Here is a 144,179-nt window from a genome sequence, read left to right as displayed (position 1 = left end):
TCACTGGAGCTGTCAGGTCCAGCAACTAGACCATGTAGGAAAGCTGCTTCAAGTGAAAATGAAGGGAAAAACAAGGTAGGGGACTGGAGAAGTCCGTGTTATGTTTAAAAGGAAAGTAAATGAATTCTTACTTACCCTCTTCTCTACAGAACCTAAGGATGTGCTGATGAGAGGCCTGCAAGGCCATTTCCAAGTACACCATTGGTAAACATGGGCTTAAACTCTAAACTGCAAAGTTGTTCAGAAACAAGTCTTTCAGCTCCATCTGTTCAGGGAAAATTATTTCTTGGGAAAGAATAAAATGAAAGAATGAAAGAAACTGCAGGAGAGAGAAACCCTGAGGAAAAAGTGATTGGAGTAAAATCAAAATGAGAGAAGAAATAGATAAAGGGAGACATACAGTCATGAGCAAGTATTTTATTTAAAAAAACCCAAACATCCAGTGTGAATTAATCCTTGTTGCCGCTACAAGTTAGCCTGCTTCTGGTGTGAACCCTTCGGTAGTAAAGATGACATGAAACACTGCTCCAAAGTGGCACCAAAGTTTATCATCTGGCCTTGGCTGTAAGACATGAGTCCAGGTTGCAGCGTAACACTATCGCATATTCACAGGTGAGTGCAGCAGTGCCTGGATGTGTATTGCAAGAAGAGAGAAAGCGGCAAAGTGAAGGGGAAAGGGTGGGACTGCTCTCTTGACTCTGCTTTGGGGCTACGCCAGCAGTTTTCTCATTACAAGCATAGATCTGGCAGCACAGCACACCTGCTCAGCAAGGCCTCTAGTACTTACAGACTATTTAAAGGAATTAGACTTCATGGAAAACACTACATGTATGTCCAGTGGCACACATCTGTTTGCACCACACACCCAGTTATCTGCAACACCTGTCACCCAGCTCATTTGGTCCTGGACTTTGTACACAGAATTTTGGTTCACTGGCCCCAAGTAAGGGAAATTTCAGTTATCTCTTGGAGTCTCATAGCCTCTCAGCACAAAGAATGTAGCTTTGGGAATGACACAAGAAGGACACATCAATGGCAAAGGCTCTAACCAGGTCACATTGGACAACATTCTGCAGACAGCCTTTGGATTTGCTGTGCAAACAATTCAGCTGGTTGATTTCCACTCACTTTTAGGCCACATTTGGCAAGTACAGTGTATGTCTGGGGACAAGACTGGTCAAGAAAAGCAGACTGGAGCAGGATGTGGGAACAAACATACTCCATGTGTGGGCAGCTTGCCCACACTCCGCCTTCTGCTTCTCACATGCATCCCTTCAAGGAATGGGTATTTCCTGTTTACTCTTTATTTTTCCCCTGGGCATGCAAGGGGAAAGAAAGAAAGGAAGCAGCCATCTTCCAGTGCCAACTGAGTCTGATCCTATTACAGTGCCCAGGAGGCAGAAAGATTTTCCACAAAAGTGCACTTTGCTGACAATCTAGAAAGAGTTCAATCTGGAAAAAATGGAGCAAATGCAGACCACTGCTTTGGCCAGTCAGCAAAAAGGATACTAGGAAAAAGGGCAGAGATTTCTTGTTTAAGAGGCTTAAGAGGAAAAGTTTGGTGAGTGAAGAGAAATCCAGAAACACAAATCTAAGTTACAGGGTGCCTAAGAGGTACTGATTTCCCTGGTTTGGGAACAGGCTCTCATTTGCAGATCCAAATTGTGCCAAGGCTATTGCAGAGATTAATGCTGGGATGACTAAAGGCCCTCTATCACGTGGTAGACATTATTCCTCCTGTAACCCCTGAATTTTAAATGGTTCCTTGTGACGTTACAGAGGGATCCTATGACATTTTTCACACCGATGACAACCTGAACTCACAGACAGACTTGAGGACAGCAAGAATACAGAACATCATTGGGACCTCTGTGGGTGCTGTGGTTGTTAGAGTACTTGTCAAAACAGATCCTGCCAAGAAATTGCCTCACACTTTGCAGTTTATAAGAGTCCTTGGAGACTCTGCAGCAATGTCAGGGAAGTGTAGCTTAATTTGCATTGGGTGGGCTCCCAACACCAAAGGATGGCATAATGACAGAAAACCGCATTGAAATTCAAATGCTACATAAAGTTCATTTCCACTAATAAACATAAATTCAAAAAAATCAACACCATTTAGAAAAATGCAAGCCACTACAGTCTAAGAAAAAGCAGATGTAGTGAAAAGGAGCAACATGCAAGGTAATTACAACAGAAAGGCCCCACGACGGAGACAAGAAATACAAGGTCAGACTTGAGCATACACTGTATTTTCGAAATGTTGCTGTACAGCCAGAACATCACTGGTCTGAAGTTTCATCTCATGATGATTCTTCCCCCAAACCACAGTCTCTGCTTGGATTTCATCTTCCATTGGAGTGAATGTGGCATTACAGCACATGGTAGAAATTAGCAAGGAACCACTAAAGAGAAAAAGGCACTCCAGCTACAACTATGCTGGTAACAATTTCAAATGTAAACATCTCACTTTTCTACCAAAGTATTTAGGGTGGTGTTACCTTGGTTTTTTGTTGGTTTGGGGGTTTGTTTTGTTTTTGTTTTTAATCAAAGTCAAAACTGTTGCAGAACCTTTGAAATGGTTTCTTCAGTCAGAAAAGAATTTTTCACCAAAAGGTATGTTAGAAAATCTTGGCCTTAGCAGTTGCCATATTTAAATTAAATACGGCTCTGAGGGTTGAAATTCTCAACATATGTTTGAGATTTTACATTAAAGCTTAGATGTTTGTTGAACTTTTTTCATTCTATTGGTTCACTGATCACTTTGCTTTATCTTTTTTAAAAGCAACTGTAATTTTACTAGAATACTAACAGTGAGAAAACTGCCAACAGCACTGAGCAGAACTTTAGAAAGGAAAACACAGAAAAAATACCAGAGAAAAGAGATGCATCAGACTGTGCAGTATTATCTTAAGTAAAACAGTGAAACTTACTGTTCTCTTACTTAAAACTAGAAGCACTAGAAAAAGTACCTATCCTACCATAACAATGTCACATGGTCATCAGAAATAGCTCTTCTCTAATTAGGATTTTCTCTGACCAAAGAGATCAGATGCATTAAGCAAAAGCAGTGCAGCCTAATATTTGAAAGCACCCTTCAGTCTCAGTCAGTCTACAAAAACCACATGAACATGTGGCTCATGGACAGCACTGCAGGGGCTCACACAGTGCATGACACTGACTTATCTGTAAAAGGAAGACGAAGTACAGCCAGGCAATGCATTCTGCCTTTCTCTTGGAAAAATATCACAAATTAAATTATTTTCCTTTGCTGCGCAAATCGTTTCCTTTCAGTTGAGTAAAAAATATTTACTAATGTATGGGATTCACAGCTGAGTTTCCATGTGCCCCTCCCTGTTCTGCTAACTGCAATTTGGGCTTGGCTTTCTGACACTCTCAGCAAGATGTTAAGCTTGTTTCAATTGCAAAAAATGCAAATTTTCCATTTGCCTCCTCCAGTTTGAATTTTAGAGACATATAAATAACTTTAAGAGTTTAGGCACAGTGCCCATTTTTCACTGCTTACTTTATGTTAGGAACATGAGTGGTACAGCCAAAATAACGAAAACCCATGATATTTTCTTGTAAATTATAGTACATAGAAAAATAAAATGATACAGTAAAATGTAATAAAATAAGAAGTGGTAAGACACAAACAACCTATTGCAAATATTTTGGCCACTGTACTCTATACTGTATTTAAATCTAAACATGATTTTAGAGTAAAAATTTTCTTATAATATTGCTAATGTCTTAGGTAGTACAGTCCTGCTTTCCAGACATCCTGAGGTGAAAGATATGGAGACCTAAGCAGGAGGATACACTCTTGCCCTGAGAATTATGGTTTAGAGACTTTGGGCACAGGGCTTGGATTGTTCCACGATTTGTACCCTGTTTTTTCATCATTCTCCCTGGCCTGAAAAAAGCTAGCAAAGCTTAGGACAAATTTTGTCTTTAATGTGCAATTGCCCATGTGACTTTAGAGGAGATATGATTAGTCTAGAATTTTATATACAGAAATGAAACTACAGCTTTGAAAATGGGAACAATGACTTAGAAGCACAGCTGAGCCTCATGCTGAGACACTTAACCAATGCATGGAAAGTCATAGTAAAAGCAATGAAAGATCTCTGCTATAGATATATCTCTGGGAGTGGTACGTACATTAAAGTAACTGTTGTGGAAACTTTTACTTTGGAATGTGGAAAAATCTGGCCCACACCACTTAGAAGGAATTGCTATTCCTCCTTAAGAGGAAAGACAGGTGAGCATCACCTCACTTGCATCCTGGCGTGTCGTTTCCTAGAGGTATATGTAAGTCTATTGACATTAGGCAATGAACTCCAATTTAAGTATTCTCAGGAGAAAATGTGCAGTCACAACTTGTGTTACGAAGAAGCAACAGGACAAAGAACTTCACTGCCCTGAAGGAAGGCATAGCAAGAACAGTGAGCTCCACTTCACCTGCACCGAGCAGCCTGTGCATGCTGGGTCCAGAAGCCAAACAACACTGAGACCTTGGGAACATATTATGGTCACTGATGTCTGCTAATAGTCACTGCTATTGCTACCCATGTTCACTAGATTACCTTGCACATGTTTCACCATCGTTTAGCTAGGCATTTAGCCCCAGGAGACTGGGCATCCTTTTACAGATCTAAAGCCTAATCCTGCCTGCTCTGTAGGAACATAATCAGACCAATTTACTTGTGTAAAAGTGTCTTTTTCTTTTCACACGCAGAAGTCCCGGAACAGAATGCCTCACACAGCACAAACAGCATTTAGGTTCTCCTACAGAATTTTAAAAACTACATCAAACAATCCTTTTCCCCTTCTGAGAAATGGAAAAAAAAGTAAAATGACTAAACCCAAAAAAGTGCCCCATTAAAGCATGAAGAATAGGAAGCTTTTGTGCATTTACTACCTCGCATCTTCTTGCCTCCAAAATATTAATTTACTTTTTTCTTTAGCTCCATTCACCAACTTCAGATGCTGTGTTAATTGCACTGAAGTTGCTAATAAATACCTACTGCTTTCCCTGAGAAGAGGTGGATGGTATCAAGCTCAGCCTGATACATCATTCACTACTGTAAGAGTAAAGATGGATATATGTACAGGTGTGTGTTCCATTCACGTATTACTATTCTAATTTATAGGAAGAAATTTACATAATAAAATCCTCTCCAGTTAATTGCACTTGGAATTTTATCACAAAGCTGCAATGTCCAGAATTCTGTCAGCAATGTAGTAATAATCACATATTTGCAAGGCTGCCGCAAAACAACACAACTCATAGTTGTCCCAAATGTTCAATATTGCAAAGAAAAGCACAAACTGTAGTTCAAATATGTCTTCACAATGAATGCATTGGGTCATTTACCTTAACAATGTGAACGTGCTCTCATTACTATGTTCAACTTGATTAGTGTGTAGTCTAACATTTAAAAGTGCACTTCAGATGGAAGAGGGTATGAATGCATGATTTGTTCCTAATAAATTGAGCAACCCCCTAATGAACTGCGAGGGATCTATAAGAAACTGATAGACACTGGACACAGGGACTCATAACTAGAAAGAGATGGCAATAGCAAAGGGAAGACAGAGTGCTCTCTCCTATGAAAAAAAGAAATAGACCCTGTCATCCCACCTTACATTTGCAAAGACTAAACAGGAATAAACAGTATCTCTTTCAGCATTAACAGTGACAATAAGAGTAGTGAGAGTAGGTTTAGTACTGATGCTCTGCAGCAGCATCTGCCAGTTACTACAAGGAGAGCCAGCATCTCCTTCAAAAATCAAGAAGATACCACTGAGTAGAGAGGCATGATTGTCCCCATGCTGGGGATAGTCCACTGGACGGGATGCAGGATTAAGCTTAAGGAAATAAGAGTATAGCTTTGGGTAAATCATGACATGTCTCAGTCTTTCTGCCTGTAACTTGAAACTATTCAAGAACCTAACTGAAAGCCCTCAGCATCTTATGGTGCTGTTAAATCTTCACCACTGACACTTACAAAGAAAGGGAAAATAGAGAAGAAAACATTTGATGTGAGAGAGAAGCCAACATTGCAGATGACACCCAAAAGAGAAGGAAATATATTTCTTTGGACAAGAAACAACAACTTTCCTTCTGGAGGAAAAATGAACAGAAAGCACAAATTGGATGTTTACATGGTATATATCATGGACATATAAAGCTGGAGAACGGGCTTTATGTGGTGATGAACCAGCACTAGTAAATTCATCCTTTTCATAATCCAAGCAGTCAAGTTTCTTAGTGTCCAATGGCCTTTTTTTTTCATTCAGAAAAAGCCAGGAATAGCTACTCTGTAATAGTTTCCTATGTGAACAATCTCTTTTTGTTTAGTCCACTTTGAAGTGAACTAAGTTAGACTGCAGAAAGGCAGTCATTGGGAAAAAAAAAGAAAAGAAAAAAAGAAAAAAAGAAAAGTCCATTGTGAAAGGCAGTGTAGAAGAGCTATTTCAATTTAAACCCTACCCTCTTCCACAAAAGCATCCTCTGCCAGGTGAAACCCTCAGTGCTGGTGGAGCCAGCTGAGGATGTTCATGCACAGCACAGTGTAGAGTCCAGCTATTTCTGAAGTCAGATTAGATACAACAAGCAGTTAAGGTGCAATGGCTCAGCCCTCCCAAACTCCTTACATGATAATGTTCTGCTTCTTCAGTATTGTCATATTGCTTTCAGTACCCAGCCTAATCTGATCCATTCTCTTACTATATATTACATTTGAAGAAATAGGGTCTGCCCTCACAGTGACGTGATCTTTCATCAGCCTAATAACAAAATCTTCTGTTTACATAGTGCCCATGTGTTTCAGGCTGAATATACCTGCAAACTGCCTAAGTAATGGAAAACATACCCATTTAACAGAAATTAATTTTTTTAATAGTTGAAAGTAAGTAAAAAGTCCCCAAAAAAATCCTATCATAGCATCCTTTCTGGCACTCCTTATAAATGGGTGTGGCTTTCTCCATTGACAAGAGGGACACAAAAGTGCTCTCAGGCACATGGTGAGATTCTTGGGGTGTCCTCAGCAGAGTCAGTAATTGGACTTGATGATATAGGCAGATCCCTTCCAACTCAGCTTATTTATTCTATGATTCTATGAATATGGTGCAGGTCCAAAGAGATGGTGGAAAGGACAGTGCAGCAAATTTGGCCTATGATTTTGGAGAAATTGTTCAATGCTTCAGTCTTCTTTCCTGTAAAACAAGACTGATGACATATTTTGGTAATGATAAAATAAAACAAGACGTCCTAAGGACTCCATGTTATAGCTACTTCTCAAATTAGCATAATAGATTGGATAGGTCATCAATTCCTTGGGTGGAAAAAAACCCACAATCAAACCAAACAAGTGGGGACACAGATATTCTTCCTGACACGCAATTGGTAGAGTTTTAGGTTGAGTCAACATTCCGTTTTGTTAAGCACAACTAGAGCTTCATATCTCCTTATGGCCCTGCCTTTTTGGATAGTGGCTGGATAGAGGCAAATTCAGCTGATCAAGTAACCATGACTGCCGCATATAACTATGCCTCTGTGCCCACTACAGCGCTGTGGGTCTTGGGATCTTTTAGCTACAATGCTCTGGGGTCGGTGGCTGCAGCTACATTGTGTCTGTTCTTACCAAACCCAGTTTTCGTGACTGGCAGAAACTCATGCGTGTGTGTGAATTACTGGCTTTTCAACTGACAGTGAGGGAGCAAAAATCATCTACAAAAAAAAGCTTATCTACTTGCATTATAGTTTCACACATTTTACTATGTGTTTACTGTCAGAACATGTTGTAGTTAATATCTGAATCTCTGCCAGACTGCTGACAGACAGAATATGATCTATCTTAAGATTTTATTTTTTTTTGGTGAAGTGACAACTGCTAGTCTGTAAATACTGTGTGCAGTAATAGAAACATTAATTTGACATAGCTATATGTTTCAAAAACATTTGTAGATTCCTTACATTTTTCATTCTCTTTGCAATTCCAATCAGCAAATGCATGATCATTGATGCCTGGAGTTGCTACAGCATATATCAAGATACAAAAATTATAGGAAATATTTAGTTCACTGCCATTGTTAAAATGGTGCTTTGTTGTTTAGTAGCTTTAGATTAACCTATAGTTTTTCTTAAAATCAAACAGAAACCTGAAATCTCTACACACATAATGACAAAGGACACTAAAGAAAATCAGAGCAAGGGAGCATAGCCAAAATCTGATAAACTTTTCTGCCTAATTTCAGGCTTATCTCTCAATAAGGCAAACAAAAGCAAATGAAGGAGGTCTAGATTCAAACCACAGTAGAATTTTCCTTCCCTAAGTTTCACAGTACAATTTCTTCACTCCCTAGGTTTTACACAGCATGTTTATACTTTTAAAACTTCAAAATGATCCATATACTGCAGGGGACTTAAATGGCATGCACAAGGCATCCTAGGGCATTTTCTACCCTATTTCTTTTCTGTATCTCCTGGAGCCCAATTCTTCAAATGACAACATCAAAATCATTACATTCTACTGTCTTTCATGGCTGTTGCTGTTTTCTCATATTCCCCTGTCTGTTTTAGGGCATACTGTGAGACAGCATTGGATTACGTAATGAACATCCTTAAACCAAAAAAACACCAATCAAAAAGGCCTCTTTATCTTCATTGTCTCTGCTGGGGCACCAATCATACATCCATTCCATTTAAAAACAATGAAAATTATTAAATTTTATTGGTTTTAGTAGAGTTATGTATGGAAGAGTCATTTTGTGCCTTGATTTCTTTGAACATGTATGTGCTAAAGGAGAATACATGTACTTTTGCAGGATGGCAAAACACAGCCACCAGAAAATCTTAGTCTCTAGTCAGACCTATTCAACTCTTTTTTTTTTCCTCTTCACTGAGCTTTGCATAAAACTAACCCAAACCCACATGGATTTCTATAATACCCAAAAAGAATGACAATGAGTGATGTGATGTAGGTGGAAACTGCCTGAAGAAACCTAAATTGTAACAGGAAAAAAAAATTGACATTTTAGATTTTAAATGTTACACAGTTTTTATAAAGCTTCAGTCAATTTATTTTATTTATTCTAATGAAGAGCATTACAACTGCTTTACTGCACTGAAGCAAGCATCGATCACACCATTAATCACACCTTGTGAATAGTCACAAATCAAGTTCTAACAGCAAGCACTGAATCAGGAGCAATGAAGCATAAACTCCTTCACAATTTATGATCTCTCCAATTGCATCTTTTCAACCATTAAATTGCAAGATACCATAAATTTTTATCTTCTTCACTTCAGTCACATTATTGATTCTGCCTTGTGAAATATAGAATAGCTGTAAATCTAGGCTATTGAATTAAATTTAAAGTCTTGACTTCAGAAAAGAAACCCAACACACTGCCATGGCTGTTAATTTACACTGAGGAACAAATGATAGAAACATTAAAATTTAAATGGACAACAGGGATTTCAAAGAGCCATAGTTCTGTCAATCCTAGTCCTTGTCAACCTTGAGGGTTTTTCTTTTAGCCAAATTTTAGATCACGAAGTATAATAAAATGAAAGCTCCAGGTGGATGCAGAACAGATAATTCTTGCAAACAAGTAAATGATGAAAAGGTTAAATCAAAGCTACTGAATAAACGTTTAGGTTTAAATAAATCCACTGAATTCAGCACAATTTACCTAATTACAAGGCTGAGGTGCTATAATACAAATAAAATTGGCATACTAGTGATAGCACATTTTTACTTTACTTCACTAGTGAAAAGACAGATCCCTTAATATGCCTGCAAGAATCTCTCTTGAACATCACAGGTAGGTTCTTCAGGGAACTGTGTGTCCATCAGAAATGAAAAGGAACATTCACCAAAGTGGAAGTCTTTACGAATGGGTGGGAACAATACATGCAGATAGAAACGGAAGCTCCCAAGGAACTGCAAGGATGTTAAAGTAGACCTGGAAAATATGTTTTGGAAGAAAGCACAGGATGTGACCTGGATTTCCAGGGTACTGCCAGAGAAGGGAAAGTTTCATGATGCTGTTTTGGGTTGTCCCATGAAAGCACTGTCTGGTCAAGGCCAAACGTCAGGTGCTGGCTGCTGCTGCTCCACATGCCCCAGCTTTCTGGGTGCCTGGACAGAGCTCATAGTCCCCTCCCAGACTGAGGTACTTCTCCCTGCTGCTCCAGGGAAAGCAGATTGGTCCCCTACAGGCTCATTGCCTTCAAGGTGGAAACCTTACAACAGCACGAACAAAACACTCTTCCACCATTTCCATTCCCAGCAAAGGAGCCCCTGTCTGACAGGGAATGTGCTCCTGGCTTCACAGCTCCCTGCCCCGCTTGGCATCCTCCAATTGCCTCCTGCATGGACTACAAAGTTGCCCTCACCACAAGCTCAGAAAGACATCATTGATCACAAAATTTATAGGATTCGGAGGCTGAAATCAGCTTTCTGGCACACTGCTTACCAAACTCCCCTTTCCATAGGAAAAGGTTATTTAGCTATTTGCCACCGGGAGGAACAGAAGCAGAGCAGACAACGCTGAGAGGCAGCGACTCACCTGTGTCTGGGCTTCCCACCCTGCCCATCCGAGGTCCCTGTACCTCAGCTTCCATGTGGCAAAAGTGGAACAAAGGAATTTTCCCCTTCCAGGGAGCCAGCAGGAGGCAGGCCCCATGGCCACCCATTGCAGCTGTGCTGGATAAAGGAGAGGGGATTGGGAGATGAAGGAAACAGAACTGAGGACACATCCAAGGTGAGAGCTGGCAAGGCAGGCAGGCCTCTGCAGGTGTGCAGGGCATGGAATGGGGAATTTCATCTCCAGGAGCAATTCCACATTGGGACCACTTCCAGGAGCAAGCTCTTTGAGCTCCTGGCAATGGCTGTCTATTCCCCTCATACCTGTGTAAGGAGGAGGCTGGGATGGAAAACAAGGGTGAAGCAGGTGGGGCAAGTCTCTGGCAAACAATTCAACCTCAGGGGAAAGGGGAAACCAGGGCTCCTAGCCTAGGCTCTGCTCACATATTCAGAAGTTGCCTAGAGGTACTCAGTTGTCTCTCAAGCCCAATCCTAGCTATATTTCATCATGTAAATCACATCAACTAAAAGGGTGGTCTGAAGAGTGTGTAGAAGCAGGAGTTAGAACTGAGGGGTGGGATCATCCTTATCTGACCAGCATGTACCTACTCAGCAGTAACCTTTCTTTCATTTCCTCCATCAGCTTTAACAGCCCATGAGTACAGTTATCTCCTATTTTTTTCCTTATAGAAAAATTTTGCCAGATATAAATTTTGCAACTGGTTTTATGCTTTCACTTCAGCCCACCAACTCAAGAGTCAAGAAGAACATAACCCTTAAGGAAATGAAAAATAATGATTGCAAAACTCCAATTCAAAACTTAACTCTATTACTTCTTGCACAACTTACCAGTAGCACTACATTACTTTTTCAGTACAATATCATACCATAATAGACAATACTATTTCAGGCAGAAAGGTTATTTGGCACCACACTTCACAGAGGTATAACTCTCCCCAGCCCCCCGAATTTATAACAAAAATATGTCATAAATTCTGGCAAACTATAGATAGCAATGCTGGTGACTTAATGTTATACTTATATCCCCCATATGCTAAATGCACTGTGTTCCCAGGCTGCCATTTTTCACTAAGGAAATGAGTACTCACTGCTGGGATTGATGTGGCCCATACTGAGAAATGAACAGCTGTTGGCTGTGTCACCATTTCCCCACTGCCAGCAGCAAACATCTCCACAGTACTTTTCATCAGAACAGCCATTGCTTTCTAGCCCAAAGAGAAATGCATTTCAATAATGACTGAGCCAATGCCCAACAGAATCCTTCCGCGTAAAGCCACGCACAAATACAAAATATTTTGTAAGTTCAATTTAGATTATTCACAATCAGATTCACAACTCAGTTATGCCAAAAAAGCAACACTGTTCGTTCTGTGGATTCTGTACTGTGCTTGTACCATCTATGGGCTTTGGATTCCTACTGCTTTGTTGATTACTGTCACTTGGACTTCAATATTATGACTTGCAAACCTCCCTGAATCATGCAGTACCTGTCCAAAACATGCTGCTGTTTCTCCTCTTACTGTATGAAACTAGTTCATATCTGGAAAGGAGTATCCACTTCCCTTTTAACATCAGGAACTTTTTCAGACCAAACAGTAAACTTGTATTAGCTCAAGGAAGTAAACATGAAGGAAGTCGTATTGTTCTTTTTTCTTTGATCGATCAGTTACTAAATTCCATGAGATAATCAATTAGCTAGAAAACAGAACAAAGCTGAACACAAAAGACATGTTACTTTCAATAAATATTTTTGGCCCTTAGCAATAGAAATGACCAAATCTGAAAGGGCCATAGGGTCAGACTCATATCCAGAAGTTTAAGTACTATTGTCAGACTTACCTCAAAAGTCTTTTACTTGCTTTGGTCTGAATTTTTTTTTTTTAATTGAAGGGAAGATGGGCACGTCGGAAACCCCTAGACATACTGGTTTTGCTGTGGGCAGAAATTTCCATGATCATAGTTTCTTTCATTTCATGTCCTATTTCAAGTGAAAAATGAAAATCATTAATTAACCAAAATGCCAAATTCCAAATATGAATAAGCACAAACCTGCAGGACAAATAGTGTTTGCTTGTAAAATCTTCTAGTTTTTGATTGTGAATGAAAACTGAATCCAGATCAGTGATGCTTCCCATGCTACTTTGGATCAAACTAAGTAAAAAATAATTGAAGGAAATAGGGAGACTGATAATGTCTCTAACTAAACTCTCAAAAACATCTTGCACCTAATATTTGGGTTCCCTGGAGGAAATAAACAAAAAAGGAAAAAGAGGGGCAGGGATAGTAAGAACTGTCTAGAAACAAAACTCCTGTAGGTCGATCAAAACTTCTGCTCAGGAGTCTTGAGTACCCTAGAAATAGTATGGCTTGTGGAGACCAAAAACTTTTAACAATGGAGAACTGTGAGGTGGCCATAATGTGTGTAAAGTATGGGGAAATACAGTGCAAGAGGTGTTGTCAAAGATGGTGTTCCTGAAGGAAGAGTAAACTGCAGGGCCTAGGACATTCTGCTAGTAGGAGAAGGCATGGCAAATGGGAACCCATTAACCATTTCCAGGTTCTTAATTTGTAATAATTTAATAAGATGTAATTTACTATATGGATAACTCAACTGAACTTAAACATAATACACCACCGCTCTTTCTTCATGTGGAAAAACACAAATAAGGAACTTTTCTTCATACAATACCTGTTACATTATATGCTTCCTGTTAACATGTTTAATATCCAGACACTTCCATCTGCAAATTAAATATACTTCACAGAACTGAGAAGATTGGCATTGGCAGGCAATTTTGTAATGAACAGGAAGCCTTGAACAGGAAACCAACAATAACAGAGAAACTTTAATTAAGACCTCATGAACATGTTAGTAACGATAATATAACAAACATCCAGCACTGTAGTCCCATTCTTAAACTTTCACAAGTAATAAATTTTACTGCCTGAGGTCAGGCAAGATATTTTACCGAGTGATCAATAGAAAAAGGTCATGTTTCCAAACAGAGCTGAGATGTGTGTACCCAAGGATTATGAGACATAGTCTCTGATTTAGTCACTTTTCGTAGCACGACTACACACAAGTTCACTGTAGACAAAAAAAAAGTACAAAAGCAGAAACTTTGCAAAAAATTCTGATCTAAAAATGATGGCAGTTTTGGTCTAATTATTGATATGTTCCAGAACCTTTCTAGATTGTAATTCCTACCATTTTCCATTAGCTTTTCTGATCAGGTTGGATCTGATCAACTGAAACCTTCCCCACTTTTGAACAGTGCCAGCAAATTGCTTTAAACCCCTGCAGATTTTTCTTAGTTCAGTGAAAACTTAATAATCAGTAATTGTCTTTGAGAATTCACTTCTGCCCTTCCCTTTAAAATAGGAGGAGAGGGTAGAGGAAGATGGTGTAGTCTCAACATCAGGAACAAATTGCTGCTGTCCTTGGAGCCTTTAAGGAGCCAAGAACCATCTGACAACTTAAAACATGAAATTACGTGTAGCTGCCCTTTCCTGATTACGTTAGGAGGAAATGCTTGTGTAGTAGAATGAGCCCTCTAGCATTACAGAGCTCTATGGAGACATCTCTGTCATTTGGAAGGAAAAGTGAATGCTACCGCACCCTTTTAATGTTCTTTCTCCAGGAAACAACAGTATTTGTTTGAAGGTGTGAGGAGGAAGACCGTCAAGCAATGAAAAGGACAGATCCATTGTGTAGCAAGAAAAGTACTCACTGTGTGGTAGCAGCAGGTGCCCAGGAAACTACAGGGTTTCCAGCAAAGGCTGTGATTAGGCCTTCTATGGCTATGACCAGAATCAGCAGTCTGTGAAGAGCAGCAAACTGCTCTCTTCCAGAAAAGACAAGATACCTCAAAGTTTTCCTTGGTCTTTAAAAGAATTCAGCCTTGCACAAAACTGTTCTCAGCAAGATGTCTACAGTATGGACATACACAGTCCCACCAGACAGTAGTAAACAACAAAACACTTTTGTATATAGTTATTTTCTAAATAACTGTAAGATGAATAAAAAAGGTGTTTTTAATGTGACCTGCAAATCAACATTTGGTAAACACCAAATTAATTAGCAAAATTCATTGGAGAATCTGAAAAACTAGGCACAGCAATATTTTAGTCAAATTTGAGGGGGAACTGTAGCAATCTGCAATAAAATCCTGACAAATTAAAACACAATTTTGAAGAACTGATGTCAGAGATAGCAATAATTCATGGAGGGAAAACAACACTGAATATAAAGTAGAAAAATGCATGAGAATAAAGACATAAATATAAATCCCTGGCCCAGAAGTTATACTAGGTCACACAATAACCATCTGCTGTATTTCTTGCTCATAAAGGAGTCCGTTTTCACAGCTCTGTAGATTTTCCAGGACAAACTCTTCAGGTTATAACTAACATAGAAAAAAACAGAGAAAACCTTTTTTCTCTTCCAAAGGAAGTATCTTGACTCAAATTAATTTGTGGCTTAAGCACTGGCTACAGATGGCAAGTGAGCATATAAAGGGATATGGGCAACAGAAATGAGATGGGACTGGTGCTTGCCTTAAAAAAAAGCCTATATAAGGTAAGTTTGGGGTTGATGAATGGTTTCTGCATCTATGACATTTATAGCGACTGATGAATGTAGCAATTCTTGGCAGGGTGATAATGGTGAAGTGATGCTGGGAGCCAGAGACAGTGTTGGAAAGCAAGAAATGATGGGATTTGCTCAGCTCTGTAATTTCAGCTGAATGTACCAAAAGGGAGCACATGAGTCACTCTCTTCACTTTGCAATATTTGTCTGGTTGATTGATATGAGAACACCAAAGTATCTCACTGAAGATAGTTCTCAAACTCAGATATTAAAAAGATACACTATGAATGTTCATCTTCTTTGTTAGATATTGTTCACCGTCTTTGTTCTGGATTGCTTTGAATATTTGTTTTGTCATTCAGTAACTGTTTCCTTTTCTGCTCAAAACAAACAGCCTTTCTCCATCATGGCTAAGAGAAAATGACATTTAAATTTAAAGTTAGTCATTAATTAGGTAATCTTAGACTGAATGTGTACATTATAGGAACATTTTACTTCTCAGCAGGGGTATTTCAGAGAGCACTAAGCAAATTCAGTGAATTTTGTAATGGCTGTTTGGGCAATATTTGTTATCTCAAAATATTTATTGATTATTGGGTTCAATTACTGCAATTCTGAACGATGTTAACATTGCAGAGTCAACCCTACTAGCTAAATACAATTTTGGTCAGTGTAAAGGAGAAAGTATGGCAAAAGCAGGTGAAAAACTCTAGAAGGCTGACTGTACAGTAAAAATTGGTAAATGTGATGAATATTGAACTGGACACTCAGCAAAAGATGGAAAGGACAGACCTACTGCAATCTTACTCTGTAGCATTTGGCATGTAAGGCAGGATTATGAATGCCTGTACTTCACTGTGCAAGTAAATCAATGAATAACATCATCTATTTCAGATGCAATAGCTATTATTTACTATTCAGATTTTCTCCATAGGTAACAACTGTTCTCTGATTATCAGTTGAGACAATATTTTATTACATTTCCCATTTCTCTACATTTGCTTGCTTGCCCAGACTTTAACAGCTGACATAAAGCATCATTAGTCTAGGACAGAATTGCCAATGGAAAAAAAAAGAACTTTGCTATAGGGCATGTGGGAAGGGCAAGAAAACACTTCTGCTACTGAAACACGCCCTCAAGCCAGGACCATGTTCGCAAACTATCTGCCTCACACCCCTTGCAAGCTACCAGGCTCCAGGCTCTGCTTAGATTTAGTCAACAATGAACTTTCCCGCGTGCCAGAATTAGACTAGCAGTAGCTGCAGAACAACATTGCTGTTATCCTCCACTCTTACTGATAATTTTTAACTGATTCAGAAATTCTACTGCAGAACTTTCAAATCAAAACTATACAAATAAGCTTGAAATCAGACCTTAACATACCTAGTCAAGTTTCAGAAGTTATGTTACTCTGGAACAACCTGCATACATGTTACAATCCCCTAAGTCTGTAGAAGGGAAATAAGTGTACGTACTCAATTAAGAATGGGTATGATGCAGATGTTTACCACACCATGATTTTTATGATTTCATACATGAAACGTGCCTGACTGCTGAAGATTGCTTTTCTATTTAACAGCATGACAGGCAGATACCACGTTTTCCATGGCACTGTACATTTAGTTTCTTGGGAGCAAACTTGCATCACTGTATAATTAGGTAGTTATATTTAAGTGCACCTGCTATGTCAATGACTCTTCTCCGTGCCTTGACATATCAAATCTGAAATTAGCCTGTGCCTTCCAGAAATATCTGTAGTAAAGGGTGAGGAGATGCCTTTCTGTAGGGTCAAATCCTGCAGGCATTGCACCTGAAACAATGAACTTGTACATAGATGCACTGACCCATCTACACAGGCTTTATAGCCTTCAGCGAGGCATACATTGCGTTCTTTTCTATGCCAGTTCAACTTTAGTGACCACAGAAGGACAAAATGGTGTTGAGTTCATACTGGAAAAGCAAACAACTGCAAACCCTTCACACGCAAGCATGCTCTCTTTACTTTTTCATTCTCTCATCTATAAAAAGCACCTTTGAAAACCAGGTTGGAACAATAAGGAGCAGAATGGAAATTCTGTTCTTACTGTTACCCATACTGTGCCATTTTAAGGAATGGGAGTAATGGTTTTAAAGTTGCACTATCAAAATATAGGGAACATACCCATCAGAAAGCATGACCAGATTTGCACTTCAAAAGTGTCAGTCCAGATTTGCTTCAATGCAGAAAAGCGAAACATTAAAAATACTACCAACATCATCTCTGTTGTAATGAAAGTAGTAATGACAAATAGTGGGAATTTATATCAATGCTATAACTCTGCTGGCAGAACTTCACCTAGCATATTTACTTACGCGATCCTTTAGTTTAACATATTTAACTACATATGGCATTCCTGAATTACAGTATAAAGCTAAAAGTGCAGAGTGCTCCTAATTCCCATTGACTTCCCAGTGCAATGGAAAGGACACCTAGCACTTTGCAGGGTGAAAATGCAACATTTTCCTATGCCTGTTTCTGTTCCTAGCTCTCCTGTAGCAGAATCTCCTAATGTGTATTCCAGATGGCTTTTGTTTCAAGTGCCATTCCTCCCAAGCCCAACTGCTAATAAACTCCCTATAGATTACAATCTGGAGGCTGAAAATTTCTGCTTCAGTCTACAGCAAGGAAATCGGCAGGCACTTTAATTTGTGTATTGGTAGTTGTAGTGTTATAACAGAGACCCTCTTAAGGGTGCACTATACTGAATAGAATCTGTAAATATTAGAAAAGCCACTGATTCACTCAGTGTATTTATGACCAAAGAGATCGCTTAAATTTCCCAGAAGCAACTACTTCACTAGCAATGAAACAAACACATCAAAGAGATACAACACAATTTTCATGTCCTATCTGCTGCAAGAACTAGTCTCAAAATCAAGTACAAATGAAACCACCTGACTGTGTTGGCTCACTTTCAACACGCCAGTCTCCCTGACTTTGCCAAAGAAATGTTCCGAGTCTCACACTGTGAACGACAGAATATATGACTCCAGTGGCCCATAAAAAGAAGCAGAGAAAATGGAAAGCTGGCAGACAATGTCATCTACCGGCAACAACTGTATGACTTTATAAATCTTTTCTGTTGTTTCTGCTCAAAAGGTGCAGAAATATTTGTAACCGCACACATGCATTGTAGTTAAAATATACTCTCATATATTTTATTTCCCTAAGGAAAAAAATGGAAGGCTAATTTCCCACCTGACATACAGGTATGACTCAACAGAAGTCAATGGAACTGCATCACTTGATGTAAGAATAAATTTGACCCAGAGTTCTTGTTTCATTTTAACTTATCAAGAGAAACTCGGAGCTAAAATTAGCTTACAGTAGAAGTCACATGGCAACATGAATAAATCTCTTCCCACTAGTTCTGTGAAGATGCCTCTGGCTGTGAACCACAGCCATCTGTGGGCAATAATCCTGTCTATCTAATAAATATCAGGCAAAGTCATAAATTACAAGAGACTGCACCATACATTAGAATAAAGGAACAATGACAGATGGCAGAAAGCCCATGAGGTCACTGCAGGAGTGAGTAGAAGTGTGCAAAACGTAGTAAAGAAACTGCTGGGAAATGTAGGTACATACAGTTTTCAAAATATTTTGCAAACAGTAAACAAATGATAAGTAAACTGCAGAATATACAGATAAAGAATCATCCTGTCTGTGCTGCCATTTCACAGAAATAGAAAGGCACCTATATCTTCACTCCCAGACCATGACAACCATTAAGTCTTTACCACTTAACAGGAAGCAGAGAGGTATACAGTCTGAAAGAGGTTTTGGAGAGAAATTGTGTTCAGGAATTATGCAATGCTCCATGTACTTTTTCTACCTGGAAAATGAAAGTGGCACAAAATGAAGGAGGACAATGATATGGACAGAAAATGCCTGTTGGGAACAGCTCTAAAATTTACTTGACTTTTGGAGGAGATACTCTTCTGTGGTTCTTCTCAGGAGCCAAAGCAATCAACCTGGAATACGTGAAATCAGACTCTGAAACTATTAGGAAGCCAGACAACAGCTATTAAGCTGACAAAGAACTACAGATATTGAGATCTGGTCCCCCTACCTTAAATCTGTCTATAGCTTTAAAATACAAAATACCTTTGCATCTAAAATTAAACATTTCTTTTGCAGCAAGCTAGCCTGATGCTTTGATTAATCTGGTAATTTTATCTATTAGCTCCAGTCTGAGTCAAGTGTATTCACACAGACAGTGTCACTTCTGGATACTGTAGATAAAGATACTGCTCAAAAATGGCTAATTTCAATTCCTGGAAGTCTTACTGAAATACCTTCATTACTTGGTGCTGACAGAACTTCACTAAAAGAACCAAGACCTTGTCGCCACGGTCACCTGCATGTTCTTAAGTAGTTGCAATGTTTGTTTGAACAAGGCTCATACAGAATCCAAGTAAAACCAATTTTTTTCCTACAAAACAGTACAGTGGTTTATCAACTGAACAATTATGTCCTGCATATCTTGCAAAATATGCACTAAATGAAAACATCTTGATGATTTCTCAGGTGTAGTGCATATCACAGGATCAAGGAAATGGCCCATTTTCCATTTTAAGTGGATTTTCATCTGCTTCTACCACTTCTACTTACATAGTTCTCTTTGCCTCTAAAAGTTTTTTGTTGCTAGTTCTATGTTAGAGAATTTTTCCCCACTTAAGAACATGTAGACAAGTAGGGCTTAACACCCTTTTTCTTTTGAAACTGGAAAAAAAACCCCTTTAAATTGTATTTGCTCAACATCAAGCTCCAATCACTTGGATTAAAGGCTTCGTATTGTTTCATATACTGATTCTCAAAGACCACTGGCAAATACACCAATGGAAATTTAATCTTCACGGCACCTTCAGGTTTTTCTACGACTATTAAAGTCACTACTGGCAGACTTTGTCGACACTGACTTCCCACACTTCTCCTTACAGAACAGAGTCCCATTTACACTACTCATAACATTGATCCAAAGACACTGGAGACTTGATAGGCACTGCCTGAAGTGCAAATGCCAACGTACTTCAGTGTTAATGTGTTTATCCCATGGATTCATCAAGCTCTGAGTTGATATTTATAAATCTGATAGTATTGCTTATGTGTAACAGTGTTAAACCCAAGGTAATTTCTGCCAGACTGGGGTTTCATCTACACTGCAGACTTGAATTACTTCTGAAAACTCAGTGTCTGCTTTCCAATGGCACTTACAACAGTGTTGTGAAATATCTGATAATTGAAATCTTTCAAAATACTTCTGGAAGACTGATATATTAATAGTTACCAAGATTGAAGAATGCACTTCTATTATTCTCCAAAAAAAGAGGTAATACATGAGAGTTTTATCAGCCTCTAAACAGTAAACAAAATGCACTGGAACATTCAAGCCAATTTCACTGGTTGGGAGAGTAATCAACACCCAGAAAATTAGGACAAAATTTTCTGACTGAACCACAAATTAACTGTACTGCATTACAGAACTGAGCAATTACACTTCAGATCACACTTTACAAAATCTGAGACATTCATTAAAGGACAGGTGATGGTTTAAGGCAGTTCCAAATCTCCTCCTAGGGCACAGGGATCACGTGGTATGTTTAAGTCATCTGAAGACTGTAAAGCGAAATGTCGTATCCATCTGCCCCTTATTCACACCAGCCAGCAGGCAGAAGCCAGTCCAAAGTACACACAGATATATATGAAAAGACATGGTCATGGCTGCTGCTGTGTCCTCCTACTTCTGAGGGAAAAAAGGAGGCAAAAATTTTCCAAGCAAAGCTTTGGAAACTCCCAGAGTTGAGACTTTTACATCAAACAATGCATTAAGAATATCTGGGAGGGAAAATCCTGCACTGGCAGATAGGAGGACTGGATGATCTACAATGGTCTGTTCCATTTTTAAATTCTATCATCAGATTTGTCCTCAAGTACAAACCCTCTAGGAGTTTCTTGGGGGCGGTGCATCCTTCCACAACCCCTACTGCGGGCTCTGGCTTAAAAGCCACAATAGAGTCCTTAGAATCTAACAACAAGAGCTATTCTAGGCGCTGGTTAGGAAAATGGGATTTAAAGGAAGTTTCTACTATTGTGCAAAATTAGGGCAAAAAATCTCCTTTCAGATAAGCAACAAAGTATATCAATTCCAACAGTTTGCTCTCCTGCTGTTGTATCCATCATAAAGAAAGACGGTCTTTCTATGGTGAATAAAGGTGATCGTCTAATCAATTAAGATTTCATAGAAAATACGGAACAATTCATCTGTCTGCCCCACCCTCTTCCCAGGTTGAAACAGGACCTTTCCACTTTACTCTGCATGTCACTTTTGTTAAAATGACAGGCACCTCACAGAAAACACCAAACATACATGTAGAGAGAGAAGAATTCCCATTTTGAGATCCACCATAAAAGTGAAGATTTTTGAGCTATGAATTTGATTGCTCTATGTGTCGGACAATTGCTTATATAGAATGATATGTATCGGTTTTGTATATGTATTTATTTGGGTATTAAAGTCTGATCATGATTACATTTATTTTGATTACACCAATATTATTAAAGGTATTTGTGAAACTGTTGTAAAGTGTGCACTGCACAGAAGTACTAGTAATACAATTCACTGACCTCACTATCGTCCACGACAGTTCACTGATTCAGTTGACCATGGTCAATATCTCCATCAAGCACCATCTATTGCAGGATATCACGCATTGTGGCAGACTTGGGTTTTTTTACACCTGTTGAAAACAGATCTTTCAGCTGAAGTTCGAAAACTGATTCCCTTTAGCCATAGACATGTAATATGTTAGTCATTAATTTATACTATTTTACTTGAAGATATCTTAGAGACTTCCAGCTCCTCCACTGAAGGATGAAGAAACCCCAAATGTTCACATGTATTCACATTCTTAAAGTTAATGTCACTTCATAAGGACATTAAATTCAAGTTGGTATAGCTTTTATGCTGCAGCTTTAGCCCCTAATGACAAGAACAATGCCAGACCATAGCTACATTTTCTCTTTATCTGGCTATAAATTGCAAGTAAGTTCATGATTTGTGATCACTCCATGTGCAGAAAATATAAGTAGAAAAAGAAGCATTAAAAAATTAAATTTAAAAGGTTAGCATTGAACTTGTAATACCTGAAATATATTCTAACAGAATTTCTCTGTTGCTGGTATTTGTTTAAGAGGGTTTGCCTTAATAAACAAAAAAGAAACAATAAAAAGAACAGTAAATTCAAAAAAGCATAAACTGGTGCCCACATGAAATGCAGAGAAAATGCATAGACAAAAAGAAGGAAAAGATATCCCCTAAAAATAAACTATAAAATAAGACATTAAACTACAGGTAACTTTACACCTTGCTTACCTAATCTACAAAAAAACCCCAACGAACCAAACAAAAACCCCAAACAAAAATAAAAACAAACAAAACAGCAAAACCAAACCAAACCAAAACAAAAACAAAAGAAAAACCCAAAGGCATTTGCATAATGCACCAATTTTATTTAACTTACCTAGAGTTCACACTGTGATTCATGGAATCTGTTGTTCTCAGCTGATGCTTTTGAAGTATTGAACTTGCAACACACACTGTTTTACCAAAATATGTACTTTAAAAAGCCCAAGCAAGGAAAATAAGTGGTTCTGGATTGTATTTGAAAATATAATTTATTTTACTTGATCATTCCAGCATTTCCAACCACAAAGATAGTGTCATAGTCAAAAGTGTTTCTAGTTGTGAGAACTAACAGTCACAAGATTTTAAAATTAAAGATAACTGATAACCTGACACAGACAGATATATTTTACAAACATCCCTATAGCACTAAAAATTGTAAAAAGAACCAAGATTTGTATTAAGAATTCCCCATCCCCAATAACAATCCTGGAACATTTATTTAAGGGAAGGAGAAAGAATACGCACAAAGAAGGATTGTCTTCTTGCGAATTTTAAACTAAGCTACTTCAGAAAGAGGTGACATATAGAAATGGAAATTCTCAAACAATTGCTTTATTTCTCTAGACAAGGTTGGGCTAGAGTTGACACAATGTTTTCAGATGTTTCTAACTTATATCATGTAGTGTACACAGTCCCCTGAAAGCAGTTACTGCCCAACCCTGCTCTTTGCAGAAGTGCTCTTTTTATAAATATCACTTGGGATTTATCCAAGAGTTGAGCTAAAAAGGATCTAGATGTGTTTTAAACACAGAGAAAGAAAGGCAGAACTGATATACCCTGATGCTTATATCTTCCTGACATAAGGCAGACATCCCTACTGCAATTTCAATAAAATGCTATGATCTTAAGATATAGTACAGCCATGCATGTTAATAGGACTCAATATAGTAAACCTTTCCACCAGAGAGTCTCTGCACTCATATTGCAAGATGTGGCTTAGCAGAATTGATGAACACCCTATGCAGATCAGCTTCGCTCAGACCTCAATTGATTCTTAGAGTTCTCTCATCTTAGGCCAAATGAAAATCCACAGAAACAATCACTGCATGCACCTCTTCTTTTTTTTCTTTTTTTTTCCAGGAAGTGCCTGCAAAATATAAAATAGCTTAGAGTTTCCATAACTGGAAGCATAAATAAGCAAGCCAGGATTGCAGACAGAAGGGGGGTTTGTATGCCTGGTGGGGAACAGGCTCAATAAGCCCGTTAGATGTTAGTCACGAAGCAGTAGCAAAAAAAGTAAAGAAAGGTAGGGGAAACAGTTAATAGGTCAAAGAGTATAAACACCTACTTAGGGCCCTACCATGCTGCAAATTGGTATCTTGTTCTCTTTTCCCACCTGGTCTCTTACCAGATCATCAGACAGCAGGATGTGTCCAGCATGCCCCTGGATTTCAACCCACTTTTGAGAATTGTGTGGCAAATTCAGCTGGTCTAGCTACTCACAACAGCGCTGGCTGCTGTATCATTCCTATTTGTAGCATTGGCCATCCCTCCAGTACCTTTGACGCTCTTCTTCTTTGATTACTGCGAGAAAAATCTCATTTATTGAATTTAGAAAGACGGCAAAAGTTTGCAAAACAAAAGGAATAAAACGAAAAGGAAAAATTACAACACGTGTTGGGTGTCCTAGGCACGCAGGATTCCCAGGAACACACCCTTCAATTCAAAAGTCCCGCTTTTTAAACATTCTTAAGGTTCAACCCCATTTACGTCATAGAAGAGGCGTTCCCCTCTTTCTGGTTGGCTGTGTCGTGCTGGGAGGTGGAGTGTCCAGCAGCATGGCAGCTTCCAGGACCAGCCATGTGGTATAAGGGGTTTCCTTACCAATATTCATTTACAGTTCCCCTATTCCCGTTCGCATGTTTCCCTGACACCGGTTCCAGGCTGAATCCGGCGTCTTACAGCTCCGCGATAGGCCCTATAGGTTAGTAAAGAAAAACTCTTATGTTAGTGATTTGCTAAATTCATTTGCTTGTAATAAAACCGATTCTTTATTTCCCACATTACTTTTCATCCCATTGAGAAGCTCCAAGTCCAATTTGGATTCTCTGAAACTGATATAATTTAATTTGAAACATTAGCAACTCTGTTAATTATCTCAGTCACTGTAGTCACCGTGTGAGAAAAAACAGTGATGCCTGAGGAAGGCACAAAGGCATAACTAACCAGCACTGTAGAGGAGCTTAGAACAGAAAGACCACTTACCAAGTCAGAGATGCTTTACTATGTACTGATTTATATTTTATATGTCTTGGTGATCACTACATATATCTCACATGAAAGTCCATTTAGGGACCTTAGCATGTTGGAATCAGTAGAGTGTTTTTATTTTATTGATGAATGGGCATTTGATGCCACTATCACTGTTTCTCTGCAAAGGAAATTAATGCATCAAACCTTATTTTGTAGGTGTTGCTATGAAATTCACTACATCTGTGAGGAAAATAAGAGAAAGAAAAGCGTCAGTCCAATATAAAACTTGATTATACAGAAATTAAATCCATCAATCGATGTGTAGAGCAAAATGTCTTGCAACTTACAACATAAAAAACTCCCACCTAATAGGAATCACAGTCCTGTCTGTGATCACTGATTTTTTATTTTGTCAACAGCATTGTCCTTTAATCACCAAGCTACTGCCAGCATCCTCCTATTCCATCCGATCATGTAAATGAATCCCTTGCATATATCCTTATACCCTCTTGTGGCTGACATTAGGCAGTATTAGTTACAAATACACTGCCAATTTGAAAAGAATGAAGAAATATAGAATAATAATTTTAACTTCCCATATAGTTATTTCAAATGCTTTCTATGATTGTCTTTCCTTTTCTACACATCACAGCCATTCTCTTCAGATTTTTATTACAAATAATACTCTGTGTACATACACATTTGTCCTACTATAAGATAATTCTGAAATTACAAAGCTACAGAAAAAGAATAATGAAGGCTTTAATGTCATGCAACTACAGAACTGAAACTTGTCATTAGTTAAAAACTAATTGCAAATTTAAAGTAATTCCAATTGTTAAAGTAAAAATGTAATTAAGGTAATAAAATCAGAAAGCCTGGTGTTGGCATCTAAGTGTTATTATGCAATATTCCATTTCAGTATTGCGCAAATCAGATATTAATACAGACAATGATTTACATATATAAAGTATATATATATATACACACACTTTCATATGCATACATCTAACTTATGTATTCGTGTGTGTATGTACAAACATGTATATACACAAGGTATAATCTATTTAAGAGAAAGAAGCAGAAAAGCCTACAGTTCCTTTTCTGATTGTTACAGTTAGTAAAGGCATTAGCCAGATGTTGAAACTTACAGGCATCAAACAACAGTGATCATTATAGTCTTCAATCACCCCATTTAGAATTTACAATAAGCTAAGCAGAAAACCATTATTTCCACCTTCAGTATAAAGTTTTTCTCTGTCTGAAAACAGAATTCTGCAATGGACTGATGCACCATCTGTTCTAACTTCAGAACCCTTTTCCGTGAAACTTCCAGCAAGGGGAACAAGCTATTGATGAGTCCCAGGAATATAAGGACATCATTAGTGAGTATCATAATAAGATCAAAATCCCTTGAGGGCTCTCATCAAAACCCAGATTAAAGAGAAACAAAAAAGGAGAGAAAAGACTGACATTATAGTAACAAACCATAATATAAGGCATAAAATTAACAAACATTATGAATTAATCATACTTAGACAATTACAATCCATATGGCTAGTTAAACTCAATCTGCTACCTGTAGTGACATAGTCTGGATACTGTATACTCAATGCCAGTGCATTTCTCCCAGGATGTAATTACTTAATTTTGTGAATGAGAAAATGATGTGTAAAAGCCAATGTTTCCATGGATTCAATGTCCCAAGTCAGATAAAATGCATGAATGCTTACCAAATCTCACGACACTTTTTAACCCTATTTCATCGCACTCTTACTACCTTCAGATATGTAGAAACAGTGATTCACCTTCACACTCATTACTAGGGTTAATACAAGAAACAAACTGGGTTCAAAGATTAGTTTTCTACAAACAGGACTCTTAGGATATGTCAATGAATGGCACAAGACTGATTAAATCAGAAATTCTGGAGAGTTTTTTATCACTTAAAGCACACACGTTCAGGTTCTGAGAACAACCACTTTCTCCCTTCCATTGCACCTACATTCAGACAGATTTCAATCTCTCAGAGGACTTGGCACTAAGATTCTGATTCAGTCCCCTCTTTTGTCATATACAGCATGTCACACGTGGTGACATGATATAATTCAATGATGTGGGATGCTGCAATCTCAAAAAATAAACAAACAAACAAACAAACAAAAAACACAAAAGAAAAAAACCAGACCAAGCCAACTCTAATATTTTAGTCCTGTGTAGACTCTGCAAGTAATTTCAAGCTAATGTCTGGTCCTTCCTCATACGAAGTTCTGGGGTCCAACCTGTTCTCCTAGAACATCTGGAAGATTCTCCTAAAATGGTTTATATCAATTGTAAGCAAATCAGTTGGGCAATACAACAATATAATTCATCACTTTTCTTGTTCTCTGAACAGATCTGATTTTAAAAAACATGAACAATGAAATTAATAACATATACACATTACAGAAAGGGACTTGTTACATGAAAGAAGAACAATAGGTACTTCAGAACTATCTCAAGATTTATTTCAACTAGTTATTCAGACCAGCCTGCTAGAATGAGGAAAGATTGAGGATATTCTTGTATCACAGAAGCATGCACCTACCAGAGGACTGGTTTTGGAGGGAGGAGAGGATATCAACTTTCACTTACCTCTTAGGAACTTTCCACAATGGTGTTAGTACAGATCGATGGCAGATGGAATTCTGGTCATTTGTTGCAACTTTAATGCTGAATAACCACTGGCACTCAGGGAAAACACTAAATGGTTATGAAAAATATTAAAAATAGGTAGGAGTAGTAAACTACACCATGAACAACAACAAAAATGAAACATTTTATGAAATTGTGAGGATTTAGTGGACCTATGACACTGACATGCTCATAGGAAATTATCATCTGCTCTTTCCTGTTTAAGTATCAGAAAGTAATATCAAAACCCAACACAGCTCTATAAGCTCCAGGTTTACTTCAGTCCTTTTATTTCAGGAGCACAATCACAACAAAGATATTTAATTACCTTGAGACTCTAGTCATAGAAATCCAAGTTGCTTTGCATCTTTAAGTGAAAGTGCAAAAGAAACATGTAATGACTGTTTGAAATAAACAGACACTTGTTATCCTCAGCTTTTGATTACTTTATATCCCAAGTCTAATGCAATCAGATACAAAGTAAGTTACATACAAAGCATTTCTGGTTTGGGATTGTCCTTTGTTTTCCTCCAGTGGACAGGTACAAAGAAATGAAACATTTTCACTTTCCCAATCTCTAACTGGCAGGCATTATTTTAAAAATATGTACTTCCTTTGGGTCCATAATCTCATTTATCTTCAGTATTTCTGACTTAGGACATCTACTACATGATGTGATTCTAGAGAGGACATTTGGCTTCCTTCACAGACATTATGGAGTGCTCTGAATCTATTTAAAAGTTACACTATGCTTTCATGAGCAAACTAATCCCAGAGACAGCACAGGAGGCTTCAGAACACAAAAGAAGCTTTCTCACTGTCTGAGAGCAGAATCTTGGCCCTGATGACTCTGACCAGTAAATGCTTCCCTTATTCAATAAAAAATACTTCATTAAAGAAACCAAAGGGAACTCTAGCCAAACTAGTGGAATTATTAATGCACACTTTGAATGGTTACAATCATTCAGCTTTCACCCACATGCTCTATAATACCTTGTTAGAAGCGCTATACTCACCATGAAATCCTGCGCTTGTCATGACTTACTGCTTAATTAAAATAATGTAATCAAAAACCTCACAGAACAAATGTTGACTGAGAAAATTATGCTAATCTTATATGTATCTACTATTCACACATTACTTTGAGCAGAATAAGTTGTCTAATGCGTTAATAAAATGAAACATACCCAACTATCTTGTCAAATGCTATTTTTATCTCAGCATTTACATACATTTGTCATGAAGGGGGTACATTCTGAGTAAAAGGAATAAACACTGTTATGATTAAACATGTCTGACATGATGTTCTCATCTGAGCATCAGGAAATGCCACATGCATAGGAAACTTGCACTCATGCAGTCACAAAGCCAATGGCCTCATCAAAATCAAACTTACAGAGTGCAGGACAGCTTTATTTTGTAAGGAGATGCATCTTACCGCATTACTTAACGTAATCACTTAACATAATGCAAATACACTGTATTTGTTTTGAATTTGGCCCTGAGCACTCAGACTAAAAACATGGCACTACAGCTTGGTAGGATTGAACACTGCATTTCACTGAGACTAGAAGAATCTTTGTGCAGAAGGAAGAAACTGAGAAAAATCTTCTCACTGTCCGCAGCTACATCAGGAAGTTATCAGTGTCAGGAAGCAAGGGGGACCCAGTCCCCTCACACAACCAGACATGCTTGACTCTGTGCCAGGAAGGACTTCAAAAGTATTGCACTTACAAAAATTGAGAGCTAAGGAAAAAGGGAAGAACAGAAAGACTAGTAAGGAGACGGACTGGGGAAGTGGTGCCATTTGTCCCTTTGGAAAAGGCCAGGTAAACCTATATAATTATGCACCCCAGCTTTCTCAGAAAGGACAGGTCTTTTAGCAGCCTTCTTTCCTCTACTCTCTGAAGGTACTGGAAAGAGATAATCAAGACCTGAGCTTATACAGGAGTGTACACTAATGACTTGCCTGCTTTCTCTCTTACTGCTGCTGGCATTCAAGTACAATGCCAAGAGTATTTCTCACATTCTTGCTACTGAATATGCTGGGAATCCTCTATAGCCCATTTCTAATAGATACTGCCCTGCCCCCCAAATTCTTCAGTATGCTCGCCTAGCAGCAGCATTACCAGGAAGTTTAATTTTTTTTCCTCCAGCACCCATTTAGATACAATACCATGTGAAGAGATAGATTAACTTTCTCACAAGTCTCCTTGAATTTGCAGCTCTTCTGATGTCAACGCTACTTCACACAGAAGTCTGAAATCACCATTGTATAAGCTCCGCAGGGGGGAAAGAAAACATGAACATGGGAGACAGAGCTGTACTGCCACCATCCTCTCACTATATTGTTGATTATGAGAATTTGTGCCTAATCCATAGATCAGTCAAAAGTATCAGTGGTTTAATGACAACAAATTAATTAGTAAGACATCTATGAGCAATAGGGATGTTTTATAGTAACCTTTGAACTTGGACATTTTCAGACTTAAAAATGCACAGGAAACAAACTGTTAATACTAGCAATAAATAAGACAAGATTAAGAAAACCCCACTACTGGTTCACAGATCAATAAACATTTTCTTGTCTGAGATTAAAAGACCACAAATGTTTTGGAATTTGAGAAGCACAAAGAACTAATTTTATACTAAGGCAATTTTTTAAAAAAGAAGGCCCATGTGCTTTCCTAGAATGATGATTTGGCAAAATGAGAAAGGCATTAAAACCTGAATTAGCATATACACACAGGAAAATGTGGGGTAAATCCTGCAATAGTCAGAAAATATCTCCTAATAAACCAATAAAGTTTTAGTATCTTATTCCATCCTTTACCTATATATTTCAGATATTCAAGGAGGAAGAAATTTTCCAGATTATTTTTAAGTTAAAAAAATTTTGTCTCTGCCACACAGTGTCAATATAGCTCAAATTCTTAATACTCTTAGCTCCCTCATAGTCTTCTGTAATCTGTTTTGCAACGGAATATGCCATTATACCTTATAGTTTTAATTTTTTCAGATCTTTCTACCAATCTGTCCTCATAGCAGTTTCTTGACCTTCAGCTCTAGTCTTTGTCCATTTCTTATTAGTGGTAGCTACTTTAAGACCTAGTGCTATAATCCAGGGATAAAAAAAAGCGGGGACGGGGTGGGGGGTGGCAGCAGGAAAGAAGAGGATTTTTTATATCCACCACAAAATAGCTTTGATATTTTCTGGAAGACCTTTTTTTTTTTTTCCCTGGATTTGTTATTATGAAAATCTACCATTTCCAATTCAATAATCTCACTTAAAAAAATCAGAAAGAGGTTACTGTGCCACAGGATAACACAAAAATAAGCCTGAAAAATCACTTTATTTCTAATTTAACTTTATTCTTTGGCCAAACCCCATCCTGCAGTGACTTAACTTAAAGTACCACAACAGAAAGCAAATCTAAAGAGATGCAACTGAGTTCATAAAAACATTCCTTCACTCCAGTTTGGCACAAAGCTGTACAGATACTTCAAACTAGCAACAGTAAAAGAGAAAAAGGAACAGCTGCAGTGATGAGGGCCCAGAACACCAAGATAGACTTTTCTGTGGAGTGTTCTAAACATAGTTAATTTGATTCACAAAGATTTCAGGAAGTATTACAGGTACCTTTGCTGCTATATATGTTAGAAGGATGACCCTGTCAGCAGAAAAACTCCAATGGCACATCACATCCTTTCTGATTGATGATAGACAAAGGGATACATATTCATTCAGTGTGAGGTGTTAAGTGAGAACTGTACCTTTCTAAAAAGGGCTCCATTGTGTCTTTTTAGGGACTTGTTTACTCTGGAAACGCAGTATTCTACAGATATTTGAAAGTAGGCTGCCTTTATGAGAAGGATAACCCTCAGAGATCCACACAAGCATAGAAACATAGAAGCATTTGGGTTGGAAAAGAGCCTTAATGACTATTACATATAATATATTGAAATATGCTAGACAAGTGGAACTGATCACAGGAGAGCGCCATGATACACACAACAGGAGAAACCAAAGGCCACAAGAGTGATGCCTTGTATAAACAAAAATAATTCAGATACCAAAAATACTGGTAAAATTAATCACTAAACCTGCCCTAGGGAGAGAGTTTGCCTTGTTTTAAAATTAAAATCAGACCGAATTACGTAAAGTGCATCATTAGTAGAAAGAGAAGTGTGGTGTTATATACAATCTTCCCTTGTCTACAGATTTTTCTTTACATAATTAATTTGGAAATAGTCTGATTAATTGTATACTTTTAATTTATATATCCACTATCGCTGATGAGATTATGTATGTTGTATTACTGTAAGAAGGGAGTTGTATTACTTCTGCATTTAAGACAATGCAATGATTGATTTCCTTATTTTACCAGGCTTGATGTAAGTCATGACAACATTAGAACCACTTCGACAGGAGATGATTTACCTTGTTTTACTAACTGTTTTCATTTCAAAAATTCTTGAACAAAATTAAACAACCCTCTTGATGGACTATTATGTGTTTTTCTTAGCAGAGGAAATGAACTGTTTTAAGTTGCAAAATATGAAGTCTCACATCCATTAAATAAAAATGCAGAACATGTAGTCAGTTATAAAAATTAGAGTGAATACTTACATGATAAAGTTTATAGCACTAGGAGTATACAAAAATCATCCCTGAAAGCATACCAACTATATCAAAAGGAAATATATCCATAATATTATAGAAGAACTGGTCATAGCCACTGACATTAAGTTTCTTAGGTGTTTGCAACTGCCTTGATCTCAAGTCTGTGCCTACTGTCAATCTAATTGTAATGTGACTGATCGCAAAGACAGGGACTTCAACCACCAGTAGGAACATTCTGCATCTACCAGCTTTGACTGGCTGTTGAACTTTTGTCTGTTATGGTCAAGACAAAATTTTCAGTAATAGTTATCTCAGCCATAGCTATACCTTGCCCCTCAGATGAACTGGGTGTGAGTTTTAAGTAGCCATTTGTTATTAATCTGCTTATGTTTCTGATGCTAATGACACCTGGCCAGCTTGCACCAGGTGTACTTTAGGTTTCTTTCTTACTGTAGAAAGTTCTTCTTTCTCCAGTTGATTTATAGAAGTCAAGGAATGCTAGCTAATGCCCAGCTCTTGAAAAATGCATACCTGTGAGTTATTCTGCCCAAAGATTTTCTTCCTTCCCTCCTGCTGACCACAGACTTCAACAAGATACTCAAGTATTTGCAGAGCCAGTCTACTGACTCTAGAAGGTAAAAAACTATAACTGACTTACTAAATTTGAGGTGGGTCTGTTACACAAAATAATGCATTTGAAGAAAGAAAATATCTGTCTGTTATGGTCATCTTACCTTTTATTTTGACCAAATTCTAGAGTACATTGTAACTTGGAAGTGTAGAAAGTTTCATGACTGTGGAATGGCACTCTTTCATCTCAAAAGACAGGTTTATGGAGGAAAGTGCACTGCTACAGTCTGATTTTATCAAAGGATACCAATTGTGTTTCCTGAACACTGCTGTCATTGGCTTCATATTTCTTGTTACATTGAATAAATAGAATCAAGAGAAAAGAGAAAATTCATACATAGCACATGGATTCTTTGTGCTTCTACCTCACTCTTCTGGTTGCTTAGCTTGAGAAACACAGCAAAAAATTACAAAGGCCATTGAGATATGTCAGCCCTCATGATTCTAAACAAATATTTCTTTCTGTCATAGCCTACTTTTTCCTATGGTTGCTACTTTAGATAGCAAACTTGGAGTAGCGATTGACATTGCACCAGTAGTAAGCAGTAAAATAACTCGTAGGCAGTTCATTTTCTTTGGAACTACTCTAGTAGGATTGACTTCACACAGTTACAGTCAATATTTCAGAGATTTCTGCAGAAAAGTACTTTGATCGACGGAAAAATATTACCCCAGGCAAAATAGCATAATATATATTCTTCAGGAAGTCTAGAACTTACTGTGCTTTATATGTCCCCAAGTTCTACCCATGAGGAGGAAAAAAATCAAATGAGAAGTTACTACTGAAAGACAACGCAACACTAGGAAAGGGTGAGTGGCTGACACCTTTGACCTTTTACCTCCTCTGTTCAAGCAGGAAACGTGAAGAGTTCCTGAGAAAAGCCTAAGACACTCTGTTAGTTTGAACCCAAAGAAAGCACAGCAGCCACACCCAGAGCGTGTTTCATGTCACAATATATAGTTTCCTCAAAAATATGATAAATTACTCTGTTTGAATTTGCAAGGGTTTTGTTGGTTGGTTCGTTTGTTTGATTTTACCAGAAGTTGTTTCCCAGTCAGGTGTGTGACACTGAACACAGGCAAACAGAACAGCATAATTTTGATTGTGATGCTCCATGAACAAATTCCATTGTGTGTACATCATCTTTCATTGCGTGTTTCCATAATTCCACCCCTAGTGCTGCTTCCCCAACTCTCCAACCACAAAGCCATCTTACCCAGGAACAGCATATGGCAGCACTCTCTCCAAATATAGTAAAGCAGGAATTTCTTCTTTTTTTCTTACCATATGTAAATGCTCTTGAAGAACTCTCACCTATTTCTCTGTTTTCGTTTTGTCCCAGCAGATTTTTCTGGCCTCAATCAAAGCAGATTTCTTTACTTCCTACCCAGTGATATTTTTCACCTGCTTGAAGCAATCCGTTCTCCTATTTATCAATCTCACTTCTTTTCTCTCCCGTGCTAGCAGGCACCAGTGCTTCTCCTTGCTTGCGCTAAATCTCCCAGGCTCATTAGTCCTCTTCTCCGCCCTTGATCTTCATCTTCTTCACCTTTGTGATTGTCTTCCACGTGCTTTCTGATATCTGTGACTTTCTGAAAACCTTTTCCCTTAGCACTGCAGTACTTCTGCTTTCTTCTGTGACCATCTCGGCATGATCCTCTAACCCTGCAGTATTTCTTGTTATTGCTGTAAACTGCTCACCTTGTACTTTGCTTGCAGGTCTACCTCCATTGGCTTCTGAGGAATCAGACTATTTCTTTTGTCCTTTCCTGATCAAGATGCTCTGTCTTTCCACCTTCCACTCCGTAAGTAATCCTCCTTTTTTTGTTCTTGTACACCTATCCCTCACATTGATCTCACAGCTTTATTAAGAGATAATTGATCATATCTCCATCTTTCCATTTGGTGAAATCTAAGTGATCAAACTTCCCTGTCTTTTCTCGTCAGCTGTTTTTATCATGTGCAAGGAAGTTACTGTTCTTATAACTATTTCCAAAATTACAAAACTATATTTGGAGAGTGATAGCATTGCATTAAGCTGAAGAAAAAAACGTGTTTCACAATTGCAATACTAATTTCATGTTATATTTGTTAATGTTTTTAGGGCTGCAGCTATTTAGAAATGCAGAATCTGATTTTATTAAATCATTTCTACTGCCATGGAGAATAAACCTTGCTGTAAGCTTTGATATTGGACAATTTTGCTATACATATGGTTGTGGTTCAACATAAGCACTATTGCGGTAATACTGCCCAGTCTGTATTTCAAGTAATCTCAACTCTTAACTCAGGACTAAAGTGGTGAATCATTCTCCATGTCTGCTCAGTGTCTGCTTTGAACTCTTTCTTTAGAAAATAAAGGCTAGCAATGGGGCTTCTGAAACACAAACACCTATGCACATCAACCTAGTGCGGCCTTAGTTACAATTTTTTTTATTTTTTTTAACTCTATAATAACTGTGATAGTTTATGGAACATAAACTCCACTAACGAGATAGAGTGAAGATACACTTAGTCTATTTTTCTGGCTAAAATATATTTAGCTGAGCTATGTGAAAACGCAAACAATAACCAGGACAACCATTCTCAGACAACATCTTCTACGATCCATGAATGCCAACAAGAAACTCTTCACTGACTTGGATCAGATCCCAGTTAACTGGGAACAGTATGTGCATGCTCCAGCTCTCAGGTGATGAAATGGTCTGTTAGCAGAGCACATGGTTTTGATTAGTGGCCTAATGAACGAATGCCTTAAATCAACAGGAAATGCAGCATCTGGTCAACATTTCATGGCTTCCCTAAGCCCCAAGCACACCTTACTACCCCTTCCAGCTCTCTTATGCTATATCCCAGTACACAAGAATGTTAAGGAAAGAGTTACTTAGAAGAAAAAAGTAGATATTAATATATCAATTACTATACGTAAGACACACGAAAAGAAGTGTTGCTGGTTCCAGTATTCTATGGATCATGTTTCTGCCAACTGAGGCAAAAATCTTAGGCCTTCTCTTGTATTAACCGTCCATTATTTTCTACAGTATGTTCTTTAAATAACTGACCAAAGATAATGATGTGAAACATACTTATTCATTCATAAACATATTTGTATCTAGTAGCTGTTAAGTACTTTGCACTGATATTTACATGCTATACCATATTGAGATGATTGTACTTGGTTTTTACAGAGCCCCCCTCAGGATCCCTACCCAAAATTCTCATTAATAGGGATTCCATATTTCCACACAGCTTGTCAGTTTGATTATTTAAATACTTATTCAGTGTACTAAAGACCCTAATCACCCCTTCAAAGCATGCAGCTCTATGTAAGGCCTCCAATGTCTGAAATACATAAGGATCATCATCATCATAATAGCATGGCAGCTGTGCTTCCTATAAGCCAGAAAAGTTGGTCCTGTATACAACAGACACACCTCAGCTACTGTGTGCCATCTGCCTAGTTAGCACTTAGACAGCCACAGCAGATAGAAACAGCTGCTCCTGACAATATGAAAAACATCAGTACTTCCTTAAAGGCTTTGGCAATGTGGATAAACAATTTCAGTGAAAAGAATATTTTAAATTGCTGCAAATTTTCGATGCAACTGCTATTATGCATCACACCACAACAAAGTGATTACGCTCAGTATAATGGATTTTGTTCAGCAACTGTAAGAGTGTTGAGCGATTTTTTGTTGTTGGAGTCGCTTTTGGTTTTGCTTTTTATTCTTCAGTTTTACAGAATACCAGCTAACAAGGCTAAGAGACCATTTTGTCCTGGACAAGAAGGTTTCATGGCACACTACGGTAACTTACTGTGAATTTTTTTTATTTCATTCTTTCAAGTAAAACAATTTTTACTTTCATGAGTTCATTGTGGACTTCATCTTGAATTATACATTTAGGCCATTTAGTCATTTAAAGACTGGATTTCTGAGAAACCTCAATACGGTGTGTATGGTCTGCAGCAAAATCATGACTTATAATAAAGCAAAATTATGAAATCCCTACCATTGTGGTGATGGGAGGGTGTTTGAAAATGCAGAGAAACAGGACAATCCTTGCTCTTGGCAGCTATGTGTTGCCAAAAGGTTGACTTTACTGTGAATAAACATGTTAAAATGCAACAGATGCATAGAAGGATGACAGGCTATAGAGAGCAGATGAATAGATATGCACTACACGCACACACACTTCATACCTACGCAGTTTTTCTCTTCTCCCTTGTTATTCCTCATGAATAAACAGAAAAGCTCTAGGTGTCTGACTCTGGAATGAAGCTGCTCATTCAAACCGGGGGCTTTGTGCCCCTTTTGGAGGTCAGCTGGTTGCAGGCAGGAGGAATGGAAGATACAACAGCTATCTCTCACCTGCTTAACCATGCATAAGGAAGCAGGCATTGCATGGTGTCTCTCACCACCTCCTTCCTGTCTGAGTGCTCACGGTCTGGAGATGGAGCAGCAAATTACTATAAATAGGCCCTGGCAGTGCAGAAGTCAGGCATGGAAAGAGTTAGCAGTACAGACTCCACCTCAGAAACTGATAGAGGAATAAAACCTATTTATAGAAAAAACCCCAAAAGCTACCTGGAAACACAACACAATTGCTGTTTTATATTTTGTATATATTAAACTTTCAAGCTATCTGCAATAAGTGTGAGGTTTTATATTAATTTTGAACAGATCAGTAATTGGCGGCAAATTAATGAGAAACCTGCTGTCACATTAGAGTGTACATTTTTAACAGAAGTCTTTAAATATTTGGACAAAATATCTATATATTTTTAAATGGTAATTCTTTAACTAGTAAATGTAATTATCCAACTCTAAAGTAAAAAATATAAAAGGACAAAAATGCATTTAATCAAAATATTCTGTCATTGCCATACATAAGTCACCAGAATATCTTTTCAACAAATGAAATTATTCTTTATTTTATGCTTTTAAAAATGCATTAGTGTAATTGCTGTGCAACAAATTACCTTCTGTGCTATAAGCATGGTTACAACATCCCTCGCATGTACATCAATTGTGCACATTGTCATGATGTTCTGATGATCACCAGGGGTGAGTTCCCCTAACAGCATGTTTATAAGGGCATTCAGCTGAGCAATCTGCAAAATAATTATATTTCAATGGAGATATTACACTGTGGGGAAAAAAACCTATTATATGTCAAGTGCTAAATGGAGCAGTTATAGAACCAAGACACATTTATTGGTGCTTTTAATCAAAGCAAATAACTTTTGCAAACTAATAATGGTGTTGTTTTCTTACAATTTTAATTTTAGTCCTTAATAACAAAAATACACTCTTCAGCTGGTTCTGAACTTAATTTCAGAACAGATAAATACTAGTCTGATACTGCACTTGGAATGCTAGTCTGAAACTGCACACGTGATAAAGCTACTAGATATTTAAAGTATCACAAATATACTTTTAAATTCTGCTTCCAAAACAGTCACAATATACTTCATGTTTACTACAGGAAATGCGGGGGCTGAGGAGGGGAGGGAAACAACAACTCTTTGGGGACTGATGCCTTGATCACAAGACTTTTTTGTGTCAGAGGAACATGAAAAGCAGGATCCTTGAACAGCCTCCTTCATCAGACTGCTATGTAATTCCCTATCCTGATGGGAATGGTGACACTGAAAAGGTGGCCCAGAGTGCCTGCCTTCATGGCCCTAGAAGCCACAGGCAGTCACTAAGAATTAGATTTATTCCCAGGTATCTGGAGATTTTTTTTTAAATAAGTGACGCTTCTGAACAAAAACAATAAAGTAATTTTGGATTTTTTTGTGGGGGTGGGAGGGAGGGATGGGGATGGGGGGACACCAGAACAGTCTTTCTTAATTATACTAGCTATTAAATAATAATAAGCACAAATCTGCTTTTTAAATGGTTGCAAGACAAATCTTTCTTACAGAGACTGCCAAAAATACTAAGCTGAATCCCATCTTTGCCAACAGGGGAATGTTTGCACTGACGAAAGAAATAGGATTTTAAACACAAACATCTTCAGTAGACTGATACAGTGGCAAGTAGTATAATGTCTTCTAGAGATCACTAGATTTTATATTTAAATTTTATAAACCACTCCGGTTTCACAGATTTTACTTACTCCATAAGACTTATGTCTTTGCTTAAAATTACTATTTTGATGCATTTTGGCCATAACAGGTTCACGTGCCTGCTTGTGGTTGCAGACTTTCAGTTGATTTCCAACCATTCTTCTAGATTCTTGAAGATTTCAACATCCTCAGCACAGTCTCAATATCCATCAAATCAGTTGTGTTGACTGATTTTGTAGTTTATTCTCACATGCTGTTGCAATTTCAATTATTTTCTTCTGAAAAAAAGTTGCAGAGTTCCTTCTAAGTACACCAATATTTTACCTAATGTAAATACTATTTACCTAATATATAATACTATACTATCTTATGGAAGCAATTTATATGAAAATCATTACAAAGTGGTAATAACATCACAGACTTTGTCGTTTTGCTTCTGAAGATCTGTCTTGCTAAAGCTTGCCTGCTTCCTGGCAAAACACAAAACATACAGACCTGGAACCTGGGCAGGCCAGATGACTGCACTTCAGCACCCTGGAGGACAGAACCACCTCTACCCTAACCCCAGGCTCTGAGCTACACAATTGTGAAAGACCTCAGTCTGTAAAATACACTGCCTGCTCAGAACACAGGTTTGTTACGAATAAAAACCTTGGTATTCTTCTCTTTTCACCCAGTCTCCTTTGACTAAAAAGTCCTACTTCACGCCTTGTGTGAATTTGCAGAGACGGATGAAAATAACTCATTTTTTTTGTATGCTTGTCTTGAATTGTGCCTCTCTCCCCAAGCTCTAACAATAGACGTATAAAAGTTTATGAACCCAAGAGAAAGAATTTAATGGAGATTAATGGCTCCACTTAGATGGAACCCAAGGTGTTGCCTCAAAGGAGAAAAGAGCTATAGAACAAAAAAATGGGCTAAAAATCCCCAAACTTCACTTTCTCTCAGTATACTGTTTATGCAGTAAATGGCTTGTACACTCTGCAATGTACTGCACTGAGTGGATTTGTAGCCTGCCTTCTATCAGTATGAGAAGAGTGATTTTGGTGGCCTACATCCAAAGACACAGCAGTGGATCACTGTTCATATTACTCAGTGATTGCATATAATTTGGCATCACTGAAACAATCGCAGCTCTGAAAAGGTTGAGCTCTGGGCTATTACGAAGACTAAATTAACTCTCATCACTTCAGTGAATGATCCATTCACACCAAGGTCAAAATCACTAGCTGAGCAGCATGGGAAAGACGACACTATAGCTGACTGACCTGCAGTTGCATATGGATAAGACTATATTATTCTCTCAGACAACCTGAATTTTACCAAAAACATTAAATTAGCCACTTACTGTAGAAAAAAATGAAAATCTTTGTGGAAAAAAAGTAAAATCCAACCTAGCTACCTTCCCCCTGGTCCCTTTGCTCCTTGGGTTCAGACAAAAGCACAAGTGCTATAAGTGAGTGACTGAAGTTGCTGAGGCAGGAATGAAAAGTTCAGGAGGAAAATAAGGTGAGACTTTTTTTGGTTTCCTGTTGAAATTTCTTAAACTAGCCTATAGATCAGGCACCTGAGTGCACTGGCAAGACAAGAGAATAGAGAAGAAAGGAGGTTAGCAGGAGCTAAAGAGAAACTAGGGTCTCTCAAGAGAATACAAATTTCTCTTTCTGAAGGAAGAAGAGTTTTCTTTTTATTAATTTTCTTTCCTTTTCTATTTCCAATTTGAGTTAATCAAATATGAAATCTCCTTATGGTAGTATAGTCTGATACTTTTTTTTCAGAATGGCAATTAATAGTTATACTAGAAAACTTCTTGCAGAACAAAACTTTTTGTTTTTTAAATAGTCATCCAAAAAGACAAAATCTTTTCAATTTTGAGCCAATATTAATCTCCAACTTTTCAGTCAGTATTAATCTCCGCATCCATCTGCACAATCCTAAGTTCTGATCCTCCATAGCCTACGTTCTGTAGGTAGCCTGCATTTCAGATTGCACATTACTGCGTGACCCTGTGACACAGAAACACACTCTCTGAACTACAGAAACACAGCATGGTATGTCTTGGGATATACAATCCAGCAGAGACTCAAGTTCCATTGGGGAGGAGTGGGAAATAAAAAATGACTAACCACAGTTTCCTGCACAGGTCCAAGGGAATCAACAGCATGAACTGATCACTGTGACTTCTGCCTCGTGCCACTGAGTCAATGACTCAGTCAAAAGCAGCCGCTATTTTTGATTGACATAATATGGCTTGATTTACTTTTCCTGATGGGAAGTTTACCCAAAGCATCATTTTTACACAGAAAATGTTAATGCCTTTTGGTTTTGGGGGTTTTTTTGGGGGGTGATGTGGGACTGGGTCTGTGGTTGGTTTGTTTGTTGGTTGTTTTTTGGCTTGGGTGGGTGGGGGTTTTTTGGGGGGGGAGAGGGGACAGACAAGGGGGTTATGGAAAGAAAAATTCTTTTTGATTGTCCAAACTCTTCCTGCTCCTCTCAGGAGCCTAGGCTGCATGTCAGGCAATTCTGCCCAAACCTCAGTACACACTTGTCCTGGCTCTTAAATCTAGGTGGGTTTGGTTACAGTAGCTCCTCAAACTAAGTTATTTCATTTCCAGTGTGTGAGGACACTTTTAATTAGAAAGGTAAGTCTTTACATTCTGAGATTACAAACACAGCTTCAACAAACAATCTTCCTATCACTTTACATACAATTACACTTCAGTGAACCTTGAGGGGAGAGAGAAAAGAATACAGACAAGACTCATGGTTTGTACAATTAGCAAACCATTCCAGGATAAGAGAATGGACAACAAAGATACACATTTTCCCTTGAGACAATGTTGTCTAATTGGCTGTGACCTCAGGATCGATGGAGCTTCTCCTATTAGATGTGGCAGATAATGTGGTCCAGACAGGGAGCCTAAGGTTTCTAGAATAACTTGTGTCATATCTTTCTAATCCAGCAGAACATCAGGCAAGGAAATACACTGCTCAGTAATCTGATGTGTTCTTCAAAAAACACAGGGCATTGAAAAGTATATATAAAACTGCTGTTGGTACTGCAAGATTCTTACTTTCATCAAATTTTAGGTAACACTTTGAAATAACTTCAGTACTTTGCAATCTGTTGATAGATGTTGAAGAAATCTACAGTTAGAATAATTTTCATTTGGCTAAGAACAGTGATTAAAGAACATATTAATCTAGGATGAAAAGTTTCCCTGCTTTGAACGGTTTTCCTCAGAAAAGATTTTCAGTAAAACAACTGCAGAGAGGAAGTGGCATAATGGAGAGGTGACACTCACATCTTCCACAGGGATCAGAGAATCATTCTGGTAATAGCACTTTTTAGAAATATTTTTAGAACTACTGCAGTAGGTGTGTTAGAAATATTAGTTGTTATTGAAGGAACTAAATCAGTCCAAAAGCAATAACAAATGAAACCAAAAAAGAAAAAAATTAATGGAGCCAAACAGAGTCAAGTCATTCTTCTACTTTCTATATTGCAATCTTTCTATATAATCTTACTGTCTTAATAGGTGTTTAAGACCACTAGCAAAAAGATGCTGTAAAAATGAAAGTATTTCCATTGTTTTAACATCATCTGTGTTTCTAAAGCATCATAAGCCTTAAGCGCTAATCTGAAAAACAGCTCTGTGTACCAGAACAATTCCCGTTTTGCTGAAATACAAGTTAAACCGTTTGAGCACATAGGCACAGCTGGTCAGTCTTCAAAATAAGGAACAGTTGCTTCTGTCTGTTATGCACATCTGAAGCATGCACATAACAAAATCACTCTGTTGGTAAATTATTCACCAGTAAGAACATCTTTTCTCCAGACTGATTGATATTATTTTAATCACAATATTTGCCAACTCATTTATGGAAAATACTTTTTGTCTGTCAATTCCTAAATAAGAAGTTCCTTGAACATTACATCTTGATAAGATATTAAGATTATCTACAGGATTTGAAATTAACTCATTGCACTGGTGACAGCAGACTTGTAAATAGAAATGGAGTGTTTGTTTCCAAGAAAGGCTAGTCCAACATTAAGAGCTCTGACCAGGACTTAGAAGGTTTGCTCTCACAAAAGTTCTGAAGGTGACCTTTGATAAATCACAGAATATTTAAGTTCTCAGCTGTAAAATAGGGATAAATAGCACTTTCCTATCCACAGGAGCTCATAGGAGGGTAAGTAGATATACTTCTTATATTGAGAAATATTAGGAGATACTAAGATATACAGTAGGAAAGCTTTTCCTGTGAAAACCAAAACCTATAAAAAGTTTGTGTAAAATTCAACAGAAAGTTTCTGGTCACATACTTGGGACTCAAAGAGTTACATTCAAACAAATTCAGTTTCCTCCCCTAAGCAGATCCATTCAGTTTCCTCCCCTAAGCAGATCTCAGCCATTGTCTCAACAGCCTTTAGAAAGTGCCCCAACTACTGAGACATTCTTCAATTCTACTTTGATGTTACCCCACACTGTATAAGATATTTAAATTCTCCGTGACCTCATCCTTCTGCCCCAAATCAAAGTGAAATTTTCATCTATATAGACTACTTCTCAACATTTGGAGAATTGACCAATGATATCTTTAAGTTAATATAAGTCTCCAGTACATGCAGAAATTTTTAAGATAGGAAGGAATGAGAATTATTACCTCCTATGCTTGTTTCTTCTACGTTTAGCAGTTCTTTCACCTCCTGATCATTCATATTCCCAAAACACTGGGAGTTTATTTAACAGTTCAGTTTTTAAAATAGGGCATGAATAGAGAGACATCCAGCAGATTCTGGATTATTGACATGGATCCACATCATCTCTAATTCCTATAAACCGTCCTTAGGACGTTAGTTTACGGTCACCATTGTCTGCATCTATCTTTTTCTACTGCCATTTCTCCTACTGCTTTAGCTACACATTTGTTTATCTTGCAGCTCGTCTGCACAGTTGAAGAATAAAAAAGTTCTCCATATGTTATTCACCTGACAAATTTTGCCTTAGAAAAAGGGCACAAACAAGTCAGGAATAAAGTTATCCAAAATTCTACAAATCCAGAACATAAAGACTATCGTGGTCATAATTGCTGGGTTCTGAATTACAGGAAGGTTTATTTTCTTAAACTTCATCTCTTTTCAGATGCTTAACCATTGATTCAGAAGCACATGCCCCATGTCCATAGTGCTTTGACAGGTCTTCGTTTCTAATGCAGCAGACAGTTGTGAAAAAAAAGACAAAAGCAATAAAGAAGTAAGCATGGCAGCAACTGCATCTTGGAATTTGACTTCTGAATCTTATATGAAAGCCAGCTGTGTAATTTGCTGGTTATGGAAGGAAAAAATAAACTCAGAAGGATATTTTCAGAAGTACTTTGGGATTTGGGAGTTCAATGCTGTAATACTTGTTTCCCCAATTTTTTAAATCCTTTGAGTTCAAAAGCCCTCTAATGAAGGGAATTTAACAAGCTACAGGCTCCTACATAATGCAGAGTACTCAGAACAGGAGAGATTATTTCAAGTAGCAAAACACCGTTCATTAGGGAAATGATCACATTTGCAAATCTTCTCAGCTCCATCTCCATGTGTTCATCATTTATTTGTTTCCATGGAGTTTTCATCCAATCTTTAATACTTGTCTATAAAATTTAAAAAAATAAACAAACAGCTCCTACTACATTCTAAGCAATGCCCGAGGCAAGAGAAAATGGAAAGAAGGTTTCCAACTCATCAGCAGGTGAATATTTATGAATATGTATGGTATACAAATGCAAGAATATCAGTTTCAACATTTAAAACCTACTGATGCTGGAAATTAATCTAAGGATTTTTATTCTTTATGCTAGAATTCTGTTTGTTATAGGGACAGAATCCTTAACTTCATGGGTTTGGGTTTTTTGTTTGTTTTCAAAGTTTAAAACACATTTCTAAAGTATTAACATTCCAGAACCGGAAATCACTTCACTTCTTATACAATGACTTTTCTGCAGCATTAATTGATGAGAGGTGTGCAAGTAACAAAACTGAAAAAACTGAATTTCAAATCTGAGATAAGTAGGTGTATCTCTCCTACAGTCATAAAACGTATTCTTGCTTTATTCATGGCTGAATTTGTCTCAAGAATCTCAAAGAAAATTCAATTAAGGTAAATGTTTGATACACAGGGAAACTGAAAAGTATACATTATTTACCCACTTTAGTATAAGCAATCATTCCAAATAAAACTGAATCTTTTAATGGAATTGCTTGTCTCGTAATATTAACAAAAAAAATGCAAAAGTTCTCTCTTGAACATTTTCTGGAAAAAATCACCTGGAATTTGTGTCCAGTAAACAATGTTGCAGTACTGTCACACTGAGTAACTCACCGTGTGGGTGCTCTCCACCAGTATAAAGTGACTTTATTCCCGAGAAATGACTCCACTATGGACGCCTGCAGAGATGTATAACCACAATTGTAGGTATTTCCTACATGTAAATCAGTGGATTAGAATGTAAAAAAAGTCCACCTAACATGCAGAAACATATGGTTTTGCTTTGGGACTAAGGATTCATTGAATTCAAAATTTCAATTAAATCAAAAATATCAAAAATTCTCATTAACCAAAACCAGTTAGCTGCAACACTCTCATGGACAGTTAATGCAATTCTGTTGCAATGGCAAAATCATTATGGTACAAGATACTAAAACCAACAGAATGCATTTATAAAGAGGCTTTATGAAAGATTTGGATCTTGTTGATAAAATGAGTTCAAGCTTAAATCAACTTATATTTAAAAAACTGAACAATGGCTTACTTATGTAAAAATAAATAAATAAATACCAGGAAGATCTCTTGCTTCCTAATCTTGTCAGGCACTCTTTCATCAGAGTAGAAGGAGCTTTTGCTATTCTTCTACAACAATAACTTCATCTCTGAGGTAACTGTGCACTCATGGACATTAAAATAAATTTTGTCCTCTTCTAGAGACTGAATGGCTTGTGTACAGCTGCAATTACCTCTGAGGAAAAGCTGATGAAAAGAGAAATCTGTGATGACCACTGAAAGGGACTCCTGTCATTCTGAACAAATACAAGTAAAGCTGGAAGCCAGATTAGTGACTTAATCATAAACTATAAGTCAATAGACAGGATTCTGTTATAATCCATCCAAGGCCAGGTTTTCATAGTACTTATGTTATAAAATAGGACTGCTGCAAAGGTTATTCTTCTAGGGGATTATTAAATGGCCATTTTGAAACCTCCTTTCTTTAGGCTGAAGAAATATAGAGGAAAACGAAAGACAGTTGTATAATTTCCTGAAAGACACTATGACAAACTTAACCCCACCAGGAACCATCTTATCCATCTGAATCCATAATAACGTGCATTTAGGTTTGGAACTCCTCCAACTTCAAATTGATTTGCCGAATTTCATAAAAAGTAGTGAAAAAACCACTTTGTTTCCTCCTTGATGACCTCTGAAACACATTTCAGCCTCAGGCACTTTTTAAAGCCATGCACAACAATTCAGAATAGAAAAAAATGACAGACCCCATACTCCGGCAGTGCTTGTAAATACCATTGCAATAATGTTATCATTCACTGTCAAATACTGAAAAGGTACAAATTGAGGCAGACAGTATGACACTGTGGGTGCACATGGTACTGTGTGAGGCTTTTTCTTCTCACTACTCTTCATTGCTTATTTGTGCAGACACCACTAATGCACTTCCATGCAAGGAAGGTTATGATAAAGAACTACTAGTGCTTTTTTTTTTTGCTAGGTGAGTTAAACTAAGTCTTAAGTTTTTAATATTGTACAGTTCACAGACAGAATAATTTCAGATTGTTTCTTAAAGAACTTGAGAATAGACTTCATAGGTTCAGAAAACTTAAGCAAAAAACCAAACAGCATTATTTCAAAGTTCCTTCCTCAAATATTTGTTCTATTTACATGTGCTAAGCATGAGGCACACCCACAGATTGTTCTATTTATTTCATATCCCCATACCTCTGTGGTGTTTCCTGATCCTGACCATTCAAGAAGTGAATACTCTCCAGTCACTTAAGGCCTTGTTTTCCTACTGCACATTACGCAATCTACACTTTTTCCTCTGTTCTATATTTTCTATTACCTTAATACATTTATATTTTCAGATAATCAAAGGATTTTACACTTTCAAACGTTCCCTGGACATCTATTCAAATCAAACATTCCCCTCTGCTTTCCTGTTGTTCCTATAGTCTGAATCTGGGCGGTTAAGGACATATTGACTTCCCTCACTTTACTTTTACAAGTGTTAATGTCCTTTAGATAAGGCAGAGCCTTTTTGTATTAAAATCGTAACCACAAATGGGTTAGCAAGTATCCCAACACTTTGCTTAATTATTAATAAATTCTATAGAAACAGGAAATATGCATATTAAATCCAGCTGGATTGTTGGAATGGGACAAGAAGGGATTCAACTTGCATTTCATCACATCTCCAAATCTGGGTTTCATACACACAAACTACTCTGCACGAGCCAATAAGGAAGAATATTGCATACAATTGTGTCTTGATCTGGATGCAGTGGCACCCAGAGAACTCTGAAATGATCACAGCTTCACTTGATGTATAGTGTGAGGTATAGTATGTGATGTGTAGTGTGACACGGACCCAGTGGACCCAGTGGAACTTGACAGTGCTCCTTATCACCGACCCTTAGATTGAAATAGGAAACAAATTCTTATGGATCGATAATTTTACCAGGAAGAGCAAGCAAGTGTTATATGCAAAATGGTGTAAGACAATGATTAAATACACATTACATGCCTGCAAAAGCAATAACACTTTCTGTACTGACCTTCATCTCTTCCTGCTGTGTCTTCCCCTGGAATGCCTGTGGAGGTCAGTAATGCATAAAGCTGATAGGGGATTATGAATGCCAAGTCCCTGCAATGTACCGATGATGGAATTCTTTTCTCTGCAAATAAACGAAGGTCTGCTCACTGTCAACACTTCACAGAAAACTGCTGGAGTCATCAACCATGTCACTATAAACAAATGTATAAGTATATACGTATTTAGACATATACACATGCTCTCTTTTTCACACACACACTTGTAAAATCATGAAGCCTGCAAATTAATATGAAAGCAACACAAAGCAGATACTCTCTGATCTGGACAGCTTGCTATCCAGTCTAATAACAGAAGTGGCAGACAAGTGGGAATATTTCAAATACAGTAAGGGGTAAGAGGAAGACAGGTTCACAGAATTACAAACATTAAGTGACTTGGTTTAAACAAATCTGTTTGGGAGTCTCAAGTGTGATTTTTGTTTGTTCATTTGTTTAATTAGAGGTTAATTGCTGCATATAGCCCTTTGGAAATGAACTTCTAGGACCTACTCAAATTACACAAGATAATAAGGGGAAACTTGAGAAAGTTACTCCTCTTTTGAATAGTTTTTTTTCATTCCTATTCAGGTAACCAATTGTTATTCTCAGTGTGTCACACACTTATCGATCTACTTTGCTGCTTAATAGTGCAACGAATAAGACCATTGCTGTGCAAACCAGTCAAACAAGCTTCTTCCACGTAAATAACAGAGCAAAACCATTTGTTTTGCACTGGATGTAAGGTAGCTACAAAAAATGAGAACTGTAGTCATAATACAAATGAATATATTTTTATGCTATTTTATTATAAATAAAATACTAAACACCACCTTTGTCCACCAAATGTATGTATATTATTTTTTATCGTGGATTTGGCATTCAAAAGCACCCAGATTAGGCTATAATAGTTATCTATACACAAATTTGAACAAGCAACTGTCATTCTCAGTTATTTTTGTTCATGATCAGATTCTCATTAGGCACACAAATGCATAAACCTTTTGCATGTGCAAAGGGATAAAAGTTTACAGCAGATAGAGCCTATTATATGAATGTTAATAAATATAGTCAAAATCTGTGCATGGATGTTTAAGCTCATCTTCATTAGCAGAACATTACTCTGTCTTACCTCAAGCTAGTTAGCTAAGTTGATGTAAAAATCTAGTTAAATGCAATTAATTTTACAGTTAGAGGATATCTAGTTGAGTCAGCAGTGGATAGAATGTAAACCATCCTGTCCTAATGTGCATATCCAAATAGGTTAGGTGCACTGCACCCAGAGTCCTCATTCCTCTCCACAGACTATAAACACAGTCTAGTGTGTTTATAGAATGACTAGTTCAGGTGTCGATAACTGTCCTTAATTTGCTGTCACTTGATACTTGGATGCTTCTATTTTAACAAGAGAAAACGTGTTCATTTGAGAGTTCCTGAAGAAATTTCACGGAGAAGCAGAGATGCCAAATTATGGAAAAGTTCCCAATTCAAACTCCTTACAATGGTTCTGCTGTTTAGGATAGGACAAGGCTTACCTGGATAAGCAGGGAATTACACTGTTACAGAATGATTTCACAAGACATGACACCTCAGGTCCCTTCAACACAGGGCTCTGCTACCCAAAGGACTAACCCAAATCACACTTCAACTGATAAGGCCCATTTTATCAACTCTGCTAGTGTGTTCAAAAGAGGACAAAGGCTCTCCCACAGAGGAAGAACTAACAAACCTCAAGAAGATATTTTTTCTCTCCAAGAGGCTTTCCTGGCTCTTGCACTAAGCAATATACTAAAACAGCCGTTCTACTCTATTAAAGCTTATGAAACTCAGGGACTCTATCTGTGGAAAAAAAATGAGGCAGCCCAGCTACACAGGCTTGACATACTCCAGCTCTAGGGAACTCTGGACCTAATCCAGTCTCCTACAGTTCTTTTCTATCTGGACCTATCACAGTATAACACAGTGATCTATGTTCTGTTCTGCAGCGACAGGCTATGATCAATTCCCTCTGAACTCAGAGGGAACATTTGGCAGCTAAGGAGTCAGACTCATGGATTACCAACTATTTGTATCTTTAAGGCATTTATTTTTCTTATTCAGCACTGCTGTTTTCCATATGAAAGTGTAAAGACATTCAGAATAATTTGACACTTTCTCATAGCATTGCTTTTCAAGGTCAAGTGGTAGTAAAGTCTTCTTCTAGCAAGTAGGACTTGGGTTTATTTTTTGGAAATCACAGGAATGATGCTGCAAACTGAGATTCTTTTCACAAAGAGATTCCTTCCATATATGTTTCCACTATAGCTCTTGAAAGTCTAAGCAAGGTGAAAATTACTAAAACATAAGTACTTCATTTTGAAAACAGATACCTTTACTAAACTCTACAGTCTTTCATTTAACTATTACAAACTTAAATAAATATTCAATATATGTTAACACACAACTGCCTATGTAGGCAAGGCAAGAATAGAAAGAAAGTAAAGCTATTCTTCAAATTCTTTATGGAATTTTTATCATTGTGTTTCAGAACTCTAGTTTTTCAAAAAGTCAAGGAAAACAAAAACAACTTGAAAATAACAGCATCATTGGAGAATGGTCATCACCAAGCAGCATACTGATGTGTTTGTTGAGAATATTTTTTTCCTTATTTTGTCTGCTTTGCAATCATCTTTGCTTACATGTTAATAAATAATTTAGAGTTGTGCTTTTAAATACACTATTATTCAAATGAGGAAAAACGGGTGGGTTTTTTGTTTGGTTTTCTTTTTTTAAAGCAAGTAGTAACTACAAGAAAATAAAAAGAAATTAAATGGAATAAGTTTCCAAAGATCTTTTTCCGTCTTCTACTCTTCTACTATCTAAGGGGTCTCTAATTCAGCAAAACCAAACATTAACACCTGAAGTTCTGTATTTTTTTGGTGACATTCTCTCTTCTTTTTCCTTAAGCAGGGAGAACGAACACCTCTTTTCCCATTACGTGAGAGGCCCTACTCTTGAAAGACCACTATATGACACAGATTTTAGCAAAATGGCTTTTCTGTCATTAGTGGTTGTCCTGATGGCAAAACTAGTTAGGGAGGTAGGTTATCATGTTCAAAAGCAGGATCATTGTGTTTTTTACCTCAGTCTTCACTGGCAGTCAGGCTTCCCACATTTCTCAAATCCCTAAACCTCTAGGTGGGGGAGAAAAGTCCCTCCCAATGTAAACAAAAAGCAGGTTCTGAATAGCTGAACAGCCACAAGTCTATGGAGCCTGATGACATGCATCCCAGGCTTATGTAATTGCCAAGTCACTCTCTGTCGTATTTGAAAAATCATGGCAGTCAGGCAAAGACCACAGTGACTGGAAAAAGCAAAACATCACTCCTGTTTTCAGAAAGGGAAGAAAAAGACCCAGGGAACCGCAGCCTAGGGAGCCTCACTTCTGTGCCTGGGAAGATCCAATCTTCATGGAAGCAACGTTAAGGCACATACAAGACAAGCTGGTGATCCAAGACAGCCAGCACAGCTTCACTAAGGACAAACTGTGCCTGAGCAATCTGGTGGACTTCTATGATAGAGTGACTGTGATGGTCGGCAAGAAAAGACCAAAGTGAGGTCACCTACCTAGTCTTCTGTGAGGCCTTCAATCAGTCTCACAGGATATCCTTATCTCCAGATTGGAGAGATATGGCGTTGAAGTGTGGACTATTCAGTGGAAGAGGAACAGACTAGATGGGTACAGCCAGAGATCTGTGGTCAATGGCTCTATGTTCAGGTAGAGACCAGTGATGAGTGGTGTCCCTCAGGGCTCTGTCTTGGGAGAGGTGCTCTTTAATATCTTTATCAATGGTACAGACAGTGAGATTGAATGCACCTTCAACATGTCTGCAGATTACACAAAGATGAACAACGGTTTTGTACCAACCCCAACCCTGCCAAAAACCCCAAATAAGTAAACAATAAAATGACCACAGTACACACATCACCGTCTCTCCCCTTATTTTTATCAATTCAGCAGTTGCTCAGCCCCACAGGCCCAAACAACACTTCAGGGACAAATCAAAGGATAAAGAGAATGCACAAATAAAAAATTGTCTTCTAACTTTAAACCAAAGTTCATAATCAGCCTGCAATCAGAATATACTTTAGAATCATTTCAGTGTTTCATCAACTGAATTTTCAAAAAAAATAATACAGTTGGATTCTTCATTTAGTTCTTGATCATGGCAGAGAAACAAGTGCTCATTTAAATAATCTACCAGTTGCTGACTTTTAGTTGAGACTTGTGAATATTCATTCCTCAAGGTAGAGATCATGAGAACGGACATTCAAAATGCAATGCACTTAGGTAAACTAAACTTTCTCTAAAATTTATTTCTAATTGGGAAAGCTCTTTTTGTTATGTTTTTCATTGTCACATTGTGGAATACTTCAGAATACACCTTGATAAATAATGCTGAAGTTTTTATTTTGACTGTAAACTCCAATTAGTACTCTAAGCTATTGACAGCGAAAGAAATATCCTAACAGTTCATAAAATCATGGTTATTCTTATCTATATCTTGGAAAGGAACTTAAGTATCAAACTAAAGGGTGAGGGTTTTGTTTTTTGGGGTTTTTTTAAATCTGTTTCTAAACCCATGCTGCTTAACCTGAAAGATATAACTTGTTTATTGAATTAGGGTGCCTTATGCGTTAAGCAGGTAATCCAAGGAGACTGTTCCCTAACTTTTCCTTTGCTGCCATTCGTTTAATGTGTTCCATCTCATGAACTATGAATCATTCCATTTTTAATAATTTTTATTTCCTTTACATTTACCTAAAACTTTACTAGCCTCAGTCAGTGCCACCCTGAAAGGCAGCCCGCATACATTTAAAATATTCCCAGTGGAGAAGCATAAAACATGTAAAATCTACATTTGATCTGACAACAGCATCATCTTGTTTGAATTAGAAACAGATTAGACGCAATTGAAGATAAAGAGGACAACAAGAATCACTCCCATTTTGGTGGAGTGGGCTTTAAATTATCAGATTCATTCAGAATACATTACTCAGAAACACTGAATTGTTATCTTTAGACAGCTTTTTCTAAGAGTTTACAATTTCTCAGTTCAGTGAAGCTTGCTACCAGCTTGTTATCGGAACAAAAAATGAAAAATCATTTGGTTCAGAGCACACAACTGATCTCACCTCCAAAAGAACATGCTTTCTTCTGATAACCAGCACTTCTTTGGACTGTAGAGGTACCACTTCTCTGCTTTACAGAGGAGTCAATCTTTTTAAGATTCTTTCACGTTTCAGGTAATTCCTAACCACATTAAAAGTAAATATTGTTTGTTAGTTTGCAGAGCCAAAAACCAGCCCACACAAACACACATACTTTCAGTCTCCCCTCCTTTCCCTGTTTTTCTCTTTTTTTTTTGAAAAATATTAATTGAGTATATGCCATTCCTTCCCTACATCCTTATGCAGTGACAAACATGGACTCCTTACTCAGGGTAATTCTCAAAACGCAATTTATGGAAAAGATTAAAGCATGTTTACAACATCCTGCATTTTCTAGTTAGAACATGTTTATTAAATTTGGAAATAATCCTCAAAATACAAAAAACACCCCAGTGATAAAATAGTTTGACAAATCCATTATTTTGATCCACCTGTAAGAAGGGCGTAAAAATGCACATTAGTGACAACCTAATGTATTAGCAAGTCCCAAATATATTAAGCCCTTTTGCTTAACCTGCCTAGCTCTTAACAAGGGTGTGCTCGAACCCAATTTGGTCCAAAAAATATTCCTCATATTGCTTTTAGACATCTCAAAGGTTCCTCTACTCTAGAAGCTATACCTATTGCTGACAAAAAGGTCTGCCTCAAGTGTAATTGAATGTGGATGTGGACTTGCTCACAAAATGCATGATTAGACACTGTAGTTTAAAGGCAACTACACAAAGATAAATGGAGTTTTTTCCTGTTGTTGTTCTGAAAAACTTACATGGGGCTTTTGCAAACATTTGCGTTTACTCTGTCTCATTCTACTTAATTCCACAATTCTGTGACACAGCTGAACCTCATTACCTCCTTGAAAGTCATATTGCTCAGAAAGGTTTCCAACCACTATTTGAAGCAAGTGACTTGAAGTTTAATAAACACTAGCAATCCTCTGACAATGCATAACTAAGAACACAATAAAATACCTGTCTATAAATTGTACTTTAAAAAAGGATATTTCCATGGTGAAGATTATTTTTCACCTGTATTAAGAGGCATGACAGTTTAGAATTGAATAGTAAAGACATTATTTGGAAAGATTCCCCATTTTCATATGCAGTAAGTCTTTACATTTCCTCCAAATCTTGATAGGGAAAAAATATCTACCGAAACATCTTTAATCATTTGGAAAAACTAGATTGAAAGCAAAGCTCTGATTCATAAAGAACCAGTGTTTTACATGCTAAACCAGTCAAATATTATAACAGTGCTATTTTTAATGCTTCAACTTTTGGTCTGTCAACACTTCCCTAATTAAAGTTACATTAAAGAACATGGCTCAAATTTTCAAGAGGATTACCTTCAATTTGCATGTACCATCTGAGACCATTTCTGCACCTCTGTGTGCAAACAGGCACATACTCTTCAGAGAGCAGCAAGAGCTGGCTGCTTCCCAAGGGAAGGTAAACTAGGAAGAGAAAGTTATCCCAGCACACACAATACCCTCATCCACCGAGGGCTCAATCCTAGAGGGCCTTAAGCAGGGTAGCAGAGCTGATTGATTGTCACTGGGTGCATCAATAGCCCCAGACACAGCCAGCAATAAACCAGATGCTGCATTCCAGGAGGTACAGCCAGGAGGGCTAGGAGGGACAGAGTTAAGGACAAGGTAGACTGTACACACAGCCATGGGGGTCTATCCAGGAGAGCATACCTGGAGCACAGGTCCAGATCTAAGTCCAAGTCCACCCAGGCGGCAAGGCTAGAGGCAGGCTGTAAGACATGCACACCTACCACGTGCCTCTGAGAGAAACCAAAAGCTCAGGGCTAAGCTTAAGTGGAGTCCTCTGGGTGTGGGGTAGAGCCGGCTATTAAAGCCCTGTTAGTGCACGCAGGACCCTGACAGTTTGTACACGATTTACTGCAAAAAAAAGGAATGCCCTGATCCTGCAAGATTAAGACTACCCCGTAGATTTTTACAGGATCAGGATTTAACCAGCCCCAGGGTATGCACAGAAAAACTTTTTAATTTTGTGAACAGAGGTGAATTGAGACATTTTCAGTAGTTGTTTGCCAGGTCTTATTTATGAAAAGTAAAATCAAATGTTCCCTGTGAGTTTCTTAGCTAAGATCATTGGGAAAAGGAATTTTTATTTAATCAGAAATGTTCATGTTTCAAAAATTATTTTTGTCCCAGCAGGACAGTAAACAGAACCAACCTTTCAACAGCTTTTACATAAAATTTGTATGTATCAAAATGCAGCAGTGGATTTCCTCATGTTTCATGCATCCATCTGGAATGTGAGAGACCATCAAGTCCAAGGTTCTGCTGTAAATCATACACTGGATTAAGTCCACTATATCTCACATCCCACCTTGAACTTCTGACCAAGAATCTTTAGCTATTTGAGCCATGTGATCCCTCTGTATCCCTCAGCTCTGATCTTAGCAGCAAGGGTTGGACAGAAGCATATGTTACATTAATGGCTGCATTTCAGGATTAACAAGCACAAACACAAAAATAAAAGTAAAAATTTTTTGGTGGTCCATCTAAGACATATTTGTGCAACATGGAAATCCTATTCTGTGGATGGCAGACCACATAAATTAAGGGTCTTGTCTGGTCTTGAAATCTGTGTTCCATTAATAAAGGCGATCCACAACTTAATATCGAAACTTTCTTTAGCATATGACTACTTTGGTGAAAACACTACTTCCCACTGACAAATAACTTTGTCTTCTAAACATTTTAATTGATTCCTAGGAGGACAATGGTGGTACAGCATTGATGAACACTTTTCATTAAGTCTCTTGAATGAAATTTTAGAACACTAAGAAAAATGTACAATGTCCCTATTTTGGACCCAATTAAGTCAATATAGTATTTACCTTAGAATTGGGAACATACAGCAGATAACATTCTATATTTAAAAATATATCCAGTAAAAAAGTGTCTAATGTAAAGAGCTGTAAAATAAAAAAATATACAATTTCATCCAGGGTTATTTTTATACTTGCTCCTATTTAAGTATGTGCCAAAGTTTTATAACTGTTATGTTGAAACCTCATCCCCAGTTCTGACAGCTGCTATCCACAAGTTCTCAAGAGGTCAGTTTTAAGACTTCAAAAATGTAGTCTATGAATTCATCCTGCATAGACACTGGATCACTGAAGCATTGAAACAAGTTCCCCAGAGAAGTGGTGGAGTCACCATCCCTTCAAACGTTCAAAAACCAAGTAGACATGGCACTTCACCATAAGGTTTAGTGGGCATGGTGGTATTCGATTAAAGGTTGGAATTTATGATCTTGGGGGTCTTTTCCAACATTTCCAACCTTTCTGATTCTATGAATGTTCCATTATTTCACCCAGAGCTGTTTACTCTCCTCGCACTTTCTTAGTCAAACCTGTCTCTGGTTTCATGAATGAGCCTCTCCATTCAGTAGCACTAGTAATATGTAATGTAATGTAGCACAGAGCACATGAAAACCTAAAGCAAAGCAAACACATAAAAAATATTAATGAACAAGTAAATTCAATCAAATAAAACAAAGAAGCATGGTGTTAAGGCTTGGTTGGTGAGTTCTTTCTTCCCCCCTCTTTTTAAACAAGAGAGAAATGTATGACAAGATATTCTTGAGAAATATAATGGACTCATTTACACTTGACCATCTCTTTCTTTTCTGCATCTGCTGCACATAGTTCAAGTAATAACCCTATTCAGGTTCTCAATGCTGCAGAATCGGGGGTGGGGGCAGGGGCTTGCTGTCTGACAAGAGGAAATACTTTAGATGGGCATTTGAGGGGAGGAGTACAGCACTGTGATCCACATCCATCTTTTAGAAGAATCCAGGACTGCTACTAATTTCAAAGAGCTCTTCTCCCAAAGAATGGATCTTTAGAATAGCAAACAGGTAATTTTCAATCTAGATACCAGCTCTCATGCTCTAAATAGTCCTGCTGAAGTTTTTCAGCATGGTGAAAGTGCCATTTTAAAATGCATTGCAGATATAAATTTATATCAAAGATGACAGAATTGTTAAAAATCCTTAATACAGTTATGAGTAAAAAAAAATACAGTCCACAACAATCAAAGAAGAAATAACTATTTCTAAGATATTACGAACACCTTAAAAACAGCAACATTTTTGAGAATTTGATGTTTATCCAGAAGAAATGTAAGAGATTATGTCTATTGTCCCAAGGAAACACCCAAGGCAGCAGGGAGACAAAAGTCTGCAAAATATCTCTATTGTCTCATAGCTAAAAGGGATGGAAGGGACTTAAAGAGATCCTTCAGTCCATCCTTCTTAATAGAAATACAAACACAAATATATATATACACATATACAGAAAAGGATTACATATATATATATTTTTGTGTTTATGAGTGTATACATAAAAACATATAGGAAAGAGAAACTAGAGAAGCTTGCCTAAAGCTGAGCTGTTTTCCTTAAATTTTCAGGTTAATTTTTAAGTTAAATTCACCAATTATATTTAAATTATATTTAATTATATGACCAACTTGATTTGAAACAACTATTAAAAATTCTTCCGATTTGTAGGTTCACTTGAAGTTCTCTAGAATATTGGGCCTAAAAAAAAAACCAAAATGAAACATGATGAACACTAGATTTTAAACAAATAAACAAAGTAATGTAATTATTTCTATTTCATTAATAGACATATTTATATTTCATTAATAGGCACAAGGTGGTATAATAGGCAAAAATGGAAATACCTATTCTTTAGAATGCACTAAGTCTCATGAACCTCATAAACCTCATAATTTTCATAAAATTCCACCTCCCCTTTACTAAGAAATTGTCCACAGAGCAGAAACTGCTTTATACATCTAATTTCATCATCAATCCATGAAGTACCACTCTTTGTTCCTCAGAGCTACGTGACTTATTTCTTCCAGAGTATCCATCTGATCTAAGTCATGCTAAATGAACATTCAAAAGTGAAAAAGCAGTGGAGGCAAAGAGTAAATTCAAGAAAGAAAAGACATCCTTAGAGCTAAGTCACATGCCAAGACCCACGATATTGTACTAATGGCAATGACAATTATAACTTGTCAGTTAACATCAAGTTTCCTGTCTGCTCCCTGAAACAAGTTAATAGGAATGACTGCTTGGATACATGTTTCTCCAGTATTATAATTTCTGTTTCATGCATCACACTAACATCAAAAATTCAAAGTACCTATTGTCATCAGCCAGACACAAAACATTCCACTTTTTATTACTCACATCCTCCAACATGTTGATTTAACTTCCAACACTAGCTAGTGAGATGGATTGGGATTCAGGTCCTTATGACCATCAATGTCACTTTTCATAGGGTTCCAAAAAACAGAATATTGAGTCCAACCTTATCCTTTGTTTATTTTTCACTATTATACAGTGTAACCAATTTACAGTTAATCTATTTTTCCCTGGATAAGTGGTGATTTTGATATATTTATTTATTGATATTTGTTTCCATCTGATATTAAAAAAGACCTGCAAAAGGAAGAAATTGCACAAAGAATTTTGCACGTCCTGCTAGTCCAGCAAGAATACTCTTGCACAAAAACTTGCATTAACATTAAATTTCTAGCAAAACCATTCCACTGTAATTCACAAACCACTTTTTCCTGCCATCTGTGGACATAACCTCACAGTTTATAGAGAAGGAAATTGTTGTGGATAAATAAGCTCAGTGGTACTTGCAGATCTGGGAGCAGAAACAATATTAGCTGTCCTAATGAGAAATGAGGCACCAAGAAAGCAAATATTCAACCAACAATCACAAAGAAACCCAGAGTTCTTGAGAAATGCCCAGCCTGGAATATATAGAAGTCATTTGACACCAAATGCTCAGTAATACAGGCACTGTAAAGCCAAAGACCGCCTGGGCACAGTACACAAGCAAAAGTAGGAGGCAAGTTCATGAACCAGCTTTGCAGACAGTCCATCATACAGCTTCAGATTTCAGTGTGTATTAGAAAGGCACTCTTAATTAGGCAAGTGAACCAGAAGAAGTTAAAAAAAAAGTTAGCTAATATCATTCAAACAATATGTGCTGGTGGCTGATGGAAATGACTGGATGCATTCATAAAACAAGAGAGGCAGAGGTTAAGGGGAGCAGAATATGACAGCTCACAGAGAACAAATGGGAAAAAGCCTCACAGCCTCTCTTGAGATATTAGCCTTCTTCGCATTAGCCACTGGATAAGGGTGACTGGACTGAGAAAACAACTACATTCAAATGCCTAGGGGAAAGGTCAATTGTGACATTAACAAAAGAATTTTTAAAAAGGAAAAGTAGCAAAAGTAAGAATAACTGAAAAGGGTCTTTTCCAAGGTATTTGACAAATCTGTCTACAGATGATGCAGTATCATAGCTGGTTTTGATTAGACCCTCCATAATATCACAGAAATTGCCATTGACATTAAGTCCAAAGAATGTTTAAAAGTCATTTCACTGCTATTAAGAAAAAGTTGCACTTCAAATAAAGTAGTGGATTTAAATGTTGTCTCAATGTTTTCAGTCAGATACTGAAAAGAACACTTGATAGCTTTGAACAGTCCATCTACAATCATGTAGTGTATGTATTCAGGGTAGAGTTTCCATTCATCAGAAAGAGGATCTGCCTGGAGCAAATACTGATTGTCCTGGAAAGAGCAATTTAGAGTAACAGGGGTTTAGAATTGCGCTTTCCAGTGTGTATTCCTTATTTCAGCTAACTGAGTCCAGGAATAAAGAAACTCTCACTTTGATGAAGTGCATTCCCACTATTTACAACATAATTACCTTTTCATTGTAACTTTTACAAGTACACCTGGTACTAGTTACTGAAAACTATTTCCCTTTGGAGTTAGATTTACATCAGCAAGTGCAAATATTTGAAAACAGTTTTAGCTTTTACTTAATCCTGGCTTTCCTAAGTATTGACACCTACTTAGTGACAATAGCTACTCCCAGAACAAAATATTCACTGGATCTACTGTCATGTCAATTATCTGGTAAATCTTTACTACTGTTTCTTGAATCATACTCCATAGTTTGAACATTTCACTCTTTTTTTTAAATCAAAGGATAGATGAAAAGATTGCTGACATTTTTTTCTTGATAAAAAAGTGTCTGACTCAATCTACACAACATCCAATTTCAAATTATGCTTGAATATTCTGATTCTCTCATCCACATTTTAAGCAAGGTCTTCTTGCCTGTTCATTACACTCGCAGAGATCTGCACTCTGCCAAGTTAGAAGCAGCATCAGTTGTTTGTCAAAACTCTTCATGCAGCATGGTCTTTCACAGCCTCTGGCACAGCTTTGTAACTACAGTTAAATTTGCAGTATAAGGAGAGTAAGAAAAACTCTTATTCTTTCTAAGGTTATCAGAAATATTTTTAAACAGATTTCTTCCTTCTTTGTTCAGTCTGTTCTGTACTAAACTCAAGTTTACCTGTTATGCTGCAATAAACCATTGGTCTTTTCATTTGGGAGAAAAGAATGAAAATCAAATATGCTCAGATTCCTAGTTTTAAAAATATCTGCCAAGTTCTCAATGGATTCAACCTTCTTCTTATATATAGCAGAGTCTGCATCCTATTCGTACATTAGTAGAGCTTTCAATGTATACAAAAAGTGCCAGGATAGACTATAATACTGAACATTTCTGGCTCTCCATGAGATGGATGACTAGATGAAAGTAGGACAAGTTTCTCTTACTGCATCTCCTCCTTTGTCTTTCTGTCATAGCTTCTGTGTGAAATACTCAGGTTTTAGTTCACAGACGGTGCAGCCAAACTGGTAAAATTCTCAATGAGGACATTACCCTGTTTCAAAACTGGATGATATCAGCTTGTTCTTATTATATAACAATATGTTATATTGCTGTCCATTTGCAAACTAGAACTATTTTAACTAAAATCAATCTAGTATCACAACTTTGATTAAAAAGGTTCATAGTAACATTTACAGACAAGTCCAATATGTATCTGCCCAGTTCCTGAGATGCCATTTCCATCAGCAGGAAGAAGTCCCATTAGGTAATTTTTTTCTTTGTTTCTGCAAGGGAGGCTGATGCTTCCAATCAGTACTTACCCCAGTAATTATAGTAGTTTTGCCAAAATATATCTCTGAGAACTGGACTAAAATCAACAATGGATTTTATTCCAGTCCCTGAAAAGCATTCTACATAGCCTAGTAACAGAACTTTCATCATCCTTTACTAGTCTCATAAACCACTTATGCTTGATTCCATAAATTTCCTGATGGGAAGAGCTAGTTCTGTCCATGCATTTAATAAATTAATGCATTAGAGGTCACCCTTTTGTATTCAAAGAAAAGTAAACATACACTCAATAAGACTACGATGTATGATTAACTACAAACAGACTAACAACCATCCCACAGACAAGATAATTGCAAAAAATAGTTGAAACCAGTTTGATTTTAGTTTAGCGTAGTTCATTATGGTTATGTCGATTTTCTAGTATGCTTTTATATTCACATGCATCTGTTAATAAGAATCTATTTATCTAGTGTGTCTCTTGCAATATGAAAGCAGTGCAACTGCTTGGTGTTAGAAAGATGTTGTAAAATCTCAAGATATTACACCCCTTGGAGAAATAGCAGAAAGCTACGGAATCACAAAAGATTTTGTTATTCAGAAAAGGGCAATCAGACACCAAGTTAAAAGCTATCTCAAGTTACCTCATCATGACTACAGAATTTACTGAAGCAGAATTTATAGCAGCCTCCTGAAAACAAGAGCTAAAAGTCTTTGCCATCTGTGTCCTGCAGTTCTAGTCTCTTCATTTAGATCCCATGTACAATATAAATATGAAATATGAAATTTAAATGTCATTTCTCTTATTTTAAACCTCTGATGCTTCTCAGGGAACATGTATAATACAAACACACAATCCTGTTACACTTTTTTGCACGCTGAAGTAAAAATTCATGAAAACAGATACACAACTTACGCTTCTCTCTAGAATGAAAGAGAATTTTACCATAAAACAAAATAATTGCTAAAGCAATTAAAAGAAATTCTTAATGTCATGCAGTGAAATTTACTACTGTACAACCTTCTGTCTAAAATTACTTCATACCATCCATATTCCAGAAAATTATTACACTGAGGTCAGAGGCACAGAGAAGGTATAGATCCCGTGTCTAGCAGAGGTCCATTTCTTCATTATATTAATACATTCATTCCAATGTTCATATTTTTGCAAAACACGATTTGTTTCCCCTATCTGCAAAACTCTACAGAGACAAAAGAGATTTCATCTCAATGTCATTTCTAAGTGCACAATGTGGCTATAACTTCAGAAAGTGCCTGAAGTGTTTTAAGCCCCATTGTACAATGTTTTACAGCAACACTTACAGAGAATTGATGTGCTGAAAATGTGTTCCATGCCTGAGAAGTCTCTTTTAACTCATAAGACCATTTTAAACTGCCTGCAGTCACTGGTGTGTTTTCATAAAGTGTATCACATCCATTCTTTAACTTAAACAAACAGAAATATTTATAGTGATAGTCCCAGTTTTACCATTGTATAAGCAGCACAAAAAACCCCAAATCCACTCTCAGTGACTAAAGAGGTATCAGCTTCAGATTCACAATCTCTGTCTCTAGGCAAATACCCAAGGGCTTCCTGGGACAAGTTACACTTGACAAAGTGACAGAGGAGTCTCAGGTGCTTAATAGAGATGCTCTCATTTGCCCCTCTGTGAAACATCCATCTGTCTAGGAAGAACGAGGCTCATGCTGGCTGCAGGCAAGTCCAGTTATTGTTAAGGAATTCCACTGGCTTTTCTGACAGGCAATACTTCTGAAACCTGGAGAACTGCAGGGTGTTCTTTTGGCAAAACTTCAGCAATAAACATGGAAGACACTAAAACAGTGGGCTGCAAACACAAATGAAGACTGTTTTATAGTCATGAATTTCATGAAGAGGAGAGATTTATCAGATCCCATTTGGTTTGTCACCATGCAGATTTGGGCCCTTATTTTAAGAGCATTGTGAAATCTAATTTCTGCTGTAACTGCCAAGACAACCAATTGCTCTTTCTTTATATTTTTCTTAAAGAAGACAAATTTCTTCACACTTTGTGCAGAAATTTTCCTCCTCTTCCACATAATCCCTACAGAAATTAGAGAAATCAGGAGGAAAAAAAAAATCAATGAGGAGGATACTTAGAACAGATTATAAAAATGAAAAAGCATCCTCTGGGAACTTTATGAACACGTTTCCATATTTGTCATGCGTGTCAAAGTATACCTTTAACTGCTTATATAAGGATGTGCAGATCTGAGCTTTTAGAGACAGGAAATAGAACCAAATGTCACTGGCTACATCAGCTTTCTTGTACATCTATGCAATCTCTACTGTAATTATTTTCCATTGGAATTCTAAAGAACTGGATATGGCCTGTTAAATTTTTGTCTAAAGTTTAAGTGGTTTGCTTTCACTGAATTTCATCAGAAGGTAATTTGGTTGTGAAGAAAAAAAAAAAGAATCTAAGCATCTGCATGCTCATTTTAAACTGGAAGTTTAACATAATTTGAATTTCAATGAAATAAGATGAGAAAGTGTTCAGATTTCAAGTATTTTTAAATTTCTCATGAACGTTTCAGCAGCCTCCAGAACTTGTGTTTCGGTTCACAAGAGCATCTGCTTTTTAAAAATCTGCCAGTTTCCTGCTACTATTGCTATACTGTCAAGTTCCTTTTTATAGTATCTCCTTCTTCAAATCCTAATGCAGGGAGAAGAGATCTTTCATAATCCTGAATGTCTCATTTCCACACAGGCAATAGATATCATTACAAACTTGATCTGTAAAGAGAGAATTTAAAAATATTTTCCTTCCAAAGCCTGCATATTTGCCAGAAGGATTGGCAAAATATAAATCCTCTGAATGGTACAGTAAATCTCAGGATGAACTAAATCATTAAATTCCAATGAAATCTGCTTGTAATCAAGCTAGAAATACTTTGAAAAACTGCTTGTCTCATGGTTTTTCAATAATTCTAATTTTGGTTTTGTTTCAAAGCCAGAAGTGCCAAACCTGACAATGCATGAAAATGAGCAGTGTTCCAAAAGCCATGGCAGCATTTTGAGAAGATCAGCAAAAATCCTCTGCAGGTTTATTTTGACTTCTGTTCAGCTTTCTCCTAAGTCATTTGACTAATTTCAGTATGTATGGAAATATGTTTCCTTACTTTCTAATTACTTTAGAAACAGAGTTATTACTTTAGAAACAGAGAACATACTAAATTTCATCTCTTATACCTTAGTAATTGCAGGCTTGAAAATGAAGACACTGTTCTAAGCATCTTAATGTTTCTTTCAAGGAGAAAAAATTTTTAATTTCTATCACCAAGGTGTGAAAATTGACAGAAAAAAAAATTGCTCTTCTTGTTATTGTACAATAGGTACACAAGTACGTGTACTACTAAAAACACAGCACAGAAGAAAACAAAGAAGTCCTTGGAACTAAGCTCCTATGAAAATATAGCATGTGTCTAATGCTCATAGAGAAATCAGTAGGTGATACCCAGAAAACAGGCAACGAAAATTACTCTATTTCTGAAACTGCATATAAAACTGTAAAGAATGTATAAAATAATGGAAAATGCCTAAATAATTACTTAAAACTTATGTCAAACTGCAATAGAAATAAAATATATCTCTCTAGCCAAAAAAACTGATAATGAATGATACTAATTATTAAGCTATATTAGATTAATGAATTTAATAAATAACATATTTTAGGTAAATTAATATTTTTTAAAATAATAATTAAAATTAATTAAAGAGGGGAGATTTTCACTACTTATTGTCTTTGATTCTCAAACATCTCCTTGTAGCAGGTAATTTCATCATCAAATATCATCAGAACAACAGAAAAACTGGGATAAAAGCTAGAAGTGGTGGCAAACGTTTCCAGTAGATTACTAAATATCTACAAATTTGCGGAAAATTTATTGAACAATAAATAAAGAATGGCAATTTTATTACTAAAACATTTTATTCTAAACCCTGCATTTTTCCCAGAAATTATTCTGTTAAAATAGCAGAATAATCTGTTAATTAGTTGCTTTTGTTGTTGGTTTTGGTTTGGAAATAAACTAGGAATTGCATTAAGAAATGTACATAGAATCCTGGTTTACAGTCACCTTTATTGCCTCTTCATATGCAAGATTACCATTTTGCATGAATAGTAATGGCATTGAGGCAGAGATTATTAAGAACTGTATGATGGCAACTAATTTAATAAAGCTATGAAAAATCAAATACAGAAAAATAAAAATAATGGAAAATCTAGGTAGCTTCAGAATAGATAGAAACAAAATTATCACTAAACAAGATTTAACTTTTATATATATAAAAATAGATATGAAAATGCTATATTTCTATAATTAATTATTAGAATAAACTTTATCTTTGTTCTATTTGAAAGTGGTTCTGAGAGACAGTTAAGAATGGTGGCTGGAACAGCAATGTTGAAGACCCATATCTTGTGCTACTGGAAATCAGACCAGACAACCAATCCAAAAACACTTTTTAAGAAAGTATGAAGTACTTGGGGGAGGATAGCAAAACCCTCTAACTTGCATTTAACCATTTCCAAAGCACAGGACACTGAAATAGCAATCATTAAATATGAGAAAGCACTTTGAAGTAGAATTGTAAGACAGTACTGCAGCCTTGCAAGCAGCATTGGCCAGGAATGGATGCTTCTTTAGATATTATCCTCTGTAGATCTTAAGCCATAACAATGGGTTAAAAAGCCAGTGAGTTGACCCTGGCTGGACCCCAGGTACCCATCAACATGCTCCAGCACTCCCCTCTGCAACTGGACAGAGGAGAGAAAATATAACAAAGAGTTCATGAGTTGAGATAAGGACCAGGAGAGATCACTTACCGATTACTGTCACGGACAAAACAGACTCAAAGTGGGCATATTATTTAAATTTATTACTAACAAAATCAGAGCAGGAGAATGAGAAGTAAAATAAATCTTAAAAACACCTTCCCCTCACCCCTCCCTTTCTCCCAAGTTCTACCTCCTCCCTCCCAGTGGTGCAGGGAGACAAGGAATGGGGGTTACGGTCAGTTCATCACAGGTTGTTCCTGCCACTGCTCAGAGAGAGGAGAACTTTCCCTGCTTCCCGTGGGGTCCCTCCCACAGGAGACAGTCCTTCATGAACTTCTCCAGTGTGAGTCCCTCCCACAGGCAACCGTTCTTCACAATCTGCTGACATGGGTCACTTTTTCGTGGAGTGCAGTCCTTAAGGCACAGGCTGCTCCTGTGTGGGTCCCCCACAGGGCCACAAGTCCTACCAGGAAGACTTGCTCCAGCATGGGCTCCTCTCCCTATGGGTCAGCAGGTCCATGCCAGGACCCTGCTACAGCATGGGCCTTCCACAGGGTCACAGCCTCCTTTGGGCATCCACCTGCTCCGAGGTGGGTCTCTGCACCCCAGTGGTCCTCCACGGGCTGCAAGGGCACAGCTGCCTCATCATGGTCTGCACCACGGGCTGCAGGGGAATCTCAGCTCTGGCACCTCCTCCCGCACCTTGGTGTCCGCAGAGTTGTTCACATGTTCTCACTCTGCTCTTCTCTGGCTGCAATTTTCATCTGTGCAATAACTTTTCTTTCTTTTTCCTTCTTAAATACATTATCATAGCGGTGTTACTGTCATTCTTGATGGGCTTGGCCTTTGCCAGTGGTAGGTCTGTCCTGGAGCTGGCCAGACATGGGGGAAGCTTCTGGCAGCTTCTCACAGAAGCCACCCCTGTAGCCCCCCCGCTACCAAAACCTGGCCAGACAAACCCAATACACAGTGGTACAAAGCTCCAAGGAAACCATTCCGGCAGAATACAGGAAAACAGCTGTCCTAAAGCTCTGGACAGACATCTGTCATAGCTTCTCCACATACCCAAATAATTTCAGAGGTCCTGATGGACTGAGAGAAGAAAAATTCTTTTTCCTCTGGTCTGGTTGTACCTTTCAGTTAACAACACTTGGAAAAATATGTGATAGGAGGTATTCCTAGAAATTCTTAACTGTTGTGAACTGTTGTGAATTCTTAACTGTTGAATCTGTCTCAGTTTGTTCATGTCCAAAATAAGTCTTCTTACTACCACAGAATCATGGAATGGCCTGGGTTGGAAGGGGCCTTATGGATCATCAAGTTCCAAGCCCTTGCCATGGGCAGGGACAACTTACGTAAATGTAGTTATAATTATTCCCATGATACTGTGGGAAATGGCACTGAAGCTACCACTTCTTCAGCTGTCTACTCTGCAAAAGGCAAATTGCAGATGTCTTGTGGACAAATTCAAGAGATACAACCAAAAAGTTCATAGTGTGATTTTATATAATTTTTCCCAATGACACATTTGCTGTATTTGAATATGTATTACCAGCAACAGTCTCAGTTTCTGGCAGTTTGTGGTTAAATATCCCATAAAAGCTAACTCACTTCTCCTATTCTGAACTCACTACACTCATGCTGACAGCCCAAATTACAGTGTTTTATTATATTGCATCTTTACTGTGTATTTTATTTATCTCTGTTGTACCTTCTAGTATTTGGCATCTATTCAAAACCTTTACCTGTGTTCTCCTGCTGTTCTGGGGTTTTTTGTAGCTTCTTTTGCTTTGTATTCAGAGCATTATCTTTTACTTTCACGTGCAACTTCATTAGTTTAGAAAGCTTATGCAATCTCTCAATGACATCAAATTGTTCATCTGAATTGCTACACAGCTGCAACGATAGCCTGTGTATTAAATCACCAATTATGACCAACTGTAAAATACTGCTCATAAATGCGCTCTTTAAGGCATAAAGCCACTTTAATTTAGCAGTTAAATTTTTAAATAAAATGTCACAGTAAACATGTATGTTACCTATAAGCAATTCATAATTCAACTGGTTTGCCTACTGTCCATTTACTGTTTGTTAGAACTTCATGTCTTGATTTTTTATGTCTCTTCACAGAGATCCATACTGTGAAGAGTTAACTTCTCCCTGCACCAACTACTTTCATCAGCATCACCCTTCTTCAGCAGAGAGACTACATGCTTCCCATGTTCCTCAGCCAGTCATATCCTATCCACTGTCTGCTTTCTTCCTCTGCCATAGTAGTGTGTCCATTTTTTCCCATGTTTTCTGTTTTTCTCGCACAGTTCTTCCTTTGTTCTGTCTCTTCTCCATTACACATGGTATGTTTGTATGATAATACATTTCCTTCTCCTAACTCTTGATTTTATTTTTGTATACTGTACTTGTTGGGATGCATTTGTACAGCACCGAAAGTAAACCCAAGTTGTTCCTCACAGCAATTATACCTGATGGCTTTCTTTCCATTTTCCCTCAGCTTCTCAAGAAATTGTGTTTGCTGAAGCCCTGCAAATTCTCCTTTAGTTTTGCATAACTCAATGTTTTCAATCATCTCTTTTCCACCCTTCCCTTTTCCATCATGTTTTTCATTTTGCTAGATATTTGGCTCATTTACTCATATATTATCTACTCTGATACTTTATATTTACCACCACTATTTTGATTGCTATTTTCATAGAAATTCACAGAGTTTACATAAGATCAAAATACACAACTCCCACTGATTTTAGTAACTTCCATTGACTTAAATGTGAGTTTTGTGGCTAACTTCCTGCCAACTCAAAAAATACAGGGTCTAGTGAGTATAATCTGAGTTTAGAACCACTTATTTAGAAAAATAATCTTTTAAAAGCTTTTTCTGGTTCCATGGTCTTGCATTATTATGACTTTTAATAGCTGAGGGACCAAAAAAGACATTTTCACAGAAATTAGAGTATTTGAGGTCTGCATGTCCAAATTCAGAACAAATTAGGAAAGATTAGTTATTTTCCCCTGAGTTTTGTCCCTAAATTTTGCCCTTGCTTTTATCAATGCAACCTATGGTGGTGTTCTCTCATCTTTTGCAGATGAACACACAACTTGAACAATGAATGAGTCTATGAACAAAAATACGCAAATCTTGTTCTTTGTTTCAGTATTTGGACATATCAACTTCAATTTCCTAAATTCTCTCTTCTAACTCAAGCTACTAATGATGCTAAGACAATTATCTAACTCTACCAGACTGCCTATTGTTCATCCAGCAGAAACTCCTACTTTTACTAGAATGTCATATTATTTATCTAATTTTTCATATCTAATTTCTTTTTTTTTCACAGTGTTTCTGTGTCTGAAGTAGTAGCCAGGTGTCTACAGCTATAAGACAAAGAAGCTTTGTCTGAAAAAGTAATGTATTCTTATAGACTATCTGATATAACTAAGAAGAACAGCTGAGCTTTTAGTCTCATAACACCTTCATCTATAACTTAAACTTGTGTTCTTTTCAACAAGACTAAAATCTGCTGTTATTCTTTGGTAATCTAAAGAATATGTCCTTTTTTAACTCCTTCTTCATATATCTTTAAAGGCAGTTTCTCTAAACCTGGATATTTGTGTACCCATTTTTCATTTCAGACATCAAGCCAATTCTCACATATCTACAATTTGTAGTACAATTGAAGACAACGGGTTTTCATTATTTGTCATATTTGCTTTTAAAGTAAGTCCAGCAGTTTACAAAATACAAAACCAAACATTAGAAATACCTACTCTAAATCAGAATGTGTAAGTCTTTATTAAAGGCCAGACTGTGATTATCCTTTCTGTAATTTCAAGGGGAAAAAATAATGGAAGGATTTTATATCATAATTTACCGGCAGCCAACTGCTGCTGTAGTCCTGAACACTTCCAGTGAAGATCAAGGTGTTGGCAGAGTCCTGAGTCACCTTCTCAGACCAGTAAGGAAGCTGGCCATGGAGAAGAGAATTAAGATTCCAGAAAAGGCCAGGGTACTTTAAAGCAAAAAACTTTTTGCATCCCGTATTTCAGAGAGGTAATACATGCAGTATCACTTAGTGTGTGCAAACAACAGGACTACATTCACTGCCTACTGCTGCTTCTTTGTCAAATAATCTCTGATTGGAGTCAGGGTCACTGTATGTCCCTGCATATAAAGTGACTTGCAGCCACAATGCCTGGTATGATATACATCTGGTCTTCAAAATACTGCAAGGCTGTATTGTAAACATATTTTCAGTTATTAATGCTAATAACTTGATTTTAGTTTGGGCTAAGGAGATATATTTCATTTGTCCATATTTTTCAGATTTTCTTTCCCCACTTTTTCTTTACTGAGGAGACATCCCTTCCATGTGGAAGAAAGCTTTATATAAAAGTTGATAGCATTTATCCAGCCATAAAAGTCTTGGGCATTGAAAAAAGAATATATGCTAAAATTACTGATTTCCCAACATTTTCTGTTTAATTACAAAAAGGGTAAAAGCTACACATGAACCAAATATAAATACTTTTTTTAAAATTAAGTTCTATAAGTGCAAAAAATAGAAAAAAAGAAGAGTTAATCCCCCAAACCTGTAGCTGTGGAAAACAGGTTAGCTGCAGCATAATTTATTTTCATTTTGCCACTCTTATTTATACTATATCAAATTTTACCTCTGAGTCCTGAAAATTGCTCAAAGCAGCTAAATTTTCATTGTAGGTTTTCCTGGAGCATTTTTCAGGATCAGAGCCTGCCTCATCAGGTGTCTTACCAACATGAATTACACTAGTTCAAAGTACAATTCTAATACAAATTAATCACAGCACGTACTCAAATATTTATCAAAATGTTTCTCAACCTAGTCATTTCAGACTATAGAATTTTGAGATATGAAATAGATTAAATATTTTACCTTAGAAGCAGATTCCAGTCCTTTTGACTCTTGAAAGGCAGGATTTAATGTTGTTACTAAGTGGTGACCATTCATCTGCCAAGTGAATTTCATATAATGAGAGAGCTTTCTGCATTACAAATGTATGGAAAGTTCTATCTCAGAATTCAATTACAAATATCAATACTTGCTATTCAGAGCAACAGCTCCAAAATAAAGCTCTTTAATTTCAGATTATAATTGAAAATGTAACCAAATTATTGTGTATTCTGTTGCTTTTGACACCACTGACAAATACAGGAACTAATCCTGTACCTGCTACTCACATTATCACTAATGCAAGTAATCCCATTCAAATTAAGAATGTGTAAACAAAGATTATTCATGTAAGTAAAAATTACAAGATAGGGTGGATAAATCCCTTGAAATTGAATGATACAATTCATTTATTTAGTTTCTTTCTCTAAGGTATGTGGTTTCACATGCCCAGTTGAAGCTAAAAGTACAAGTGAGAATACAAAAGCCTAAATAACAGATACTGCACAAGGTGCAGTCAGCAGTGCAGATACCAGTTGTTGAGCTTATGAAAAAAGCAGCTCCCAGGATCTCCCTGCATTCCTCAGTTCATGTTCTCCCACATGCTCATAGTCTAGGAGGCTCCTGACTCAAGCAGAGGGTCAACCTTACCAGCTACTACTTAAGCAGGTATAGCCCACTGCCATGACAGTCCTAATAGAGGAAATGCGATAGAAACAAACACTTGCAGGATTATACTTAGAATTTTTCCTCTATTTTCCTGCCTCAGTTTTAGATCTTCAGACCACCAGTACTCAGTTACAGTACAGATGACTTACCAAGAAATGGGATTCTAACCAAGATAACAACATCAAAGGAGCACTTGAGTAAGAAAAAGTTTTAGAAGTCATCACCATTCTCATTAAAAAGGGCTGAATAAAAATGTTACAGATAAAACCAGTTAGATTTAGACTACAGTTGTCCAAGCTGCCTGGTACCTTCAAATATTAAAATCTTCTCATACACAGCTCCACAACCAGTAATGGACCATTCTAACCACACTTCTGCCACCTAGCCAGGAATGTAATGAGCACAGCTGAGCTGGTGAAAAGAGGATTACACTTCCCAGTGAGCTTTCCATGATTTCCAGTCACCCTGAGCCATCAGTTATGCTTCAATCTGCCTCTGTTGCAGCTGGACTTCTTGCCACCCTTACTAACAGTCCAGTGCTATGCAAAATTATCAGTCCTTCAAATGGCAAGGTAAAGGCAATTAGTTTGTAAGGTTAAAAGCAGAGTTTTGTGGAGGGACATCCTATTTTTATACAATTTCTTTAATAAGCAAGCCATATCTAGATCGAGCATGTGTCTTCCGTGCAAGAGTAATAATCACATTTCACCAAAAATTGAATAAGTCTATTGTGTAAATGAAGGACTCCCTAAGCACACATTAACAGGAGAGACCATAGCAATCTATCATCTCAACGATCCCTGAACAACACGATCTGTAAGTAATTTTGATAGAACAGATTGTGACAGCTTCATAGGAATTACTGCAAGTTGCATAGGCAAAAATCTACAGAATAAAAGGAATTGGAATAGGATGTAGGTTGTTCTGTCAATTCACATAAGATCAAGTATTGTAAGTGGCCTTGCTAAAATAAGTACTTTTTTCACTAGAATAAAAAGACATGGTGAAAGCACAGGAGTGCCTAAAGTCTCACATATGAGCTCACCATACTGAGAAAATCAAATTAAGATTTTGTTGCTCAGAGAAAATAGAAATAAATAAAAAAGATTTCTTTTCATCTTTCAGAAAAAGCAAAAATAAGCACTGTATTTCTTATCATATATACAACCAGTATGCATATATATATGTTAGCTTTACTGACCCCCCAGTCAACTTACCAGTCCTGCAAGTTAACTGTGTCAGAACGGAAGTCTGGATCTATTTTTTACAAGGAGATGTAATTAATGCATGACAGAGTCTGGTATAGGTGGAAGTAAGCGTGCTGATATTATTTGGGTTATAAATCTTTTACTCTCACCTCCTTCATTCATCTTTGTATATCATCTTATACAGCAATAGTCACAAGAAATTTGACAAGTAGGGCAATGCTAGAAAACTGCACAATCCTTTTCTTTGGGGAACAATTCTGGTTTTCTCCATTTTATGGAAGTCTCAAACAAGAGAATTACAATTAAATACTTCAAATACAAGGAGAGCAGATAGCAAAATACAACCCTCTCGTCTCAACTTCTCTGCAAAAGAACTACGAAGTTGCTGTCTGCAAATGAGTAGAATTTATCTGTCAGCCCATAGCTATGAATAGTCAGAAAAAAAAATTTAGAATAGTTCCAAAATCCTTGTCCATTTTAGTTTAGCCTTCATGTCAACACTTCTTTTACTACTACTAACATTAGTGTATTTGTCAATAGAGAGGTGTTTACATTTTGACAATTTTGCGTGGATAAAAAGAAACAACAGAAAGTTAAAAAAGACAAGCTGAAAGGAACAAATGTTAGCATGTCAATTCCCAAATGCCTTTTTTTTTTTACTTACAATGTGCTGCCTAGATTTTAGCAGCTTGATATTAAATAAATACTTCATTTATGTTCCCTCTCCTCTGCTCAGGGACCACTCCGCGTGTAATGAACAAAGGCAATTCAGACTGATATAGATCATTTCATCAGGACCTCATTGCACTTCACAAAAGCTAATAATGGCCCTTTCTCTCCCTCCTATAAAGTTCAGTGGGGGCAGATTCTCAGCACTGTTGTGAGAGGTAGGAATATGTTTCACAACTGTAACACATTACAGGAGACTTAGCACATGAGAAGCCAAACCAGCAAGTCCCAAAACACCTTGATAATGACTGATTTACCTAAATTGTAACACCTCTTTTCCACATTTTTCTGAAACTTTGATGTCTCCCAGTGTTATTATTCAGTAACTTCAAACAACTTTTGTGAGTAAAGAACACTAAAAATGAAGAAAGGCATATAACTTAGAAAAATGTGATGAAAGTAATACAACAACACGATACATTGCATATAACAGTTGCTTCTACAGAAAGAGCTCTATGGAAATGTTACAGCATTTGTATTTACTAACCTGTTGTAATCCACTGGGCTGTGTTTACTTTTCTGTGTTTGCCTTCCAACACCAATGAAACTCTTCCCTCATCACTGAATTTCTTCACTGAACACTTTTCCTCTCTGACTCCCAAGTGCTCTTTTCTCCAGCTGAGATGAGTAGCTGGTGTAAAAAGCTTCAGGGAACAGCAGAAGAGTTTGAGACATCAAAGGTTCTTCTATCCTCTTTCACAAATAAAATGTTTAATTTTGGCTACTTCAGCAGAATTGCCTTCAGTCACTGTCAGTGGCTTCATTCATGTGTCTCTAACACTGTAAGATGTCTTCGTTTTTTTTACCCAAAAAATAAATGTGTGTGCTAACAGACGCAGATTGAGACAACCAAAAAATAACTGCTCACTTAGTAAATAGTTTAGGCTGGTTACAACATTTTCACTTTAGTAAATGCTATTTGTAGAATAGCATTAATGGTGGCAACCTACTCCTTGTACTTTCTGTCATATAAAAACTAGAGCACTCAGTCAGGAATTTGCAGGTACTTGAAGTCACACATTTGTCTCCCATTTGCCCTCTTCAGAGAGTGCCTTCTCTGAGAACTTTTCCCCCCACTCTCCCTGAGATTTCAGGTGGGAAATTTCAAGAGTTCATTTGTCATTTACTTCCTTTTTTTCCATTAAGATATCAAAACTCAGAGCTCACTTTCGTAATTCAGGCAGTCCCCAACACATTTACAAAATGTAAATCTTATTGTAATAAATGCAAAAAGGTGAATGTTACAGAACGCAAACCTGATAATGTAGTGACTTTATCCTGATGAAGAGAGGATCACTTGGCACCAGGTAACAAACTCAGTGCAGACACAAAAGTGAGACCACAGCAGTTAGGGTCAGATTCAAGAATTTAAGTCTTCACTGAAACACCTTCACTGAAAATCCAACCGTGTCTAATTTCAAGATGCAAGTTCTTCTTTTCTCTGCTTCAGGGCAATCAAATGCAATTCAGCTTTGATCCAAACCCCCCATGTTGTCACAGCATATATAAGCTCAGGAAAAGGAAGGACTAAAACAGCTGTGAAGCTCTTGTGCTGAAGCGTTCTGTCCAGCTCAGAAGAACTTGTGGCTGTTAAAATCACTCTACGCAGGGAGAGACAGCTTGACTCACATGCTTATAGTTAAAAGTTCTTCTTTCCTGGTAACTTTGAAATCAGTTTCACTGTACTAAAGCTGTTTTTGAAAACAGACTGTAGCAACAATATGATAATGTGATAACTTTGAGTAATCAAATTTCAACTACTGCAAACAAGCTGTTTTCAAAAGTAGAGTCCTCCTCCCCAAAAACTGCTAATTACAGCCAAAACTTTCTGGTTTTCCTTGTCTCAACTGAATATACATTTTTCTGACAATTAATGCAGCACGGGCTACACTATGTTCCTAGTCCACTTTTTTTAAAAAATGTAAGACATAAAATTGTATTTAATTGTGTATAGACACAAATATTAAGGTGATTACACCATCATATTTCAGAAATTTCATTAAACAAATTCATTAAAAATTTCATTAAAGAAAATGCCAGTGCAGAAGCAAAGTCCCACTGGGTAAGAGCTGCCCCCTTTTCTAGGGTTCCAAGGAATTGTTGTCTTCTAAATTTAAAACACGTTCTTAAAACTTCTTAATGTATACACTTCGCTGGACATTTTTGGTTCCTCCTTCAAGGTCTATTTTGAATATTTCTGCATAAGCTCATTTCAATTTCTAAAAATACATACAATTATACCCGTAAGTTTGAAATCTTGCACTTCTCTATTTCAAAATAAGATTCCAGTTAATCATACAGCTGTGCAATATCAGCCTGTGATAGTGATGATGCCCCTGAAAAAAAAAAAAGAGTAACAATTGTTTTGCTCTACAATGCTTGATGTATAATAATCTGTGAATTAATACCCATTTTGTTCAAGAAGTGCATGAAATACAGAAAAACATATAAGTCTTGACAGACAAACTGACCAGAGATGCATGTGCATTACTGTAATATTCAGGGCATATACTTAGTGGTATCACAATGATCTGTAGTAAAGCAAGCTGAACAAATGAAACAAATTTCTAGAGCAGGAAAGGAGGCAGATGTAGCAGCTTTTGGGGTTTTGAGGAGGATCTCTTGTATAAAAATATCCCATGGATTGGCATCAATCTGCAGGTATTTTTCTATCCTTCTGAAGATTTTTATATTATTTTTTTCCAAATAAATTAAAAATGCCATACCAAAAAATAACCCCAAAAGCAAACTAACCAACCAAACAAAAAACCAAAGCCACAAAAAAAAAACAAACCAAAGAAGAAACCTTTTTAAGAAAACAAAACAAAACCCAAACAAACGAACAAAACCAAATCAGAACGAATACTTAATATCAGATGTTCTGATTTTTTTTCATTTTGCTTTAGTTTTTTTCCAGACAAACATTTTTGCCAATGTTAAGCAGAAGTTAGGGAAGGTTTGAATTTTTCAAAGATTTTTTTATGATAAGTACACAATGAACAGTAAAAAACATCATCCTACTCTTAGTGCTATCTTTTCCTCAACATCATGCAAGATGTAGTAAATATTTACATCCTCATGCTTCACTCTACTCCCCTGTATAATGATATGCTGCCATACCTACACTGTCTTTATCTAAAGTCTGATTCATTAATGATTGTAAGGAACACTGAGAAGCTCACTTAAAAGCATAATATCAGAAACAGCTTTTGCAAGGAGCATCATAAATGAAGTGTCATTATAATAAAATTCAAGTTTTCTACAAGAAAGAATACTATTACATCCATATGTATTTCTTACAGATTAGAAAGAATTATACTGAAAGGTTTTAACCAATAAAAATGTACTGCTATCCACGTTTAAGTACAAAAGAGATCATTCAGTAATGATTCTATTATTAACATCACATATTTGTGAACTGGAAGCCAAGTACAAGAACAGGCTTAAGCTGATCCTTACCAGACACCAGGCACCTGAGGGTTAAAATCTGCACCCCTGCTTTGTTCCTGCTCTCCTATGCCAAGGTGCAACAAAGAGGCCTAGCTCCAGGTGATTCCATGTGCCATATGTGCTGCATTTCCTGCACACGCTAGGAGTTGGGAACAGCATTTCCAGGTTTACAGCTAGTCTGATTTTTTTGCTTTTTGTCAGTTTAAGCCTGCCCTCTTCTGTTGTTTACACATTTTATTTAATTTGTGCCTTTTATTTTTCCCCCAAATACCAAGGACAATTAAAAGCATATAACAGGCAGGCACAGCAGGGAAAATGGAAGTATTCCCTCAAAGATATACAGCCAAATTCAGCCCTTTGCAGAATCTGCTCACACAAGCATGAAATTTTCACAGATGTCTGGGTAGTGCAAGGGTAGCATGACTGACATGTTCTGCTGTCTTTGCTATCTGGAATATTTTCATGGGTGGCTCTGGTGTGGGAGGGGCTTCTCTTTCAGAGCATTTCAAAACACAAATCCACATAGCCATTTCCGAAAGGGGAAGATATACACTAACAATGCTGACCCACATGCTGAGCTTTAGCCTCTCTGAGTAGTCCTACTGGCTTTGAAGGAGCCATTCATATGGAAAGGCATAGGCTTAGTTGTATGCCCAGATTTTAGGAGGTATGCCAGCTTTGCTGAGGCACCTCAAACTGATTAACGGGTTCTGAGTTCTACCATGGAGGGGCAACAATGAACACTGGAGGCAGAGACACTGTGGGTCATGGTGCAGCTGTGCTCTAGAGAGCTCCAACAGTGGTGATGCTGGCATGGAAGAAGAAAAAGAACAGGGAAACAAGACCATTCAGACAACAGTTTTGAGGCTATTATTACAGCTGCCATGCAGCACATCTCTACTAGAAGAACACTCTACATGCCAAAGGTAGTTCTTCATACATAGACTCTTCATGGAGCAAGCATACTCACCCAGATTTGCAGAGGCAGTAAGATGGCAATCACTGGCAGTAATTCTTCTCCTTCCCCTTGAAATTTGGAATGATCGTGCTCTAAACACTGCCAGGAACAACAGAACAATGAAATCAGTCCAATGCTACAAACTAACCACTTTTCAAATTTATTTGGAAATTAAAAGTCTACAAAAACAACTAGCATTAGTAAACATTTTGCATTTGTTACAAGTACTGTGATCCATATTTCCCCCTCTCCAAATATCTCTCTCTCTTCCATAAAAAAAAGACCAAAACATTTGAAAATAAATTACATACATAAGCCTATTTTCCTATTTTTAGCAACCAAGTTATGTGTCTACAAAATCAGGGCTCAGGGTCAACAGTGTTAATAGAAAAAACACTGCTTGCAACAAAACCATATATTCAACATCACAATCCTATTTCCACGTTCTGGTCAGAAAGACTGTTTTCTGACCACATTCATGTAATTAAATAACAGTGAATCTCTTATTAAATACAAGGCCTGATTCTCATCTCACAAGAATTGATGACAAAGTTGCTAGAGGAAGTTCAAAAAAAAATCACAGTTTATTTATATCTAACATATATAAAATGCTAAGTTTGGGGCAGAGGGAGGGGCAGTGTGATTGTTGTTATGTGTTCTTTTTTTCCCCACAGGAAAAAGATCTGGCAGCATACATCTGTTTCACAGTAAAACCAAGATATTAATATTATCCAGTAATTCAGCTGCTTCCCAAACTTTGGGCAAACTTTAGTGAAGAGAACAATACTTTTTCATACTTGTTAATTCTGCCAGTTTCTTCTTTAGGAATTTACATGAGAATATGTTCATTTTCATGCAAGTTAGAGTCTGGGGTTCTTTTTTCAAATAGCTTACCAGAGTAATAAATATCATCTGGTTGTAAAGCTACATCCTGCACTATGAGTTAGGTGCTGAGTGTCTGCTTATTAAAGAAAATACAGTAAACCAATATCATAATTGCACAAAATGAAATACAGATACAATTCCAGACAGTTACATTGAATGTTGATCACTGGGGAAAAAAATTAAATCTTTCAGACAGTGTATTAATAACTCACAACAACACTGGAAAAATTGATAAACTTATAAATAAACTAAAAAATAATTGCTTTTTGTACTGAACACATTCACTCCCAAAAGAAAAGAGCGAGCTTTCTTGTTACAAAAAACTACATGGGGGTAGAAAATATACATTCTAGAATTCCAGATGAAACCCAGAAAATTAATATTTTCTATTTCTCCCAGGAGACATTTTTAAATTATCAAGGTAGAGACTCAGTAGGAAGTTATTTAACATATGAGTTTTAAACATTTTATCTGCCTTTGGAGTGAAATTGTTGTCCTTGGCTGCCTTGATTTCAGCCACTCCTGAATCTCCTTTTGCCAGTTACCAACCATTCTTTCAGTGTATCAGCACAGGTCAAAAGATGAACACGTGCTTACATTCACTACTCCCACAATTCCAGTTCAGAACAGGCTAAGCAAATGCAACCTTTGTACTGCCAAGGCACTGGAAAAGGGCCTTTGTGTAAATCAAATGCAAGTCTTCAAGTTATGGCCTAGGGAAGACTTAAATAGTGCCAACACCTTTGAGTTACCCTCCATGTGTATCCTCAAACCACTGACTGAACTCCCAATGTCTTGTCCCAGCACGCACAGGATTCAGAGTTAACCCTGGAGCTTGCTACCTGAGAAGACAGTTGTTTCAAGCTCCTAGTCAAGAGTTTGGAAGTGACACTGACACAGCGATAGATCCTGAAAGCCAAAGGTTCAGTCTTTCAGTTGAATGGATGAAAATCGCTTCTTGAAACCTGGACTACAGATAACCTAAAACATTTCTCTCTCTTAAAGAAAAAGCGAAGTGTTCGAAGCGTTCGAAGTGTTCTCCCTTAAATGTGAGAGAGCATACAAGAGCAAAAAAAAAAAAAAGCTTGTGAGATATATTCTGGAATACTCAGAGTTAATTGTTTGACAAGAAATTCTAACACTGCTCAGAGATGATCTACATAGTTCAGAATATAATGCAATATGCTCCTCTTGAAAGAAGTTGTCAGTATCTGATGGGTTTTTATTACAATTGCTCACTATAAAACGCACTATTTAATTACTAGCATGAAAGTGATTCTAGCATAAAGGAAGAAGGGGAAATGAGACCTCTCCACCTTTTCAACAGTTAATGCACTTGTGCACGCAAAAATACAATGCTTTTTCATATGTATTTTTAATGATGCATTGCATTTTCTTAGATCTGTGGGATCTAATTTCTCTGTTGATGTCCTTAGATATGATGTAATACCTAAAACAATACATGATGACAGTATATAATTTAAATAAATCTAAAATTCTTAAGATATTGGTCAAGAAGAGATTTGTGATTTTGTGCCCAACTTGACGATCCATTAAATGGCACACGGTGCTGAGCTTCTAAAATATACTATCATTCCTAAGACATTTCATGTTGAGCTTCTAAGATAAGACAATTGTTTCCAAAATGTTGAATTAACACTTCTGCAATGTTGTGTATAATCTGGAACTTTACATTTTTTAACCAGACAGCCAGATTTCAAAACATCCATTCTTCAGATGTTGTAATAAAGTAATTGTCAAAATAAACATACTAACACAGAACATAATGACAGAAAACACAAATATTTTTAACAGTGAGTGTCAGGTTTTCAATAAAGCAGAGCATAAGTCAGAGTTTATGACAAACAAGTTTTTTTCTTGTGTGCATCTTAGAATCTACAAACTGCAAGTGTACATGGCCATTCAATATTTATATGCACTATCAAAGAAAAAGCTGAACACAATGTGAATTTTCCTTACTCTGACTGAAAACGCTTGTACCAGGACAACCATATCCACTAGGAAAGCAGTATTATTTGGAAAGAGGCCAGATCAGACAGATGGCAGAGAAAAGGGAATCAGTGAAATGTTCAGTGTTGGAAAGTTTCAGTAGCAATGTAACATGTTAAAGGACAAAAAAATTGGTCGGTCTCTTCAGCTTCTGAGATTACTAAAACTAAAGAAAGGTATAGCATAAGCAAAACATTTTTCGAAATTAAATCAAATAAATATAATCACCCATGGTTTTGAGAAAAAGATCTGAAATATTTAGTGAAATAAGGTATCAAGCAGTACACTTTCTCTCCATATATAATCCAAGATATTTTCCTGTGTTTTCCAAATGAGTATACGCTGTATAAAAAAAATCATGCCCCTTGGCTACCTTAATTTTTAACATAAGTTTCTGAAACTAGGGTAATTTGTTTCTTATTACTTTTATTATCTATATGGCCACCTGTAACTTTCAACCTTCTAACTATGATAAAAAGATAACAGATTTAGTTCACGTGTATGATCAATAGGCTACACACTTCAAGTCACTGCTCTTTATTTGATGTAGTGCTGCTCACAAAAACCCAAGACAGACACCGTCTCTTTTCCTGTTTCAGGCACTGAGTTTAGAGGTGCCCAGTGCAACCTTAAAGTAAAGATTTAACCAGAGCAAACTAAGCTATCAAACAAAGATTTGAGCAGATCTGCTTCTGTTGCAAACAACGCACAAAATGTTGACGTGGTTCCGTCATCCAGCCACTTTGACTCCTCACCTGAATAACTCTGGGAGATTGATACATTTGGGAATGAAGCTCTGACTCATACAACAGCATCCATAGTGGTCAGGGACATAGGTGGCAACAAGCATCTGCTGAGACACTGGGGAGAATTCTGCTGAACTACAGTGAAACCAGTTATCGTTTGCAGACCCTCTGAACAGTTCAAGGGAAGTATTTTACATAGCCACACTATCAGGGGTCCTGCAAAAATTTTTGTATTAAACACAAGTCATTTATATGCACCTATTCTCTGTATCTTCTCCTATCCAGCTCAAACACAGGGACAATATGGATTCCACTGTGCCAGCCATCATGCTATACAACTATTTTCATTTGTACTGCCACAAACAAAGAATTAAATATAAAAGTGGTACCTCTGGTATGAAATCTAGCTTTTGTTGTTAAGATTATTTCCTTGCCCAGTGACATAAAAGTGATCAGTATGCCATTATGTGGATAAAACAATTAAAAAGTTTCTCAGAACTAACTCTGTCATCTTGGACAGCAAAATTACTGCTGCAAGGAGCCACCAGCACATTTGTTTTCATTATAATCAAATACACCATCCTAATCAAAATGATAATTTGACAGGGTTTTTTTTGTTCAACTCATGCCAATTTATCTATGTCAGTTCAGTGTTTATTATCTTACTGTCATGAAAGCTCTTATGCAGACTGCTAGTTCATTATCTATACATGAGTTTAAAGCAGTAGTTTGCCTGATCAAAAATGCCAAGCAGCTTATCATTTTACATTTGACAAAATTATTTTGTAATAGGTCACTGGGTTTTTCTCTTAGAAAGCAATCTGTACTGAATATTTTCTTAAAATATAAGATAGTCAATGCCTCTGCTGGATAACTAGAATTTCATTGGAGTACAGTGCTATTGTTTCAATTGATTGTATCTTGCAACAAAAATTTTGGCTAGTTGTAACGAAAATAACTATCAATTCTCAACCATATATTCTATTAAACACCTCTCTGTAAATTCTCAGATGTCATTTCTTTTGTCCACTTACAAGAATATAAAGCTGAAAAAAGTAGATATTTTTACTGGCAAAACACCAAGATTAATAAATGCTGAGTCTTAGCAAAAATCTGAACATTTTACATACTACTCTGGGAAAGTAACAAAGACATAGTGAAATATAACAAGAAGGATACAGCCACGTAAAAAAATACAGAAGATTACATTAGTGATGAGTGTTTCATTTATGGGGGAATTGGATTTCTGGCTGTAGTTTGTTCCTTCAAATTTTAAGATCTTGTCTGTAAAAAGTCTTCTCATAATCTCTGTAGAACATTTTCTTAACTACCACCAACACTCAGTACGTTCAGCTTCATATGTACTTTCTAAAGTTGTTTCATCTCTTCTGTCTGAATTTTTTTCTGATGTACCCCAGGCCCTGACTTACTTAGTCAGCATCAACAGTCAGCAAGACTCTTCTTGATACACTGGTCTTTCTTGAGTTGAGGTTTAACATTTTCTTTTAATATCTGCGCACCTTTGCAGGGGCTGTGTGGAGAAATCCCTGTGATTATGCCCTCCAGTTTGCCAGCTTTCTGTCAGGTGTTTTGTTTCCTTGTGCTCCCCTGTCTGCATCTGAAGCCTCTAATCTCACACCTACACTGCAACTTCTTTGGGATTCTGTCCTTGGTTAGTCTTCCCCAACCCCACCTTAAAAACCACCTCTCTTGACTTCAAATATAAATCCCTCTAGTGTACATGTGCCAACACAAACTACTTCAGTTCCCCACTATCTGCATCTTTCCATGACAGCTCTCTCTGGATCACTAGCTGATGATCAGTATGGTTGAAATAGAGTTGTTATTCTCTACACCCTTCTCTCTGTCCAAGTTAACCTTGCACAAGGTCTCCTGTCATAATACTGCCATCCTTATGATCACTCAAACACACAATTCAGATATCATCTTCAAGATATCACAATTCAGATATCATCTAAGACCTCTCTATAGATCCTCTCCTAATAGCTATGTACGAGGATTACAGAGCCTTACTGCTTAGTGCATGAGGTAGTTTTCCCACACATCCATATAGGTAAAACTCTTCTCCAAACTCTTATCATCTCACATCTTAGTTCTTCCAGTATTGTTTCTTCAAATCCTGCCAAATGCCATCCTGTTGGATGGTCAAATAATAACACATATACCTTAGCCTGCACTGCCCTTCACACTTGGGAGGAGATTTTCAGAAATACCCGGAAAGGGTAGTGTTATCTTTAGATCCTTCCTTCAAACTTTTTCTTACATTAAATGCTGAGAAAACTGCTGTGCTACACTCTCAGCCCCGCACTGCCTTTGGGTCTTCTGCTTCCTACTTATACCTCCACTGCAAGGACTTTTGGGCAGGGCCAGCTTCTCGTGTTTGTATAGTGCCACCCAGAGCAAAGCCCACTTTATGACCAGAACTTCTGGAGGACATCGACCAGTACTGCAAAGCACAGCAAAGCATCACTGTGGTAAGAGCAGCTCTCTTCGTCAGCATAACTTTCCTTGATGCAGAAGGGAGTGAAACCCCAGCAGAGCTTTCTTCCCAGACTTGTCTGCTGCAGCTTCTCTTAACAAAACAGCGTCTGCTTGACTTGGAGCCTGTCTAGCAGTCAACCAGCTCTCTTTTCCTCATCAGAGAAAGAATAAGGCAAAGTTTTAAGAGACAGAGCGAACAAAAACAGTGTCAAAACAAGCAGGGGCCAGATCCAGAACCTATTATATTTAAAGGAAATGCTAAATTTACTTTAATGGGCTTTGACAAAGGTCCCCTGTTACAAAGAAAAACAGGCTTAAGTTGGCCGAGTCATCACAGTAAGAGGCACAACTCTCTTCCAGTTCCACCACTGAGTTATTCAGCCATTCCCAGCCACCTGCTGGCAGTTCACACTCCCTCTCCAGGCTGCCTTCCTGTAAAACTAACATATTCCAGCTGTTCTGCGGTCCCGGGCCTTAACTCTTACCTCCCCTTACTAAGTACTTGTCTTCCTCCACATCTTCGTTTTTCCCAAGGAACTTCATTTCATGGACTTTATGCAACTCTGTGATGAGGCCCAAGAGAAAGGTGAATTGTTTAGATTGTGGAGTAAAATAAAAAAACAAACAAGCCCCAAATTGGGATCTTCTTCCTTTGGGAATTCTAGAGGGGTGAATAAGATAAAAATAATGATCTGTTCTAGATCTGAATATTTTGCAACCACTTGGTATTTTAATTCTAATGAGAACATAAAAATAAGTGATAAACAGGTCTTTAGCATTTCCCTTTCAAATTTATATCTCAGGAACAAAATTAGTCCTTGCCACCCAAGTCTTACATATATATTCTATCTATACTTTTCATATATATATGGATATAAACTTCTTTATTCTAGTTCTACAGGACAATTGCTGCCTTGGTATATTTATAATACAGCAGACATAGCCTTAGTACTGTTGCCATGTGTCACCGGTCATCATGAGACAAAAATCAAGGGAAAAACCCTACAGTTTCTTTATAAAAACAAATGAAAGCCTTATTTTGATTTCACTAAACTAAACAAAAAAGTGTTATGATAATTTTGTATGTGTCTCCTTGTCATACTGATAACCAGCTACAGTACAGAGAATGAGTACTTCAATTCCATCCATGGTTCCCACCCATTAGGAGAAAGGTAAATAAGTTCTTCAAGAAGATTGCTTTACTTTGCTGCTTTTCAAAATACATTTTCACATACATTTCCACATCCTCAGGTACTGTGTGTGGACAAGCATTGTAATTGTTTCAGTTGGAAGAAACATCAAGTAGAATCTGTCAGTAAGTCAAATGCAAAGACATAATTTAGGTTCTAAAATGTGAATCTGGGAGATGATGGGGGGAAAATAAGAGGTCTACAATGATTGCACAGACACCAAGATAACATGGTAGCATACATTTAACCTCCACCTTGCACTTCACCTGTTCACATACAAAGAGTCAATTTATATTCTGTATGTTCTGTCTGTTTTGTGACAGGACATACACAGTTCATATTACAAAGTCATTAGCTGACGTGCCTTATTGCAGGACTAATGTACTCTGTCAAATGCCTACACATGGAAGGAAGCACTTGGGATTGCAATGAAAATATCCCTGACGGATAGCATCGATTCACACCTTACTGGAGGTATTTACATAAGGCAAGCCAGCTGTTAAAAGGAGAAAGCTGGTTCGGTGCATTCTACAAGGACTTAAGACAGTTTGAGAAACAGTCTCAGTTATCAGGAATACCAAAGTTTTGGTGATCATCAAACATCCTAACAGGTGGCTAAAATGCACCCAGACCTAGCTTACATCTCAACTTTCATGTAGTTGAGAGTCCTTATCAATAAAGTAAAAAGGATTAGAATAAGTTTTTACTACAGAGAAATTAAGCAACAAATAAAATTTATTCCAATTTTGATTTTTTTACTTGTATACAGTGATATATGCACATTCTCAATCTTTAAAAATAGTTTTTAAATTATATATTACTTCTAAGAGTATCAGAAACTGTACAGCATGAAAGCAATTAGAGCATTGTATATCCATAGGAAGTACTTCAACAGATAGATGTAGAAAAAGAGGGATAAGATGGATTACCCTAAAGCATGCAGGAATTGGTCCAGAAATGTTTCAAAATTTTGCCATTGAATTCTGAAAGAAACAGTGAGAAAATATGGGAAATCCTATGCAAACCACAAAAAAAATCCTGTGGATGATGACTAATCTTCTCTACTGAGCCCATATGCAGAGGTTTTTCCCTGCCCCTAAGAACGCTAATCAATAATATATGGAACCTAATTTGGATATTTATTTCTAGATCAAATATAAATTAGTCATTGGTTCCTTTTTGCCTTTTGTAATTTGGGGGGTTTAGATCCTGCCTCTTAAAATTTCTAAATGAAGAGTCTATTTGAAACTTTTCACTATGATATGAGTACCCTGTGAAAGGAGAGAGTCGGTAGTGTATACCAACCTAGACTACAACTGACTTTCAAGACAGCTAAGACAGCAGTCACATGGGGTTTGGTATATGCTTCATTTAAGAATGCTAAAATTATATGTCTGAAGAGTGAAAATTTGAGAAGTATTGATCTTAACTCTGAGTTACAAATCTCTCCAATTTATTTTTGTATATGACTCTTTAGGGAGATTTATAGGGAGAATTAGAACATGACTCTCCTACGTAAACTTCCTTTTGTGTAAAGTGGTATGCTAGTAAAATAGCCTTCAATTGCCACACTCTTTAAATAGCTGCAGGAGGTCCAAGGTATGGGGACATGGGGCAAGAGACGTAACTTTGTCTACTATTTTGAGTAACTGGTGACCCTACTATAAAACAGGTTTATGCTGATGATTATATCTTTCTAATATACTGTACAACAATGACATTTAACACAGATGCTTTAGCAGGATCTTGCTAAGCAATGTATCAACTTCCAAAAGCAAAGGCTGACAAGTCTTTAAAAGCATAGTGATTGCCATTACAAGTTGCTAAGTAAGGTGTTTAGAAGTATTTAAAAGACACAATCTCTGGGCTAGCTGACATTTTTCTGATGATATTTTCTACTTTGTTTCTTACTCAGATGGTTTCAAATGGTGATTTGGGCAGCTGGAACCTGGGGGCATATTTGCTTCATTACATAGACTATTTTGTCAGCTGGAGCTGATTTTTTCTTAACACACAGATGGACACAGAAAACCTTCAAAGACGGTACAAATTTATTTTGTTTTAAATGTAAATACCACCCTGGTATCATTAATAGCCAAGCTAGCTTGTTTCTCTTAGCATTCTACGCCTTATATGCCAATAATCTCAGGGCTTTATTTTGCCTGATATAAATTTTCATTAAGCCTGAGGAGGGCTCTTTCTGTCTTTCCTGACTGATTCAGGTTTAATTGGCCTCTAAGGATAGTAAGCTGCTTGAGGGTTCTTTCAGAATCTGTGTTCCTCTGCTTCTTTGCCAAATATTTTTTATTTCATCTAGCAATTTGTTTCCATCAGCTTCTTTTCTCCATTTTTGCTGCCAGAGACAAAGCTGCTACATTTTTTCTCTCATTATATAAGCATTCCCCCTATCCATGTTCTTGGAACAAACACCATTTTTCAGGTAGCTCCACCTTTTCTTTCAAAGTCTATTCTGACATGCCCTAAAAAAAGGTTTAGTCAGAAGGTTTTTGCTATTTGCCTCTACTTTGGTCTAACTGAATCTCTGTAATAGATGTGTGGGCTGACCATGCCATTTACCTTCTTTCCAGCAAGGCCAAACCAAGTATAAGGAAGTTGAACATAACTGAATCTAAGATAGAGACAGCATGAAAAAAATAAAAAACCAGAAAAATCCTATTATATAAGAATTTCAAAATTATACAGAAAAGTACTTTCCTCTTAACTTTCTTTTTCTTTCTTAGTAATCATATAACATTCTTGAAACTTTTTTTCCTTCTTTCTATTAGGGAAGACTAGGATTCTTATATGATTTCCTTTAAACTGAAAAGGTTTGCTATCCTTGTGCATTGTCCTGATTTTTCATTCTCTTCAGTGTGGATATAGAAGCCTCCATTTCAGCAATATTTAATTTCCATAAGAGCACTGAATCTATTATTTGCTTGCCGTGTCTCTGTGCTTTTATAGTTTCAAAAATAGTCCCATTCTGCAACAGTAATTAGCAGATTTCTAAGCTGGTAGCTCATGGTTTGCTTTTTTGGGCTGCCTTTGTAGCCAGTACTCCTCTGTTCCCCTATACAGCTTTATTTATGTAACAGATTTCCAACCATAAAGTTTGTGACAGTCAAAGCCATCTCTCTTTTCATAGATGATCACAACATTCAAATTAATGGCCATTTCATATGGCTGAAAACTCAGACAGCCAAGCTGAGCCTGAGATGGATTCTGATCTCTCACAGATGATAGTTGGTTCTTCAGTGGTGTAAACTACAATTTTGAACCATAACATTGTCAAATATGCTCGCATGTTCATGTCATATTCTGACATTAAAGAGTCTTTTAAAAAGGAAGAGAAAACTATTCCAGAATTTGGTGAAGTCCTGGATAGTACCAGTAGAAATTTTATCAAGAGGAGTCTAGCAAAAGTCAATAATTTACAGCATAACATTTTTTTATGTGTAAGAACTAAACATTGCACAGAAAGGCTAAAAAAATGTACTATTTATACAGGGAGAGAAGAAAGATGAAAGACTCCAGAGCGATAAAAGTAATGGGAAAGAAATAATAGGGAGGAGATAGAAAAATAAAATGTTAAGACAGAGATGACTGACAGAAGCAGTCTGCTTCTGACCCAAATGTGGTGAATGCTTCCCATTAAAGCAACTGTCTCAAATTAACAAACACCTTGAATGAAATTCTGCATCCACTAAACATCAAGGGGGACAAGATTCCATCACAGTCTTTGAGATAAAACCAAATAACTGTATAGATGTTTAAGACTGCTGTTAGTGTGCTTTTTATAGTTTTTCTTGAAATGAAAAGAATGAGAGAGAAGAGCACGGAAGTAAATAGTTTAACAGTCTCATGCAAGTATTTATGCTTACCTGGCTGAAGAGAATCAAGAAAGTAAGTTCTCCTCGCTGAAGTGCTTGTTTGTAATTAGTCTTGGACCCTTTTGTTACCTTTTTCTTCCTCAAAATGTGCAAAACTTTCATGCTCCGAGAAATATTAATCTAAGGTAATAAGTGATAATATATTTGCCTTAGTAAGTTTACATATACAAAGAATATATGTCAATGGATACAAGATCTCTTTTATAAACAACAAAGCCTCACATTACCTGATAATCATCAAATACAGTAGCTGTATCTCAGCCTGGTTTTGAAGTCTTGGGATTGCAGGTTCACATTTCACTTGTCTGCTATGCACAGATTGTCTGCACACACTAAATGAACAGATCAAAAAGTGTGCTGCCAAACACAGAAACTAAACAAGAAAAGAGTAGAAAACTTTTGGCCTCTGTGGCATTTTCCAGTTATTGCTACTTTGAGTGTTCCTCAGATTAAGCGCAGGTTAAAGTACCTCAAAGAGAAATGTCATTTTAAATCGCAGAGATCGCTAATATGTGCTGAACAGTGCACTTGAAAAACAAATCACATTTTGCATGCACACACCAGTCTTTAAACACTCAGGCTGCAAACTGTTTATATCTGACATGCCAAGTGTTGGGGGGAGGGTTGGTGTTGACTTTTTTATAACTTAGATAACTATTAATTTTTCAAGAACTTTGTTGTAATCTTTTACAGCTGTTAACATTCTCTGGTTCTGAAATCTACAATCTTCTTACAGTATTTGGTGCTGAACTTCAAAACTAGCCTGTTTCTAAAGCATGAGAAAAGTCATGAACATTGAAAGAAAATTCATAGTCCTTACTCAAAATAATAACAACGGTGTTTCACTTGACTCATTTTTTGTGAACTGAGCCGAGCTTTAATATGGCAATCACTCACTTTTGTCAAAAAACTTAGCAAAACAAAAGAATATAACTTGTGTGTAAGCAATAAATTATTTATGAATTTGTAGATTTAATTATGTATTTTTATAAAAGTGAGAATTTTTTCTAATTTTATACATTTAATTGCATGAAGTTATATAGATGGGATAACGCAGTCTTGCACAGTTTTAAAAACCTGTGTGATGACTGAACAGGAGACATCCACAAACAGCTCTTTTACCTTAACATTCTCACATGTAAAGGTCCCTTGCAGTGACATCAGGCCAGTTAACTCTGCCCCCTTTTTATGTGTTCAACATTCAAGAGCAGGATCCTTAGTTTGTTTTTTCACACTGTCTCACTCATAAGCAGGATAGAACAAAGTTTTGACCATTTCTGCTCCAATGCTCTCTGCCTTCCACAAATAAACAGACAGGAAACATCTGTTGCTCTTGCTTGAAGAGGCAGGAGGAGCAAAGAGGCTTCTAAGAAATTTGGAGAGCTGCAGAAGAAGTGAGTGTTGAGTGAGGCTGAAAATGAAGGCAGTGAGAGGATTAGCACTGGGAAGTTACAGTTCACCTCACATACTCTGCTCCTGAAGTCAGAGCTCATCCATGATTATTCCTACTCACTAGTGTTTGGTATCGTACATGTACTAAGCAGGAAAACTGTAAAATATGCCAGATCCTTCAATCCTCCTGCATTTAAAATATTTCTTATAGCTACACCTTCCTCTGAGGACTGTTAAGACTTTCAGGGAAGCTCGCTCCAAATCTCAGATGAGCAAATACATAATTGGTCATATAAAGAGGTAATTAGCACAACCGAAAATGGTGCTATTTCAATTCTTCGGGTAAATACTGATTGGAGAGGTCTTTTTTTTTTTCTAAGGAAACATAAGAGAAGTCCCCAAATGACATTAAGAATTACACATAACTTTAAAAGGTGTGTTATTTACAGAAACTACTTGAATAGCTCCTTTGGAAGCATTTTGAGCTGTTAAATAATAATGTATTTAGGACACATTACATGTAGTTAAAACAGCTACAAATGTACATGGAAAAATTATGATTAAATCCTGTTATCTCAGACAGCAGCTTTGGCACAAATAACCCGCAGACAGAGTTCTGGATTTAAGTCAAGAACACAAGGCTGTGACACCTGTGACTGCCTATGACACCCCCTCACCTCTCACTGGCATGGCAGCACACTGGACAAACATCACTTAAAGGCCACATGTTCGCACCCATAGTCCGCCCTCACCACCTGCCCTTTCCCTCCTTAGCCCCGCAGGCCTTGTGCCACCTGGTAACGGGCAGAGGGGAGACGGGGCTTGGGGCCACAGTGTCCACCCTGCGCTAGGCCACAGATCCCCGCTGCGAGCAGGACCTGGGCCAGCCCTTTGGGATGGTCTCTAAAATAAATAATGTCCATCAAATTGTGCTCTGTGTGTGCACATCCCTGTGGAAGAGGCTGCAGTGGAGTGATGGCCCGGGAGCTGCAGGGCTGTGGAGATGTGGAGGGTCTGTGGGTCCTGCACCTGGCACGAGTGTACTGTGGGCCTGGGCCACCACAGGCCAGCTACCAGAGCCGTGGAGACCAGCCCTCACCACAGCAGGGAGATTCGGCCCATGGGGCTGGGGAACTGAGAAATAACTTTTTCCTCTGACAATAAATAAAACCAATGTGCAAAAGAGCTATGGAAGAGTCAAGCAAGCCTGACGCTGCCACAAGACCAAACCCCTCTCTCATTCTTAGCCTCCAATCTAGTTCCTAAACTAGCTACAATATCCTTGTACTTAACGTGAAAGGATTTAGCCAAGACACCACTCAAGCAGCAGCTCACAGTTCAATCTTCAATGCACATCTGTTTTTCTCTATTGTAAATCACCAATAGTAGTGCATATTGCCAGATACAAGCTTCATTAGTTCTCAAGCAATAATGCATAGTATGGCAAACCCCAGTCTAGCACGTGGGCTCCTGCTAGGATTATGGTATCTGGTGACCTAGCAGGAGAACTACAGCAGGAAAGAGGTGCACGAGGCACTGAAGAACCAAAAGGCAACAAAGACTGCTATGAAAGCAACATGATTATTAGAAAGCTTTATGCAGCTCTCAACTTTTTCTTTCTGGCCCCCTTTCCTTGCTTTATTGCATCTTGTCTAACCCATTGATGGCCTCCCCCCAAATGGCTACAGTGACACTTGTCTGGAAACTGGAACCCTAGAAGGTTTCAGTAAGGGCACCAGGGATTAGGACCCATATATCAACTCTTACTATTGTCTGTCTCCACAGCCTTCTGCAGCCCTGCTCCAACCCATCTGTTCCTACCTCTTCCCACCATCCTCCCGTTGTTCCTGTGTTCACAAGTCTTCTTTCCCAGCCCATAAATTTGCCACAAGAGCACTCTTTTCTTAACTGCTTGTTCAGTGTCTGGTACTAATAAGCTGCTTTATACCAGCTCACTTACCTGAGCTCTTCTTACCCACTCCCCCCACACTGCTCTTGAAAAGTATGGCAGTGTCGCCATACAGCCCTGTGTCTGTCTGCTCCAACCACCCTTCAGCGTGAAATGTTCCTTTACGCAAGGCTATAGCTGAGGTCCCAACACAGATCCAAGGCTGACATAGTAAGGGATACAGCTGTGCCAGATTAGCTTGTCCTCAACAGCTCTGAAACAGGCAAAGAGTGTGACCAAAAACAGCAGATCAGAGAAGTGGAAGAACTGGTGGAAGGCCTCAGGGCAGGTTGCAGCCAAGCTAACACTACAAGACATGGCTACTTCCCTTTCAGAAGCCATCATTTTCACCACTAAACCTTTCAGCAGTACCACTTGTAGTACTAAAATCAGGCTCTAGTACCAGGGAGAGGAATGGCTGATAGAACACAAAAAAAAAAGTCTCCAAACCCTCAGCGGCAGAAGCAATAGGATCTTTTTGTATTCTAATACCTTCCCTACATACCAATAATGATTCATGCAGTGGCCTAGACAAAGAGAACAGAGATCAGGGATCAATTTAACCAGTAAACGTAGATCAGTCCCATCAGAAACATCATCATAATGTCTCCACCACAGAGTAAACATATGCACAGAATCCCATTGATTTTCTCTGCAAACCTTACCATCATGCCATTTCTTCAGACACAGCAATGGTAGCTTGCAACATAATGGAGTAGACTTTCTCCTGTGTTTGTCTGTTAAATCAAAACATGTCCTGATGGAAGAAAAACATCTAGTTAGGAAGCACCTGTGATGAAGTAGCCACTTGTGGGGTTTGTGCATAAATTATAAATAAAATTCTGTGAATACCTTGCATGGAGGAGTACGTTCCACAGAAACAGAAGGCAGTACTTAAGAATGTGGGTGGGTGGGTGGCCCAGCGTATGTGAAAGTCAGGGACTCCTTTAGATAATGTGAGATTCCAGGCCTGGAACCCAGCTCAACCCTCTCTCTGATGGTTCTTTTCTTGTCAGGGGCCATGATATCCTTACTTGAAAGACCTTTTTGGATAAAGGCATGCTGGATTATGTGATACCACTTATTGACTAATCATTGCTGCTTAAAAATTACCTGCTTCTGTGATCTGGCAGCCTATAATCCTTGCAAAGGTTCTTGAAGTAGTTTTGTGAAAAATGCAGATACGTTGTAAGATACATAGAGAAGTAAATCTTGTTCTATCTGTACGCACGACAGTAATATGGTCAAGATTTGAGCTTTCGGAGGCCACAAGAAAAGCTATGCTCAAGCAACAAATAGTTCCGAATCTTGCTTTGGAACCTTTTTCTAGTGGTGTCCATCTCACATTGAGTTCAAAATCTGTGTAGTTGAGCCTTTTGACTAAATAGAATGCATAGTTGGGGAAGAAAGGTTATTTCCTTGCAGGTAATTTTCATAGCATTCTTCTGCCAACTATACTGACTTGTCCAGACAGAGGCTTGGTCAGTGTCAAGATGCCAAAGTAAGATCTGGAGTTACATAGAGACTGTTTTGAATCAGAAATGGGGCTTTTTTTTTGTTTTGTTCCAAGATTAAAGAAGGAATTGTATGTTAAACCGTTTGTAAAAAATTCTTCCTTTTGATACCATCTTTTAGAAACTAGAGCACAGAATAACCTGATGCCAACCACTGGGGTGGAAAATGGCTTCTATTCCTGTCTAGTCGAGTCAGCCACGTCATCTTCTTCTACCCTTTTCTATGGTACATGCTCTGCATTTGTGGTGGTAATGGTGGTGGTAAAAGCTAGAGGAAAGACAGCCAGCTGCTCATTTGTACTTTACTTAAAGGACACAAGAACCACTCTTGACAGATGACTACTAGCTCCATTCCCTCTTTCCCCAGCACACAGAACAATTTGTGAGAGCACATATCAGAGGTTTCCTAAAGCCATTGGGAAGGCTTATCTTACTGATGCCAGCAGCTCAAAATGCCTGAAACCAAGACCTGATATTCCTTCTTAAGACAAGTCCAAAGAAGTGCTTTGTTGAGTCCTTTGCCAGAGGAAAATCTGCATCACCAAACCAGAAATCCTGCTCCTCACAAGTCTTTCAGTGACGATGATACTCTTCTTAGTCATACTGTCCCTTGGCCTGGTAAGTAACTGATTAAAACCTCTTTTTCTGCAAGAATCAGTAGTCATTTGTAACTTGCAAGGATCAAACCATTGGTTCATTCAGGAATGAGCCCAAGAACACTTAGATTGTAGCAAGTGTACGTATGTACAGGCCTTGTACTTACTGAAAGTAAGTACCCTGACTATTGAAATTGATGCTCTCAAGCTCATGCTCTCTTGCAGAGCCAGTTTTAGAGTCTTCTTAATTAGTGATTACACTAGACCGCAAGAGATACAAACCACCCAAGGATCTAAAGGCTACTATACCAAGAAATTATACAAGCAAGGAAGCCTGACATGAAAATGAAAATAAGTATGCAAAATGCTAGACTGTACTAATAAAAAGCAAGAAGCACACCAAGCAATTCTTGTCAGGAATCCATGAAGAACTGGAAAGCCTTCTACAGAACGCACAATTTTGTCTTAGTATTGCATGAGTGACTAGATGACCAGGAAAGCATGCCATGAGGTAGCAACAACCCTAGATACACCAAAGATCTTATACTTAGGCTTGTGAACCCTTTGCCCTGGAGGTGAGCAGGTTTTCAAAAATCACTATCACACAACAGAGAAACTATGGCTGTGAGCCATCAGGCAGCCCTTAGACTGCAGTCTTTCCATCACTTTCCTACACATTTCCAGAGTTACTTTCTTCCAAAACATCTACCTTCTGACTTAACAACAAAATATCCTTTTAAAAATTGTGCTACCTAAACACTAATTAAAGTAACCATTTGATGTAGTGAGCATAAAAACTCTGAGGAAAAAAAAGCAATCTCATCTTCAGCAATGACACAAAACACCTTCATCCACAGATGGATTTCAGTGAAAGTGTCATTCCATAAAACTTGTGAAAAGCAGTTTAAGAAAGTAGCCCTCTTTCCTCTCACTTAAAATAATGCACTAATATAGCTACTAATGCTAGTAAGATGAGAAACAGAACATAAGTATTAGAAATATACTAACATGCTCTCTGAACTATAACAGCTTTCAGAAACCATGCCCATTCACCTGCCTAAAGGAAGTGGATTCAGAGTATGTTAATATATTGACAACATCCATGGAACACTGAAGTCTGAGCAGAACTCTCTTCTCTCACAAGCTGCTGCCCTTTGACTTCCCAACCAATTTCCCCCTTTTATTTTATTAAACAGAAGATTAAGCTGATGGTGAATTAACTTCCTTTTCTCTGTACCTGTCAATTCCTGTTGCTCTGGATCTCAAAAGATTTGCATTAATGTTTTTTCCCCACTAAACTGCAAATTCAGAAAATCTTTCCTACATGACTTTTTCCAGTTCTCACTTTTCTAGGCTGAACTTTACCTGGTTTATCTATAATTATTCTGGTCTGTCCTCTGGCCATTTCATACTCCAAGACTTTAGACTGCACAAATAAAAGCTTTTCACTTTCATTAGAGCATCACATGCAACCATCACCCTAATTAACTCACAGTTCCCATGTAGTTACAGTTCCTTATCAGTACTCTCTGTATTATGGCATGTGCCAGAGGACTTAGATGCAAACTCTAGGATAGGGCCTACGTGTCCTTCATGCCCATGCCCTGCTCAGCAAAAGGTCAAAACGTTACCACTACACCAACACAGCATATAGTACATTCACGTCCATGCACATATACATGGGGCTTTTTTTGGAGCGAGAAGGTGGTGTATTACCATCTCTAAGCCCACAGGGAAAGGAAGCACCTTTTCTACTTTCCACCACCTAGTGCAAAATAAAACACGTCAGGCTATCAAGACGTATTATGAAATTACACCTTGTCAGTTAACAAGAAGCACAGTAAACTCATGTCAAAAGAAAAAAAAATAGTGTTTTATTAACTACCACACTGTTATAATACACTTTAAACGTACAATAAGGTAGCCTTTAAATTTGAGGTGGTTTTAAGAATAACAAATGAATAGATTTCCAAATGTTTGTAAATAGGTGAACTGCAGTAATTATTGTTGTACATTTTTTGAAAATGGTATAGCACTTACAGACTGGCTATATAACTTCATTTTGTACATTTTCTATAATTGAAAATATAAACAGTAATTAAAAAATAAAAAGAAAATTCAGCATAATAAAAAACATATATGTTTATCAGTTAAATGTACTGGATACATACAATTTTTAAGGGAAGAAGCAAAAAAAGGAAAGATGGCTGATATTTAAATGCAGATTGACTAACCAAAAACTAAACAACAAACAAATAAAAACCTCATAAACCCCCTAGTTCACTATGACTATATCCATATGTTTGGGAGTACTGTCAATATGGAAGTGATTTTTCTGTTGTATTTGCATATGTTATATTTTACTGGTAATTTACAAGATGGCTTTTAAGGCCCTGGGAGACACATGTTTTTTTGGAAAAAGATTTGAAAAAAAAATCACTGCTGAGACGCAATACACCTTATTTTTGGTCCTCCAATGTTCAAAAGAAGGGATATACTTCACTATAACATTTGCCTTACCACCCAAATGCCTCAACCTATACATATTTATTTTTCTTAACATTTTAAGCTTTTTAAACATTGGTTATATTGCCCACCTTGGTTATTGAAAGAATATTAACAAGACATCATTTTGGCAAATTAAATCTTAAACATGGCTTTTCAATAGGATTTAAAAGGTGACTATCCCTAGAGTTCCATGTTAAAATGTAGTTTTCAAAATCTTACAAGAGTAATGCTTAAAATATTGTACATAGTTAACCTAATTAAAATAATTAGCTTCAAAATGACAAGTTGATGAGCTAAGTAAAGCCTACACTATGTAACATTTGCTTGGAAACTTGATTTGTCAGTTATGCATAATAAAAATTCCAGTCATCAAGAAAATTACAAAATTTCTTTTATCATAATGTGATTTCTTTTCACCCATCAACTTCTTTTATCTTACAATAGATAAATACCAACGTGTTCTCATTTTTTTTACACTAAACCACACAGGATTGATGCATTTGGTTAGACTACCATTTCCATCGTTAAATTCTTTTTTTTTTTTTTTAATATAACTTGGTAAAATTTCATCTCTTCTAGATTCCAAAAGTACCTACAAAACCCATGCAATTTTACCATTTTAATATACTATGGAATATCATACAAAGTAAGGCATTTCAGTGTCATGTATAACCAAGTTACTGTCAATCCAAAAATTTTTGCACATCAATAAAAAGATATCTAAGAACTTAGGAACAATATTCTTCTCACTACTGTATAAAAATAACCACAATTAATAGGTATCTTGTGTAATATTTACTCCATTGTCTCGTTTCCCGAAACTGTGACAAGCTGTAAAGGTATTTCAGTGTTGGTAAGAATATCCTGATTGCTGGTGCCAGATGTATTAACAGTTCCTATTCCTGAAACAGAACCTTGTTGAATATTTGCAAGGATAAGTGTTGTTCCTCCTGCAGTAATCAAAGTATCATCAGGTGTTGCTTCTACTGATGCCAGCACTGTACTGCTAGAGTGAATACCTTTTTTATTCTGATGTGTTTTAATGTGTTTGGCAAGGTGGTCACTTCTCATAAAGCGCTTTGAACATTCTGGACAAACAAATTTCTTCTCACCTGTCACAGAAGATAAGAAAAAAAAAAACACATTCAAGAACTTTAAAAATATCAAACATACACAAAAAACTGGAACAACTTACTGTCTTTAAGAGTCAGAATTCTAACAACACCTATACTGAAGAAAGCGATCCAACATGTGTTAAATTTCTACACACCCATACAAATCCTTTATAGGAACTGATTTATTTTTCTGTGTCTAACCGAGTTTGGGGAGATCTTTCAGGCACGTAAAGAATATTGCCATCTCATATTCTTAGGTTGCCAAGTTTCATTGCAATTATTACCAATAAATAACTTTTAGAAGGAGAACAAAACCTACGAAATGATAGACATGGAAGACTCTATCACCTCCAGCAGAATCACACTTAAGACTGACAAAGAAGATCATAGGGTAATTCAGGTTTGAAGGGACCTCTAAATGTCTTTATTCTGATCACTTTCTAAGCAGAGTCACCTACAAGGTCAGATCTGGTTGCTGAGGAATTTATCCAGTTATGTTGAAAACCTTTAAGGATGGAGAGTGCAGAAACTCTATGGACATCCTCTTGCAGTGCCTGGCTATTCCTATTAGAAAAACGTTTTGTCTGTAGCTGGTCTGAATCTTTTCTGTTTCAACATATATCTGTTGTCTCATCTTCCAATCAATGCACCACCAGGGAAAATTTGTCTTTGTCTTAATGGTAGCCTTTGCAGATACTAGAAGGTTGCTACTAAGCTCCCCCCTGCCATTACTGTTCTCTTTGTGCATCTAATAAGCCAAGTTCCCACAGCCCCTCCTCATAAGGCAAATGCTTCTGCTTCCTGATCATCTTGGTCACCCATTAGTGAATTCAGTAATGTCATCAATGTCTTTCTTATACTAGGTGCTGAACACTAGATGCCATATTCTAGATGCAGTCTAACCAGTGCTGAGAAGGGGATAATCACTTCCCTACAATTAGTGTCTTTGCTTCTATTGATACAGCCCTGGCCATCTTTGCTCCTGGCTCTTGCTCACGTTCCAGTTGTCTATCAAGACTCCCAGGTACTTTTCAGTAGAGCTGTTTCCCAACTCTTTGTGCTTAACCTGTGTTGCTGTAAGAGTTAATGTCATCCCAGGTGCAGTACTTTGTGATTATCCTCGCTGAATTTCCTAAGGTTCCCATCAGCCCATTCCTTCAGCCTCAATCCCTCTGAATACCAGCCTTGCTGTCAAATGCATTGACTGGTCGCCCCAGTTTGGGCTCATCCACAAAGCTAAGAAGAGTGAACTCTGCTGACTCCTCAGGTCAGCAATAAAGATGTCAAAACAGGTCAAAGGATGGATCTCTGCAGTTCTCTACTTTTTACTGATATGCAGGTACACCAGGAGCCATTAACCATATCCCCTGACCTGGATCATTCAACTCGCCTTTCTTTTTAAACCCATACCTGTTTGTCCATCCAGACAAACTGTAACATCCCAGATCGGGTTAGAGCATCCGAGATGTCTAACAAAAGCACACTGTTAGGAACAAAACATAAAACATTTTCCATAGACACTGCAGAGACACTTTTCTAAGCAATGCAAATGCTGATAAGCACATAAATTATTTATCTATGGTCATGGGGTTTTTCAAATACTATAATCTTAAAAGGCAAGCATCCTGTAGAATGCAGTTTGTAGGAAAATAGGTAAAACAGACAACAGATTTGAAACTAACTGCTCTGGAAAGGTGGAAAATTTAGAATTATTTCTTTTCTTTATATTAGACAAAAGGAGAAATGTGAACCTGGAGTTCCTAAAGGGTGGTCTAACCATGAAACTAAAAGATGCAGAATGAACCACCATCACATGCTCTTCCTTGATTTTGTGAATGATATCTAATCTCCTGGCCATCTAGTCCTCTAGTTTTATTTTTCTTTTTTAAAATAATGGAAAATTATTGAAGTTTTGAGCTGGAACAATAGTTCTAATCTGGTTCAAACAATGACACGCACTGCTGAACCTGAATCAAAGTATTCTGATTAAGTTATATTAAGCATTAGCTTAAATGTCAGTTCTGAATCAAGAGGTAGCTGTTTTCTCCTCAGACCTACCAAAGATTTTAAAGTGTATTAACAGCAATGAACTACAAGCTGATTTTAGAAAAGCCACATTGCATTAAAATCAATCCACTTCAAAGACATGTTCTCCTCTTAAAAGTTATTTATCAAAGCCCTCTCGATAACACTCCTGCAGTAAAATACACCAGAACCAAAGACTGAAACCTGTATGCGTTCTTCGGTGTCGCTGAAGCTCATCACTGCGAGTGAATCTTTTGCCACAGAACATCCAGTTACAAACAAATGGACGCTCTCCAGAATGCCAGCGGAGATGAGCTCTCAAATGTGAAGTTTTCCCATATACTTTGCCACAGCCTGGTATGTGACAAATGTGTTGCTTCTTTTTTCCCAAGTTGGAGCCTCTGCATTAAAAAAAAAAAAAAAGTTATTCATTCTAATACCTTCCTCCTAAATACTGGTTATGTATATACACAGGGCTACACATACCACAACAGATCTGCAAACCAACATGAGCAGCTTTCTGGTTTTGTTTCAAATACAACCCAAGTCCAATACACTCCAGAAGAAGCCGGAAATGAATCCTATAATGCTATCCCAACTCTGCAACAAACTATAAATTCAAATTCAACTATGTGTAAAATTTACGTGATAGAAGTGTAATCTTTAGGAAGCATACATGTGCATGAAGCTGGAAATACAGTTGTTACAGCAGTTCATACCACTTTGATGCTAAAGTGCCCATATTTTAAATTTCTCCCAGTTTCAGTTTTTACCATACCAAAGATGGTTTTGGCAAGGAAAAACACAAATTACTGCAACTGCCAAAATGGACACTGGAGATTTTGGCAACTGGGAAGAGAACAGATGGGACTTCTGACATCTTGGGGAAACCTGAGAAGCAGTTTGGGGTTTGAAGACAAGCATAATAATCTGAGTATTTTCACTAAAAGGAGTGGAAGCTAATCTTGCTGACATTTAAATTAATTCTTTCATATTTCAGGAAAAAAAATAAAAATCCATCACAATGAACACAGAATTCACAGATACTATAACTCAGACTAGTTAGCTTGACAATTATTTTAAGATGCTGCCTCACTGAAATGGTAGGTGATTGATTCAGGGGGAGCACCTGACACAAAAGTCTAATTTTTTTTAATAAAATCACGAGAGAGATAAGAGCCTCTGAAGACCTAGAGAAAGAGATCAGTCTGGTCAGTGCAGGACATCATGATTGATTTTAGTCAATTTAAGTGTTTGCTACTGCTGATAGAAGCACTTCAGGGAATAGGTCTGGCTGACAACGCAGCTATATGAATGGTAAATGCTGGTACAAGGGAGGAGATTGGAAAACGCAGCCAAGCATCAGGCCACCTTATTCATCAGCAACGTTAACTTAGAACATCTTAAGTGGATTCTGAAATCACAGTCTTGGGTGCTCCATCCTCCATGACTGATTATACAATTTTCAGTTGCCTCCCCAGGTCAATTTTTTTCCCTTAAATTGTGTGCTAAGCTTCTGTTTAACTGTCCAGTGGCTGAAGGATTTGCCAAGTAACTGTTAAACCTAGATTCTCATCCCTGCATTCAAAACAATTTTGGTTTACATCTAATGAGGATTCAGGGTAGAGTGCATACACACTTCAAGGACCTAGTAATTGCAGCAAGCATTTTCAAACATGAACAGAAACTAACTCACTCTAAAAACTCATAGCAACTAAAGGGAATTCCAATCTAAGTGCATATGTACCTAAAACATTCCAGACAGCTCAGAATAGTAAGGAGATAAAATCTACAAAATGTTTTTAAGAATTCTCAATATAGAGCAATCTTCATAGTACTTCATTAGTAATTTTGTTTCAGAACAAAAAAAATATCACTTTTACCTACTAATTATTTGTCATGACAATATAAGTTTTGACTTCAGAACAAATTCAAATGCAGTAGAAGCAGAGTCCAGAAGGCTTTTGACTCTGCTGTTGTCGCAGGAGAATCATATGAGCCTATGGACACAGTGACAGAAGAGATTCTACTCATCTATCTAATTTTGTTGGGTTTATTGCTACCACTCAATCCTCAGCCTCAAAGAAAGTTCATCTGCCTATTTTATCCAGCTTCTTTATAAATTTCATGCAAAAAATTCTCTGACACCTGACCTGACACCTTAAGCTCTTCCCTCATTATTAGTTTTGGCCATAGTATTTTTCCCTTGATTTACCTTTTTCAAATGTCCTGAAAGATCACCACTTCTTTTGGGCAGGACAAATATTGCCTTTTTTACATCTCCTACCTCAGCTAAAACATCCATTTTTGGTAACCTTTGCTCAATCTAAACTGTCAGCTTTACACTCTTCTATGGCCTTCCCTCAAACCAAGGTTAAAAAGCAAAATTAACTGTAACATCAGGCATTATATGCCACCTACACAAAAGCTCAATACTCACAAATTTTGAACATTCAGTCAATCTCAAAGGTATTTAGCAAAATGTCTTTAGATTGCTCCTCTTCTTTTCTAGTTTCTCAGCCCCTACAGATGGCTAGGCTACCACACAAAACTCACTGCATCTGTAACAGTTCCAGGGGCATTCATGTATCGGCCCAAAGCACCCAGCTTCCCAGACTCCAAGGACGAAATTTTCTGCATTCCTCCATTTGCATCACTGTAACCTGTTCCACTGTTCTCAGGATCTACATTCACCTTTATCTAATGACTCAGTTCCAGACAGCTCTTCTTCAGGTCCTCTTGTTTGGTGGCTAAATGCATTTGGCAACTGCAGTGCGAGGCAAAGGAACAGCCAAGGCTCTTCTCCATTATGCAGTCTTGGTAACTGAAAGAATTCTCCACAGGATTCCACTATTCTGTGTTTTTAATTGCCTGTCCAACTCCATGTAACCCTAAGTGCTCAGCCTGTACTTAGTAAAACAGAATATATTTCTGCATTTGAGAATGTATTTCTGTATACAGAATATCTCTTTGTATTTGGTATTTCATCCTCACACCATCTCCAAATATACCATAGCCTTCCTTTCCATAGTAATCAGTACAAATATTTTGTAACTTGGCATGATACAGAATATAAACTAAATGAAATCACATCAAAAGTCCCTTAGAATAATTTTAAGATTCCTAAGTCAATCATTTGAAGTTGCTTCATTGCAGCTTTAGTCTAGACTGAAGGAAACCAAGGTTCAACTCATGATCAGCTTACTGTGCAGAGGTGGTGTAGAATATGTAATTCTAAGTACCTCACCTAATTGGTGACAGAATTCCTTAGCAGATTCCAAAGTTCAAAGTGATGGGAAAGTTAGGGATCAACAGAATAAAATCTGCATGACTACTGTGAATTACTAACTAAGTGTATTTATTCTACACAGCTTCATATAGCCATCTGCATGTTTGCTTCATGTGTGCTCTAAACTGACAGGACACGAGCCAAATTCTATTTGGACACTTCACAGCTGTGACAGCCGGGCACTATGCCCTAACACATCATGCTAAGAGGCCTTTCTTGCTGCACTGGCCAATAACCATTATCACTGAGTAAAAGGATGTGACTCAGGCCTACTCCTTGACTGGAGTCTTAAAATCAATTAATATTTAAGTATTTTCATAGTACATTTTAGCTTTACAGGGATTGGAAAACAAGTTTCTCAGTAACCAGACAGACTGTAACAATTTCAGCAGGAAACACCTTCATTCACTGAGAAACTAGACTTTATGTTCAGCAGTATTTCCAGGAAGAACATCAAGTATTTCAAAGGTAAACCATACACTTTTTAGTCATTTTAAGAATGTGTATTTTAGAGTTACATACCTGAAAGCATACTCAGAAGCACTGTTCCTCTACAGATCCAGACAGGAGTAGTTACATCTGAATGTAATTCCAGATGTAAATTGAGAGGAGGGTGAAATCTCTAGATGTAACTGAAAGGAGGCTGCACTTGCTACCGAAATTGAGACATCCTAACTAAAAGCCTAATACAGTCTGAAATCAGAGTCATCCTTTGAGGTATGTCTCTCTCTCTCTCTCTCTCCCCCCACTTGCTTATTCCCCAATTACTACATAAGCTTGAGGCTATATAGTGGTGACTTACATATCTAATACATCATCCTCTTCCTTTCCTACCTTCCCTCCTGCAAAGTAAGGTAAAGCTAATAGGCTTCCCATTTCAAAGAACTGGTACAAATCTGAAGACTGCAATGTAGTTCCAATTCTTGTATCAGGAGTCAAAAAAAAACCCAAAAGGCCAACAACAAAACCCAGAAAGAACCTCTCAACTCCCCTTTGCATCCAGAAAATACAAAATGCAAGAAATACAAAAACTAAGGCTATACAATAGATGAAATTATGATGAAGTCTGAATGTGAAGCCATGTACTACCTTTTCCTACTCCATTTAGTGCATAGGAGCAATAATATTAATTGAGTAAAACACTATTTTTTCATACCAATTTAATGTGCTTTTCTTGTCTTACTAGTAACATATTATTTAAGTACTATGTTAAATACAGAATTATTCATTTCTCCAGGGATTTTTTTCCTTGCCATGGGTGCTGACAATACTCACTCACAGTGTGTAAGCAATTCACAAACATTAATGGATTAATCATCTTGTAACACTCCTGTGTAGTGAACTTGAACTAGTACAATCACTTTGTACATCCAGATAAGAGGTAGAAAGAGATTAAGGCCAAAATTGTCAAACACCCACCAGCTTGAGGTGTCAAGTTCAATATAGCAGAAGCATATTTTCTTAGAGTACTGTAGATGTTCACAATTCAGCTCAATCGACTTCTTTACAGGAATGAATTCAGTACTTCTGCAGTGGACAAGGTGGGGTGGATAGACAAACACCTCCAAAACTTCAGAGCCCTGTTGCTGCAGTCCCGTATCTCATTCCCTAAACGCCTCCCAATTTCTGCAATAAGTGAAGCAGGTGACAATCATTACACAGCCCTGATTCACTCACTCCCTGTGCATCATCCATCCCATCCACTGAATGGCACTGGGATCATATGAAAAAAATAGTATGTAGTCACGTAAACAGAAACTAAGTGATAATGTATGTGCACAAGGGATTAAAGTTGCCCAGAATATCTTAACGTCAGCATTTGCTCAATTTTCAATTTGTATCTTTAACATCATTTTAAGAATTGTGAATGCTATTGGAATAAATTTACAAAAACAAATGTCCTACTATCTGAAACTCTGCAAGTCATCAGCAGAGTTGAAAGACAAATCAAAACTCAGCATTACAGCACTAAACAAGTAACTGTAGCAGCTACAGAACATGATCAGTGCTCAAAAATTCCTCCAAGTGGGCTTACTCCTTTTTCCTAGACTCTAAAGGAATTCTAAAGTTGCTCTAGCAACTGTAAGCACTTTCAGTCTTTTTCTGTTTCCCTACCAGTGTCTCCTTCATTCTATTACAGTTCTAATTCCTCTCACATCCTGACTTCTTGTCCTACTTTTCCTACTTGCTTTGTACATTTGATGTGCCCAGGCCCTCCTTTACAGTGGATTTCAGATTCTCATCTAACTAAATTTGCCCTAGCTGTTATCTCTCATCTGAGTTTTGCATATCTGAGTTTCAATCAGACTACACCCTTCTCCAGACTTCATCAAAACCATCTCTCAAAAAGATTCCCTCTTGGGCTTCAACTTTTTTGTAGTACAGCAACTCCACTCAGGAGGAAGAGGATTTTGCAGTACAGATTTCTAAATTAAAGCCACTGTAGTTTGGAATAGAGTATGAGGAAGATGAAATATGTGAAATCTCTCCCAGGAGTACAGGCAGTGCAAATGACATTTTCAGAGTTTTTTCCCTAACTAAAACAAATCTCCACCCAGGGTGTACTTTTGGCAGATCTTCATGGCAGAGCCAAAGTTCACCAAGAACTCAGAAATGTCTGTGCCATGTTGCAGTGAAGTACCCACAGAAATTTAACAAGAGGATGCTGATGGACAAAGATGCTGTGTAACCCACAAATATATTCACTAGCTTCATTTGTGATGTAAATGTATGAAAGTGTTTCTGTCTTAAACACTTAAAACTTACTTGGCATGGCTGCCAAAGATCTTACCTTTCTGTGCTTGCAAGAAAGGTACTATCTAGGATATACAGCAAGAACTCACAAGAGACTGGACAATAGACATAATTCAGCCAGCACTATTAGAACTCTTAGTGCCACTGGATACGGACAGGTTCTTCAAAGAGATTTTAGTAATTTGCACTACAGTTCCAAATACAGACTTCTACTTTAGAAAAGAAACTATTATCAAAATGTAAAAATTTCAGTGTATTGGAAAGAAGTCTCTGCACAATTCTGTCAAGAACAAACAGACCTAAATATTTTCACTTGCAAAAGGCAGCTTATTATCCCCACTTCCCCTCTTATATCCATAATTGAAATATTTAAAATGAAGTGTTTTGGAGCAGAATAAAATCTTTATAACAAAAAAACCCTGAATAATACTTTAATGAGATGCACAATAAAACATGGCTTCCCATGCAGCCCTGAAGTTTTATGAGTTGGAACTTATTACCTCTTTGTTAGTTAAATCTCCACTAACTTTGATTGAAAGGAATTGGACAATTCAAAATTTGGTATTTAGAGTTATTAGACAAACTTTGTTTTTCCTAGGCAACCAGTGACTAAGAAAACTAGGATAACTGTATTTTTGTAACACTCTAAAGCAATCAAACTGTGAGGAAAAAATGCTCAATCATTGAGGAAATGCAGGAACACAGGATTTAATCAAGTCCTTGACATATGATAGGAAGCCAATCACAGATGTGCATATTCCAAAATATTTCATTTTCATATTATTTAGGGCAATGTTCTATCTCCCTCAGTTTTACTAGGTGACATCTAACTCCAGACTTTTTCAACTAATCTCAGTGGAGTAACTCAGAAAGGATGGAATAATCTGCCTGTCCATCTGCAAACCCAGAAATAAAAGTGGTATTCCTTTATTGCATAAGCTCTTTTGCATAAGCCTTTAGTTTCCTCTCACTGCAGACAACTGCTTTTAACAAAGGTTCTTTTTTTTCCTCACCCTTTGTTCGTTTTTCATCATTATGTGCATTATAGGACATTACATACCTTCCACCACCTTCTTTGCAGTTGGGACATGTGCATGCTACTCGTCGCAGTCTTTTTCCCTCTTGATGTGGTTGGTCCCCTTCCTCATCTACAACCTGTACTCTCAAATGTGTTAGATCGTTGGTATTCAGTGTAGAATCACCACTGAGCTGCCACTCTTCTGGATCGGGATCCTCTTCTTTAATCCTAATATCTGAGGAAAAGAACAAACACAGATCCATAAGTAGCCCATTAGAGAGAAGGAAACCATAATGATCAAATCTTTTTACTCTTAGAGCACTGTGTCAGTCAGAAGTCAACGTCCTTTAGTGCATACTGACATTGCTTCTGTGCCCTTGTAACCTGTAACATATTTAACAAGTTTATCTTACTGCACATTTCAAAGTTAAAGGCAAGCTATAACGAAGTATTAAAGTTTAAGTCTGAACTGTTCTGGGTGAGGAATGCTGCCACCATGAGAATATTGCTTGCTTAAAACTTGGGAAAAACTGAGGAACAAGAGGTTGGACAGAGGTTGAAAAAAATGTAAACACGTTTCAAATGATCCTGAGTAGCCATTTCTCTTTCCACAGAATTTCTCAATTAGTGTCACATGCAGTAGAAACAGCCTTTCTCAATGGTCTTCAGAAGTTTTCAGTATGCACAATGATATATAAAGTAAAATGAGAAATCAACCTAATAAAAGGCTTTGGCCTGAGAAAGACCGAGATACCTAAGGAAAACAAATTCATGTCTTTGTTCCATTTTCCCCTCCTCACCTGAAATTTATGTCTTTTCCACAATATACAGAGAGGAAAACATTTAGGGAAGAATGTTATTCAGCAATAGACAGAGGTAAGCAGTTCACAAACCACTTCAACATTTTGATGTGCCAGTAGTCAAAATAGGTCTTAGCAGTTTCATGGATGCAATAAAGCTCTTAGTTATTCCTCACAGGATGGACGTTTCCAAATATGTGTACCCTCTCCCTACAGAGCATTCATTCAATCTAATCCAAGAACTAATTACAGCATCACAACAACAACTATTTTAACAAATTGACATTTTAATAGGAACACTTTTCCCCTCAAACACTATTCTGTATTCCCAATGGAATACAGAAGTTTGGATTCCAAAAAAAGACAGTTTATATATATAATTTTAGAAAGCTGAACCCCAGCCCCTTGTTCGGTTCAGTAGAGTAACTTACTTTGTATTTTTTCTATGAAAATGATTAGCCACTAGCACAAACTAATAAGCAAACCACCATAATTTTTGTAGGGTTTTTTTCTTTAAATTTTGTTGAAGTTTCAAGAAACTACTGTCTCTAGGGAAAAAACTCAATTATCATGTAGATTTTTATCCTTAAGCACTGAAACTTTAATTGAGCATTGCAGCCACTCTTAAGTTCTTTCTGGGAGTCAGTGCATCAGCCATCATCTGTGTAATGAAGATCACACTGCACAGACCGCATGATAAAATATGAGAAAAAATGAGCTGGGTCATATCATAAAGAGCCTCTTGTCCCAGTAGAGATTAAGAAAGAAACCAATGATAAAATACGTAAAGAGTAATAAATAGTTACATGGTCTACCTTCAAAATCATCTCCAGCATTCATCTGTTTAGAGACAAAGGATTTGTCTCTAAAATTTGGCACAAAAATTTGCTTGATGCTAATAAGGTCTTAGCCCAGTCATTCTCAACACCAGTTTGCCTTTCTTTTGCACATGTATAACCATTTGCAGGACTGTGCTGTTCACACTGATGTAACTATGGTTACAGTAGCTCTCTAGGAAACCACTGCACTGGGAAGAGAATTCCAGGTCAGAAACAGGGAAGTCTAGAATATTTATCTGGTTTGGCTGCAAAAGTCAATGCCAGAAACTAAGTTTGCATGAATATGATAGGCTCTGACTGTGGGAATCCAGGAGCTAGCTCACTCAGTTTTGCTGACTCTTTTACACATGTGGCACTACTGTGGTAAGCTTGTTCAAAGTCACCTGCACACTAAGCTTCACTGTTACCATAACAAGTTCACAATTTCAGACAGCATCATAACAAATCTTTCACCTGAAGACCTAGAAAACCTGTGGTGACTTCTGGTCTTCTGCATGAACCACCAAACTATCTTTCCTACCAAATTAAGTAATTTTCTGAGACTCGCCTATTATTATTATTATTTATTATTATTATTATAATACATTCACTTAGAGCAACTTTAGAAAAAAGCAAAAGCCTGATTCACTCTTATGCAAAAGGGCACATAATAGGAATTTAAATACAGCAAAGCAGCAAGGCTGCCAGCACAGCCCAATGCAAGTCTCCAAGCAGTTCTTTCGGACTGGATACATTACACACCACCACTCAAAATTCTTTTACCAATCAAAGGTTCCACAAAGCATACACCGTATAAATTGTTTTTATTTAAAATAAGAATTAAAGTACTGTTAATAAAATAACACACTGTATTAAGAAGTAATTTCAGTATGATCTCACTAACATTAGACATTGACATTTAGTGTGTTTGCAAATCAGTAGCTGAGTTCACTTAACACTGCATATATATACTTCAAAAGAGGTATGTCCTAGCAAAGACGAATGGATCAAATTAGGGTATGGATCTGTGCTCCCAAGACCCAACTCCACTACTGAAGTCAAACATTCCACATAACATATGATTTCTCCTATTATACTGACCTTCCAAAGTCACACTCCAGTAACAGAGATACACCTAAAAATAGAAGCATGCCTAGAAAGTCTATTACTGCATGCTAGTATCCATGACTTTATACCTGCTTCTATGCAGTGTTTGTTTCACTTCACAAACTTTTATCATGAGTTCCTTTCCCTTTTCCATCAGTATGTCTCTATTCCCAGTCTCTCCCAATCACCACCATTATTGCAGCAGCACAAAGACTCATGATAGCTTTATAATGGTAGTGGCATAATTAAGACATTTACTTGGATGAAAAAAAAGAGGGACAGACAAAGCACTCCTAACAGTTGAGGATACTGGAGAAAATAACAACTTACATAGGCATACAATAGTTAATACTATTATTTTAAAAAATGCAAAACTGAAATGAAGGCTAAGTAGTACTGTGTCTGTAATTTTGTGCTGTGTTTCCTGGTTATCTTGGTAAGACAGAAAGTCTAGCTATTGCTTTAGTTAATCCTCAGAAGGACTATCTTCTACTCCAGGCACACAGAAAAGTACAACGTAAACTGCCAATATACAGACAGGACTTCTTAATAGTTAATTATGTAGATTATACTTTAAATAAAAAACAATTAAAAGAAACATCAATAGATTAAGTGTTTATCTAGCCTCTCCAGGATATAGTATAGCAGAGAGTGGATTGCATCAAAACTCATAGTGAATGTGCCTTAATTGCCTTAAATGAAGTACTTGGAACCGATGCGTCTGTTGCCCTTCAAGTAGGTTTTACATTACTGCAAGAGATGAAGTAAAATTCTGCGACTATTTTTTGGAGGGGGGAGGGCATGCCACTCACGAAGGTGTTGAAAGGGCAAACCATGGAGAAGAGTAAAAGATTAAGTCTTCTCCAATGCAATGGAATTTGAGATTATGCAAATTCATGTGGATATCAAAGACTGCATTTCTCTCTTCATGTTCTTCTAGATGTGTTCTGTTCTAATTCAGCCTCAACTGACAGGTTTTACACATATTCTGCAAAAAAATGGAACTAAAAGAATTTACATAATCTCTAAAGTCATGACAAGCTGACACAAACACTAGTAAATTTGAGGCAACTTTTTGTCTTCTACCAATTAGACATAGGCTAAATGAAGGTTACATTTTCTTTACTACTATTTTATTTCCATGCCTTCAAATTTCTATATGTCATTACTTCTTAATTAAATTCAAGACTTAGTATTAGATAAGTATGAGGGTGAAATTTAGACAAAGATACTGTTTTGAACTGCCAACAGATTCTGAAACCCATATATTCTGTTCAAATTCTTCTTCCTATTTAGCATTCTAGATTTGTTTTAGGTTTTACTTTTCTCTAACAGATGAAAATTGGGATCTTGGTGTACAATTTTGTTCCCAAGGTAGCCTTTTTATTCAGCTAAGCTTTACAAGTTCCTGATTGGAAAAGCAGAAATATGGTCTTTCAACTGAAAACAGATTTGCAGCAGCACTGTACATACCTTCACACCAATTTCCTCACAGCATCACAAATTGACTGTCTGCCATTTCAACATCTTGTAATCAGACATGCCTATTCATTTATTTTTCCGAATAGAGGCTTCTCTTCCTACCTCTCCCAAGAAAACAAATGTGAATTCCCATTTCCTTTCTGTCTTCTCTTGTTAATTTTGTTTTGTTTTCTCTACAGTGCAACCCACATTCCCTCAGTACCTTGACTCATCTTGCCTTAATCTCTAGATATGAGGAAACTTTAATAAACATGGTCAAATTTCTTAGACACTATCCTTGTTCATTCCCATCTAAACTAAACTTTCTAAATTAAACTCTCTCTACTAGTTGACCAGCTGTGCAAGTCTTTCAGATGGGAAACTGAACAGAGTTAATGATTTTTACTCTGATTTGCCCCCCAAAACTTAAGTGTGAATTTAGGCATTTTTATTACACAATAAATTACAAGGCAACATAAGATACACTACAGATTGTCATCTTGAAATAATGGTGAACCTCAACTCAGAAGACAGACTGTCATCTAGATTCAATAGCTCTAAATCAGATTTTAATTTTCTGAGGAAAAACAACTGCTGTGTACAAGTCTAGGAGCAGGACCTCACAGTGCTGAATATTCAAACAGTACCAGCAAAATGATTAAAAATAGAACGAGAGGGTTTTTTTCCTTGCAAGAAATGCCAGAAACTGTATCTCCAAGTGATCCTATACAATATTCTAACCCAATTATTTAAAAACTTGAATCACGAAAGCACTTAAGCCAGTGCTACCACAACACACATTATGCGTCAAAGAACAGTTACTTCCCCTACATTAACTGTACTCCCTTGAGATGTGTTATCTACAGATCCTCTAGATTTTGGATTCTTACAGACAGCAGTGCCTGCTGTAGCATGCCCTTACTTTTTCTGGTTTTCTCACGGTTGAAAATATAAGCAGGGATAACTAAAAAGGGGGAAGAAGTCAATCATGCTTGACACAAAAGCCATGAACTCCATAAATATGTAAGGAAAGCAAGAGGATGGAGCAGCAGGATCAAGTATTTCAACACAGAAGAGTATCAGACTGCTACTAGGGCCAGACAACAGAACTGTCAGCAGTAATTCAGGAAGACAGAACTGTTCAGCAAGTGTTTCTGTTCTGTATTTAGGTGATAGTCAAACAATGATTCTATCATTAGATGAGAATGAAAAGCTTCCCACTGACAGTAAGTCAGGAAGACGTAAAAACAGATACTGAAGTAAACACTTAATAAATCAACAGATTAGGATAATTTTCATTCAACACTTTTAAGAGAAGGCTGAAGAGCTCTCTGTGGTTTTAATGCTGTAAGTCTTTGACTATGTGAATGCTCCAGTGGGTTAGAAAAAAGCTAGTACTGTGATAATACTGAAAGAGGGTAAACAAAGACTCAAAGAAGTAAGGAAAGAATTAATGGCACTCAAAATGGGATTATGTGAACAATTAGACTAAAAAGTAAATTTTTTTAATCAATGATGACACCATTGTTGATATAATATACTTGAGAGTTCTGCACAGCAAGTGACTTATTAGGATAAAGGAAAACATTTTGATTAAATGAAGTACAAAACATATGTGGAATACATGAATTAAAGACTGGCATGAAGTTTAGATGCAGACTGAGAACTATCATTTCTATATGACAAATTACGAGGACATGTCACTGACAATGTCTGTTTTTATCTCCTTTTGTCCTTAGAAATTACTACCTTTTGAAAAAAAATCGTGCCTTCTCCAAGCAGTGAAAGACAACCAACCTACAACCCAGCCTGATCTTCAAGAGGGCAATCACAGTTAGGATCCTGGTGAGCATTCCTGGCATTATGAAAAGACTACCATTGCCCTTGGAAGAAACTTCAGATACTTTTTACGAGCCAGATGCACTAACAAGTTTTGTTCTGATCTGAGAGATCAGAACCAAAGCATGTGATCATGCCAGGAGGTTCTAAAGGCAAGAAAACTGTACAGAACCTGAAACAATGGACCTAAAGTGCTGAGACTGCAAAAAGACAGAAGATGAGTTTCTAGCCGTTTTTAAGTTGATGCAGTACTGGAAATAAAATCCCTTCCCTCTTGCTGGACACTCCCACAGGTGTATGAGAGTTTTCCTTTTGCTTCAGGAGTATTTGCAAAAAGGGTATTTGAAAAATGAAAAAGAAACAAGCATCTGAAACTGGGCAATATATTCTTTTGTGAACATCCTGAGGATACCTGAGACTAAGATAACTCAGGCTAACGTCCTTAGAATCTAAGTTGCACCCCCAGACAGTTGGCATTCCTGACAAATGTTTACTTGGGTAACATATATGCAACAAAGTTTCACCTCACCACTAGGGGCTGTAAGAAAATTGAGGAAGACTGAGCTGTTTTGGAACACAGAGCAGAATAGCACATGAAGCACAGAACAGGAAGGATGCAACAATTCGATCTTTTTGAGAATTTGAAAAAAAAATGTAATTCTACTCCACAGCAATAGATTTGCATTAAAAAATTATCCAGACTAACCATAGTTCTGCTAACTTTCTTACACTTGAATTGAGATAATTTACTATGTGCTGTTATAAGCAAGATTGTGAAACACATACAGCATGATCATCTAATTCTTCCACAATTTATTAATTTCCTTTGAAAATGATGCTAAAATAAGGAATGTAATTTAAGCATGCTGTAAGCAAACTATTTACACAAGATTGGTACATAAATAGCTCTAATTCCTGCACTAACTTAAATTCATCAGTTTCCAATTTTAATTTTCATATAAAAAATGAAACAGTGGGGGAATTGTTTTTAACTGTTTTGATTCTACAACATGCAAACTAAATGCCTCAAATGAAAATTGGATAGCCCTAAACAGTTGTTGTGAGATGAAAATATTTACTCAACATCATTGTTTCAGTTTACTTCACGCATTTCACAAGACTTTTTAGAATCATTTAATTTCATAATAATAACATGCCCTTTTGTCTCAAAAGCTTGGTATAAAGAATGCCTTAGAAGGGAAACCTGCATAACTGAAATTAAAATTAACAAGGCTAAAAACTGGAACTAAGAAAGGAAGAGAAAAAACTAAGTTGTGTAATACTGAAAACCAGCCAAAACTTTTTAAAAAGTTCTAAATGCCAGAAGAAAGTGCAGAACACTACTTAAAGCATAGCTATCTCATCAGAAGCATTAAAACATTAAAAATTGAGCATTCACAGTTTTACTTGCAGGGATGGTTGTTTCAATTTTGCTTGTTTGGGAGTTTAGACTGTTTTATGAAACAGATGTTAGACCAAAGCCTCACAAGATACCAGCAGATGAAAGATAAATTGTCACCTGGGCAACTATTTACCTTGAAAATTGTCAGGCAACTTTTTGGCCAAATTTAGAGTAGGTAAATTACTCCAGCATAAGATATCTGGCAGGAATGGAATGAAGTCACCACCACAAACAGCCAACCACTCCCACTCATTATCAACTGGTGTAAGCTGACCAACAGCCCTGACTGCAAGTTCAATGGCAGCAGGCAGATGAGTCGGAGAGGAGCTGTGCACACGCTTGCAGAGGAGGAGCCAGGAAGAAAGACGTAGAAATGCAGACCCCAGTTTTGCAGTGACACTTTGAGTCAACTCTTGAAAGGAATCCCTTTGACTTGATTCCAGCTGTAGACCAATCTGGAAAACTGTTTGTAGAGGGTTTTTTCTATTTAAATAAATGAATCTTCCAGGTGAGTGTGTCTGAGCTGATAAGTAGCAAAGTCCATTCTCAAGCCAATGCTACTTTCTTTCAGGTAATTTCTAGTTTCTTCAGATGATACTGGAATAGTCAAAAGAAGTATATATAAAAAAATGTATCCAGCATCCTATAAAACGTTTAGCAACCTATATAAGAGTTGGTAAAATTGTCTTTTTTTTCCAGGAAATAAGCAATCCAAAACTGTGATTCAGTACATTTAATAAATTAGCTGAGATGCTATTATGATTAGATTTTGATTGACACAGTAAGTTTCCTTTGTCCAGACAATGGCAGGGGGAGAAAGGGCGGTGCGGGCGGGAATCCAAAAACTTACAAATTCCTCCAAATTGACAAAACTTACAGGATCAGAAATATGAAAACCAAGTTGGTACATTTCAGTACCCAATATTTTTCAAAAAGAAACACTACTTTATATTAAATGTTTGAAGAAAAAAATCAAGATAAACATGCTAATTAAAAAAAACCCCTTTCTTGAACAAGTAAGTCTCTAAAGAGTAATGTGAACTGTGCATGTAATCGCTCTTTTTGTTACATACAACACAGTATCTTATTACAAACTGCCAACAAAAGGACTAGACCACTAGAGAGCTTTCTCAGGTTTAATTTCCTCTCAAGATCAAAAGACTGAAGCCAAAACACAGGCGAGAAAGATATCTCTTTGCCAGTGTTTAACATGTAGATACTATTTGATACAGTTTTTGTTTGAAAAGCAATGCTGAAGAGAGTTTCAGCTATGACTAACCAATACCCTTCCCTTTGCCACCACAAGACAACACTAAGCACAATGAGGAATATGAGCTCTAATAAACATTTGAAGATTAAAAAACGCTCAGCCAAGACTTTTCAGGAGAAATTCAGTGCAACGGAAGTCTCTGCCTGGTAAAGTGGACATTTTGGTAGAAAAATAATTACTGGACATTTTTCAAAGAAAACTGTACATTTACTGGACAGAGCAATTGACTTTGTATTAGGGTTCTGGTGGCTTTCCATTATGCAAATAAAACGTAGGACCTAGGTATAGACATTTTTTACCTCTCACACATTCATGAGTACAGTAAAGATGTCCCCTGCTACTTACCTGGGAAGTGAGCCTTGGAAGAACACCTCTCACACAATGGCCTGTAACAACCAAAATCTAAAACCTAACCGTTTTCACAGCTACACTGCTAATAGAGCAAAATACATTATCTGGACCTCAGGTAGTTACCAACCATCTCTGACCCAAGACTAGGAACATGTTCTTTTTATTTCTGCCTCAGGTAGAAAAATTTCCTTAAATGAAAACAGAAATTACAGCCTGACTCTATTTGTTATGAAAGGAAGTGCATTACCTGGGTTGGAGGGGAGAAAATACAGGGAAACTCTTCTATCTTGCTTCAAAGTTTGTTGTTAGTTTGTAGAAAAAAAGTAATCAAGTAGCTTCACACCCTTTAACTTCTCTCATTCTGCTGTCCCTTCCACATACCTTCCTCTTTCAGTTTAAAATTAAACCATTTTCCTTATTTGCAAAAGAACAACATATTTTTGACTTTAAAAAAAAAAATTATAATTTCATTATCTGCTTCTAACTGCATATTTATTTTTCAACCAAAAGAAAGGGTGCCATACCATATTGTGAGGGGTTAGAAACAAGAAGGGGAAGAACAACACTGAAAAAGATTCTCTCAGACAACTTTGATATAGACAAAATACCAGGTGCATATAGCAAAGACACTGAAGGTCAATCAAAATAATTCAGTCTGATTCTGTTAGTTAGAAGCAGTGTCACACCGACTGTTACTTTGAAAAAGTGAGTTTCTTCTAACATAAAGAGGGACCAATTACATTCTCCCCAAATTTAGGGGATGGTAGTTTTAATACCTTCCAGTCCATTTATTACTCTAGACAAGTAGGAAGAATGTCACTATAAATCTCCACCTTATCTTTAATATAATCAGGTATTTATAGCTATTCACTTCAGGCAATAGTTTCTGCTATTCATCTAGTACTTCTGTCTATTTAATCACATTTCATATATCCCATTTAGTCTCTTGCTTTCCCATGTGAAATTCCTCATAGGAAAATACAGTTAAAGAATCCTTGATGGAACTCCCTTGCATTTTATTATGAACACTATTGAAATATGCTCAAGAACCATCAACAGACAAAGTGATACACATGGCACAGAGCAGGCTCAACTTCTTTTTTATGTGTCTTTTCTTTGCTTCCTTTCCCCTTTTCCTTTCTATCTTTCTTCTCAAGTTTCTGCTACATTTCTTCACAAGCAATAACATTAGCTACATACCAAATATAAATCTGAGAAATAAATAAGTTCTCAACCTCCTTGTATTTGGTATCAGCCACAGGCCCTTTTTACAAGATTTAGATTCTGAAATCTGAGTTTACCTGTATTAACATGCACAATACATGCTTTTTGTTACTGATGTCTACATTCCATGTCCACATAGGTAACAAAGTATGATGGAGACAAACAAAGACTTTCTGTGGTCACTGGAAACAGAAAATGCCCTGAAATTTGCAATGCACTGTATGAAATTTACCAAGATAAACAAGCATTTTTATTTTTTCTCACATTAAGACACACCTATTTTAAGAAAATAGTATTTCTTCTCTGCTTATAGAGATAAAACACGCTGTGAAATTTATCACTCATGACTGTACATTCTGAAATATACTGCAAATAAGTAGTACTGGAATTCATGCACGTTCTTAAGCACAGACTCCATTTTGATATTTACATGCTTGTTTCAATTCTGCTTACATGAGCTTCCTACATCATAGTTACACTGATACTAAATCAGCAGGAAATGAGTTGAACAAAAGAGCAGATGAATAACAGCACCACAGGGGGTCTGAAAATTTTCAGGGGAAAAAAATTGCATCAACAGATATCTTTGGATTTTCCACAGAAACTTCATCTATTCAGGAGTAGGAAGAATGGGTATGCTTATGATAACAGTTGCCTTAGAAGAGTGGCAGTTGAAAGCCAGATTTCCCCTCTTTCAATTTAGTATGCAGATCTTCTGCATGGTAAGTCTTGTAAACACCTATAAACACTGAAGTGCTGTTAACTAATAGGACCAGTTGGGAGTTACAGGAGCTTATACTAAAAGAACTGAAGTAGGGCTATGTTCTACCATTCTAATGGAACAGTACTTTCAAATAAAACCTACCATCACTATGCTTAACCCACTGTATTATGTAGGCTTCCACAGCAAAACAATCATGTTCCGATAATCCATTTAAACCAACGACATGCATTAATATAAAAGAATTTTCTGCAAAAGAGTAAAATAAATACCTGCAGGACTGCCAGCATTTTCTCCTTGATGCAGCTGAATACCAGCAGAATCTATAGAGTTTACTGTAACTGTCTGTAGATTTGGCAATTGAGCAGTGCTTAGACTAACTGGAGTTGACGTCAACGCCCCACCTGCTGCAACTTGGCCAAGAGTGAGAGTCTGCACAGGGGTCAGAGTTATTTGTTGACCAGGTGCATTCTGAATTTGCAAGTTCTGCAAGTTCTGAACTCCTTGCACTTGAAATGTCTGCCAGGTTATCTGCCCAGAAGGGGTCACTGTTTGTGCCTGAATCAAAAAAGTTCCAGGATTCAGCTGCAGTTGAAGATTTTGAAGAGCCTGTTGAGAAATACTTTGACTTGCTTGTACACCGTGGATTGTCTGTTGCGCAATACCTTGTACAATCTGGGCTTGACTGGTTGGCTGCTGAGACTCTTGTAGCTGTATGTGTTGTACAATTGGCTGTGCTGTGGAGACCTGAATATTCTGAGCCTGTGTGTCATCAGAGACTGATGTTTGGATGTAATTTCCCTGAAGATCAGAACTATGAACTTGAGCACTGGTTGTGGACAAGTCATTTGCATTTTGTTCCAATATACTTGAACTGTCTATGGTAACGGGCAATTGTGATGAAGATGACGTTGGCACAAATAAGTCATTATCAGTCGCGGTTTCTGTAATTTCAGGAGAAACTTGCTCACCAGTCCTTTCAGAAGTATCTGAACTCTCCATGGCTTGTCCAGTATTTATCAAGTGCCCATCTGCATTAATGCCTGCTGTCATGGTTTGAGAACCACTGCCAAGTCCCAAAGAATCTAGATCGACACTATTGATGGGTACAAAAGTAATATTTCCTGGCAGTCCAAGAGGGACGTTAGCAACTACCTGTGCTTGGCCAGGGTAAGATGAACCACCAATTGCAACTCCCTGAACCTGGACTTGACCAGACTGACTAGATAAGATATTCTGAATATTAGCTGAAGACGTTCCAGAGGCAATGATGGTTTGATTGGAGCCAGGAATGATCTGAATTTGACCACTTTCTTGATTTATACTGCTATTATCAGAAGAGGCTGCAAAGCCAAGTTGAACTTGCTGACCATCCGCTGTCTGGATCTGGGGTATTACTTGGTATTGTACGTTAGACACTGTACCATTCGACGAATCTGATCCTGGTGCAACAGAAAAGATTTGTTGATTTTGCAAACTCTGAATAGGAAGGACATACTGCCCACTTGAAGTTACTGTGGCAGCACCTGGAATCTGTACTATATTACCAGCTTCGTCCTTTATAGTGGTAGGAGCTGCAGACAAGACCTCCCATCTGTTTGGAGTTCCGGCTAATTGCACAGAAGCCAAATCCCCTGTCTGAATAAAAAGAAAAAAGAAAAGACAAAATTAAAACAAGTGATGTACAGACTATGTGTTAGATCAATCATGCAATTCAACACTAGATATTGATACACTACTGGAAAACATGCAGTACAGCCTGTATGAACATCAGCAGCTGGATTAAAACTATGAAATACAGACTTTGTAACTCAGGGTAACCAATCTGTGGGTTTTGAGCTGCATGTTGCTTGCAAACTTGTCAAACACAGCTCCTATGTCATGGCTATGTCAGGTGACCAGCAACAGGGTTATTCTGGGGGGGGGGGTAGGGCTGCTGGGTAATCTAAACCCCTGGCTCTGGGAAGAAGGGAGCTGGCAGGGGCTGCTGGAGCTCTCATCACCAACTTACCCCAGGACTCAGCTACACTCTGCACCCAGCCTGGCACTTATCACACAGAAATGGAGGAAATGCTGTGCAGCCAGTGCTCCCTGTATCTCCTGGAGCTCCACTGCCTTTTGACTCTGTTATATATTATATAGGTGTGCATGTTGTGACTCTCAGTAGTGCAGAGAATGTTAAGAGGTGACACAGTCACACAGTTGGAAAGACTGGACAGCCTCAGTTAAGTTACACTAACACAAAGTCCTACTATCTAGAAGCTTATAGGAGTTACTGTTTCACTAGGAAAGAAGGCTTCTAGACTAAGGATTTTTATACTGATATCATGGTTGGATTAGTCATACATATCTTGGGGCGGGGGGGGGGAACTCTCTTAATTAAGTTGGAACAATAGAAAACACCAGTGTTTCAGAGCAGACCCCCTAAATGGTTGAAGAACCTAGTATGCTACTGGATTTTATTCAGTAAAGAAAAGGTAAAAAGCACTTACCTTTCTTTACCAAAGCAAGCTTTTTCAGAATAGGGTATTAAGAATTAGATTTAACATTCTGCAATGCTTAGCACAGATTTGCATAGTCAACCAACTTGATCTTGTAAATGATAATCAATCTAAAGAATATCAAGTTTCTCTTTATCTGTTTTACCACACTACAGTAAACCAATAGAATAACTTAATATTTATCAACAAACAAACAACTTGTCTTACAACCAATTCAGCTCTGTGAAACAAATTTAGTCCCTTCGTCAGAGTCCAGAGGACATAGAAAGAAAACCTCTAGTTTGTCCTTCTGCACTGCTACTGTGATCACTCCTGGTAGGGAAATTACCAGAGCATATTGCAACTTCTTTCTGATGCTGCATTCTGACTTCCTTTACAATAAAACCTGAATGTGCAAAATATAACACTCATCTAACTCTTTCCTAACACAGCACTGAAACTTAGCCAGCCTGAAATGAATCCTGTGGCAGCTGAGTGAATTTAGTCCACAGCACTGGATGGGACTTCGCTCGTTTCACTTTCTTATCCTATTCCGGTCCACAACACTAAAATCTTTACATGTATAAAAAAAATATTCTATTTTCTGAGTGCTTATTAAAAAATAGTTTCACTGTGCTTGTCAAGCTTCGTTTCCAATAAGGAAACGCGTATCTTGGTTCTAAATGCCTCTCAAGAACTGTACAAATAAAGATTGTGAAAAAAAAAAAGAATGCTGGCTTTCTTTAGCCCTCAAAGATATGGGCCATTCACTTAAGAGTTGGACTCCATGATCCTTGTGGGTACCTTCCAACTCAAGATACTCTGATTCATAAGTGTGATTCATAACCTTTCATGTAGTTTATTAGTAAACAGATTCAGCATCACCAGAACAAAACTAATTTTATGGCCTTAATGCTTCAAGGAAGAGAAAGAGAAAAAGGAGTAATTGTATATCCATTTTATTATTTTATTTTCCTCCTATACTGATTAACCTGCCATTTACAGAATATATTTAAATCCTTTAGTCTTTCAAGCTTGTAACTTATGATATTTGAAAAAAAGTAATATTCCATATCATATATCTTATCTAGAAGGTGGCAAAAAAATTCCATTTTCCTCTCCTATCACATGAGCTTTTTACGCTTGTGTTTAATATTGTTTACATACAGTTACCAGTTGCTAAAATGCTGCTAAGAAAGTTCATAACTACTCAATTCGCAAGCATATAAATACTTATTAACTGAAGGTTTTATAAAGTAACAAAACACCCATAAAAGTTACAAGGTAAAACATCAGTCAGAAAACATCAAAAGCAAAAATATGATTGTTATATGTTTTAAGTGTGTAATTATAAAATAAATGTATAATATAATGTGCTGACAGTAGCTGTTAGAACAAAAGAGAAAGAAAAAGTAATGGAAACCATTACAAGTCTGATATAATTTCTCACTGATATAAAACTATGTACAAGCAAATGCTGCATGCTTAGGCTAAAACTGGACTGATCTAGTACGCAATAGCATGTCTATGTGTACTCTTATGTAATACATATGTACATCCTCCACAGAAATAGTTCAAAGGGAACCTGTCTCCTTCATGATATGGAAATAACCTACGTTATTGTATTTCCAAAACATGTTGATTCCCATATTGCCATTTTCATGTTAGGCACACATCTCACCTCTTCACGATCTAGTGAAATCTTCCCTCAAATCCTGCTCTGTAAGACTTCTAGCACAATAGAGTTACTCTTCTAGTAGATGTACTTGTCAGTCCATGGAGAAGTTCAGGGCAGTCATGCATGAGGATATGAAGCCATTGCTACACACAGCACTAAATGCCTGTTATTCACATGTTGCTCTTACAGCTGGCTATATCAGACACCACCAGACGAATCATGAGGAGGGAGGGACAAAAAAAAAGGGTGAGGCTTTTAAGAAGCTATCTGGCAGCCATGAAATTACTAGCATTAAAGCATGAAAAAAACCTGTATGGTAAAGAATATTTAAGGATGATCTCTAACCTCAAATGGTCATCAACCTGTCATAACAAGATTGACTCTTATACCCTTTCTCAAAGTCTGATGAGCTAATAGGACATTTCTTGGACTTCTTTCCTACTAACTAAAGAGTAGCAACCTTTCTCTGCATCCTCAGGCAATTAAGCATTTTTGTAGTAACTCAAAAGTTCTGCAACTGATATATGAGCAGTAACATCTGCAGCCAACTCATTTACTGATCTTTACAATGTAGTTGAAATCCTCCCAGTTTTATTTGTTGTCTCTCAGCCACCCCTGAAAAATACTTAACAGGGTAGAGATAAGGCAACAGTTCTTTTCCTTATCAACGGACACTCAGGCAGCAGCTATTTGGAAGCTGTTCCTTTAAGAGAAGGTTGGACGGTTGCAATCGAAAGGCTCCCTTTCAAGAGGAAGGGACAAAGATCTGAGGAAAGTTCAGCACTAGCCAGCCAAAGAGGAGAGAACAGGAAGCAATGGGGAATTCACTGGAAGCAGCATCAGGAAACAAGAGAAAGAGACAGGAACAGAGCAAAGAGAGTAGCTGACACAAGACATGGGAAGAATTAAAATCAAATGATATGTCCACCTGGAGAAAGGTCAAGTACCAACAAAGAGTGGAAGAAACAACCACTGTTCAGCCTGTCTTTTGATCCTTTAACAGGCCTTGTATAATTTCTAGTGGGTAAAATAAATAGATGTCTCTGAGCCAAAAATCCCATCCCTGAAGAATCAGGAGTCATGGTAAATAAAAATCTAATAATTGTCTTGTTCAATGTGTTTAGAGAAAATTAAAGCAACATTAAGTCAAATGTGGAAGGAGATAAAAGAAAGACATACAGTATACCTTTTAAAAGTGATCTAAACCATACTGAATGATACGACTTGGGTTATAAAAAATAAAATATCCTTCACCAAAGTAAAACTGGAATGGGAAGAAACATCCCTGTGAGAACCTGGCAGGTTGTAGACACCTGAATTTCAACATGTCAAATGTGACCAAGTGGGTACACGCCTTTAGCCATCAGTATTTTATTGCTAAAGAACTACCGAATGCTTATCTCTGCTGGTCTATTGTGGACTGCTTTTTACTGCACTTTTTGGAAAGTCACTTTTGCCCCATTTAGTCCTGGAGCAAAAGCATCAACAAAATGAGCAGAGGTGGACAGATAATGAGTCATGAGCTCCTACACATTTAAAAATCACATACCAAAAGAAGAAGATTGGACACTGCCTCATCCAAATTGTTGTTTTATGAAAGAGTTAGGGTTCTAATGCATGAGTTTAATACCATGTGTTTACCAAGCTACAGTAAACTATCTGTGCATTCTTAGGTCATTACAAATACTAGATAAAATGCATTTGCTTCAACTCTTTCATTAAAGTATGAGCTAATACATTCTATCTTGTATTTGCCATAGGTTAAAAACATGCTAAACATCCGTCACTGTGGTTCAGTTGACACAAAGCTGCTTGTTAAGGCAAATTAATTCTGTTGCATGTTTCAGCCCTCTGCCAATGAAGCCAATCAATTCAGAGAAATACATTTGCCCAAATCAAATGTTTAGAGAAACAAAGAATGTTTCAGGGAAAAAGTATTATCTGGGCCTGCTTAAAATGTTACTTTAAAAGAAATACTAATCTGGTGAAATACACCTGTGTCTCTTTTAAAGAACATCTTCATCCTTTTTCTTAACATGGACAACTGGAGCCAAAACTTCAGTAGCTTTTTATCAATCAGCAGAAGTTCAGAACCTGTCCAAATTAAGACAATACAATATTCCTGACGTTAGTAGAAATAAGGAAGCTGCAATACTAAGGAATGAGATGCGGCAACAAGGAGATGTTTTTAACAAGACTGTAGGTAACTTCATTTGTTTATTAATTATTAATCAATATATGTGTATAAATCTCAATATAACTATATGCCAAACAAGAATTTAGCATTGTGTGAAATGGTTTGTTTTCCTCATGCTTTCAACTCAGGTGCTGAAGGCTCATTCAAATCATCAAGAGGGACAAGACAGGAGGATCTGAGATCAGTCAGACTGAACTTGATCTGTGGGAAGGCAATGGAGCAAACAACCTTGAAAATAACCTTGAAAAAATTAGCCTTCAAATAAATTTGGGGGGGTGTGACAGGGGAGAAGGTAGTGATCAGAAGTAGCCAGCCTAGACTTAGAAAGTAGAAATAACTAAGTAACTAACCTGACAATGGGCTATGATCAGAAGACTGGCTTGGTAGATAAGGTTATGCAAGGAATATTATTTATCACTACTTCAGTCAGGCTTTTGACTTTGCCCCCATAATGTAGGAAAAAACTTTTTTTTTTTGTTACCATAAGGGTGATCAAACACTGGAACAGGCTACCCAGAGAGGTTGTGGAGTCTCCATCCTTGGTGGTATTCAAAACTCACCGGACACAGTCCTGAGCAACCTCCTCTAACTGACCTGCTTTGAGCAAGTTGGGGGGAGACCAGACATTCTCCAGACATCCTTCCAAGCCTGTTCTATGAAATCTTAGACTTCTTACTAATGTTTAAAATTACAGAGAGAACTTTCTGGTTTATGCTGCCTTTAAATATGGAAATGTTTTAAAATGTACATTTTCTTACTTTCTCCAAAACTATAAAGAGAAATAAAACATAATTTTTTTAAAGAACATCCTTAAAGCAACTTCTTCTAGAACAACTTCTACACTTGGTTCTAATCCAGTACTAGAAAGACATAATAGAAATGCAAAATTCAAAGAACATTTTGAAAGGCAAGCTTCTGGACAGCAGCAGGGGAAATACACTGTTAGTCACTACATTCTACCTGAAACTTCATTATTCTACAAAAGTATAAAACAGAGAGAAGCAAGACAATTTTAGGCAGACTTTTCTATAGTGGCTGAACACATTCTGGTACACCTGTTCACATCCAGACACACGGCATCAGGAAGCTATCTTATCACTCACAAAGGAAAAAACGGATGTCGGAATAATTCTGAACTTCCTCAAAATGATCTTATAGGCCAGAGAACCAAGTGGTATAGTTAACTCTGACACGTGGCATTCATGCATATTTTTGCCTAGTGGAAAACATGAAATTTAAAATGCCTTCCAATTTCTCTATGCTATCATCACTATTAGTATTTCCCCCTAAACTGAGGTTGAGCTAGGTGCACCTCAGATGGTTACAGTAATGTTCTGAGGCATAAACAAACTGGAATTCCAGATTTTCATTAAGTTCTGTGAAGCAGTGATATTCAATTCTAAAGCTCAAGTTATGCCAAAGCAGCCTTAAAACACTGTAACCTTTATTTGTAAAAGATACAAAGAAATGCTTTGTCTACACCAGATAAATGATACTCATCTTCCCCACATTGCTAATTATTAAGCTGTCCAAATGTTTTCCACATCATGTTGGTAAGCAACAACACAACAACACAAATAATCATATAAATCATTCCCCTCAGCCTTTTTTTTTTTTTTTTTTTTTAAGGCTAGAGAATTAGCGTACCCGGCACCACAGCAGATGCAACTACACACCACAACTGGGGCAGTCATCTCTATCAGCTCCCATTCTTTGGCGGCTGCCAGAGCCTACAGTTGTCAGCCACCCTGCGTTTTTCCCAATTCACCCGCCTTCCAGACCTCCCACACAACCTCCCATCAGTCTTGCACTGTATCCTCACCTATGCCAGTGCTACACAGACAACCATAAGAATGCTCTTGGGAGCGTGATAGTTAAAGCGAGTCTTTAGCTTTGCATTACAATGAAGTAAGTAAGAGAACACAAACAACTGGTTATCATCTCAGCTTTGTAGCTTCTTAAACAATTATCTGATCATGCCAACCGTACAGCTGACCATCAACACTTTGTCTGACCTAATTCTGTTTGCTTTTATGTTTTCACCCCTATGCACAGCTCTGCCACCTTCTGCTTTGCTTCTCATTTTCACCTAATGCTAAAATCTTCGCAGATGTTTAAACGGGAATGAAACTAGAGTATTTATAACTAAACGAAAAAGAATCCTAAACGTGAGAGCTGGAAGTAGAATTATTAGTCAACGATAAATAGTGCAAAAGCAAGACCCAAAATAAAACTTCTCAGACGTTAAATTCCCAAGAGAGGGAAAGACATCCAGAGAGACCAAAACATGGGCTGTCATTCTAGGTCAAGCAGGAGTGCATACCATCCCAGCAAGGCTTTCACACACACTAGAAGGCAGCAATATTCAAGGCAAAGTTTCCACAGCCAGCATTTGAACAAACCACGGATGCAGCAGCATGGTAACTGAGAAAAAGATTCTCAGGTAAACAAATTCAAGGCCATGTACATTAAAATCAAAAAGCAGCAGGCAACACACAAAACAGTGGTGTTGGTTGATCATAGGCAAAATAAATCACGGAATCAAAGCTGGAAGACTTCAATCTTCATCAACGCACAGAGAGACAAGATCGAAAGTAATGCCTGTTAGGGCCTCTCATTCAAAAGCAAATATAGTTCTAACCAGAATCCTGGGCCGAGTTGAAAACCTTGTGGACTAGAGGCAGCCTGCCAGGTCATTGACAGGATGGAAAGAAGAAGAGGGTTGAGTTTAATTCTGTCAATTGTTTTCATGTGCTTTCCATTACAAGCAGTTGTCATTTTCATTAGTCTTTTTATTTCGTCACTAATTCTGTCAGTGGCATAACAGCAAAGTCCACTCAAACAGTAGGCCTGGACTCAGATACCAATATAGAATCATAGGATAATTTCAGTTGGAAAGGACTTATGAAGGTCATCCATTCCAACCCCTGGGTTTAAAGCAGGGACAACTAGATCACAACAAACAAGATCACATTTGCTCCAGCTCTTCCCCAAATCCCACACATGCGATATTGCCTGCATTCCTATGGGAGTTTTGCTGTTGCTTTTAAATCATACTGCTGGTCTCTTGGGGAGCAGCTGCAGCATTCCATTTCAGCCAGGAAAGCAGTGTGCTAGCCCAGCATATGGGCTCCAGCCCTGCCAGTTCCTACGAAGCAAGTGTCAGTAAAACAGTAACAAAACAACCCCCAAACCACAGTGCCACTAGCCCTATACATGCAGGCTCTTCAAACACTTCTGAGAGGAAATACTTAATTTAACTTTTACTATCTCTTTGTATGGATTGAGAATTCTACCAGATGTTCAGCAGACAGAACTGCAGTCTAGGTATAGAACATACTGGGAAAGGGCTGCCTCCCCATCACTACATTAGGCACTATCACCAACACACAGATATCAAACTGATTCATCTATACTCCTGGGGAAGGGAGGAGCATCACAAACTGCAGGCAGACGCTTATGTCGCTATCTATGCATATAGATTTCATTTTCATTATGAAGTACCTACAACTTAAGGCTTTTTAGCTCCCTCCTCCTTCTTCCATCCTCTGATAAGATAAACTCAGGGGACCAGAAAAAAAAATCTTTACTGCACTAAATCCCTTTTGGCCTTCTGTTTTTCACAAGGAATATATTTCAGGGCCTTTAGTCCCTCCCCTCTCTTTATTAAGGTCATCTTAATTAACTCCATTGTCTAGTTCAGCTACTGTAGGTATCTCCTCCAATTTATATTTAGTTTCCACCCAAAATACTCTGAATCATTCAAGAGTTATGTTGTAGGAGTGTAAAAATTACCAGAATGCTATAACCTAACTCACAGAAGATATGTAGGAGGGGCCTATCTGCATGTATGAAAAGTAGTGAGTGAGCTTATATTCAGATTTGGTTTAAGTAAGATTTTGGCTTCTCTTGAATTGCATCTGCCTTGCCCTGAAAAGCCTCTTATACGTAAACACAACAACAGATTAATTTAATAGGAATAAAGAAATACTATTTCAAAACTGCTTTGCCCATTTTGAACTATCAGGAACCATTTGTCCTGCACTACCATTCCGGTATCCTGTCAGACCTAGCACTGCTCACCCTAAGTGAACAACCCCTCCTTACGGTGCGCAATTCCAGATTTACAATGAGAACAACCTTAAGGTGAACACGGGAAAGGAAGCAATCGATAAAACATCATTCATTTTTCAATATGTATGTTTATACTTTTCAGTGTTGTATGCATCCAGTATTATGAAACAAATCTCAGAGGTATCAGGCACTTAACAACAACTGAAAGATTTTTAAAAACATACTGCTTGACCAAATAAACAAGTTTGGCAGAAAGGATGCTTGAAAGGGAGTCAGAAATCTTAATATATTTTCGAGCTCTGTCATTAGTCTACAACCTGCTGTATGACCTCAGACAGCTATTTTACTTCAGCTTCCCTTTATGTAAAGTAAGTTGAAATGCACAGATGAAAAGTACTTTAAAGTTTAGCACCCAAGTATTTAGAAACTTAACAATATCACTAACACTTCCACATTTGTTAAAAGCTTGCCACAGACACTTCATGCACCAGTATAATGCTTTGAGTTTTTCCTCCTATTTGCAGAATTCTAAAACATACAAGGCTGTTGTATGGCAAGTTTAAAAAACAAAACTTGTTTTAAAAGAAAAGAAAAAAGGTTTTTTTGCTAATTTTTTAAGATGTTTTTGTAAAGAAAAACTAAAATTAGAGGTAGTATGTCTGATTTTCCAAGGCCAAAGAAACTACTTCAGCTTGTCATTTTAGAAGATATTTTGAAACTCTCTTTTAATATACCAGTATTTTCAGGTATCAGTTATTTAGAAATGCACAAGAGCTTTGAGTTTAGCCAGATCAATTAAGAAACATGTGAGTTTCCATTAGGCTTTTGTTATGTGGATTGTTAAATTAGCTTCAGTACGAACATATTTCTAGTCTGCAAGATCCCTCTCATCACGCAAGGTCCCAAGGTCATCAAGGCTCCTTTTAGAGCCAACAGCGCATGAGAGATAAGGACAGAAATTCGGTTTGCAATACGAGGAACCGCACGGTAACTCTCCCTAGAAAAAACAGCGTCGATACAGGAAGCTGCTTTCCACCACCGCGTTCGCTTCTAAACAGCCATTTTACTTCACTACATCCTTCCCTACAGCCAGCCTTCATTTTGTGTTCCTGCCTGGCTGCGCGGTTCCCGGCTGACAGCCTGGAGAGGATACCGGGGGCGCGCTCAGGTGGAGGTGAGATGCCTCCCAGCATCGCCGGGTGCCGAGCGAGCCGTTCCGGTGCCCGGGTCGGGGGAGGGAGGCTTCCCGCCTCCCCCCGGTTTTGAAAGTAAATGAAGGCGCCGTTCCCAATGGCGGGGGAGGGGGGAGCTTGGCTCCCTCCTCCTCCCGGGAGCCCGGCTCCTCCTGGAGAGGCAGGGGAGCCCGGGGACCCCTCTCCTGGCAGGTCGGCCCTGCTATCGTCCCTCCCCCCGGGCGGGCAGTGCCGTGTGTCCCGTCCCTCCCCCCGGGCGGGCGGGCTGGCTGTGCAGTCTCTCCCCCCGGCAGGCCGTGCGAGAGCGGCGGGGCGGGCACTCACCGCTCCGGCAGAGTGAGAGGCAGCGGCGGCGGCGGCCTCATCCTCCTCCGGCGACGGCGGGCCGATCTTGCTGCAGGTGGCCGCCAGAAGAGCGAGCGGTGACGGCTGCGCGTCCTACCCACAATGGGCGGGTTCAGGGAGAGAAGGGGGGTGGCGGTTAGTGCGGGACAGCGACCGGGCTCCTCGCAGACGCGCACACAGGAAGCGGCGGCGGCGGCACCGGCTCCGCACCCGCTCACAACGTGTCACCCGGGGGAGGGGGGGGAAGGGGCCCGGCTGGGCCTGCGCTCACCTGGGGGGCGGCCGCCCCGGCGGAGGCCGAGGCGGCGCCGTTGCCGTGCTGGAGATACTCGCTGTGGCTGCTGCTGTCCACGTCTAAGGCAGCCATTTCCTCTTGTTTCACGGGCTTCTCGGGAGCTGCGGGCACAGCGGGGAGGGGGAGGGGAGAGTCACTGACGGGAGCGATCACCCCCCTCCCTCTCCCTCCCTCCCTTCCTCCCTCCCTCTCCCCCCCCTAACCCCAGCGCTCCCCCCGCCCTCCCGCACGGAGCCCTCCTCCTCCTCCTCCTCCTCCTCCCCGTGCTGCTGCCCCTGCCCCTCTTCTCCCTCCTCCCCCTGCTCCTCCTGCTGCTGCTCTCAGTGCCGGTCTCGCCTCGCTCGCACACGGACGCTCCGGGGCCGGAGCGGGGACGCGCAGGGCCGGAGCAGGAGCGGGGAGCCCCCGGGGCGGCTCGGTCGGTGCGTACGTACCGGTCATGGTGTGAGTGCGAGCGGCCGGCTGGCTGGCTGGCTGGGCGGGAGGCAGGCAGGCAGGCTGGCTGGCTGGCTCGCACACAGGCCCTGCTGGCTGGGGCTAGGCGGCTGCCGCCGGGGACATGCTTATTGTGCTCACGGCGGGCTGAAGCGGCGGCGGCGGCCCGAGCCTACTCCGGTTTTTTTTTCCTATTTTGATTGACGGTGCGGGAAAGCCGAAAGGTGGGGCTTGCCGCGGGAGAGGGGGCCCGGCCGACACCGCCGCCCGCCCGCCCGCCTGCCAGCCCGGAACTCCCGCCCACGCCCGCGCGCGCGCGCGCTCATTGGCTGCGCCGCGCCGCCGCCGCCGCCCGCACTGGCCGCCCGGGCTGCCAGTCACCCGCCGGGGGCGGGGGGGGCGCCCCATGCCGGGGCGGCTTCCTGTTTGCCAGGGCTGGTGCGGGGAACAATGAGCGGGACCCGCCGGGAGTCCGCGGCCCGTGCCCGCCGGGCCCCTCCGCCCCGCCGCTGCGCCCCCTTGATTTCCCGGGGCCTGTCCGCCCGCCCGCCCGCGGCGCAGGGGTCAGCGCACAGCCACAGCTGCGCGGCGGCGGTGGCGCTTTCCTCCCCGCCCGCCCCCCCGCGCCCCCGCCGCTCCTGTGCCCGGGGGGCGCCGGGCCGGGGCCGCGCGCATTCGAAATCTCCCCGCCGGGGCTGTCAGTCACGGCTGGCGACAGCCGCGGCTCCGGGGCAGCGGCTGAGCTGCGCCCTGCCTGCACACAGCGCCGCCGCCGCCGCGCTTTGTCCCGTCGGCGCTAAGATGTCGGCGCAGCGTCCCCAGGGGAGCGGGCCCTGCCCGGCGGGTGCCGCGGGCTGCCCCCCTTGGGACAGGGCACCCGGGGCAGCGCCGAGGGCCGCTCACGCCTCAGTGGGGCGGCCCTGTCGTGACGCCGTTGCATAAGCGCTGTGGCCGCAGCGGGCTCGCACCTGCCTGACTCGGGAGGGCCGAACATAAAAACCTCCTCTGCCTCCTTTGCAAAACAGAGCCCGTCGAGGGTAGGGCCGTGAGTTAGATTTTAGCGCGACACGTCCTCCCAGCGGGAGTATCTGCCCTGAGCTGGGGAGCCGAGCCTTGGCACCGATCGGGTGTTTGCGCCAGCAGGTTTTATTTTGGTCGTGGTAAGGAGAATTAGTAAGATTCCCCTCAGCGTCAGTTTGCTGCTCTGCCCCTTGTGTTACGCAACACAAAGGAAACTGGGAGCTCTCGGATTGTTAAACTAAGGCAGGAAATATGTTTAAAGCGTTACATAAGTATATGATGATAGAGGAATGATTATTAGTGGGGCCTGTTTCTCTGTTACACCACGTAGCTTGTGAAGGGTTCCTGTGAAGGGGAACAACGTCGGCTTGGCCTTCCCTCACGTCTAAATGCATGTGCAGGGTGACAGGACATTGTGTGGGTTGAAGCAGTGATTTTGACCCTTAGCTTGCAAATTCCCCTGAAGAATGAATTTTTCTTAGTTACCTTTAGTGTGGTGTTCCAGAGAGTCTGAATGAGGCGGAAAAGTGTTGGACTCAAGAGCACAAACCTACTTTACTGTTACAATATTTAATGTAATTAGCACTGAGGATTACCTGGGAGATACAGTGAGCACAGTCTCTCATATGTCAATAGCTGTGCTGAGTATTTGTAGTCACAGGCTATGCAGATAAACCCACGGTGAGGTTAGTAACTAGGAAACCTAGAATTATGGTCAGGATTTTCAACAGCTTCTCTGAGCAGAGAATAAACAGTGCTTTTTAATCAGTCCAGCACTATGACCTTGCAGTAACTGCCCAGTCTTAGCTTAGAAACTATTACCAAACAGGAAAAAATGCACTGAGAAAATGTGAACTTAATATCAGGAAGTTGTGATTAAAGAAGATTGCAATATCTTCACTGTCAGTGGAAGATTGCTCTTACTGTGTGATGTTTAGTCTTATTTCAAGCCAATTTACTTTTGCCAGTATGTTGAGAGTACCTTCAGGTAACTTAATAGTAAGTTGTAAATTTAATCCCAAGGCTGTTTGTTACAATTCATTTTTTCCAAGGCAGTTAAAAAAAAAAATCCCACTTCTGTTTGTGAAATGTCTGTATTTGTCTCTTGTCATTCTACTTTAGAATCAGTTGTTGGCAAGTTAAATAACATAGCCATAAAGAAGAAGCTTTGGTTGCAATTTGGTTTTTTTTTGTTTTAATAATAAAACAATGAGAAGCAAAAGTTGTAACTAGTTAGAGAAATCAATTCTTTTTTACATAGCATCAGAAATAATTTTTTGCCAGTGTAAGCTAAAGTATGCAACATTTAAAGATGTGTCAGTAGGCATACATAAGGAAATTTTAGGAGATAAATGAAAATGCAATATCAGAAGTTACTAGTGAAATATATGATAGTCTGTCATCCTGGATCCAGAACTATTACAGATTACTTTAGGCTTCCAATAATAAAGACTGACGTGTAAGAAAAATAATTCTTGTTCATATGCTGTGAAAGAGGGAATGATAGTAAAAAACTGGCCCTTGCTATTTAGCAGGGTATTGCCAAACACTGTCAATGGCATTTTGCTTTAGGACAATTATGTTGTTTAGGACTTAATCTAAATATGAAAGTTGGTCTGCCTTCTACAATTGAAGGCAGGTTGAGAGGTATGTTGAGAGCTCTCTGACTTAAGTGAGGCCTTGTCAATAGAGCAGTTTACCTGCATGGATCTGATTGCAGGCTTGGGGTGTAACTGCAGTGCTTTAGGATAGAAGTATTTGAAATACCAATAATGGGATTGAGTTTATATATAAAAGAGTTTTTCAGTGCAGTACAACTCAGAGGTAATTAGGCTTAACAGCACTAGTTGAGGACCATCTTTTTCCAGTCAAGTATCTAAAATTAGGGAGGACACTGTTATGGTAACATTAAATTCAGATAAAAAAGAAGCAAACCAGAACATCTGTAGACCATTTTAAAAGTATACAATTAAAAAATAAAATTACAAGAAAGTTGCAAAAAAAGATGTACTATTATAAAAAAGAGGTGTGAAGAGACTCAGAAATATGTTAAACGTTAAATAGAAAGTGGTTGGTAATAGAAATCAACTGTTTATTTACCACTTCCCAGTGGAGATTAGGAACACATGAGAAGGAAAAAAAAAATTTAAAAAGGAAAGAAAATACATTATTTGCAGGGTTTTTTGCTTATCAATATACTAGCATCAAGACGTTCACTAGGAAAATTCTGGATTTATCAGGGAGATACTGTTTTGGAACTGGACTGAAGTTCTGTTAGGGGTGATCTTCCTGCTGAGTTAGCACTGTTCTGATATCCCCACAGAGACTGAGCTCCATGCCCAATTAGAGGAGTCATTGTTTTCTCTTTCTTGAGATTACCCACCAGATGTACTGTATCAGTATGTGATCTGAATAAACTAGCCATGACCAGTTTATTATTAAAGAGCCTTGCCTCTTTAAGCCCCTGCCTCCTGCTTCTAGCCTGTTCGTGGTAAACTGCAGGTCCTGGGATGAATTCTCAATCCATTTGCTGAAAATGGTGTGTTGCAATTTGAGCTGTGTACATACAGAGAAAGTAACACTGGTCTATACATAATGAGAATACCTCTAGCAGATACCAGAATGCAATAGTTTCAGAACTGAGATGCAGCCTTAGTGGTAAGTAGTAGCAGTATACTTTGGGAGAGGAAGCAATGCCTACCTGCTTCTGATAAAACTTGAGAGAAGGTTTTGACAGAAAGAACACTAAAACTTGATACCTACCCTGTATTTCAGCTCAATGCTGAATTTGTCCACTGTAAGTTATATCTCATTGGTTTAAGTCTTGGAGCTCAGTCTCTATGTGAGTATGTTCAGTACAAATTCAGAAGAAAGTGCACCACCTAACACAATTTCCAACCAGCACAGTGCCTGCTATACTTGGAAATGTGTTTCTGTCTTAATAGCCCTTTGAAACTTCTGAGCTATGACATAATACTTCTGTCTTTAATAGTCCCTTCTATTGGTAACCCTGCATTTATTTAAAGGAACGTATTATTGAAGGGCTGTTGGTATGTGGTCCAGTTCAGTGTTCACTCACAGCTGTGGTACTCTCTTCCTCTCTGAAGTGGTGGGTTTGCCATGCTGAAGGCTAGAATGCAACTGGACAAGACGGACAGGAATGCATTCTGCTGTGATGTGTTCTGTACCACTGGGAAAACTCAGGCTGAGGTCCCATTAGTTTGAAACACTGAGTTTAAAATTACATTGAAGAATCAGTAGGAATTCCATTCAACAAGCTACCTTAAAACTCCATTCAACAAGCTTCTAGAGAGACAACAAGCAGCATTATCTGCAAATCTCATACCTCAGAAAGTAACTAGGACACAAAAAAAAATTCAGGGGAGGTATCCTTTTGAATTTGAGGTACCTTCTTTTATAATAATCTGTTTAAATTTTAAGTAGAATACAGAAGGCCATATGTTTTGGTTTCTGCGTGTCAAATATTTACATGGTGCTACAAAACCCAAGATAATTATAAGGTTCTGAATCAGACCTATTAAACTTACTAGAATTCATCTTCATTCTGGATTTTAGCTTTCCTTTGCAATTTGTTTGAGTCTTTCAGCAGACAGGAAAAGGAATGTAGCTACCAGTCCTGGATACTGCACTCTTAATTTCTGCATCCTGTATGGGTCCATTTGCTTAAAAATATGGGGACATCTTTACAGAGGGCCACAGGCAGAACTGACAGGATGTTGTGAGCTTTCGTGAGTCAGCACACAGTAGTTGGAGATAGTTGCATGACTTGACTTCATCCCTGTAGAAATAAAGAGAGAAATTAGCTCTTGCCCGGTATAAAATCAGCAGTGGTCAGAGAAAGGTGTTGACTGGCATTGTGTCATCATCCCCCAGAAAGCACCTCCCTGTTCTGACATGAGTGGCTACAAGACCACAAATTTTGCAAGGCGGGAGCAGGCTTGAGCAGTAGGTGTGGTTTGCCCAGAAGCTGAGCCAACCTAATAGCTCACGGACATTGCCATAAGAAAATAAACCCTGCAAAAATATTGCTCACCTTATTGTGAGCTCAATTGAGTCAAACTAGACACAGTGGGGAACAGTAGTCCATGGGTGGGAGCAGATGAGAAGAGTTAAGACTCCTTTCAACAGCAGCAAGTAGATTAATTCAGTGTATCAAGCTTGCTAGACAACACAGGAATTTGCTTTTGGCTATGTTTTTGTAAAGTGCCTGTCAGTAGCCCAGGATTTCAAGCCTTAAAGGAGCACAAATGGTACCTGGGAGCATGTGAAAATACCAAGATATTTGTATAGTCTGGTGGACAAGTATGAGGGTATCCAAGTGTAACCATCTAAAAGACAAATAATATTTATTAATAGTGAAATTGGATTTTAGAAGAGCAATTTTTCTGTTTTAAATGGGGAAGCAATTCTAAAAATACTAGTATCTGCTTGAAACAACTCCGTTAAAGAGAGGTCAGATTGAAATCTGGTATCTGGATCCAGCTGTTAGCAGGGCGGACGTTCGATTCCACTGGTTGGCTCACATCCAGTGGAAACTGTTGATGGGATAAAGGCAGGCCTAGCAAACTAATGGACAGTGTAGCAGCCACAGCAGGGACATGCCAGCTCCAGACACTTCCTGCACTTGGCTGGAGGTCTGAGACACACAGCCTAGCCACAGTAAGAGGAAGAACCTGCGAATAAGTAGCCGTAGCCTAACAACCTAGTCTGTGCACAAACCTAAAGGCTGTGACTGTTCACCGACACAGATGACAGATCTTCGAGGAATGAGGCCAACAGAAAGTCTGTCCAAGCTCTACATCCACCAGTGTGTGAGCACAATCCTCTGCAACATTGTTTCTAGCCTAGTCATTGTATTTATGAATTTTTTTGAGCAATTGAGACAAAGTAAGTCATGTTCCTTTTTAGTCAGAAATTCTTCCTCGTTTGTTACAGTTGTAACTCTCCCCGGGTGATATGTTCTTGTATATTTTGCAAATTGTCAAATTCCCTGGGGACATCTAATATTTGACTCGCAAACAGGTTCTTGTCCTTAATAACATGTTAGAGAAAACTGTTTCTGCTGTTTTTTCTTTCTTTCTTGTGTTTAACTATGTGACTATGATAGGGGATAAATTTCAGTGTATTTACATAAGTTGGGGGGGGTTTCACCTATTAATTTTTTTTGCTTTTAATTGTGTAACAAAATAAATAAAGAGAATATTAATTAAATCTTCCCTGTAATATGTGTGGGTTTTATTCCACTGGCAACATAGTCCATCTAAGTAAAAATTTATTTCATTCACAATATTTGTTTCTTATGAAGATAAAATGAATTCATCTAAGCTCCCTCCCATTTGGAGAGAGGCGGCAGGAAAAAGCAGATGGGTATATATCTGAAAACTTGCCATTTAGTGGGTTAATCACTGTAGACACTTCTTTCATTTTACCTCCCTTAAATTAGAAATACATATCTCTTTTTTCAAGCTTCCTGAAAGTTACTGCCTTTGGGCCCCATCATTATCCTGTTTGTTTATGCTTAATTCCTACCCTTCAAGGTCATCAGAACAGATAAAATTTAATTATAGAAATAATTGGGGGAAAAAAAATCATAGATCCTTTAGGTAAGGTTAGAAAAATTGTTCAGATGAAGAGGCCACATAACCATGACTTGCAGAATCAGTAATAGAGCATCTAAGGATCTTTCTCCAGAGCCCATCACAAAATTGGAATAGAAGTAAATAAATAGATACATAGATAAAGTCACCTGAAAGGAAAACGTCTTGTATACTTCTTGTCTAATGTAATTCTGTCTTTCTCACACTTCAGCATTTTATTTTTAATAGTACCGATAGAAAAGTAGGCCATTGAAATGAAAGAGACTGGCAAATTATATACTTGCACATATGTTTGCTGAAAAATTGAAAACTTAATAGGAGTTACGAATTCTGAAAGGAAATACTTCTGGAGGGATGAAATTATTTATTTTTATGAATCTCAGTCTGAATTTCCCTTCCCAAAACAAAAGCAAGTAGGACTCTCTGGCTCCCTCTAGAAGAAGGAAGTGGGGGACTGTAGTCCAAACCACATCCTGTGGTCTCTCTGGCATTTCTCAGTTCCAGCAGCCTAAAGGCCTGAACAGACAGTGAGGGGTCAAGTGAGTGTCCATTTAAGGACATTCCAAACCTGGATGGCAGTTCTAAATTCTTACGTATCTTTAGGTGAGTGGTGTTTTTTGTTGCTTAGGAGACAAAAATCCCTGACTGGATCTTTGAAAGAGGAGTTGTGGGTAGTGACTTGCAAAAGAGGGCTGGACAGGAGACAGTGTGACAGGAGAACCTTCCCTGAGAGGTGTCTGGTGCAGGGAACAACCTGACCTCATAGTGGTTCTCAGCATTTTGTTTTAATCGGTGCTAGGAGACTGCACTCAGCCCATGTCATCTCAGCTGGCTGGCTTGGATGCCCCCAAGGTGCCTGGTCTGCTCACCCTATGAGGATTCCCAGTTGTTGAACAGAGTTCTGGCATGTTCACAGTGGCATATAAAACCTTTGTTGTTTTTCCCACCAGCATAATTTCATTAAAGTAGACAAAAGCACTAAGAGGAGCAGAACAAATTAGATTTGTGCCTTTCTACTTACTAACTTTGAAAAAGAAGGTGGATAGTTCTAGGGATCATTTCACATTTGTCTGTGTCTACATTGCAGAGAAGTCAAAATTTAAACTTGGGACAAAACTATGGTAACAGATGCATTCCCCTTACCTTCCTGCAATACCACAGACAACCAGAACTGCATCACACATACCAAAGAAGAGAAGGCTGAGTGAGAGATGAAATTCCAGTTCTGGTCATAGAAGAAAACTGATTTGGCAAGGGGAAGGGGGGAAGTTACTAATTCAAATTTATCTAAGAAATGCCTCAGTAAAAGAATCATCAATCTATTTCAGCTGAAGTCTGAAAGAGGCGCATTTGAGGCTGAAAATTACAATAATTAACACACCGATGGTACTGACATAAAACACCAATAGATGCTTTTTAACTGCTAATTAACCTCTGGCTTCTATAAATACTCTTTAAAAAATGCACATCTTCATCACCTTTTTTGCTGCTCACTAGCAATCACATAGTTTATGCTACTAGTCAGACCCTGCTGCAGATCGCTCCTGGTCCTTTTGACCTGTTTCCATTTCCAAATTACTGCACAACCTTCCCAATCTAATGACACTTGCAAACATCTGCACTTGCTGCAGGTGTCCTTCCTATTTCTAAAAATTAATTAACGAAAGTTAATTATTTTTTAATGTATTGTTTCTCTCTCTTGTTTCAATTAATATCTGAGTTATTGAAGTGGATCATTTCTATTAGTTTGTTTTCACAAAGTTGGAAAACTCTAACTCCACTATCATCTTAATTACTTACAAATGAAGGGTAAAATGCCTTCTTTTCTGTGGCAAAGCTCCAAAAGATGTAATGGAGACAGGATGTCGCGGCAAACCTACATTCCCTACACATTCCTCCAGTCTCAGCAGGACCACTCAGGCACTGGAGGCGAAGCGTGCGTGCCGTGCACAAGCACAAGTATACAGTTCCAGGACACAGAGCCCACTACATCTTTTACTTTATAATAGTGGTGCCAGATTTTCAGCAACACATGTTATGTTTAAACAAAGCAGTAATTGAATATTCTGTCTGCTGCATAGAAAAAAATTAGTTCATCCTCCTTTTCCTCTTCCAAAGAAATAACATTCCAATGCTTTTTTACCTAGCCCGGATTCCTATAGAAATTAAAAGGGGTTTGAGATCATTATCTCTTCGTATGTATAATAAATCTCTGTGTGTGTCCGCATGTGTGCACACATACGTGCTTGTACATACTTGTGTGTTGTGCAAGAGAAAGGGAACAAGAACAAACAGTAGCCAATTTTAACCACATCTGACAGAGCAATAAAATGCTGAAAATGCTACATTCCTATACATTTCATAAGAACAGGCTGCTAAGTAAAAGGAGACCCACTGCAGCTTGAGTTAAACCCCTATTAAACACCAAAAAAGCTGCAGTGATGAAAGATGTTATGAATACCCACCCACAGGAAAAGCTGCAGTCAGAGCTTCCAGCTATGTAGACCTAGGAGAATCCAAAGATTTGCCCAAGGGAAACAAAGCCCTATCAGATTTGCAGCTCACAGGACTAGTGGTTTGTGCTGGATTTCTAATCCATCACTGTCCTGCTCTGAAGATAACATACTCCAGTTTTGCCCCTTGACTTCAGGGGAAAAAGAAATTTTTTTTTTTTTTAATACAGATTTCTCAAACCTGATGAGCTGAAACCTAAGATGAAAGGAAGGACCAGAACTGGTTCTTAAAAACCCCATGCAATACTCTCACCAGAATCCACACATACAGCACACTAGACAAAGAGAAAACAGCATCTTCAGTTTCTGGTGCACTGGAGACTGGAGAAAAACTTCATACTCTGTCAACCTGGACTTTGGTCTTAAGTTAGCAAGAGTCAGTACTATTAAAAAGCCTTTCATCCCACTTTCTGAACTGTCACATCACTTATGTCCATTCTCAAAAGTCTGGTGAGGGACACGCATCTTGGGTCTTTAGATTTTCCTTTTTTTTCTGTAATACAGGTGTGGTATTCATGCAGAGGACACAGCTGGAGGAAGGAGTTAAGTCAGGGTTCTTGGCAATGTTGACCTTGCCAGTGCAATGCAGAGTCCCTGGCTCTGCTGGTCTGCCAGACACACTCCTGCCAGTGTCACATCTCTTTGGCACATCACTTGGATGGTAAAGGAAAGCTGAAAGCGAGAGAGGGCCCAAACCCAGTCATGCACCATGGATCAGTAAGCAGACTATCTTCAAGAAGACGCCCAGTATAGTGTTTGTCTCAGTCACATTTCCTCCCTGTTCGTAGCTTGGGAGCGGTTTGACAAAGTTTGTTTGCTTCACCCCCTAGTTGTGTGTTCATCACCTATCAGTCACACATTCAGGGACAAACTCTGGCACTCCAACATTCACAATCCCTTCTGGATGACTCCTGACTTTTTATGTTCTAATCACAGTAAGTCACCTTTCATCTATACCTCTCTTCTGCACTGTATACCCTCAGACCTTTCTTTGCTAGACATGTTCACATCTCTAAAAATACAATCCAGGAACTTTTTATTCTTGTTGTGTAGCAAGGAAACTTGTCTCTTAAGCTCGGCAATCTTGCTTTTGGGTGCTGAGGCAATCAATGCACTTAGGCTGCCTTGGATGCCTGTAGCCATATCTTGCAGTGCTTGGATACACTGTCCTTCGTACCCCACACAAAGGAAAGAGAGATAATGAAAGAATTCAGCAGCCAAATCCTGCTATTCCCCTCTTCTTCCCAAAGAGATTAACTCCAGAAAAAGAGAAGTGCCCATTCTTATCACAGGGTGACAAAGGGATGTGTGTGGTATTGTTATTATTCTTGCTGCTACGTGTTTGTGAGATTATCTTGAAATATTTTCTATGAAATTTTTTTGGGGGTCTTTTGTTGCAAAGAGTATAATAATGACCTAAATGGTAATAAGAATCTCCAAATCTTGGAGCAATAAAGTCTTCTGAACCCTTAACTTCTAAACTCTAACAGTCTTCTAAACTAGCTACATTTTGCAATTTTATGGGAAAATAAATACTCATTCAATTCAGTATGTTATATCTATCAGTCCCTGTTTTTCCTAGTGTAAAATAAGTTAGATGATTAGCCTACTTTTTGTGCTTTGTCATTCATTACTTAAGGATATAGAGAGGAAGTTAGAACAGCATGTTGGTTAACTAAGTAAATATTTAACAAATTGACTCTGATTTTAACAATTTAAGGGAACAGTATCATAAAACCTTCGAAATTTGGCAGTATTCTTCTGAGGTTTTTTATGTGACTCTCAAGTTAGTCATTGGAGCCATTTCATTTCCTGGATGAATTATGTAATTCCTGTAGTAGGACAGTTTAACATAAACACATATAATAAAACAAGTCAGTTAAATCTGCAAGTTAATTCTAGGCCAGAGGGAGAAAGCTGCCTCCTTCTTATTTACTGTTCCCTAAGGAGTCAAGGCGCCAGAGCAGTAGGACTCTGTACGGACTAAAAGTTAAACTCACATTTGATTTCTGAGTTCCTGGGACCCAGACCCTTACAGTTCTGTCGTAATTCACATTTGGACATGCTGTAGTCGGCAAACATTTCCTTATACCCATGATATTCAGGCAACGGAGGATACAGGCTGGGAAGCAGGTTTCTAAAGGTCACAGAAAAAAAAACCAGCAGAGAACAATTTCAGGGGTTTACAAATTACTTGTGAAATTTAGCAATCTACCCTGGGGCTTTCCATGAGGAAAAGAAACTTACTGGTAAAAGTCAGCATAAAGGACTCCGATTTTTGGCTTCTGTAAAGTGTGAGTTAAAAACCACTTTTGTCAAATAGAAATCTATAAGAATTATTGTATGTTAATGATTTCCCACAGGGGCAAAGAGGCAGCCACTTGCTCATCAAAAATGAGCAGCAACCAACATGACAGTGAGCTCATGATCCTTCCTCCCATTTCCTCATTGGTTTGTCTACTGTTTGTCCACATTTGCTGTGCAGGTCATCAGTATGAGGATTACAAGCAGAGACTTCACAGGGAACATAACTTACGGTGTCCTAAGTGAAAAAGCCTCAACCTGCCCAGTATTTCGTGGTTAATTCAATTCCCCATTTCAGCCTGTACCAGACTATTTAGAATGTAATAACCAAGTCTGAGAACCCCCAACTAGAGACTATGCAAAGTATTTTCATTGCTGCAGCTAATCTACGAAGACAAATATTATTGTGTTTACACTGTGAGAAACAAAATATCCTTATCTCCAATAAAAAACATTTGCTCTTTGTTGGATACCAACACTGTTCAACTCCAAAACTGTTTGAAATCCTGGCTTGTTGCTTATCTAACTCAGTGGTGCCTGTACTAGAAGGAAATCAGAGAACTCCCTCTGATACTGCTCTACCTCCCTGCTTGAGGACTCAATCTGTTGAGGATGTTCTCCTCATGAAATCTCTTTTGGTCATGGAAGAGATTATCCCCATTTCACAGACACGAGTGAGATGTGCAAGAGCGTCAACAGCCTTGCCAGAGGTTACACATGAAGTCTCATGGCAGGACCAAGTAATTAAGTCCCATTTTTTTAATCCCAATCCATCCTCTATTTCACCATCTTTTTACCTCAAAGAAGAAAAATGGATCAACATTATTCCTTGTCCTCTCTTTTGAATAAGAGCCTAATTATTTGACTACTGCTCTATTCCATTCTTCAGAAAACATTTTCCTTAGTTTTGTAGATTTTCCCCATACCTTCACAATTTACAAATTGCTGCCACACAGCATCAGTTAGTGTCCCTGGAAACAGCAGGCCAGTTGTGGACACAGCTCCGAAGCAGTACCAGCCCAGGTTCTGTCTGTACTGTGCATCTGTAATGATGCGGAATGAGAAAAACTCAAGGCATTAATGGTGAGAGATGCTCTGAATTCAGCAGTATCTCACTGTCCTCTTGGGTGCCCCAATGCCTGAGCAGGGAATCCTGCAAAGCCCATAGAGATCCTGCTGCTGCCTGCCCCATGCTCTCTGCTTTGGACCATTTTGCACATGCTGATGTGTAGGAAGTGTCTCTTTACAGCCCTATGGTGTTAAAGCTAACTTGAGCTTTTCAGCCTGGATGTTAATAGAAGCCATTCCCAACATTTTGTCAATTAGTTCTACTACCAAGATACTGGATGGAGACAACTTAGATCTGGTTTTCCACCTTTTTTTTTTTTTTGTAAGGTTGTGCTGCACTTAATAAAACCCCCAAACTAATCTTTCCAAGCCCACCACCTGTGCAGTATTAGTAGCTGTTTCCTTGTGGGACAGTACACTTCTCTCGATCATCTCTGTACGGTTTTCAAGGCTTGCCATCCGCCCATCTAAGTTGTTAATTCTCTGTGACATTTCCCTGTATTTTTCTTTCAGAGAAAAAAGGGACCGTTGAAGAATATCATGCAGAGTCTCAAGCAGTTCCCGAATTAATTCCTCAAGGCTCAGGCTGGTGAGAGGGCAGCACAACTCAGAGGCAGAGCCCAGCCGAATTTGTGGAGGAACCTTTGAGCCAGCAGCATGCTGCTTGAAAAGCCTTTCTCCTTCAGACACATTCGTGCCTCAAATCACTCACAACCAAATATAGAATGTATTCTTTAAAGGATACTACTTTCCCCACATGAGGTATATAAAA

At 38.1% G+C, this 144,179-nt stretch overlaps 1 protein-coding gene and 2 long non-coding RNA genes across 5 annotated transcripts in view; all 3 read right to left on the bottom strand.

Moving 5' to 3' along the window:
* Nucleotides 1-61,458: 61,458 nt before the first annotated feature.
* LOC113965315 lies at nucleotides 61,459-77,914 on the bottom strand. Of its 2 annotated transcripts, XR_003533500.1 has the most exons (6): nucleotides 77,825-77,914; nucleotides 75,638-75,740; nucleotides 73,892-74,048; nucleotides 70,784-70,858; nucleotides 62,365-62,888; nucleotides 61,459-62,243 (listed from the first exon to the last, which is right to left on the bottom strand). It is a non-coding gene; the product is annotated as an uncharacterized LOC113965315 (long non-coding RNA). The 2 variants fall into 2 exon arrangements; XR_003533501.1 differs by lacking the exons at nucleotides 75,638-75,740; nucleotides 77,825-77,914 and adding an exon at nucleotides 74,661-74,944.
* An 18,422-nt stretch (nucleotides 77,915-96,336) lies between these two features.
* Nucleotides 96,337-131,166, bottom strand: SP3 (Sp3 transcription factor). Of its 2 annotated transcripts, XM_027678530.1 has the most exons (8): nucleotides 130,884-131,166; nucleotides 130,426-130,550; nucleotides 130,134-130,247; nucleotides 119,735-119,825; nucleotides 118,460-119,629; nucleotides 107,237-107,429; nucleotides 100,338-100,534; nucleotides 96,337-98,105 (listed from the first exon to the last, which is right to left on the bottom strand). In XM_027678530.1, exons 1-8 carry the CDS (start codon nucleotides 130,888-130,890, stop codon nucleotides 97,789-97,791), a joined length of 2,214 nt encoding a protein of 737 aa, XP_027534331.1. In that variant the 5' UTR covers nucleotides 130,891-131,166; the 3' UTR covers nucleotides 96,337-97,788. The 2 variants fall into 2 exon arrangements, with proteins under 2 accessions (XP_027534331.1, XP_027534330.1); XM_027678529.1 differs by having other exon boundaries at nucleotides 118,460-119,825.
* A 9,214-nt stretch (nucleotides 131,167-140,380) lies between these two features.
* Nucleotides 140,381-144,179, bottom strand: part of LOC113965090 — a 5,715-nt gene continuing 1,916 nt past the window's right edge. Inside the window, exons 2-3 of the long non-coding RNA XR_003533432.1 lie at nucleotides 142,036-142,172; nucleotides 140,381-140,707 (exon numbers count right to left, since the gene is read on the bottom strand). This is a non-coding gene — a long non-coding RNA (uncharacterized LOC113965090). The remainder of the gene's footprint in view (nucleotides 140,708-142,035; nucleotides 142,173-144,179) is intronic.

Source organism: Neopelma chrysocephalum, unplaced genomic scaffold (genome assembly GCF_003984885.1).
Source record: "Neopelma chrysocephalum unplaced genomic scaffold, ASM398488v2 Primary Assembly neopelma1_44, whole genome shotgun sequence".
NCBI lineage: Eukaryota > Metazoa > Chordata > Aves > Passeriformes > Pipridae > Neopelma > Neopelma chrysocephalum.
This window is presented reverse-complemented; position numbering and strand designations above follow the sequence as displayed.

Coding starts and splice junctions, on each gene's coding strand:
- SP3 (XM_027678529.1), bottom strand. Junction 100,535..107,236: donor TGCAAAGAAGGTGGTGGAAG/GTATGTAATGTC, acceptor TTTTTAATGCAG/AGGCTCCAACTTGGGAAAAA. Junction 98,106..100,337: donor ACACCGAAGAACGCATACAG/GTTTCAGTCTTT, acceptor CTTCTGTGACAG/GTGAGAAGAAATTTGTTTGT.